Here is a 139,472-nt window from a genome sequence, read left to right on the forward strand (position 1 = left end):
AAAACAAAAATGTGGTCTGCAGAATTGACAAATTAAACAATGAACAATTTAGCATAACAACAAAAGCATAAACCAGGGAATAACGATTGCTTGGCTAGGTCCTGGGAATATTGTTGTGTGGGATGAGCGATAAGAAAGTAGGCCTATACGATAAGAGAGTATTCCTGAGAATCAATCCAAACAGGGCTGTATTTTTAGTAGAAGATAACGAGGGATGAGACAAGTGCTGTTTTTGACATTTTTTGTCATCAGATTGAATAGAGAGGGGATATGTGTTTTGTTGTTTTCGTCTTTAAAGCCTCTACTTCCCATTACCAAGGCAATGAGTTTGGATTTGAAGTTATGGCGATGAGTTGGAGTTAAATCAATGTGTAAATATTGACTAATCATCCTTTAAAAAATTATTTATTTTTTTTAGCTGAAATGGGTTTATATTCTTCTTATCAATCCAAAATTTAGTTTTAAATATTTTTCATTGTCTTTGTAGTTTTTTGCGACAAGTCTCTAGTTCAAAGAAAATAAAAGAAATGTAATCATTTGTTGTTTGGTGATGCTAAAATGTTTGTTTTTTGGGGTAATGTTTTTTCATTTTTACCAACAAATCTAGTAACCATGCCACCAATGAGACAAAAAGTCAGGATCTACTAAGATCAATGGAGGAGAAAAAAATTCTGGTTGGAACATGCATGTTTTTTTCCAATAACATCAAAGTTTTCATTAAAAAAATAAACAATAACCAAGAAAGTACAGATATAACCATCAAACGTTGCAAAAGCTCAGCAATTACTTCAAAACCTTTGTTTTTTTTTGGGGGGGGGGGGGAGTGCCAGGAGTATTTCTGTGTACCGTGGAAAATTCCTAAAATAAATGATTTTTTTTCTTTCCTTTTGAGCTGTTCAAAATAAATATGTGTTGGCAAAATGTGGCTAAACAAAACATAATTCTGAAACAAAACACTGACTTGTATAGAGAGAGACAACACAACATATTACCCGGGCTGTGAGTTGGAATTAATCCCTTTGCTCATTTCAGTAAGTAGCTGTTTTTGCATTGAGAATGTACACTTTGACACTGCATTCTCAAGAAAATTTGAAATTCGAACAGGAAGTACATCATACATGTATCAATAGCATGGCAAAAACGTGGGCACAAAATTGCATGTCCAGCAGAAAAAAAACCATTTCACGGGAAAGCAATTTAATGGACAAGAAGCATCACTCCTTATTCTCTCCCCCAACATCCCATAACAACAAAACCCCAAAACCTCATTTTCCCTAAATGAACATAAAAAAGTATGGAACTGACCAATCTGCTAAAACTTGGGCGTGAGCAACTACATGGAAAGGACTACACATCATGTACTTTTCCATATAAATTCTGCAAGGAAAATTGAATTTCAAACAGAATGTATCACTCACTAGCATGGCAAAATGCAGGCATGTATGGCGTAAAAATTCATTTATGGAAAAGAATTTACTGATAGGCAAACATCACTCCTTATTCCCTCCCAATAAAAACCACATATCCCATAACAACAAAAACCACAATTTTTTTTAAAAATGAACGTGTTTCCAGTTAGTTGAAGAGCAACAATTGAAGTATAACCCTATTTCTAACTATAATGCTTAAAGGGAATAAACATCATTGGCTTTTGCCGTCATTTTCAGAAATGAACTAGTTTGAGGGGTTAACATAATAGATCAAATATTGTTACACTGACAGCGTTTGAAGTTTTGTGTTCGAAAATGCTGGAAAAACCAAGAAAAACAAAACTGTTCAAGTAGTCTGGTTCCCTGACTCCACTAAATATAAAGTGTAAGGTAAGGGTACCAGTCTAGCTGGCCTGCACCCGTTCATGAACATGTAACCAATAGCAAACAAAATTTGGACTGAATTAATGGTAAATTTGGAGTAGTAGTTGAAAAATAGTTAGGTGTTTCCAACGATGGTCAGCCGACCACTGCTGGAAATTTTTACAAAAATACCATTTTCTTGAAAATGACTTCACACCAGGTGCCATAATTTTACAGGATGCTTTAGACTGTCATTACCAACATCCTTTTAAGGTATTTTGTAAAAACTTGGTAGTTTTATTTTTCGATGTTTGCAAATGTTGTATATTCCCTTTAAAGTAGAAGCCAAGTACATTTTTCTGAATTACGCAATGTTTGAAATTTAAAATAATACATCAATCGAAAAGGTGCTGCTATCTCTATTCACATCTCAATACCTGAACCATGTCATCACTCTCCAAAAGAAATTCGATTTTATATATATATATATATATATACATACATCATGTGACTAAACGGGAGAAATGCCTCCCGTTTACAAAAAGTCGAAGTTTGCCATATGCATTTCATCAACAATGTAGGATAGTGCCCCAGTATTTCTGGGTATAAAATATGTTTTATTTACCTACCTTGCTAATTAAAAATTGAATTCTGAATTGAAAAATGAATTCATAATTAATATTCATTGCTTGCATTTAGAAAATTTGAAATTCAATGACAATTTTGTGCATCAAGTATGCACTTGGATCGTACGAGGGGCAAGCTTTGCTACGTCATGTACTATTTTGAATCTGATGACGGTTACTGGGATTTTCCAAAAACTTGTGGTCTCCATTTTGGTTTCGCCTGCTAACAGTGCTATTCGGGTCCCTAACTCCGAAGAATTCAGGTCAACATTAGTCAATGTTTTCTTAAAGAAATATCAAACTGTAAGATATATGAAGCAAGTGAGTTTTATATTAAAATTTGATCTGAATATTAAAAGCTATAAATGATAAAGCCAAACTGGAAACGAAGCCGAGCTGTGCAAAAGGGCCATCATGTTTGTTTCTAGCCCCTGCGGTTGCCTGACCTACAATTTGGGTGTCGGAGAATTGTCAGGTCAGGGAACCAGACAACCCAAAAGAAAGAAGGATGACATTGGGGGTCAGGGAACCAGACAACCCAAAAGAAAGAAGGATGACATTCTATTTTCCTGTCCCATTCACTTATCGCCACCTGTTCCTCCGTCCACTCCCTTTCCCTTTTTTTTCTCTGGCCCCTCCCCTTGTGCCATCCAAGCTTGTTGCTTGTCTGGCTATTCGGCGACAGGCAGGATATTATCTTCGTCTGTTTCTTCTTCTTCCTCAAAGGGTATGACGTCTGCCTCCTTGACATCTGAAAACACACAAAAAAAGAGCACCACATAATATAACACTTCATAAATATTATGGAAAAACACACTTACATTAATTGGCCATGCATGTTCCTACATGAACAAGTCGGGGAAGTATTAAGTCAAACTTCCAACCAGTCGGCAATACCTTATGTAAAACTCTAGGTAGAATCCCAAAATTAGCTCCCAGACTCATAACCATGCAAAAACTCCTAACCAACAATCAGTTGTCACTGGTACCTGAAACACTCTCAGACAACTTGTTAACTGTGTGTAAAAGATTTTCAATATTTGGTGGATTAGTAATAATCACTTGGTTACAAAAGCTAAATATGTATTAATAAAACAAACACATCATGAATTATGAAATAAGGAATCCCTCTGTGTTGTTCGATCTTTGTAACTGCTTGTTTTTCACCAATGGTTACTCATGGAGCCGACAGCCAAAGATTGTGGTGCTCTGTTCCTGAATTCAGGACAATATCACCTATACCTTCGTCAGCAATCTGTTCAAGTCTTTTCTTGCATGCTTGGTATTGCTCTGTGAGCTGCTCCATGATGTACCTGACCTCTACAAGCTCTTTAAAGGCCCGTTGCCTTTGGATCTCCGCCATCTTGACAGCAAGAAACTGCCACCATCCAGACAAAGTCTGTCAACCAAGAAAACATTTCACATCATTGTTTTCTCCATTGATTGCACAAAATTTGCTATCAGACATTTTTTAGGCCAGGCCAAAAGTCCTTTAGCCACATTGTATTTAGTAGGTTAGATGTGACAAAAAAAATTAGGTATCACTGACAATATAAGAAGGATATTACCTCACTTGTGTCTTCAGGGATTTCTGATAGGCATTGTAATAACTGCATTCATAAGACAGCATGTGCAAAAAACCTTCACACTTTAAACCTACCACATCAAAGTTTTGAAAGTCATCTGAGTTTCCAACGTTTCCTGCTGTTAGGGTGGGGATGAAGCCAAGCTCCTGAAGTAATTTTTCAACCTCTGTAATAATTTAAAAAAAAATTGACATAACGCTCTGATTTATATTTATGTTAAATTAGAACAAAAATCATTGTCAACTCAATAGGTGTTAGCATCTTGGTTCTCAGCTACCCCTCCAAAGAGAAATAAAATGAGTTGTGGTAAATTATCCTGCCCATGGACATGAATAAAACCTACGTCAAGCTTGCATAGAAGCACCCACAAGATTGAAAGCCTTATAAACTGTATCTGGTTCAAAGATAGAAATTATGAAAACATAAAAAGAACGATAACTTTATCCTGGTAAAAAGACCAACCTCACCCATTCGCTCTTACACTTCCGCCATGGGCATGCACAGCCTTGATCTGGCAACTTTACACAATGACTACATCCGGTTCAATGATTCCCATGTCGGGGTTCAGATCACTGAACCGGCTATTTTTATTGTGTAAAGTTGCCAGATCGAGGCTGTGCATGCCCAATGGCGGAGCATGAAAAGAGCGAATTGGTTGTTCATTTTAGCACCCTACGATGTACCTCCCCTCCCCTCCCCATCAGAGAGGTGAAACAACTGTGAAACAATAAGTTGGAAGATGTCTTAACCCCTCCTGGCCGACGGACCGCTATAGCCGGGGCTTGAGGAATGGCTTTCTGCCAGGAGATGGCTAGAGCCGCATTCCCGCACATGCACATTTCATTCATCAAAAAACTGTGGTCACGGTTTTTTCAACTGTACGCCGAGGTGTTCCTTAATATGGTCGTACGATTAACTTGGGCGATTGGAGCAAAGCTGTTTTCTGAACCCCGGTTGCAGTCCTATAATATGGGCCCAGCCTCATTGCCAATCTGCATGAATGGAGAAAGAGCCACAGCCAAAGCAGAAGTTTGAAAAACGGCCCCTTGTGTGTTTTGTTTGTCTGAGGAATCCAAGGACCAGAAAATACATGAATATAATAATACAAATTAAATGCACAACATACACTGTAGATTAATATTATTAAATGACAGTTGACCTAAACTTTCAAATCTGTATCTCAGCTGTGTAGCATTTCCTTGGAAAATACATTACAATGTACATTGATTTGAGACTGCTGTTGCCAATTTATAAAACAAATTAATTTCAAATAATTGAAAAAGCGTAACGCGAAAAAGCGAAAAGACAAACCCTAGTTTGTATCACAAGTGATTAATAACTGTATGTGGCAGGGCCAAATTTAACTTAATTTTCCAATGTATTTTTGTATGCTTTAGTATTGGAGTAGCCCCCCTGAGAAGATCCAGTGTTTTTTATTAGATGTCACCCCAACCCTTTCAAAGTAGTGTTTCCCCCTGATTAGCTTTCCCCAGTAACAGTCCACAGTGTATGCACATTGGACTCGTCTTTTTCCCAAGACCATGTGCCCTGCCACCCTGTAAGACCACAGACCCCTGAGCAGCAGACAGCGGGGAGGCATCACCAAAAAGGGGCACTTGCAAACCCGTGCTGAAATGTCGACACGTTTTTTTCACCGGACACTTGGGGGAAGGGGGGGGGGGGTGGTACCATCTTCCAACAGAGGAGGCGCTCTTCAAAACCAATGATTATATGCTAAATATGCATTATGTGCCCATTTTCAGGCCGATGGGTTTTGGGGGTTGGTTTTCATATTCCTCGTTTATATCAAAAATATCTATACCATTATTGGGATATGGTTACTTCTAAGAAATAGTAAGATACTTTAAGGGCATTTTGGTTGTATCTTGAGGGGGCACTTTACTGTTCGAGGGGGCACATTTATGGCCGCAAAAGGGGCACTTGGGAAAATCCCCCCCCCCCCCCCCCGGTTCCACCGCCCCTGGCAGCAGACTAGCAGCAGAAAAGAGAGCATTATATTTTTTTGTTCCTCTTTTCCCCCTCGTTCTGTGCCCTTAGCTAGAGTCATTGGTGTTTTGTTATGAAATTATGTTTTTATGTAGTATATCATTTAAGTGTAAGTTTTTAGAATTTTGGATCCGTTTTTGGTATTTTAAAGGGAAAATACAACATCTGCAAACATCAAGAAATAAAACTACCAAATGTTTTGAAATACCTTGCTGGACTGTTAGTGAATGACAGTGTAAAGCATCCTGCGAAATCATGGCACCTGGTAAACTGTCATTTTCAAGAAAAGTGGTATTTTTGTATCAATTTCCAACGCTGGTCGGCCGACCAGCGTTGGAAAAAACTGGCCCCAATTGATCGCACTTTTTTGCAATCGATTACACACCTATGAACGGGTACAAGCCAGCTAGACTGGTTCCCTAACCTTACAATTCCCCAATGTATGTAAACTGCTTTGTTTCTTCTTATATGGAGTCAGGGAGCCAGACTACAGGAAAATGATTGTTTTTCTTGGTTTTTATAGCATTTTCAACCCAAAACCTCAAAAAAGTCAGTGTAACTATATTCGCTATATATTTCCAACCCCCCATTTCCATCCATTTCTGAAAATTACAGCAAAAGCAAATGATGTATATTCCCTTTAAGAGTTGTGACATGTTTTACACAGTTTATAGAGCCTTGTAGGAATATCGCTTGAAGTTTTGAGATAAATGCATGGGTTTATTTAGGAATTGCTTGAGGAAAGTTTGCTTGTATTGTTTGATTTGATGGATCAGAAACGTTACAGTTCTGTTAATAATTGAGGAAAACTGTGTTGTCAGAAGTTCGATTTATTTCATTGACTAAATTTTGAGGAAATGACTTCGGTTTTCTTGGTTGATAGATGCATTGCATTGCCTTTTGATTATTAAGTTAATTGTTGATTTGATACTATTTCTTTTGACATCTAATTTCAGTATTTTGGATGGTGTTTTCTTCATTACTTTTATTGTTTTATTGTACATGTATAAAGTCAAGAGGAGTGGTTTTCCCACAGACTTCTTACTGATTAGTTTGCTATGTCTATTCATTAGTTAGACTTGTCCAAGCAGTTCGTTTACTGTAGACCCACGTTTCCTTTATTTTGTATTTAGCCACCTGTTTCATTTAGTTAATTCTTATCTGCTTTGGACCTGTGCAAGTTTACTGCTCAGGAATGTTGAATTACCCCCTTGGTGATTAGTCCCACCTGGCATTCAGAAGACAGGGACTACTGTTTATCTTGCTCATTAAATATCCACAAGAGATTTTGATGTTCTTGGCAAGACTGTATAGAAAGTCCACATGACTTTGTTTATATTATCTAGACCTAGTGCAGCTTGACTTTGTTTGCATTGTTTACTGTTTCTTATTATATTCCTTACTCTCTTATCTTGTTTTACAGATTTTCCTCCAAAGTGTCGTAGAAGGTCTATTTATTATACACACTGTGTTGGTTTAAGTTTCTTTAAGTTGTTGGTTTTAGGGTGAGTCTTTGCTCTTATAGTCTTGATTTTCGTGGTCTTGGTTTTATAATTATCTGGTCATTTTGAAAGTTCTTGTAAATAAATCCTTTTTGTCTTTTTGTTGGTTTGAAATCTTGGTTTGTCCCTTGTCCCTATAAATTCAATCTCCTCGCGGCTTTTCCCTTCAAAGATCCTGAGTTTAGTTTAGTTTGGTTAGTTAATCCCCATAGAGTCTAGTTTGTGTGAGTTCCCCCAAGTGTGTCATTTTTCATGGTTACATGTACACATAATTTTAGGCTTCAAGCTCCGGTGCCATATTCGGAAGTACTCGTACTCGTACTCGGACGTTCAAGTACTCGTACTCGGAGACCTGTTCTTGTACTCGGAAGCACGAGTACTCTTACTCAGCAACCTAGGTACTCAGCAATACTTGGTACTCGGCAAAAAGTAATCGACTACAACACGTACTGATACCTGAGCGGGCCGGCAAAGTATTGAAAAACTATACTGTCCTGGAGGGGTTGCAGCATGTTAGTTTAGCCAAGAGAAGAAAGGGGTGCGAGAAGGCAAAAGACGGGTGCGAGCATGAATTGCAGCATGTAAGTGCCAATTAAGAGAAGAAAGGGGTGCGAGAAGGCAAAAGACGGGTGCGAGCGTGAATTGCAGCATATTAGTGCCAAGAGAAGAAAGGGGTGTGAGAAGGCAAAATAGGGGTGCAATCATGAATTTGCAGCATGTTAGTGCCAAGAGAAGAAAGGGTTGCCAGAAGGCAAAATAGGGGTGCGGGCGTGAATTTGCAGCATGTTAGTGCCAAGCGGAAGGGTTGCGAGAAGGCAAAATAGGGGTGCGAGCGTGAATTTGCAGCATGTTAGTGGTAAGAGAAGAAATTAAGGGCCTCCCGCTTTCTTTTTTGCCAAAAGGCAGGACGCTCAACACGTTGGTTTTTTTTATTTCACAGTACTGGATATATACTATGCCGCACTATTTGTTATCAAGAATATTATTGGTTTCAAATGTTTAACTAATCCAATTATTTTGTAAGTTACAGCACTTTGAAGTTGACGCTCTGTTTATGCCTAAAATCCTGGGTAAGAACACAAAAGTTAATTCTTTTGGTATTTTTATGAATCTAAAAATCTTCAAATTATTTTTGTGTGAAAATAACAAATCTCAGAGTCTATTTTTTGGAAATTTCTTTAATGTACATGAAATTAATGTTAGATACCCCAGGATGTGCCGTTACAATAACCCTTAGCGTTAGTGTAACGTTAGTCACGAAAAATGATGATTTTTTTCGATATAAAAGCATATAGGATACAGCAAGTAAAATCTACTCTTCATTGTTTTCTTAGTACAGGGTTTGGGTAGTGCAACAATGTTATCAAGTGGGCAAATAATTGTTATTTAAAGATTTGGTCAATTCAACAAAAGTGTAGTGTCAGTCACGCATAATGCATTTGTATGTATTTAGTGTATTTTGTACACTTGATATTTTATGACATTTTATCCATGTTCCAACCTTTTATCATCTTAAAGTTACAATTATTCCTTAAAATATAGCATAAACAGTTATTTGACTCTTCTCTTGTTGACAAATAAGGTATTGTTTTAGTGTAAATTTGTTGTTAATTAACAGGTATAATGAATCTAATGCGTAATGTCAGTCACGGTAATGTCAGTCACAGAGGTTAATTTGTAAATTTTAAAAAGAAATCCTGAAAGTTTTGCCCATTTACTACATGTGTTGGTTACCCTATTAGCTATAATGCTCCTATGGATTTAGATACGTAGAAATTTTAACTTGAAGAGAAATTTGAAAAACATGTTTGACATTTTTGGGTTACGTTGCTTTTTGTAATGTCAGTCACGACAGTAAACTACCACTCTAGTTGGAAAAACTGAACATGAAATGTTAAAGTTTCAATACTGTATTGTGTATTCAGGTCCCAGTAACTCCCATGCCAGACATGGTTCAGTTGGCTTTAATCGTTTACACATAAGAGCTGATTTGATATTCAAAATGAGTAAAAATGTAATGTCAGTGACGGTCTTAGGCTTTATGTCTAATGTCAGTCACAAACAAACGATGTTTTTTTCCCATAAAAGCATTCAGGAATTAAAATCTGCTCTTCATTGTTTTCTTAGTACGGGGTCTGGGTAGTGCAATAAAATTATCAACTTGGTAAATATTATTTGAGGATTTGGTTGATTGAACGAAAGTGTACCGTCAGTCACTCCAGTGCGTTTGTATTTAATTCATGTATTTATACATTCTATAACATTTAATGCATGTTCCACCCTTTAAACATCTTAAAGTGATTTTATGGCATAAGCAGTCCGATGACACTTCTGTTGTTGACAGAAGAGGCTATTGTGGGTGTTACTTTGCTTTATATTAACAGGTATAATGAATTTAATGCGTAATGTCAGTCACAGTGACATGCTTGTATTACAACTCCAGTTCTCTTTCTCAGTGAGCGCTACATTTTAGCATATTCCCGTTTAGATTATCGTTCTCCAAGTTTCCATATAACCATGTCCGACTAGTATATTATAGTGCATGCATCAAACCTTTATGTCCGGAAATAGAAGCAAATATAAGGTTTCAACTGTACGAAGTGTAGTCGTTACATTAAGATAGCATGCACATGCATGACCTTGTGCAGGGCCACTGACTTCGTGTTTCCCCACATACACTGTTGTTACGAAACGTTACGTAAATCTCGCTGATAGCTGAGCTAGGCGAGGCCACTGGGCCGATGGCCATACCAGTGATTGTATACTCTCTCATTGGTTGTATCTGTCAGTGCACAAACTGTTGCCTTATTGGCTGTTGTCTTATTGGCTCATTGGTTTGTACACAAACCATCGGTACCGATGGTTCGTGTACTTTCAATTAAATGTCACTTCTATCGTGAGTGTCTAGGTAATGGTAAATTGTCCCAGTATGACCCTCCTTCATTCAAGATCATTTGTTTTCAATGAAACATGGTGCCTAATGCAGAAAGATTAATCCCTCATTCTATTGTTTACATACAAAAAAAATAAAGGAGGTGGATGGTCACTTCATGCCTCTGAACTGTTTTGGAGACAAGGATCCCCACACGGCTACCAAGGCTTGTTTGTTGGCAACGTAACACTGCCCATACCTGTCACTAATGGATACACCTCATCATGGAGCATTTTTGCGTATTGCAGGAAATCTTGATGTTTCTGCTGATGGAGAGCTGTTGCTTCATGCTCCTCCTGGGTCGGTTGAATATCTTTGCTGTCTGCTTTGGACATGGGCCCCAGATCTGATTGCACCGAGACTGCTTCACCTATTATAAAAGTTCCATGCAGCAATAAAAACAGTTCACCTGTGTACAGTTGGGTAACTTTACGCATGAAATGATTTTGAAATGAAAAACGGATTCATTACTCCAACTTTACTTGGAGTAATCATTCTCTGACAATACACCTGACAATAAGCTTTAATGTGCACTTTCTTAGGGGCCTTTCTTGGTTCTCTCTCCCACCGGGCTCCAACAGGAAAGCTCACATGTAAACAAAGTGTGATGCCAGTATGATTCAGGTCTATTGATGTTCAATGATAAGCCAATTCAGAGAAGTAACAGATTTTGTGCCCAGTCTATGCAATTCTTGTCCAGTTCATTTCCTTTTATTTTGCTTAGCGTGCAGCAGTCAAACAATACACAACTTAATGTACAATTTGCTAAAATGAGCTATATTAGAGAGCTAAAAAGAGAATCCCTAAACGATGCAAGGCCAGCCAACATTTGCTTTAACACTACAACTAGTGTGCGTAAGCTTCTGCAAGTGGTCTCGGAGATGGTTACCTTGAAAACAAAATTGGTAGCATATTAGTTGACGGGCTTGACTTCAAGACAGTTTAACAGATATTTAAAAACCAACTTGATAGCGTTAATACCAACCTGCATCGTCTTTGTCATGGCCTTCTTCAATCAGTTCCTCCGGCTCAAGTCTCGCCTCTTCGGCCCCTCTCAGACTGACATTGCAAATGGTGCACTGTTTGGGAGTGTGCAGGAACTCCAAGAGCTGCTGGGACACCCAGGCAGTGGCTGATCTTGTCTCTACTTCTTCAGACACTTCAAGGTCACCTTTCACTTCTGGATTGTCAATGCATTCCACTCCCCTCTCCCAGCCAGCACTTTCGTCTTCCTCCTCGTCCAAGTCTCTCCCTCTTTGACGGATGTTGCCTTTCAGCAGTTCAGTGAAGACAGTCGTGGGTATGGCATGAATAGTCTCAAACTGTACATTACCAAAGGTCTCCAGGTTCAAGATGTTGAAATCCAACCCAGGCATGTGTGGATTCCATCTGCATTCTCTGAGGGACTCTTCGCCACGAGCCTTCAGGAGCTTCTGCAAAATACTGAGGGCATCGTGACGACACTGGGCTTCCCTGATTCTGCAGAGAGCAGTGTAGACTCTCTTTGGCAGACGGTCTTCAGATGGAGCTATGGATTGTAGTGCTTCCCTTGTCTCTTTGATGATCGGTTCAGGTAGGGCCATCCCAGCATTACACATCATCACAAGCACCAGAACCAGTGTGCGTTCAGCCTCTCCAGTTTGTATGTACTCAACACTGGAGAAGGCATCTGCCAAGACATTGAAATCCCTGCCCACCTTAGTTGTCCCACAAATCAGACGAGCCAGATGGCAAGTCTGGCCAAAGGTCTGCTCATTAGGATTTGTGACATTCACAGCAGTATAAATTGCATGTCCCTCTGCCGGAGAGCATATAGCATCGAGGAAGGCAGCCTGGGCTAGGTAACTCGCCGGTATGGCAACAGCACACCGCTGTGTTTTTGCTCCAAGTGCTAACATCATGGTGACATTCACCTCTATCATTGCCACTGTGTTACTAATGGACGGCAGAAGAGGTTTCACCGGCTTGTTAACCAGAGTGCCCATGAAGCGATTGAACGAAATGAGGGACTGCATTGCATCACCCTTTGTGTAGAGCTCTTCACCAGATTTCAAATGGCGGTGCTTGTAGCTACTGAAGCCATTCCGTGGCTCATTAGAATGCAGTGGGTGCATTCCTAATGGATTAGGATGTTTCCAGCCTTCTGTCTTTTGCCAACTTAAGCAGTCATCTTCTTCCCGGGTAACCAACTTTTTCATGACTGTTGCCTTCTCACCTATAAGAAGGTAAATACCATGACACATTAGGTACAAATCTGTGTCTGCCCTCTGGTGCTTAGGGTCAACCTTCTTGCGCTCATTCTCAACAAAGGTCTTCAGCCGCCTTCTGACAGAGGCATGTTGTACAGGTTTCAGAAGCTCTTGCGTTGTTTGAACTGTTTCACCAATGAAGCGTTGATGGCAGTGCTTGGGGAAGAAAATTTCATACAGTGCCTTGCACATCTCAGCACTATTTACATGACTCCGTTTAATCTCCGCCGTAAGCTTTTCTGCAGCCTTGAAGCTGGACAATCGGGAGGCCTTCCCGATAATGTCGTCAATCTCGATCAGCAGGACAAGGTCGTTCACCCGATTCAATACGTGGTGAAACGAGTATGGTGAATGGAGTTGTTGACAGGTTTCAGGGTCCTTCAAGCATGGCATCCCAATCTGATGATCAACGCACTGAGTCAGCTTTTTTATTTCCCCAAGAAGTAGCTCACATATCCTCTTCACCCATCCCAGGGCTCTTGGAATCAGGCAATACTTGGCGATAGCTTCTCGCGCCCTCACAGCCTTAACTTTGCTCAACTGCGACACGTTCCTACCGAGTGCAGACAAGATTCTGGCTCCTTCGCACCTCTGAATGTGGAGATGATCATCAGCTTCTTTGGAACGCAAACCAAAGAAGTCTTCGCAGGATCGTCTCTGCAGGATCGTCTCTTCTCTGGGATTGGTGCTCTCAAACAGAGCACATATCAGCTCCACAAGTTTCTTAAGCTGCTGGATGATATCATCAGTGCTAGGTGGGGAGAGCTTGATCAGGTGATCAGTGCATTCCGATTCCCCGGCAGTGTTTGACATTCTATTGAAGGAGACTTTGGCTTCGCGGATCTTGGCGGCATCCTTCTGCACTTGTCCAAGGAGAAGCAGCGTCTCGGCTTTCATGACAGAGTCACTGCATCTGCTGAACAGGCTCTCTGCCTTGGTGAGAAGCGAGACGGCAGAAGCCTGGTTGGCCTCACTGTCTGGCTCTAGTAGTAGCTTTCTGGCCTGGCTCAGTCGACATTCTGCTACAAACTCCGGATAACTTGACGATTCTAGGATGGTGCAGGCTTCCTCTAGCTTACCCTGTGAGGATAAAGGGAAAGGTTTTTATTAACTTATCCAGAATTTTCGTGGTCCAATAAAGAAACCTAATTGAACATTTTTACTGCTGTCTTTTTTATTCAACAAAAACATTGATTGTCTACATTGCATCATAATCTCGACATGCTTAAGGAAGCCAGTGAACATGTTGTTTAACATCTTGTTCGTTTAGACTCTGAACATTGAACTAGCCGACAGGGCCGATCAAAAAGGGAATCACCCCTTGGCTCAGCTGAAATTCAAAAAGGCAGCTAAGGATATGTGGGGAATCGTTTATTAATGTTATACCCGCTGCGTCCCAGAGGGCGCCCTTCCTTACGACCACTTTTCGCGCGCTATGCATGCACAGCACAATGCATGGAATCATGAGGAGTTGGGAGCAAGATCTCCTGGGTAAATATTTCGTTTTTTCCATCTTTTGGGTTGATTTACAGTTAGTAAGGGCAATCATTAATGAATGTAGGATACCTAGAAGTCACTGGGTATATGCTTAGAGCAAGGCATAGAGAAATAAAACACATTTCTTCATGTTATTTGTAGTTTAACTTTGGGGCCTAATGTCACGAAAGTGTGCTGCTATGCACGTACGTGAGATACGCATCGTGGTGTCTCGAAGTTGACCTGTGACCTTGTTTCCATAACGACCGGGCCTTTGCCGTCTGTCGTACGGTGCAAGAGCATTACTTGCATTACACTTACAATTGACACCGTCAAAAGGGAGATAATTGACATAGGCTATATGTGCAAAGCATAAATACAGGGTTTAAATATTCTCTCCTATCATATGTGTAAATGTTATTATTTCAATACAGGGTTTTATAGACAGTGACCGCTGCTATAACCATGCTATAACTTACTCGAGGCAGAAGCCGAGAAGTTATTTCCTTACCTGGCGTTGGGTAAGTGAAGGAGCAAAATCTATTTTATTTGTAGTAATGTAACTGTATTAGAGCTTTAACATGTACATGTACACGGGTGTAATTATATCTCAAACTCTTGCCTTTATTTTTGTACTTTTATTAGGGGTTTTTTATTCCTTGTATCTTGATTGTATGGAGACCACGATTAAACCACGTACTGTTGAAGATAACCCAAGAGAGTGTCAATTACTGGTTGGTCCTCGGAGAAGCAATTCTTCACCCAAGCATGGTGATGAGCTACCACAGTTCCTGACAAAAGTGGCGTCGTAGACAGGATGTGAAGGACTGACTGCTTGACATGGCTTCATATTTTTAGATATTTTGAACCCCCAATGCCGTTTGATAACTTTTTGTATTTGGGTAAGTGGTTGTTATCCCTTTTGTGTGTGAAGGGTACATACATGTACATGTGCGTTTATTCATATTGATGGTATGTGTATTTGAAATTGTATCTGTGCTTTGGAAAAGGGCGTAACTATATTCTTGTGTTTCCATGCTACATTTGCAGGAATTGTGTTACACACTCATGTAACTTGTAAGGCTATTCATTTATGAGTTATTTATCGAGTAAATTTAAAGCGCCGCTTAATTTTTGTAAAGGAAGGTTAGCTTTAATGTACATGTGCAACAACTTTTAGAGTTGTCGTTAGGAATTACCGGTAAGGACGAATCCTACTCTTGCATCACTATACTCTGTCAAGCCAGTGGTACAATGGCCTTACCAGAAGGCCTTGCTGAGGCACTAACCAAGTCACATGAAGCCATGGCGGAAACATTGGCTTATGCGTTTCAGGGGTTAAAATTTGCGCGGACTCCGAAGCTAAAACTGTCCAAATTCAATGGCCCACCGATAAAATCAGGTGACTGCACTCTCGGAGAGTGGCTCGAGGAGCTAGACTTCTACTCCCGACAGCTTGAGCTTACTGCAGCTGAGCAATTAGCAACTGCAGTTGACCATTTAGGGGGAGTAGCCAAGGATGAAGTCACATGTAGTCCTCCTGAGGAAAGAGATACATTGCCCAAACTGATCGCTTTGCTCAATAGGATATTTGGCCCAACCGAAAACATCGCGGCCTTAACCAGTACATTCTATGCACGTAACCAACGCGATGGTGAAACTTTGACCGAGTTTAGTCGAGCACTTATGTTGATCCAAGATAGCATGGAACAAGTTGCGGATGGTCCAGAGCGAGCAGCGCTTAAGTTGATGCGCGACAAGGCATTGAAAGAACGAATGGTGCAAGGCGCTCGCGATGCAGCAGTTCGTAGAGAACTTCGTCGGTTGCAAATTGAACGGCCAGACATAACATTTTACAAGTTTAGGGAACACGTTTTGGGGTTGTTTCCTGATGGAGAGGAGAAAGTGCCTCCCAAAAATAAATGCAGAATGTCCATGGCCTGTGATGACGGGGCCACAGAGGCGAGAAAGCAACCTGATTCGCTAGCGGTTCAGGATGTCTTGACCCAATTAGTGGCTTCTAACAAGCTGGTAGCCGATACGTTAGAGTCATTGTCACAGCATCAGGCTGCAACAAGTAGCCAACTTACAGAGTTGACAAAGGTTTTGACAAAAAAATTGGATAAAGCAATAGTGACAGGGAGTGGTAGATCTAGGATCATCTGTGATCATTGTAAGAAGCCGGGTCACTACGCAAAGAACTGTTGGCAGAAAAATCCAAGCTCAAAACCTGCCAAACCTGAGGTTAAACCTCAGGAAAACTAGACCCCTCCGTCATTGTGGGCACTATGGCGGAGGGATGCACTGTGCCTAAACAAAATTCTTCCGAGTTAGTTGGGTTCAATGAAGATAGTGTAGCAGTAAGGCAGGGGACTGAGTCTGAAAATGCTGATCCTTCATATCAAGAGAAGGAGTTGAGAGCCAAATTAATTGCAGAGAGTCCCAGTGCTGATATAGTAATAGGAAATGTGAGAGCCAGTTGCATCATAGATACTGGTGCTGAGACTTCCTTAATTAGCTATACATTCTACAAAGAACACTTGGCTGACAAGGTAGATGGTTTAGGAACAGTGGGGACATTCATTAGGCTTGTAGGTGCTAATGATCTAGAAATCCCGATTACAGGGTACCTTGAGATTCCCATTGAAATTTTTGGATCCACTTTGAACGCCAACTTCTTGGTACGGTCCGATAGCCCGCCTGATGCAACACTTGAACGGCGTAAACAGTATCCAATACTCCTTGGATGTAATATTTTACGGACGATCGCCTCCTTGGGTATCAAACCATTAGGGTCATGTAGGGACGAGTGGGACGTTGCTTTAAGATGGTTCAGGATTAGAGATAAGCAGGGATGTGGTATAAATAGGCCAATTGAACCAACACTTGGGGTTGTTGGGGATGTTTGTGTGGTCCATGAAGAGACCATCCTTCCTTTGTCGGCCAGATACGTAACCTGCAAATTGTTCGAACCATTAGTTTCCCTGGACCATGAAACGTCTGTTCTTGTCCATAATCACCCACCAAATGGGCAACGACCTAACGGAAAATCTGCATCTCGTGAGTATGTTGAGGTACTTGAAGGCGTACAGGTGGTACACACCTCACCATTTACCGTTTTGGTGTGTAATCATGGTACTTACCCTCTTGTCCTCCCACCAACTTGCAGTGTAGCAGTTGCTGTAGGCATCAGGGAAGTGGATGAAATTTGTGTTCATCCTTCCTCGGATGGACTGCACGTATCAGTTGGACAGGTTGTTGTAAATGACACGGATGACTGTCTGGGCCCAGTCGATGACGAATCAGGCACAGTGCCAGCTGAAACTGATGCATCCATGGAGTCCAGAGAGTTGTTTGTGTTCCCTGACGGTTCATCGTACCATCTCCCTCCTGGGATAAGTTTGAAGGAGTTTGACTCTGGTGATGCTCTCAAGGTTGCTGAATTGATCAGAACGCACGAGAAAGCTTTTTCCTTGGCGCCTCTAGATCTAGGGAAGTGTACGTTGATTCCCCACGAAATCCACTTGACAAGCGACGAGCCAATTCGGTTGCCGTATAGGCGTATCCCTCCTCATTGCATGCCAGAAGTCCAGAAACTGTTGCAGGACTTGTTAGAGAAAGGGATCATACAAAAGTCATCCAGTCCCTATGCCAGTCCCACTGTGCTAGTGCGGAAACGAGATGGCTCTATTAGGCTATGCATTGACTATAGAAAGCTAAATTCTCTTACCGTGAAGGATGCTTTCCCCCTTCCTCGTATTGAGGAAACGCTGGAGGCATTGGGAAGATCCCACTTTTTCTCCTCACTTGATATGGCACATGGATACTTCCAATTGATGATGCATCCAGACTCTGTTGACAGAACTGCTTTTCGAGTTCCTTGGGGGCTGTTTTCATTCGATCGGATGCCACAGGGACTCTGCAACAGTCCAAGTACGTTTCAACGAACAGTTGAATTGATATTTGGGGACATGAACATGTCTAAATTGATACTTTATCTTGACGACATTCTTGTCTTCTCTAGTACATTCGAAGAACACCTACAGAGGTTGGGTGTTGTATTCGATCGGCTTATCAAACATGGGCTAAAGTTGAAGGGCCAGAAATGCCTCTTCTTTCGGCGAGAAGTGAAACATCTCGGGCACATAATCAGGGAAAGTGGGGTCTCGGTGGATCCGGAAAAGGTACAGCGAGTAGCAGACTGGCCAACCCCGAGCAATTTGGTGGAACTTCGATCTTTCCTCGGGCTTGCCTCCTACTATAGGCGTTTTGTCCCAGATTTTGCTTCAATAGCAAAACCATTGCATAAGTTAACGGCAAAGGTAGACACAAAAGTAGGGAACCTGCCGTCTGGGTTTTTGTGGTCTGATGAGGCTAACAAAGCGTTCTGTGAGCTGAAGAAGCTGATATGCTCAGCCCCTGTGCTCGCCTATCCAAACTTTGATAAGGAGTTCATAGTCGAGGTCGACGCCTCACTCCAAGGGCTTGGGGCTTGTCTTTTGCAAGCCGATGACCATGGAGCTCTCCACCCTATTGCATATGCCAGTAGAGGTCTGCGAGGGCCCGAGAAGAATTACTCGGATTTTTCAAGCTTCAAGCTTGAGCTTCTCGCCCTTAAATGGGCTGTCTCCGAGAAATTCTAGGTGCTCATTTCACGGTATTTACAGACAACAACCCTGTTTCGCACCTCCAAAATGCAAAATTGGGGGCTACGGAACAGCGCTGGGTTGCGCAGCTGGCGCCATTTAACATGACCATAAAGTTCCGGTCTGGGAAAACAAACAAATGTGCAGATGCACTCAGCCGACGACCAGTGGAGGTTGCAGAGATAGCTGAAATGGCAAACGACTGTACCTCAGTCCCTTGTGAGATGCGACCTAAGGAAGTTGTAGAAAATTCAGATGAAAATTGTGCAGCTGGGATTGATGCGCCCCGGTCGTCAGCAGTCCTGCCGTCTTTCTCCCACACTGAACTAGCTTCAATGCAAAGGGAAGATGAACTAGGAGAACTTTGGAAACTTTGGGACTCCAAGTGGCAACCTGATGTGCCCAGACCAGGTGTAAATACCCCTGGTATTGTAGGCTGGATCAAAGAGTGGACTAAAGTAGTCGAGCGGAGGGGTGTGCTTTACAGACAAGTGGAGGATAAGGCTCGTGGTCCAGTGTACCAGATGTTAACTCCAAAGAAGCTGCAGAGCCAAATGTTGGAGGCCGCACACGATAATTGGGGACACCAGGGTGTGAACCGCACACTGGGGCTCCTACGTTCTCGCTGTTTCTGGCCTGGGATAACTAGGCAAGTGCGACAACATGTCCGAACCTGTTTCAAGTGTACTGTTTCAAAGCCTCCGAACCCCACTGTCAAACCACCCATGCGGCACCTTCTATCGTTCAAACCAATGGAATGTGTGGCGATCGACTTTCTAAAATTAGATCGTGGTCGTCATGGCTACGAGGATGTCCTTGTCATTACGGATGCGTACACCAAGTACGCTGCCGCCATACCTTGTAGAAACCAGACTGCTCCTGTTGTAGCCCGTGTCCTAAGAGACCACTGGTTTTCATGTTACGGTGTTCCCATGCAGATCCATTCTGACCAGGGGCGAAACTTTGATGGTACCCTTGTGAAAGAGCTATGCCAGCTCTACAGTGTCAAGAAAACAAGAACCAGCCCGTACCATCCTCAGGGGAATGCCCAAACTGAGCGTTTCAATAAGACCCTGTGCTCCCTGATAAAGTTGCTTGATGCAAGGAACCGTAAAACCTGGCCAGAAGCGCTGCCCCACCTTGTGTACATTTATAACTGTACTCCACACAGTGTAACTGGGGTAACCCCCTACACCCTCCTTTTTGGGAGAGAGCCTACTGTTTCACTAGACCATCTTATTGGAAACGCAGAGCAAGATTTCACGGAGGATTTTGTACAGCAACAAGCTCGACTACTTGAACGGATGTCTAAAGTTGTTAAAGACCGCCTTGAGAGAGCTGCAGAGTATAACAAACAGCGATACGACAAGCGGTGCAATAGTGAACCACTCTCTGTTGGCAGCCGTGTTCTTGTCAAGAAATGTGCATTCACGGGTCGTCACAAACTTAGTGACCGGTTCTATCAAGAAGCACATGTGGTGGTAAAATCCAACAAGAGTCAGGATGTGTATGCAGTTAGGCCAGTTTTTGGTGGCCAAGAGAAGTGGCTTAATAGGAAACTTCTCATCTTGGATCCTCGTAACCCATCAAATGAGGTTGAGAGTTGCCCTGAAATGCTTCCTCTGTACTATTCTCAGTCTAACTCAGATCAGGAAGACAGCTTGTCTGATGAGGCTCATTCTGGTTCCGAGTCTTCATCCGAAGATGAACTTGTGGTAATCCCAAAACATACTTTCATTCCTAATCCACAGGTTCCTGCTCAAGACAAACTACAGCACCAAGCTAACACATCACAAGGAGGCACAGTGAGCCTATCCTCTCATTCAGCGCCCGTAAGACTAGAAGACAGTCATCCCAATAGACCCCTGAGGAAATCTCATCGACTGGCCAAGAAGAGAACTGGGTGGCCTACTGCAGTAACGTAGATTTCACGAGTTACTCTCAACTGAGAGGGTTGCCTGTGTACAACAGGACAGAGGTTTTACCCTTTATGCCTAGCTTAGTGTGACGCGTAAGTTTAAAGTCAATACCTGCCTTCCAAGGATTGATATAGTTTCGTGGAACCGCTATACCCTCGAGAGGTTGCCTGTGTAGAACAGGACAGAGGTTTTACCTCTAACCAGGCTGGCAAGCCTATTACTTTTTGGATTTTGTTTGGAGATACTGTTAATAAGTGTTTATATTTTGTTTATTGATATATATAGGTAATATATAGAGTAGTATTCAGTTGCTTTCTTGCCATATTGTTCCCACCTTGTTGGAGTCCCTGATAATTATACTGTTCTAGTGGAGGGACACCCTGGCTTGACATACACTAGAATTTTTGATCATCTCGATCACTATTTGTAAAAATGCAGGCATTTGACAAAATTGACGTGCTATGTATTGACATGGGTACCAATGATATCTCAAACAAAGACTCCACACCGCTGGTGGTAGTTGAACAAGCCCTGAGGTTTTTAGATATGTTGACAGTGCACAGAATTCATCCCAAATGCATGGTTTTCCTTTCTGTCCTACAAAGGTCGCGGATAAGCAGGCGAAATCAGGTTTCAATCCAAACCTTCAATCACCGCGTACGGCGTTATAACTCCTTACTAGGTTGAGCCCTAGCGAGAAGATCAAGTGTGTATCTTTGTTCTCAAAGGAGGATTAACCACCCAAGGTATTTTGTGGATGGTTGTCACCTCACCTTGGAAGGGATGAATAAATACATCCGTCAAGTTCGGAGCATAATCACCCGTTATGGCAATTAGTGATGTAAGAGTGTTGCATTCAGCGATTTACCCATGTAAGATTTGATTTGCTGTGATATTTGCTCTCTTGGAGAGACAATGAACGTCCAGCACCCATGCCATCATAGAGTTTTCTTACCAGTAGACATTTGAAGTTTTATACATGCATAAACATTGAGAAAAATAATCTTTTAACTGGAAGTGTTATCCGCATGTTGTGTATCAAAAGGTGAATCAATATGTAAACTTGCTACTCAAGGAATGACCTTGTTGATGCAATGTTTGATGTTGACTTTTTCATGTCAAGAATTACCTTGTTGAAACAAGTTGTTTTGTAAAACATAAATTTTCTCTTGTTAGAGTTTTCAACTGTATTATTCTTCAGTATCCTATTATAAAAGAGAAGGGTACTGTGATATCAATACAAAAAAAGGGGGAAAATGATCTTCCAAGTGAAGTGTAACCTACATGTAGTTGTTTATGGGCCATTTGATACTAATTCGTCATCGTTAACTGCAGAAAAGAGCAAAGAGCTTCAAATCACTTGTGTATGAGTTCAGTGTCAAAGACTGTCAAATACTTTAAATTTTGATTGCATCAGTAGTGATCAGAAACCATTATGAATAGTTGAAACAAATGTATCTGTGGTTATTAATTGATTAATCTTAAAAGGTGTCTCTCTAGAACTTTTATAAGCATAGACATTATTATGATTTATCCTACATGTGGATCGAGGGCAAAATTGTACCTTTTGTGCTTTGTTTACGTTTTTGTAGCATTTGGACCATTCGGGGTCGTATGGTCTTTAAGTAGGGAAGTTGTGGGGAATCGTTTATTAATGTTATACCCGCTGCGTCCCAGAGGGCGCCCTTCCTTACGACCACTTTTCGCGCGCTATGCATGCACAGCACAATGCATGGAATCATGAGGAGTTGGGAGCAAGATCTCCTGGGTAAATATTTCGTTTTTTCCATCTTTTGGGTTGATTTACAGTTAGTAAGGGCAATCATTAATGAATGTAGGATACCTAGAAGTCACTGGGTATATGCTTAGAGCAAGGCATAGAGAAATAAAACACATTTCTTCATGTTATTTGTAGTTTAACTTTGGGGCCTGTCACGAAAGTGTGCTGCTATGCACGTACGTGAGATACGCATCGTGGTGTCTCGAAGTTGACCTGTGACCTTGTTTCCATAACGACCGGGCCTTTGCCGTCTGTCGTACGGTGCAAGAGCATTACTTGCATTACACTTACAATTGACACCGTCAAAAGGGAGATAATTGACATAGGCTATATGTGCAAAGCATAAATACAGGGTTTAAATATTCTCTCCTATCATATGTGTAAATGTTATTATTTCAATACAGGGTTTTTATAGACAGTGACCGCTGCTATAACCATGCTATAACTTACTCGAGGCAGAAGCCGAGAAGTTATTTCCTTACCTGGCGTTGGGTAAGTGAAGGAGCAAAATCTATTTTATTTGTAGTAATGTAACTGTATTAGAGCTTTAACATGTACATGTACACGGGTGTAATTATATCTCAAACTCTTGCCTTTATTTTTGTACTTTTATTAGGGGTTTTTTATTCCTTGTATCTTGATTGTATGGAGACCACGATTAAACCACGTACTGTTGAAGATAACCCAAGAGAGTGTCAATTACTGGTTGGTCCTCGGAGAAGCAATTCTTCACCCAAGCATGGTGATGAGCTACCGTAGTCACCCCCCTCCAGGAACATCACAGTTCCTGACAGATAGATTGGCAGAATCCTTAACTGACTACCTGGCAACTGGAGGGTGGTGATTAAAAAAGGGGCTGATCATCAAGGCCTTCTTTGTACCTGCTCTATGAGTATTTTCGCTGCTTCCAGAAGATTTCCATGACCCTTCAGCATTGCTACAGCCTCATCAAACAGTTCCTTCTTATGCAGGAAGTCTACTCTAGTTTCCAACTGGTCCAATTGCTCCAAGGCATCCAGCATTTGCCCATGGTCTTTTTGTTTGTAGTGGTACTCTGCCGACTTGGAGAACAACTCATTCAAGGTGTGGGTGGCCCTGGAATACACACAAACACAAACACAAGCGATACATGTAATGCAATGCCGCATATCATTGAACTAGACAATATATGTATGGTATGGGTGTGTGAATTTTTTTTTCTGATGCTGAATGTGTCTACAGACACTGCTCAAGCCAAAAGCTTTAGATTGGCTGACTTGTAATTTACTTGTGAGGACTTGGAACTCATTTGTGATTGACTTTATGATTTTTTTGTAAGGACATATAATTGGCTTGTGAGGCCTTGTGACGTCTTGACTAAAACTCTGAACACTCACCCCGGCGGTCTGACATGTCTTGGTAAGGGCATCCCCTTCGTCTTCTGCTCCTGCTTGAACCGGTTGAAGCGATCGATGAGGTCCAGGGCCTTGGTGTGCAGACCCACGCTGCACAGGAGGTCTAAGGCCTTGGCGTAATCCCCCATCAGCTCCAGGCAGCGGCAGGCGTCGCTAATGCGATTCAGTCGCTTCTCGTAGATCTTGGCCGCTTTTGAGAACTGAGTTAAACAGAGCCAAGACAGATGTAATGGAAACTGGAAGGCATAATGCATTCATTGCTTTCCCTTGCTTTTCACACATGACCCGGTTTAAAATCTCACCCAGGCCGACTCGTTGATTGTTTTTCAGTCTCTCCACATTGCCAATGGTTTTTCCTGATCATCATTCCAGGATTTTTCTCCAGAATTTACTTTCTTACAAGAACAACCCAATTGCAAACGTCTATTTTCTTTATTCGGGGGGGGGGGGGGGGGGGGGGGGGGAGAGAGGGGGAGGGGGGATGCACATCAAACAGGGTTAAGGGGCTAGTCACAAAATCTCACCCCAGTTATAAATCATCTTGAGCACCAAAAAAAACCTGACTATACGTACGTGTCAGCATGTAGACTTTAATATTGACTGGAATTAAACCGCAAAACTGTTTTTATTATTTGTTTAAATGTATGAAATGTTGTTTTCAATATGTATGAGGTGTTAAGTGCTCAACAACTTTATGGACAACTTTACTGCGTTTCTGTCTTACCTCTCCCCGCTTCTCCAGAAGCTGAGCCAGCAGGTCAAACTCCCTGGCATTGTAGAGGCAGTTGACGGCCATCTGGCTGCTATCACACTGCAGGAACAGGCTGGCTGCTTGCAGGAACCTCTCCCTCATGGCTGGTAGCTGGTCTTTCATGCGGTCTGCTTCCACAGCCAGGTGGTGCCCCATGGCCTGTAATTCTCCCTTCTCTACAGGGGCGAGGTAAGGGGAAAATTGAAAAATCCACGAAATTATTCGGCATAGGTTTTGAGGGTTGTCGAGGGTCCCACGGGCAAGTAAGTAAATTCGGACGTGCATGTCAGACAAATGAGCTGCTGTTGGTAAAGTGAATGTGATACATCACTAATACTGAGAAGTAAACAACTACATAACAAACTAAGGTACACCACCACCTTAATGACCTGTTATGTGTACGTCATGTGGTTGAATGTAAAGTGTATTTTATGTACTTGCTCCAGAGCAATGTAGGGTCTTGGCACATGTTTGTATTTGCCCAAAGACACCCCTTATACAATACCCATTTCTTCTGTTCTGAATGAAAGTCTCAAGAGTGAAACCTTATGATTTCCAGATTTCAAAAGGAATTCTTTAAAAATCCTGAAATTAGGAAACATCCTGATTAAAAATCCTGAAATTATGATAAAACCTGACAAAATATCCTGAAATCCTTACCAATCTCACCCGTCTCTGTTTATAGGGGGACAACATGGGATTCTCATTTGTCTTGTTAAGACATGCCAAAAATATAATCTGAAAAGATGTAATTTTATGTGTGACTGTGGCCAAACTCAACAAATGTGAGTCACAAGTCGACAATTCTACTTTCGAGTGTTAGGCACTTTGGAACAATCTTACACAATGGAAAACAATAGCAATGGCCAACCTGTCATTTCCGGCAGATGTAATGGCCTCATGCATATTTATAAGGCTCATAAATTATGAACTAGAGGTCAAGGCATTTGTTGAGCTACAAGCGTTTGTTGAGTGGTCGGTCGGATATCATTATTTGGGCTACAAACAAAGTCATAAGACAATAAATTGCAAGGATGAAATGATAGAATTTAAAATATGATAACTTTCAAATTCTCCCTACAGTAACTTCCGGTCTGATGAAGTCATAATTTGGAAACCTCACAAAGTTATAATATAATGTAGTTGATAAAAAAAATAACAAGGGGCAAATTGGTTAAATGTGGATGGATAGTTTTTAAATCAAAAAAAGAATACCCAATTTGTTGTACCGCTAGAGGGCGCTCTTTCAAATAATGACGTCGTAATGCTGTTTTTGTGTCCTTTGTTCAATTCTAAACACTTCCATAATTTATTTGCTAAATAGTAAAGAGCTTCGACTTTTCGAGTTCTATTCAATTTTTATTTCCAGTATTTAACACCGCAAGTGAACGTCAAGCAGTTTTGTGCCCTGGAATAAGAATTGTTGCCTGAGGCATCATTTACAACCTCACGTAAAAACAAACACTATACTCTATTTAGTTTTAAAGATATAGCTGAAACTGTTTTCACAAATTTGGCCCTTAAATTGCTTGTAATTTGATACCTGATGACGTCATGGTGACGTCATATTTTTTTAAACATCTTTGGACGGGGGTTAAAGTTCATACCAGGTTTTATCATAATCCTGTAAATTGTTTGGAAGAAATTCGGTTTCAAATTAGGTTTTGCCCTTCAACGACGTATATAAAGACTGTATTCTCAGTTAGCCCAGGTTGGACGAAGTCTTCATTGCAATACGACTAACGTCCAGTACAAGACTTTTCTACATGAAACCATCCCAACATTTTTACCAGAGTTTTGTTATTTTTTACCTCGTTATAGAAGCTTATTTCACGCCTACATACTCTATGTATCCTTATCTATTGGCCACTGGGTTCAGGAATTCCATATGCAATGCTGACTGACGTTAATCAGGAAAATAAACTCCAAAGCAACGTTAAACTTACGTGTTTGTAGTCTCTTTTCATCAGTTTATTCCAGAGTCGTACGTCATGTACAATGTACGTGCGTACGCAAGCGCGTACGCACGCTAGCGCCCTCATTTGTTTAGTTTTGGTTGAAACCGTTACGTCACTCCAGTCAACCGATGTCGCGAAAAACGCTCAACCAATGACCAAAGCCGAAACGTGTTTCTGGTAACTGGCGGGAAAACACGCTCAGTCATTGGATTAGCGACCGCGCCTTCAAGTAAGTGCGCGTGCGTATGAGGGTGGTTACTAAGCAAATCGTGCGTGCGCACTGCATATTCATGCTGCATAGTCTGGCCCCCGGACCAGACGTGATATGAGCGTCGAGAATAATTGCCCGGTCTAGGGAACCAGACTACACGCTGCACAGACGTTCACGGTATGATGTACGACTAGAATAGACTCGGCGGTGAGAAACTGATGAAAAGAGTCTAGTTTAACATTGCTTTCGAGTTTATTTTCCTGATTGACGTCAGTCAGCATCGCATATGGAATTCCTGAACCCAGCGTGCTAACAGATAAGGACACATAGAATACTACGACGTAAAAATTAGCTTCTCTAACAAGGTAAAAATATTGAAATTATTGGTCAGAAATGTTTTCGTTCGGTTGTGAGCACATGTGTACTCAGGACTCCCTCCGTAACGTAGGGAGGAAAGGGAGTCCATCAGGGCTATATTCTCAGTGTATTACCTCCCGAGTGAAAGTTGGAAAAAAATCGCTCGGGTGGGACTCGAACCCATGACCTCCTGCTTTCTAGAGCAGATGTCTTACCATTCGACCACCAAGCTAACGGGATCGGCTGGCTGGTTCGAATCTGATGTACATAGCAGCGGGTACCGCATTAACCATTCATAAGAATCTTAAGAAATTCGGTTTGTTTTGATTTTGAGGCTTTCTGTCTGTATTTTAAATACACCTAACTTTGAACTTCCGGTTGACCCGGAAGCAAAGGTCAAGCGAATTCCAGACAGGATAAAAAATGTTTGTCAGTTAATGGTCTATCTGATTACAACGTATAACTAGAACGGCGAAGCCGCCATGGCTCGCTGGTAGATGCGAATCAAACTATTTGGTTGAATATAAACTCATTTTGGGGAACCTTGATACAAGCAAATTGCAAGTGAGGCTGATATATTATGCAAGGAAATCATAATAAGCAACTAAGTGTGAGCTTTGCCATAATTTATATGAACAGAAAATACAGAAAGGTTGGTTTATGCATCAGTAGCCTATACATGTATGTAAAAAAAATAAAGGGCACTAGTTTTGGCATGTATTTTTGTTACTTATTCCAATTATGCATCACGCTACAATCTTCATGTGTTTGCATACCAGTGATCTCCTCTTACTTATGAGCATCATCCAGCATTCACTCTCTATTATGTTACTCTTTTCCAGTCTGACAGCTGATCCCAAAATGTGAATGCAAGTGTGACATCATGACAACATCATCAGCTATCAGATTAAAAGCATTTCAACATCATTTCAATTACAACTGAACAAAATTAACAATGCACTTCATTATTTAGTACACATCCATTTTAGTTTGCACAAAACTGGTCTCAATACAAATAGCTCAATAATCCCTTCATTTACTATAACAGGCAAAAGAACACGCAGGAGGCATTAAGGGATTAGGCTAAGGGATTAGGCTAAGGAATTAGGCATAATAGGAGTGTGGAATGCCCAGGGGATGTGGACCCAGTGGAAAATAACTGTTTGTGGATCTGCACAAATACATTAGTACACCTGTGTGTAAATTTATAAGATCAATGAACGGTGCATATGTGAAGTTCCTCATACATTAAACCCAAAATTAACCCCATCCCATCTCTACTACATGTGGCATGATATGTGGCAGAGGGACCCCCCCCCCCCCCTTGTGTTTGGTCATGGTGCTACCGGAATCGCAGGAATTCTTTTGAGCTATCTGGGGATGTGTTAGGTACCGATAACAATAGTCTCTGGGCTGTATAGGGTATAGGGAGATGGGGGGGGGGGGGGGGAGGGAGAGAGGGCGCCTTACTGTCTCACATCGTGCCAGGTATAATCACAACCTGAGCCCAATTCCATCATCCCATTATCCCCCAACCCATCATCCCACCACATATCCCCAACCAATTATTATTCCATCCAATTTCCACATCCCACTAACCCATCATCGCATCACATCACCCCACCTTACCATCCCACTCCATCCTGCCCATCCCCCACATCCTACCTCACCTCACCCCACCAAACTCCAGCCATCCTACCCCCATTCCATCATACCCCCATTCCACAAGATGTAGGGACAAATGGGGTGACAGTACCGGTATGGTTGTGGGGCAGTCAGTATCTAATAAATGTACTTTATATGGAACATATATTCACATGAATGGTATTCGTTTTGATACAAAAGAACCACCCATGCATGAATGACCCTTTTCCCTTCGATATGTAACCAAAGCAAAATCAATTTTAATAGAGGTTTGATAAAGTTAAGAATGGATGGGACAGTGGTAAAACATGTACAATCAAATGTACATGTGCATCCCAATGTAAAGTTATGTTCTTGTAATTACATTTGTATATCCATGCAAAGTGATGTACAATAACAAAAACTTTAACATTTTTGAATTAACTTTCCTTATTAAAATCATAAAGGTAACTACAAGGAGTGAACTCCAATTTGAGGTTGTCAAGCTGAATTATGATCAGTTCTAAATTTAACTATCAAGAAGCAAAAAAACTTTAACACTTTAATCTGAATGCGGACGGCCGGACAGACGGACGGACGGACGGACGGACGGACGGACGGACGGACAGACGGGCGCCCGGACAGACGGACGGAAATTGGTATTACATAGGCTCGCATCTGCTTCGCAGCTCGCCAAAAACATGATTGATTATTTTGTTCGAGAATTATAAGTTAAAGACGGTCATTTTTTCAACGAAAATCGCTTGTAATTTGACACTGGATGACGTCATCATGACGTCAGAGTAATATGCACCACTCAGGATGAGGGTCAATATATGCTGAAAGTTACAAGTTCATACCATAAACCGTTTAGGAGAAAACCCGCAAAGAATTATTGTCTGGAAAAAAAGAAAGAAAGAAAGAACCAAACAAAGAAGATTTATCAGAACAATTCTTAACAAAACCCGACCACTCAATGAGGTGTAATTATACATTATGCAAGGCATGCCTACAATCTCCACGACGTTGTTAGCACTTGGCAGTTACCATTTAAAGCTTGTTCTTGTAGAAGTTATATGGCATCATGCATATTAATGAGATTCATAAACATGAATGAGGTCTAATAATACATTATGCAAGGCACGCCTACCATCTCCACCAAGTTATAGCACTTAGCAGCCACCATCCACAGCTTGTTCTCGTAGAAGTTATGGCCTCATGCATATTTATAATACTCATAAATATGAATGTGGTGTAACAATACATTATGCAAGGCACGCCTACCATCTCCACCGCGTTTGAAGCACTTGGCAGCCTCCATCCACAGCTTGTTCTCAAAGAAGTAATGGCCACGCTGGATCCACTCCCCTGGGCTTGACTTCACAAATATGGTGTCCCGATCTTACCACAAATAAAAAAAAGATTCAAATTAGGTTTTGCCCTTCACCGACGTATAAACACTGTATACTCAGTGTGTTACCTCCCGAGTGAAGTGCAAAATTCCATCTTATGAATAAAAAAAGATTGTTGTTGAATTCTGCACATTTGTAAGTTTTACTTTTTGAGGAATTTGTTTTATCTGCACAGGTGTCTTGCAAGATGCATAACAGCCAGTCAGGGTTAACTGTAATTAGCCCAATATTTTGGCCACGCTGTAATAAAAAACTGAAGACGGTAGATGTACCCCCCAAAAAAACCCATGAAAATAATGAAAATATTCTGTGTGGTAAACCAATCTAACTGGATTAGATTAGAAAAAATCAAATGCTACGTGCCAAAATTATTCAAGAGTCAAGCAACAAAAATTACTATAAAGTAAACACATGACGAAACGGGTTTAAGAATGGATCAAGCACATGTTTAGAATGAAAATATTGTCTTCAAAATACCATACTGCAAAACAAATTTTAAAAAAAATTGTCAACAGGCCTATTGTTACACCCGTGTAATTGCCAGAGATGGCACTTACGAGAGTTACATTAAAATGATGAAGTTAGTGAAGCTGTAAGAAATAATGGAGAGTTGTCAGCCAAAGATACAGAAATACATGAGGACAACTTTATTACAGATGTTGGCAGGGTCATTGCTTGTAAGAACAATTCCAACAATACATTTAAAATACAAGTATAAAACCTTAGTAAAACACAAATTCTAGATAAGAAACACGAAATGCAAAAGACTAATTCTTTCTAACAATATCGATTAATTGTGACACACTTGTATTATCGATATCTAATATATCAATGGAACACCATATCGATACTGACTCTAGTGATAATCGATATCCTTACTACTGACATGCACTTCCATACATAAGTCTATGTCACAGCAACATCGCACAGCCCTACTGCTCCATGCACAGGATGCAGAGATAAACAATTGAGGATTAACTCTGGTTGAGCTAGCCTTGGTCAATGCTCTCGTCGTTATTCCTCCCGTACGTGGTCAATCGTCGGCATATATCCTCACGCGCTATGCACATGCATGTAAAAATACAGCGCGAACAGCGACCTCATGCGGCCACTATTTTTTTATGCAAATCAGTTGGGGACGATCGAGAGCCTTGGTTCAATCGTCGGCAAAAGCTTATGTTTTTCTTTATTTTGCGCTGGATTTCTAGCGCACGACCTCGTATGCGAATAAAGATAAGTGTAGGCGGGGCTAATATGTGCACGGAGTGTCCAATCACACCTTGGTAAATCCAGACGTCATCAAATTATTTGCAGCTATTCGCCTTTTGCGGACGTGACAGGAACCACAGTTTTTGTGCAAATTGGAGCTGTGTGCACAGACACAACGTGTACGTGTATGGATTTGTACGGTGCCACGTTTCACTATGCAAGTTTCCACGCAACGATCGACCAATAAGAAAACGGCATTTAAGGTCAGCTAAGGCTATTAACATAATGAGCACCACCCCCAAAACCTCACATGGACGATTGAACCAAGGCTCGAGATCGTCCCCAACTGATTTGCATTTAAAAATAGTGGCCGCGTGAGGTCACTGTTCGCGCTGTATTTTTGTGCATAGCGCGTGAGGATATATGCCGGCGATTGACCGCGTACGGGGCGAATAACGACCAGAGCATTGACCAAGGCTATGGTTGAGCAAACATGACTCGCACAGGGCCCTAGCATGGTCTTGGCTGGTCCATGTGCATGTCTCAAGATTCCCTTGTTCTAAACTAAGGCAGTACATGAGGCAAAATCAAAGATAACATAACTTCTAACTGAAATATGCTAAACTTCTACATATACAAATGTTTCAGAGAATCCATCTAAACTGATACCATCTTCACTCCTACTTCTTACATAAAAGAAACCTTGCAAATAATTTGGGGTCTAACAGTGAAACTTTTCTCAATCAACTGTCTTCAACTGAACAATAATTCATCAATCAGAAACATGATCTCATAGTTGTCTAAAACTTCATGTTTCACAGAAACACTTATATACAACAGTAAAGTTCCACAGAGTAACTAAATGCAGTGAAGGAACTTTATACCTTAAACTTAATAATGAACATCTTCACAAACTTTGAGGAATCAAATGTCTCAGAACTAAACAACTTATTTCCTCAAGTCTCAACAGTCTAAAGTATTAAAACAACTAAACACAATACAAAGGCTTAAATCAAAGGAAATCTATGAATGTGAATTATCAGAAATGAAAGTTAAAATCAACATACCTGTAAGAAATAATGGAGAGTTGTCAGCCAAAGATACAGAAATACATAAGGACAACTTATTACAGATGTTGGCAGGGTCATTAATTGCTTGTAAGAACAATGAAGCCAACTTCCTGTCCCTTTCTGATGTGGCAACTCCTGGCTCAGTCCATTTTTTTAAGAGGTAAAGCAAAGTCTGGACCATTACATTATAAAAGGGGAGGGGGCAAAATTGAAAAAGGGGTTAACCAATTTCCATGGACTCTACACTATTAACAGTTTTCGGCAATTATATCAGTGCCGTGTTTTAATGCCCTCACGATGCACAGCACCCCTGGCCATGGCACCTCTCGGGTGTTCAAAACACCAAGTCCCACATGACAATGTTGAACTGTTGTTAATTGTGCACTGGACTCACCAGGGCCCTCTGCTTCTGGGGCGGTTTCCGAACCGATGCCTTTGACGAGTTTCAGGCGACGGAAAAGCTCAAACATCGGCGCTCGTTTGGACGTATCCTCGTCAAAGATCCAGACGTTCACCCTGGCTCTCGTGATAGCTGTGTAGAGATACTTCAGCTCTGAGTTCAGCACCTTAGAGAGACAACACAGTATATTATGACCCACAAGTATGAAGCTAACCCAGGTTTTCAGTAAGAAAGGTTTTGTGGCAGAACTTGGCCTCAGACCAAATTACAAAGCCAGGCATTATGTATAGCTGCCCTCAAGTCGACCTGAGTGTAAACTGCGACCATATTATGAATGTTAAGACTCACATATTTGTTTATGTTTATATGACAGAATGTGAGAGCCTTTTTGGCAAGCCAGAGTGAATTGGAACAGAATCACAATATCATAAATCACAAAAAGACACAAAAAAAACAACCTTTTTTATTACGCATGATGAAGAGGGAAATGAAATGCTTCAAATTTACATCAGAGAGTCACTGCAATAGGCTTGAGTTGAATGGATTAGTTGAGATTCTTAACCTTGTGTTCATCCGGGTCGAATTTCAGAGGCCGTGGCCGACCTGTCTCTGTCAAACCCTCTATGACAATTTCCTTCAATCCTTCTTTCTGTTCCTTGGACCTGTTGCACTGTTCAGCGATCAACTCGTTCAGGTAGTCGGTGATCACTCGCCACTCCTTGTCAGCCTAGGAGACAAAGAGGCAGAGTTGTAACCAAGTCATCACAATACATCACAAGTCATCACAAGCAAATCGCACGCATGACAATCACTAATTATTCACAAGTTATCGCAACTCATCATCACAAAGTAGTCACAACAAGACAAAAGTCAATCAAGACTGCATCCCTGACTAATTCATTTAAACAAACTGTCATCTGTCAAACGTTTTGCTATTAAAGTCAACTCACTGGGGAATCCTTGAAGAAGTTGTAGAGTAGGATGTCGTCAAACTCCAGACCCTTGGCCTGGTAGATGGTCATGACAAGGCCCACACGAAGCTCAGCCGGCAGCTTCTCAATAGCCTCTTTATTGGCAACCAAGATGACCTGACGAGAAACAATTTCATTATCAGGTAATTAATAAGGTCATTACAAAAATGAATATTACACTGATCAAAAATTTAAAGAGGATGTTCTTTGCTGAAAGACATTTGTGACGACATTTCGTTATAAGTACTTGATAGCTTGAGGCATATTTTAAATAAAAAGGAATAATATGTGACATTGTATAACATGATATTACTCTTAAGAGTAGCTTTTTTACCCTATAGGCCTATAGATCCACTTGTTCCATTGACTAAAAGTCATCACTGGAGGCGGCAAACGAACAATAGCAAGGAGTTCTGCTTCATTGGTTTGGGCTTTAGTACTGTGTCGAAACAAGAGACACTTGAAACGAGAGTTGTATTATGTCGTCAGGATCTCTAGTGGATTTTTCAAAATTAGCCTGATGAAACTGCAACCTTTTAAAAGCCAACACAAGAAAATCAACCAAAATCCAGAGTTTTGCAATAATTAATTCTGTGTGCTAACAACTCAACCCTCAAAACATCTTGAAGGATATGGGAAAACAATCATGCGGTGACATCGGAACAAAATTTACAGGGGCGTGGGGCAGCAAGCTTCTTTTACCTGATGAGCTCCAAACTCTATCTCAGAGGTCTTCCTCTTGTTGCCACTTAACAGCAAAGCCAGGTCACTGAAAGTGCAGGACTCTAGCAACACTGGGGAGGGGCCAGGGAACAAGCCCTGGTCACGCTCCAGACGATCAAAGGAGTTGGGGAAGAAATGGGTCATCAGATCCACGATGGTGGAGGCCAGGTTCAGAATTCCTGGGTAACGTGATATATACAGCATGTCAGACATACAACCTCTATCTCTGGATTGAAAGTCAAAGACCAGCAAGGGGTTACTGATGAGTCACTGATTTATGTTGTTCAACCATTAGGATAACAAGTCGAGTCAAGACAAGTTGAGTTGTTTGAGTCAATTTGGGTCAGTGACATATTAGTGCCACCTTATTTAGTCTAAAATACTGAGAACTAGTTTAGATTAAGCAATTTTTGTTTAAAATTTCTGGTTCATAGACTATAATTTATTTTATGATAGTATAACGTAGGAGCCTGTTGTTTGACCCATACATGTAATTGCACTCACCTTAAAATGGCTTACTTAGCATGAATCTATAGTTTTTATTATTTTCCACGTTTTTCGAGGATTCTAGTGTTGATGAGCTCTTGACTCAAGTTGAGTAACTTACTTTTAATGACTAGATTCAAGTTGAGACACCAAGAATTGTGGTTTGAGTCAATTGACTCCCAGTTATTACCACTTTAGGCCCAACATATCGTACCAGCATGCGATCGGTAGTTGTGCGTGAGTTGGTAGACTTTCTTGGGTACAGCTACAGCTGAGTGCTTGCCCAGGGCCTTGACAGATTTGCTGGCATAGTGGAAGAGGGACTTCAGATCATCAAAGCGGAACGCAACGCCACGCATGATGCTCTGTGCAGTGTCTCCTACAAAGCCAATGGAAAAAAAATAACATTGCAGTGACAAGACTGCAAGAGTTATTCTAAGAGCAAGCTTCAATAAACAGTCGGCAGTGTGTTAGCTGAATACCGTTGAATTCCGACCTGTGTTCGGTCATACCTGAAAAAGTTAATGAGACAACTACAGGAGGAGCATGATTGTTATGTTTATTTCCCTACTGAATACCGCAGTGTTGTAGTGGAGACCTGGAAAACCGAGACCAAGACCTTAAGGTTCGAGACCAAGACCTGATGGTCTGAGACCGAGACCTTGTGTTCAAATTTAAACCACAATAAAAAAACAAAAAAACAACAAAACAGATATCTCATAAGTCCGTGTCACACCGGGGAAGGGGGGGCCCAAAAATTTATACTGCAGAATACTTGGTGTTCAGCTTTTGCATCGAAATACTCTTTGTGGTCTCTAAAACCAAATCTGAAGGCAACAGAATTGCTTGACATACTTACACTAAAAATCTCAATAAAAAGCGAAACAAGCAGATGAAAACGTGACCCACAAGAAACATAAAGAAAATATGTTCAGTGTGCATCGTTGAGCCGTTGCGTTCACTTCAAACTGAGTAGTACATGCAATGACATTCACACTCGCTCCCAGTTTCTGTTACGCTTTCGTGAAATGCTACGCACACACATAAAAACCGCACTCACCCTCTAAATTAGTTTCTCTTGCTGCCAGCACTACGCCTTGCATGTTTATAACCCTCTATAGAGGGTGTTTACGCAGTATCGAAGCAGAAGCAGAAAAAAGAGGTTGAAAACATGAACTACATGTCGCTATCTTTCCAAATGTTAATCATGCAGCCATCGATTCCGATTCCGTTCTGGATCGTCGCGAACCCCAATGACTCCACGCATGAAACAATGCATAATAATCACTACGACCAGTGTATGGTGTCAATTTTTTGCTTGTTTTGTATTGATATTTTTAAGGACTTGACTGAGACCAGGAAAAACATTGAGACCGAAACCACTGGGTATGAAGACAGAGACCGAGACCGAGACCACCAAAAACTGGTCTCTGAACGCACAGAAGTAGCCTTTAGGCCAAAAAAAAAAGTCTCCGGTTTCTGGTATGGAGCTTGTCCAAAAAGTGGTGCGGCGACGCGGCTTTTTTTTTTTTTTTACCCGACTTTTTTGCTTCAAATTTGCTTCAAATGTCGGCTGATGACTGCAAATGGTGCCCGACTAAACTTAGTGCAAATATATGGGAGTCCAGAGAGGCCACATAAAGCTTATTCTCGATCATAACCCCATCTAAAAACACGTTGAAATTGCGCAGTAGCAGAATTCCAGTCAAACCAGTGAGTTTGGCGGTTTTGAGACATCATCTTTCATTGAAAAAAAACTTTTTCATTTTGCCGACGCGCATGGCTACGGCGACGCGCGCATACCAGAAACCGGAGACTTTTTTTTTTTGGTCTTAGGAAACTCCCAAAATTCTGGTGACTTTTTATGCTGAAGCAGATGTGACACAGAAGTTCTGCCTAGAATTACATCACAGTTTTGCTCATGAATATGGAAATTTGCAGTAGCATTGCAGTAGCATAAAAACCAAAAAAGGCACCGATGGGCCCTTGAAATAGCAATACAAATATTTAAAAAAAACGTCAAATGGGACACAAAGGTACATGTCAAGGATTGCACTTGAAAAAAGTCCATTAAATGGGCCCTCTAACTACTCACCAGTCAGAAAGAGCGAGTTTGGATCATGTGAGCAGCGAATGAAGAGTGACAGCTCGGCCTGAGTGAAGTCCTGTGTCTCGTCCACGTAGATCTCGTGAAGGACCCACTCAAGTGTCTTGATGTCCCGCAGCCGATGGTAGATGTGGAACACCAGATCCCCCATGTCAAAATAGTTCTTCTGTCTTTTCATGTGCTGCATATGGATGAACAAGTTAATACCTTTGATGGAGCATGATAACCTTTTTGGTGTTTAAATAACAATCACGACAGGCTCTGCACAGGAGCTCTGCATGACACAACCAAGGGAGGACACTTCCTCAATACTCATTAAAAGTCATTAACAACCTTTCATTGTTTTGTTTTGTTTTTCCATTAAAGGTTTCAGGGTTCTTCAAAATGACAGCATGCCAGAAGGAATAATTTCACAGGGAGTAGTGCAATTACTAAACCAAGTAAGATTTTTAACAAAAATTTGGTCGGTCTACTCTTCCTTAATGCTTTGTGTATTGTTCACAACTTTAAAATCTGTTCTTTGCACCTTTGGACTTTCCAGTCCTTGTTATATTCTAAACTTTATCTACTTTCATTTAAGCAAAGTAGCATGATTATGATCATTGCACTTTGATGCAATATTTCAGCATTCTTATTAATGTTGTGCTTCAGGTCAGGTTGACCAGGCTAAAGTGACCCAAAACATTATAGATATAAACCGAATCCAAACCACTACCAATCTCAACTCCCCAAATCCGACCCGACCCTATCTGACAAAAATTCAACCAAAACCCGACCTGAAACCAAAAAAAAAAACCACCAAATATCTAGCTTTATTTAGGCAACTATGTCCGCTTTTTGTGCCTTAACTTTACCCACGTCGCGTGAAAATCATCGTCTCTCAGTAAAGAATCATACCGTACGTACCGGTGAAGACTCGTCAGGTTTTTACACAAAACGGCTTAACCGACCCGAAATCGCAAAAGCAAAAACGAAACCGACCCGGCCCGACTGAAGTTTGTTTCAGGTCTGGTCAGTTTCGACTTTCGGGTCAGGTTTGCACAACACTAGTTTACATACAGCTATGCTTGATAAACTATGACAATTGTTCATCCCTAAAAACAAATGGCATGAAGGACACAGAATAGTTTCAGCAGAAATTTTCAAGATGGCAGATACCTCATACGTCTTGAAGAGACTATAGATCTCTTCTCTGTCAGCAGTGAAGTTGGAGGCCCGCTTTTTGCCGAGTGCCAAGTAGCTCTCCAGGGACAGGAAGCCTGACTCGGTGTGGAGTGCTTCAACTGACCCTGCAGCATATGAAAACAAAAGACTAAGGCTGAGTTTCAACCGATGAGCAATGTCAAACACAAGAATAAATGCCTGGTTTAACTGCAAGCCATTTCACCATGTGACCAAATGGCACTTCATATCTCAAATTGTGTGTGGATACTTCCGAGGCACTTTTCTTAAACTTATCTTAAACTTTGGTCGACCAGGAAACCACACGTGAAACACCCTCAACACAGATTTATTCACTGACTTTTCAACAAGCTGGCATGATGGTATGTTTGGCTTGCCATGTATCAACCATATACCAGCTGAAAAGTTGTTTTACAATGGTTCCAATGATGTAGTTTATTAAAAGTGTTACCATTACAAAAGTTTAAGAAAAGTGCTTCAGAAGTATCCACGCACAATTTGAGGTATGGAGTGCCATTTGGTTGAGTGGCGAAATGGCTTGCAGTTTAACCGGGACTGCTGTGATGCTGTGGGAATGCTGTGATGTCAACGGTTTATGGGTTTTTCTGTTCAAATTGTGGACTCCAAAATTGCTCATTGAAAACATTGGTGAGAAAAGTTTGCTCATTAGGCTTACTGCCATATACTGACACAACGAATCACCACGGAATCATACTTTTGCTCATGAATATGGCGATTTGCATCAGCATAGAAACTAAAAAGGCAACAAAATACCCTTGGACAAACACAGGGCTGTTTCGGTAATTTTTATGGTGACATGCGTCATGTAAAGTTTCAAGTATAAGTTCCATCCAGGAAGGATGTGTAGTTCTGTTTATAATATAGGGTGGCATATAATATGTGATAACATTCTCATAGTGCTTTGCATTATGACGTCACATGTCACGTAATGACGTCATCATGACATCACATCAATGTTCATCTATAACATATCCCGGTCTAGGTACCTACAAACTTTCAACCCAATCAGACCTGTATTTCAAATTACAATGCACTTCCGGTTTCAACCGAAAGGAAGGGTTTACGTGATTTTGCACGTAATATCAAAAATGAAGATCCTTGATTATTCTATCAACTCTCGTAAAAAGCAAAATTAGATCTGTGACAGTTGATTTCATATTGATTTTCAAAGATTAAATCTAGAAATCTTTGGTTCTGATACTTAATGACGTCAAGGTCATAAAGGTCTAAAGGTATTTTCATAGTAACTTCCGGTCTGGTGACGTCATCAATCCCCCCCCCCCAACTTGTTCTTGGCATGAAGCTGGTTGTATACATAAATGTTAAAATGATTTCAGCAAACCTCGCCACACTCATCAACCAATTATTCATTTAAACATTTTTCAACCTGCCGCTGGAGGGCGCGCTCTAACATTTTATGATGTCACCATTAATGTTTTTGTGAAAAACAAGTTAGCCAGAGTATACATTGTTGAAAGCAAGTTCACATCAAAGATCCTATAGCACCAGAGGCGCTCTGGGATCTTTGATGGTTCACATCTTTCACCAATTTTAAATTACAAAGCACTTCCGGTTTCAGCTGGAGGGAAGGGTCACTTGATTTTGCACGCAATATCAAATATGAAGACCCTGGATTATTCTATCAATTCCCGCAAAAATCAAATTCAGGTCTCTCTTGATTTTTAAATATTAAATATATTAATCTTTAACGTGAAGTCACTTGACCCATGATGACGTCATCGTGACATCACTTCAATTTTCATCTATAACACATCCAGATCTAGGAACATACCAACTTTCAACCCAATCGGACCTGTAGCTGTGGAGATATAGGCCTTCAAAATATGCACCTATATTGTGACGTCATGTGACTTGTGATGACGTCATAATGACATCAATGTTCCGCATACATGTCTGTGGATGGTGGTCTAAGTGTGTGCCAAGTATAAAGGCAATCGGATTGATTTTAGTGGCCAAAGTTCTCAAAGCATGAAAAGCAAGGAAATACGAGGAAATACGCTATTGTGTAGTTTAGAATTCCTGAATACATTGCGGTCATAGTACTATCTGGAGTATCTGATTATTTGAAAATGACTTTTTCTGACCTTTAGTAGACTTCTCTTTGTTATTTTAGAAAGTTTTACTAGGTGGAAAATGCGATTTTCTTCCGCGGATTACGTTTTTGCTGGGTCAAAACTATCCCAACCCCTATCCTGCTGCCAGGCGCATTGACGTGCATAAAATTGCGCTATCACGTATTTCTTGACTTCCCCCAAAACAGCCTGCAATCTGTCTTCAACATGGCTGTTTGTTGAGAATGCGGCACAACAAACAGCATACAAGTAGAATGTGTTCAGCTATGGGGAGAAGTGTGCTAAACTTCACAATCGCAATAAAAGAACAAAAACAATGGCTGTTTCGGCCTGTTGCCGAAACAGCCAAAAAGGTGCATTTTCAAGGATTGCATTAAAAAAAATACATAACATGGGCCCTTTAAAAGGTACCTCTTAAAATCAAATATCATTTTGAAGCTGAAAAAAAAAGAATTGAAAATGTTTACCTAAAAAAACTACATTTGCCAACTTTGTCCAGGTTTTGTGAAGCAGGACTTTTGATTTGATATGGAATTACCTGAACAACGATCTGTTTAAAAAGAATTTACACCGAGTTAAAACACTCTCCATCTTACCCTTGATGAAGGACCTGATCTCCATCCACACCAGCGTAGAGTGGCAAGACAGCTTCTTCTTCTTATTGATGCTGGGCCACAGCTTGTAGGCGAAGACCTCATAGGTGACCTCGCGCCGTGGGTCATAGTTGGTGGCCTGTCCCCCGCCTCCTTGAGCCTCGTGCTGTCTGCCCAGGGGGCGAGGTGCGTTGGGGTTGGCCTCATCCTGGTCTTCGTCCTCCTCATCCTCGTCATCCATCAGTGGAATTAAAGTCGAAGGTCCATCCTCTGCCAAAACAACAAAAAGAAACCCAAAAAATCAGATTAACCGATTAGCAACTGTACTGGCTTGCATTACCTTTTTGTTGAAATGTTTTCCTGGAAAAATCCATAAAACCATAGAGTGCTTTGGGCTGCTTTGGGTGGTACAGTAATAGGTAGGACGGTTTGGGGCGATTCAGGGACTTAATGGGGTTATTGAAAGACAACCCCTTCAAAAAACAAAAAAACAAAAACCAAATGGCCAAACTTTAACAAACAACCATCCAAAGACAATGTATAACTTGAGGATAAGTTCATGGGGACAGGTCACTGTGTGAGGTGTTATAATGCATCATTCTGAAACTCTTAGTCCACTTTTCAGATAATGTGATCTTTTGTTACCTTCGTCCCACCCGCATATTTTCCGTTTTATTGATCCGTCAGCTGCACGTGGGAAATAGGAATTGGGTAAGGAGGCGTCGAGGATCAGTAGGAACTGGGGCGAGCTAAGGAACAATGGGAAGCGGGCCTGGTGTGCATCCTGGAACCGTTGAGGGATGGGTGTGTCCTGCTGCGCCAAGGGCTCGGCGGCAAACTCGCAAGCGTGGCTCATGTCGCAGAAGTTGCGCTGGACCTCTCTGCAAAGCACCGCGTTCTTGGTAACAAAGATCTGATGCAGGTGGTCCATGATCGTCGGGGCTTCGCCGCTCTTGTCCGCGTCACCATGACAACCCGTCCTGCTGACTGACGTCGAGCAGTAGGCATCGGCACTCCGCGAGTCAGAAGAACCACGGCGGAAGGCTTGGCTGGGTTTGTTGGATGCACTGGCGCTGCCACTGTCTGTGTCACTTCCATCTATAATGAAACCGTTCATATTAAACAAAATTAACCTGTTTCAAAACTCTTATAGGGACGGCATAGACTGAACCTCTTGCTTTCAACAGGCATTTTGTGAATCGAGTCCTATTTTCCGTGACTCGGACTCGAACTTGAGTCACGATGACAAATGACTCAGACTCCGACTCGACCCTGAGGACCCGGACATGGACACTATAATTACAAATGATTTTGTAGACAATCCTGTCCTGAGCAAGCGATACAGTCTGTGCGGTGCAGAAGAAGTGCATCTTAGTACTTTTCATACACAGCTCGTGCAGCTGGCTTGTTTCCGATAACATTGATTTGGGAAATCAATGTATCGAAACATGTTCCCCAGTTCGATAGTGTTTGGTACCAGATTATCCTATCCAGACACTGTTGCTCTGCCTTATTTGACATGTTATACATATATTTCCAATTCATTAAATTAGAGGAAAGCTGTAAAAAAAAATGGAAACATTTACACTGTGAGGTTTTAGCAGTACCTCAAAATATATTTTACATATATATATATATTAAAGGTGACTCATGACGTGGACTGACTCAACCTTTGTGACTCATGACTCGGACTGCATGACTCGGGACTCTTACTCGGACTTGAGAGAGGTGACTCGGACTTGGACTCGGACTGGATGTTTGGATTACTATGTTGCATCCTTCAAACTATTCTACTTTATATCATTGGATGTGCTTAGGAAAAAGTTCACTTCACATTCTCCCATCACGTATGTTTATCCACTCTGCACAATTTTCTACCTGCTGTCACAATTGTACCATTTGTTCCAAGGGTTGTCAAAGTATTCCTCGGTTTGCTTCACTCTGTACCACTATACTGTGCAAATATTTACAGAAATCCTTCCACCTCTTCACACTATTTATCTAGGCTCAGGCAATTTTTCAGATTCATTCTTTCTTCCTAACTAAACAGTTCTTCTGGTTGTTTTTTTTTGTTTTTAGTAGTTGCAATCAAGTGGTCTTCGGCCTTCCAGTTTTCATATGAATCAAGTGGTCTTCGGCCTTCCAGTTTAGACATAAAGAAATTGCAAAAAACAAAAGGATAAAAATATGGAAGGCCTGTTGACAAAATTCTTGTCAATACAAAGTCCTGAAGTATAGACCAATCCGGGCACGCTATCAATTCTATTACGAAGGCCCCCTTCAATGGCAAAAGCATTTTTTAAAACTATTCAGACGATCCGTCATGGTGCAGTTAATAGCCTCGTACATGTACAGTGATCAGGTTCCCGGATTTGTCTATTCAGGCATGCAACTGGGAATTTAGAAAAAAATGAGGAAATTCCATACCACACAAGACTTTGTACAGTGTTTTTCAATTTTAAATGGCATTCATGAGAAGTAAAACGAGGAAATCAGCAGATCTGAGGAAAAGTTGCATGCCTGTCTATTAAAGGAGGTGTTTCCGGATCATTCTTACTTTCTTCTTCATCTAGCTTGTCCTGGTGAATGAAGGCGACATCTCTAGGAATCAAGGGCTCGCCCGTCATGGAAACCTGCTGCCAATATTTGACGAATTTGGTCCACATACGGTACAGACAGCATGTGGTCTTGCCTGCAAAGACAAACCCAAATCAGGTCTTTCAAATATAAAAACCTGCATACATTCATAATTTTAAAAGACATGTATTAATGTTAAAAAGTATCCATCATTTTTTTTTGGAGGGGGGGTAACTATAGGCTCTCAAGAAATTCATAATAACTGTGACAGCACTGTGGAAATATACTTGTGAAAACTGACAATGTATCTTGGATTAAAATGGATATGATTCAGCCATCTTGGTATTAGGTAAAACCAAAGTTGCTGTTGATTACACCCCCCCTTCCCTCTTCCCCTCCCCCCCCCAAAAAAAAAAAAATTAAATATATACAAAGAACAGGATGGAAAATTCTATATTTATTAGCTGTAGAAATTGCGAGAAAGAGCCTCAAAAATGTAGTTTTGTATGGAAAATATTACTTGCATTGTAAATATTTTGTGTTTCCCAATACTGGGAAAAAAGGCAATATTATTCTCAGTAATCCCTTTTCCTGGAAATAGTTTTTCTTCTGAAAATGACCCAAAGCTTCAGAATTGCATTCAAGAGTGAATACATTATGGTTTTAGATGCCTTAATCTAATTATTTGTTTAATAAATTAAGGCAATTCAACATGACAGACTCTAAATAAAATTAAAAATTAAATTATTAATAATGGGGAAAAAAACATGTAAAAACAAAGAAAATAGTATTTGAAAATTTAGTTTTTTGAGCCTTTTAGTATAGTGCTCCACACCTCTGGAACAAACTTCCACTTGCCAGGAACGCTGCTAGATTTGGTGTTGGTTACATGGGGTCCTTTTGACCACAAAGGATTTGATATGAGTTATTATTGTTTATTATTTCTGTTGACTAGCCTCTGGAGTGTTTCCGAATGCCTTCTACCATAGCAACAGTTGATCTTTCAACAAAGTCGGTGCCAAGTATTACAAACATTGAACTTTTCATTCAAATCTGTTTAATTTAAAGCTCCAAATTTACTTCCAAATCTTCAAAAAAATGTGGTTAGGTGCAACTCTGGCATGCTAGTCTGTAAAAGATGTCAATTTTCTTTAATAATAATTTCAAAGAGGTGACATAAAGGATGACAAAGTGTAACATTATTATTATTATTATTATTATTATTTATTCATGCCAATTCTATTTCATCACATACAAGATGGGCATAGGAGAGGCAAAAGCGATAACAATCACTGTGGTCAAAGACCTGCCACTCCTCATCAAGTTATGTACAGAGTAAAAATATATATATAAAAATACTAATATAAAAAGTATTTGAAGCCAAAGGTTAGAACTTAAAAATATATAAATATAAAAAGAAAAGGAATTACTGGAAATGAATGAAGATAATGTACGCAATTGAATATGAAATTAAATAAGTTACATGAATAAGCAATTAATGATATAGACACATTAAATAAGGACATAATAAACACAAATTAATAAATGTATAAGAGAACAGTAGGAAAGTGTACAATAAATGTAATGAAAATCTAAAGGGTGATTGGCAAACCGGAGGCTGAAATAGTACTTAAAATGAGAACAGACCTGCTGCTCCCAATTATGCCCCCAAAACCCTGCACACACTGTACTGTAAAAAAGAAGGTGTAGCAAGCAAGGTGCAAGCACCTCGCAAGCCACAGGTGGGAACTTAATATCACAATTTCCTGACCTGTTCCGCTTCTGCCCAGCAGCAGGATGGAGGACGGGGGTCTGGGCTGCAGGTTGATGATGGCGTGCTCCAACTCAGTCACACGAAACGGGAAATCTACCTTGACGTTGCTGTCGTTGAGCATGGCATTGACCAGCGTGGAGTTGACAGAGTAGAACTTCATGATGTGGTACTCGTTCTTCCTGGAGCTCGCCGGCGGGAAGAAGGGTCTCAGGATCTTCTTGGAGTCGTCTAGGGCCTTGGTGCTGCGCTCTGGTGAGCTTCCTGTGACCTCCTGGAAGAAGGTCGGCAGGCGAAGCGCTTTTGTGACTCCTGTCAGGTCAAGGCAGACAGATATATTCTGTACTTGTTAGCCTTCTTACAGACCAGGTTTCTGAATATAACTCAGCCACAAGTTACATGTTCTGAGTCTTTGACTACTGAATCTCCCTTTTTCTGAGGTTTTAAATACTAAATCATATCTGCATTAACGTCAGAGTTGTGGTTGAACTACTTGTTATTAAGATGGTTTGGGATGGATATAAAGCTGCACAATACACGCACTGGACATTACATATTAAAGACTTTGGACAATCACAATCTTGTGGAACTAAGCTTTTAAGACAAAAGCATGGAGAAAGTACTCACCAAGTATTTTTTGTGTACTTTTAGAGTATATTTGTCCCTAAAGTTTACTTTAGAAGTATTTTTATGTATCCAAAGTCCCAAGTTAATTGTTGTCTTTTAACACTGCCGTCAATGTTTCTCTCACAATGTTTACAACAAACAGCTCAATATCTGGTTATAACAAAGTACTCAGAAAGTACTCCACTACAACTCGGAAAATGGCCCAATCCTGTCAACATAGAAGAGGGCAACTACCACCAAAGCAAAGCATAAATGATTTATTTATCACAATATATCATCTTATTTACTACTTCAGATAGGCTCAAAACGGTTGTTTAAAATAAATCCATAGTGTAACCAACCAATTTCTCTTTTGTGATATGATCCATGGGTTTTTAAACACTGGGGGGGGGGGGGGGGGGAACGAGCCCAATCTTCACTTTGGGCACCATTTACCTCCCTTGGGTGTACACAAATGTCACTAAGCACTTCACAGAAGACATCGTATAATCAAATGATTTGTCTAAGTTGTGGTCTTTTTGCACACCCTCAGGTCAAAGTGCATCTCTAGTTTAAACCTACGTACCATCTATCCTGGCCTCTTGGGTGAACAAAATGCCATCAGACCACATCACAGTACGAATGAACTGTCTTACCCGTGGGCGATTTGTTGCCGATGCCTATCAGTTTCTTACGGATGATGCATTCTTTTCCTCGCTCCAACGACTTGACAATCACATTGATTGCATGCACAACCTTAGGGTGGTCCGGTACGATGTCCCAGATGCGGATTATCTCTGAGTACACTCGTCCTCCAGCCACTGCTGTAGACTCCGAAGCACCGTCTCCTAAAATAATAATAAGACAATAAGTCATTCTAATAAAGTACACAAGTGCTCACAAAATGTTGAAACTGCTTAAGTTTTTGAGCATGAAATGTTTTCGAGCATTTCCAGTCCCGTTATTGAATCAAGTAAATGGAAAAGTACCTTTTTGACACTAAAAATACAGAGCTCCTATCAGGAACTTGCGACACCGTCACGGTGTCTTTATCAACTGGCGTTGCTGAGGCCCTCATGTGACCTGTCACTTGACCATGCTTGGACACACTAAGTGGACCCATACTGACCAATATTTGAACTTTAAGTCCAATCACATTGCAACTGGATCGACCAGGTTATCACAGAGGAAGAGGACAGTGATACTGAATTTCACGTCAAAAACGATCTCACTGCCAACGGGTACCAACCGTGGGCATTCAAGATCCCTAAAAAGAAACCAACACCTGGAGCTGTGACCTTAAGACGACCACCGATGCCAAGCAACAACCTATGGCCATCCTCCCATACATCCGAGGTCTGTCTGAACAGCTGGAGTGTGTGTTTCGTGAACATGGTGTCACAGTAGCACACAAACCATTGAAAACCCTTCACTCCCACTTGATCAGCCTGAAGGACAAGACTCCAGACCTCAAGAAATGTGGTCTTGTGTATAGAATATCGTGTGATGGCTGTGAAGACACTGATATGGTGAAACAGCTTGCCAGGGAGGATGACTTCTGGAATTGTGAGAAATCCACAGGCACTGCCCCCATATGAACAGAGAAGGAAGATCCGAGCTGGCCCACGTGTACGACCGCCTCCTGTCATGTGACCAAGCATTATCACGTGACAGTCACGTGAGGGCCTCAACAACGCCAGTTGAAAAAGACACTGTGACAGTGTCGCAAGCTCCTGATACGAGCTCTGTAATTTAAGTCCTGAAAAGGTACCTTCCCATTTACTTGCCTAAGTTTTGTCCAAGAATTGTAACAAAAAAACACAAGATTTGTCAGTACCCGAGTCAAGCCTCTTTTCAGACTCCTCGCTACAGCGAGGTGAGAATGCTATCGCCAACTCCCACAGAATGCGGCCGCCTTTAGTCAGCCGGGCTTCGTACAGCTTCATGTCGTGTTGCTTGGGCAGGCCCTCGAGGGGTTTACAGAGACGCACTCGCCAGTCACCACTTCCCAGCATCTGGATCTTGCGGATGGCCGTCTCCTTCAGGCTGTGGAGGACCAGCTTGTCATGCAGGAACTTCCAGACCTTGGGATATGGAGGAAAACAGGAAACCGTTAATTAGTGAAAAGCTAGATGCTGACCCAAAACACAGATCAGAAGGTATCCCTGCTTTGCCATTTGATGCTCTCAGTTCATACGTGGTAGGAATTAAGACCAAGAACCACAAATATCTTACTGCTAGGGTTCATGTTTGTGATTGGAATCCATTGGTATGAGCCTTGAGGTTGTCTTTTCTAACTTATTGGGGTTTGATGTGCAGTAGGAAGAGGACACTTAACTCTTCATTTTGATAAATTACCCAGTTCGACACCTGAATATAAGTAGTTTTTGTGCAATTGGCTTTTCCGCAAAGTTGCAAAAAGCCTTTGTTTTTGTGCTGTCTTTTTTGTCCTCCCCCTTTTTGTTCTGTCCCATATGATTTATAATTGTGCAGTTTTCAATGTACATGCGTAAATGTTGGGCCCAGTTGGCCGTATGTCAAGTACATATACATGATACAGGAGTACAATTGGGTCATGTCACGACTGAATTTAGTACGCCGACTGCTAGTCTTATTTCAAGGCTGATATTTCTCGTATTGTCAATGCTATTTGAATGTAATTTGCATTTTAACGAAATAGTGCAATTACTCATGTGCCATGAAACTTTACCCAATTGTATTACTCAACATACAGTGTGTGGAGATGACTAGTCTCATTTCAAGGCTTTATAATTTTATTGACTTATAACTCATTTACAACTCATATTCGGGTATGCCAAATCAGCCAGTGAACCAGGGAACTTTGTCCGAACATGAAATTGACATTGACATGACTGCACATGGACAAACAAACCACAGACATTTCTGTAAATATAAAATGCAGAAAAACCCTATGTTCTGTTTCATCGAACAGACATAGAACTCTAGTTTAAACTTTCTTTTGGTGGGAGGTGTGATTTGGGCATTTCTAATACACTTGTTAATTTTTTTTTTCTTGTAAGCAAATTAGAATTGAGATGAATGTATTTCTAGATCTTCCTTACTTAAATTGTTAATAACTGATAATTTATGGGCTGTTGACAAAGCAATTTTTCTGTTACTGGAAAATGCACGTGGAAATGTTCACTTTTCAGTCCTTATTTGTGGTAATTCCACTGAGAGGGATTTGTATGAGTTCAACTACTCAAAAGCAACTCTGTTGACTTGTCAACCATTTTGTTGTTCTGGGTCACATTTTTTTGTACTACTGAGAAAGAACTTTGTGCAGAGACACATTAGACACATACCTTAGCAGTGCACTCTACCTCCCAGGTTAAATCATCAAAGATTGTTGCATCAATGGCGCCTTGTACTTCATCATCGTCGTCATCATCATCTACTTTCTCATCTTCTTCATCTTTTGCTTCTTCTTCTGTGATACGCAACAAGAACACAATAGTGACTCACCGGGCTACATACGCACAGCGAGGGCATTTTAGACCACTTTTAAGAGCCCATTGGACGAGACACATCGCGTAATGGTTCGCCCACATACAGCGCGAAGTACGTTATTCAGAATGTGCACAAAGCCATAGGGTCTTTGCGTGAGCGTCACACATCCTCAGCAATGCGTTTCAATGTCTCTCCAAGTTTCTCCCCTGACTCTCCCTTTCTTACCGTTGAGGGGGTACTTGCACATGTGCACAGATAGCAATGTCTCAGATATAGTAATTTCATTGCTTTTATAGAATGGTCATTTAGTAATTTCATTGGACTAGGAATGTAGTGAATATATCATAATATACCGTATATCTGGGATGATATACGGTATATTAGCAAAATTATGCCCATTTGGAATTTATTACATCAGAAAAGTGAAAACAGAGAAATTGCCTGTTACCAATTTGAGTTATGCACATTTTTAACCGATAAACCTCTACAAATTATTTTAAAAATATCTTTAGAGCCAAAAAAACACAAAAAACATCAGTCTAAAAATCGTACAGTATAATTATAACTTAGACACATTTTTGATCACATATTTGCAAAAAAAGTTGGAAATAAAAAAAACCCCAAACCACTGTAAATTTTGTATTCAATTGCATCTACATTTCAAGCTAAGCCTGGAAGTGTCTAGTTCTGACGGAACTGGTAACACATTTTTTCTCACCTTCATCTTCAACATTCAGTCTCGATTCTTCTTCCCTCACAGCCTCTGCCCTATCCTCAATTTGTTGCGGGCTGCTTCTCGATAGTGGCGAGGTCGCTAGCAACTCGGAAGTATTTGCTTGGTCCAGTACCTTTTGCTTCGGGTCATATACGGGCATGGCTTTCAGCAGTACCTCCACTTCGCGACGCAGCTTTTCCTTGCGAGGCACGTGCTGATCAGCTGTTCTCGCAGTCGCTTGCTGATGGTGACCCTCCCGTTCTGGTCCCCTGTCCATTTTGGATTGATCGTCTGGGACGCCAGAAACTTTTATACCATCAGAACTGCTCTGGTTAGACTCTATGCAGAAAAGAAAAATAGAAGTTAAATTACGCGTTGGTATTAACATTCATCATGTGTTTCAAAAAAGCAAACCTTTCTATTGATATTGCCAATCAAGACATATTTATTACCCATGCCCATAGGGCTAATAAAATTTTCAAAGACGATCTTAGTTCCCTTGGCTCCATGCACAAGTACCCCCTCAACGGTGAGAAAAGGGACAGAAGGGGGACACATTGCTGAAAATATCAGACGCTCAAGACAGCATGGCATTGTCCACGTTCTGAATATAATAATAATAATAATAATGACAATGATGAATTAATCATCTCTTCATGGACACCTGAAGTTGTTTGCCAAGAATGAGAATGACATCGATTATCGGGTGCAGACGGTTCAGATTTACCGCGGGGACATAGGAATGCAGTTTGGTGTGAAGAAGGACGTGTGCAGTCTTGACTTTGAGAGGTACAAGTACCTTGGTATTTTGGAGGCGGACGGCATGATGCACGAAGGAAAGGCTTAGTAAAGAGTACATCAGAAGGGTAATTAAATGGCGGCAGTATGGTGCAGTCGGTAAATACCTGGGCTATGCCGCTGATGGGGTATAGTGCAGGGATTGTTGACTGGACTAGGCAGAGTTGGAGTCTGTTAACAGGAAGACTAAAAAGCTGATGACGATCGATGCATGGTATGCTGCTTCCAAGGGCTAATGTCAGTAGGCTTTACTTGCCGAGGTATGTGTTTTCTTGGGCACAGGAAATTCGGCATCAGGGAAAGGAAGTCGATCCCGTTGCATACAAGAGGGAAAAGAAGGAGGTTGGCTCAAGAGAAGGAAGGCTCAGAGATTGGGAAGACAAGCCACTCCATGGGAAATTTCTGAGAGACTTGAAAGAGACAGCAGGGAACAAGACCTGGGGCGGATTGCAATAACCGGAAGTTAAAGCTGGCTATGCGCATTAGATAGTCTAAAAGCTCTGGCTGTTAGTCAGTCTGTAAGTTAGACCATTGCAATGACACAGTTTAAGTAGTAAGCCAGTCTTAAAATAATTAGCCTGGGTTGGGCTGGCTTAAAACGGTCTATAGTTGGGATTTTTGGAATTCATTGGTGTGTTGAATTATTCTTTCCCAAAATATTTTTTGGTTACAGTTGATGAGTGTTTGATAATTAAATCTTAAAATAGCAGAACAGTCCTTGGAGGGAAAATTCTCTTCGATAGAAGGGATCTTCTGGAAAAATGTAATGACACTGAGTTGTACTGCAAATACAATTTTCTGAACATAAAATTTCGGAATTGACATTTGACTTTGCATGATATGAATCACACAAACCTAAAAAAAAAAAATGTGCAGTCTCTCCAGTATTTGCCCGTAACCATGGAATGTTTGTTTGTGAATCATTACTCTAAGCGGGCTTAGTAAAGACCAGCTTATTGCAATGGGCTAAGTTTGGTGTCTTAACCAAGACCGTCTAAGAACAATAGCCGGCTAAAATCGGACTGGTTTAGCCAGCCGACTAAGACCGCGTTATTGCAATCCGCCCCTGAAGATGATTAAAGAGAGGTGATTTTAAAGGAGACGGAGGGTTTGATAACTGCTGCACAGGACCAGGCACTGTAGACATCAAATGTGATGAAGGCGAAGATAGAGGAAGCTAATGTATCTCCAATGTGTTGGATGTATGGAGAGAGAAAGCAAGAGAGGAGACTGTATTTCATTTGGTGTGTTAATGCAACAAAATGGCACAGACGGAATATACAAGGGGAGGCACGGCAAGTTAGCCAGGGTGATCCACTGGGATGTTTCCTGGAATTATGGATCAAGGTCAAGGACATGTGGTGGAAGCACATTCCAGAGAGAGTTCTGGAAACACGAGGAGGTGAAGGTTCTCTGGGACTTTCTGACTGACCATGTGGTAGAACACAGACGGCCGGATGTTGTTGTTCTATGTACAATTAAAGATGTGGCAGTGCCCCGTGATACCAGGGTTTCAAGCAAAGAAAAGGAGAAGGGGTTAAAGCATCCGGATCTAGCCAGGGAACTCCACAAGTTGTAGAAGGTCAAGGTAAAGTTCATTTCAGTCGTCGTGGGGGTCCTTGGTACCATTCCCAGCACCCGATTTCATGAAGCCCTACGACGCGTTGCAACTCAAGTTACGACATGTAACACGTCGCAACTGGCAACGCGTCGTATCATCCATTTCACGAAAGTTGTGATGTGTTGAACACGTCGTAAGTTCCTTGACAACGGCTTAAAACACGTCGCAAGTTATGACATGTCTAGTGGTCATCGCAAAAGCCAGTTTAATGCCATAAACATATAAACGAGATAATACTACCGAGGCAATGTGTGTAAAGCTGCAAATAGAAAATTCATTGAATTATGAATTAGACTGGAATATTGCAGTTGAAATTTCGAAGTAGCTATACAGTCCACTGAGAGCTTGTTTTCCTTCAAAATTGCATCGCACAACTGCCATTTTGTTTTACGTTTTAAAAAATTTCGAGCTGATCCAATTACTCTTTGTTGAATATCAGACGACTATTTACTGTACGCTAATTCAATACATAAAACAGTCACCGAGTTCTGCTATAAATACACACACGGAGCGTCGCAGTTACTGCATGTTTTGTGAAATGGATTGCAGGACGTGTCGCAGCTGCATCGTAAGTTACGAAGAGTTTGATGAAATTGATTGCCGAATGTTTTTTGTCTGACGAAATGCATTCGGCAAACTTTGGACAATCTCGGATAGCGCCCTGGTATTATTATGAGTACAACATGGATTTTATTTACCCACCTTGCTTATTAAAAATCTAAAGACTTAGTTTATAATAAATATTACTTGCTTGCATTTAGATTGCTGGATAGTTAAAGCTACAGTCCATCATTTGCAGCTATCCAAAAAGTAACTGACTTAATTGAAAAACATACATGGTTGAATTTAGAGAGTAAGGGGACTTAACTCCCTGTGAAATTATTTTTTCTGGCATGCTGTCATTTTGAAGAAATCAATGAAAGGCGGCCTTTCCAACGATGCATCTAAAAATGCATCGTTGGAATTTCGTTAGTAGTTCGTTTTTATTCGGCGAAGTGCGCAAGCATTGACATGATGCAAACGCACACGCTGTTGCTATGATTCGTCGGATCAGTGCGCGAAATCGCACAGCTGCAATCAGTTCAGTGAGAGCGTGTCTCGGACGCTGAATTCAGGCCCAATTCAAAACATGATTCAGCAACTTTTGATTTGAAATTGAGATCATAGAATGTTGTTTTCCTCGAAATACACAGCTGAAGCTGAGCTGGTGCCGTCGACCAATAGTTGTTCAGCACCCTTCTTTAGATATTGGGCATGTTTGTTGCTTCAAACGAACAAAATACACAAATTACAAATTATGGTACCTTAAATACTGTCTCACCTTTTTTTCTCTGCATCTCTCTCTTTTCCTTCTTCTTTTGGTTTTTTTTCCTCTTCTTCTCTGCCCGCTGTAAGCGTAGTGCCTCTTGTTCTTTCTCCTTTTGTATATTCTCTTCCTGCTGCTTGCGTTCCTCCTCTTTTTTCTTCCGTTCGGCCTCTGCCAGTTTCTGTACCTGCCTCCTTTCCCGCTTCTCTGCTTTCGTCTTGCACCGATTCTCCTCTTTTTTTTTCTGATCTTGCATTCGCTGCTCTTCCCTCTGTTGTTGGAACTGTTGTTGCTGCTGTTGCTGCTGCTGTTGCTGTAAATGTTGTTGCTGCTGTTGTTGCTGTAAATGTTGTTGATGCTGCTGCTGCTGCTGCTGCGGGAACTGTTGTTGCTGCTGTTGCTGCTGCTGTTGTTGCTGCTGCTGTTGCTGGAACTGTTGTTGCTGCTGTTGCTGTTGCTGGAACTGTTGCTGCTGCTGCACTTCAACATGTTGTTCCCAAGCGAGGGCTACTTCGCTCAGCAAGCCACATTTTTCAGCCATCTGCTGATTGGTCGACGGCACCAGCTCAACAGGCCTACATCCCCGCTGGTCCTTTTTGGTCGGGTCGACCCCGTACCTCCGGAGGACATCCACGACTGATTTGGCGTGGGCAGCGGGGCCGGATTTCTTGGCAACCAGGTGGAAGAGCGAATCCCCAGATCTGTCGAGCAGGTTTCTCCGTTCGCTTGTTTTGTAAAGGTGAATGAAGAGGTGCTCCAACAGGCCCACCCATCCTGAGGAAATATCCAGAAGACATTTGGCAACAGTCTAACATGTGAGATACGATTGTAATTGGAAGTGTTGCGTTTATTGGGGACTTTTTCAGATACACTAGTATTTCAAGCGGAGAAGGGCTTTATTGAAACCTGGTCTCACTTCCAGCTTTAGCTTAAGATGCTTTCAAGCCATAGGCATACCAAACACCAAGGGGAGGGGGGGGGGGGGCTGGTGGGGCTGGGCCCCCCTTGGCGACCAATTAGTCCCCAAACGGTAAAAGCCATACATGTGTATTTTTATATTTTATGATAGTGGGCCCCCTAGTTGGTACTTTGGGCCCCCTGACGCTCAGGGCTGGCGACGGGACTGGCCATATGAGCTAGAGAATTCCCACTTAAAACGTGTCCAATTCTATTTGGTTTGCAGAAAATCAAGTGATTCTGATAGAAGAACTAGAGGTGCTGACTCAATGTTTTTTCTGTTAGTATTATTCTCCGACCTTCATTAGGATTTTCTCATAATAGTGGTCAGAACAAACAATGCACAACCAGTGAGGAAAGTGTGTCCGAGATAACCGACATTAGCTCCCCAAGGTATTGAAAGTTGATAAACGCTAAGGGAACTTGTTTGTCTCTTTGTCAACTTATGAGGGGGGTTAATCCATGCGAAATAAACCATGCTATATTTGGTTTGCTACATATCATTATACCTATTCACCAAAATTTCATCGAGTCATGCATCATTTATCTCGGCAAAATGTTGCTGTTTGTGTGCCGCCATCTTCTCATGTAGCTAGGACAATGTTCAAGCGTGGGCCTCTAACCTCATGCGCAAGTTCCCCAACTGCTTCATAAAGTGCATGCATAGTACACTAGCATACAAATGACCCACGCAATAGTTTAATATGCATGCGTATTTACCCTGTACATGAATCCTAGCCTTGGCTCTTGGTACACAGCGAAACTCACAGCTAACACATGATGGTGAATGGAACACCGAGGATTTGGCGCTCGATCATGAATAGGACTAGGGTACAGTAAAATTGTATTTATTCCCTGAGGAATCTATAATACAAGGAAAGTGAGAATGATCTGGACCCAAGTTCACCATTTTTTGGGGTAGCAAATAGAGTATATTGAGAAAAAAAATGAGTGTTTCATATGAATGGTTTTTACTTTGTCTTCCACAGGATTTGTGAACTTTTGAAATTTAGTGGCTGTGGTGAGGAGTTATGCCATTTTCATTGATGTGGCTCATTTTCCAGTCTGCGCACGGAATTGGGTTTGCCCTTTTTAAAAATGTTTCATAACTTCAAATGAGTCAGTCACCATGACTAGGTTTTTATTTGTTATTACACTGCTTCACATCAGTACGTAATTTCAATAAGTTTGTTGAACCATGGAATTCTGGTCAGAGTGGATTTTTTTAGCATGTGTTCTTTGCTAGAGCTTTTCTTCAAAATGGTACAACGTATACATTAAACTTTCACCAAATATGTCCAACATCTCATCAGAGTTGTAATGACTCAAGTCAATGACTCGACTCGAGTCCGACTCGAGTCACATTTTTTGGCGACTCGACTCGACTCGAGTCCCGACGGGTAAATGACTCGACTCGACTCGAGTCACTGCGAGCAAATGACTCGACTCGACTCGAGTCCCTCATCAAAATGACTCGACTCGACTCGAGGAAGGCTAATAAGACTCGAGTCCCAAAATAAAAGCAAAACTTACTTGCGAAAAATATTTGCAATGACTTACGCTGCGCCGTTCGCGTTGCCAGTTTTTGTTCACGTCACGTTCGCGAATAATGTACGTTTATATACAGCGGCAGTCTGTTTCCTTCCTCCATAATGAAACAACAAACATACACCGTGTCGCGGACTCCCACCTTGTGGTTCTATAGCATGTAATGCTAAACCCGGAACCAGACCGCATTTCTCAATCCGTGGTTTCATCATTGGTTTCGGGCGATTTTGAAGTTCTTGGTGGAACGCTGGCTAAATTCATGTCCCGATTTCACACACAAAAATGGATACGGACGGGCCCATCTTTAAATAATCAGAAACAGTTTTGTATAATGCAATTAGGTTTTAACGTTGTCAGCGATCAGCGAACAACAAAATCTAGACCCGAAGCCAAACCAGTTATAAGACCGAAGTTTCACATCTTCTTATCTGTGACGTGAGCTAGCAATGGACACTGTTGGTTGGGTACCATACAGCATACTTTATGTCTTTGGATTTCGGTAATAGACTGGTGCCTTGTATTCTTTCTCTCTTGTGTTTGTTGCTTTTTATTGTAATTAAGTGTTCAAATATTTGTGACTCAAATTGACTCGAGCTAAATACTTGACTCGACTCGACTCGACTCGACCACACTCTGTGACTCGACGCGACTCGACCTTGTTGACCTAATGACTCGACTCGACTCGAGTCACTTCTTTAAAATGACTCGACTCGACTCGAGTCACAAAAATCAGTGACTCGTTACAACTCTGCATCTCATTTGAGGCTATCAGCATTGGTCCAAAAATTGGGCCACCTGTATCAAATGATCGAAAAGAGCAATGTTGAGAGTGATTTTTTACAACACATCTAGAATTGAAAAAGTGTAATAGCTTTGTAGTGTGAGTGGTGGTAGTTTTTTGGGTATTATCACGTTTAATTTTGTTTTTTAAAATGGCTGCCAATATGCTTGAACCGGATTAATTATAATGGTAACAATTAAGCATGTTTTAGCTGTCATTTTTCAAAAACAGTGATAGCACCAAAAAAGCTGTTATTACAGCTGCAATGCTATCACAACTTTTTTTTGTGTACAATCATATGGAGGCGTCTGTGTGTAGTCAAGTGTAAAACTGAGAAATTGATGGTTTAATGGTTGTTTTTTTTCTCATTTTGCCCATAAAAAAAATTAGGGTAGGGGCTCTCAGAATAGGGTAGGTAGGGAAACCGGAAGCAGAACTATTTTTTTTATGGCCTTAAGAAAGTAATTAACAAACCGAAACCACGTCCCACGTAAAGGTACTGAGCAGTAAAAAGTAGTGTGAAAGCTCCGACGCTTGCGACCAGCCGTACGTGATAGTCAGTGATATCTTTAGTGCTGCATGCCATGCAGCATGCTTTCTCCCATATGCGCTAGTGGACCACACCATTTGTGGTACTATAGGGGTGTACTTTCTTGGAAACAATAAGTACCAATATTTCCGCTGTTTAAAAAAAGAAAAAAGACAACTAATACTTTTTATGGTGTTCGAAACATTTCTTTATTTGATAATCAGTTGTTCAACCTCACAATATAATATTTTTCTTGAAATGTATTCAAGAAGCGATGTAAAACTCAAAACAGGGGCTAAATCACCCATTACAAAATTAATGGATTTGTCCATAAAAATGTCAGCTTCTTTGACTATTTTCAAAGAAAGTTACGATCGAAACTTGAATTTTTTTTACGTTACTACTCATTAGTAATCACAAAATTTTTATAAGTTTTGAGGTAAAAACGGACCTGTTTATTCTTAGGACAAAATAAATCAGCATCTGTTGCCACAATTAAAGGTGCACTAGGTCCTGAAATCCCCGAAAATGTATGTTTTGGATTGTTTACTTAGCCTATTTCAAACATCTGGTTGAAAGGAAACCAACCTAATGTCTTACCGTTCCCGAGAAAAGACGAAAAAAAACCCACTTGTTTACTTTGGACATGACGAAGTACGAATACGTTTTTCGTGTCGTTCTCAGTGTACAACACACGTTGTGTGTCTCGGGAACAGCGCGCGGTGACCAATCACCAATGCAAAATATTATGGTTTCTTCAACGTCCGCAAAAGGCGAACACTTTACGCGTACGAATGAAATCACAACTGGCATCCAAACAGCTCGAATTTATGGGGTCGCAAAAGTGGACCACGAAATTCGTTCTCGCATGCATAATACAGGAATAACACAAAAACGCCCAGTTTTGAAAGGATAGTTGTGTGGATGTTTATATTCTACTTTTAAATGTTATTTCCGATTATCATCATCTCGTTCAAAGCGCGTTTTGTAGCCCAATTGGGCTGTTCCAGGACCTAGTGTCCCTTTAAGGCAAGATTTGTAGCGCTCCAGTCAGACAACACACGTTGAGTTGCATACTCTCTCACGTGCTGCGAAAAAAATGTTGTCATACACCGGTGCGACGCATACTGCAGGCTGCCGGGCCATGCGGACGGGGCAGCCGGCAGCGATTCCCGGTGTTTATTTCTCATCATTAATTTCCATATTTGTTTGTAAGAGTATCGATTGTAATTGATTTGATATAACTTTTGTGGCCCTTTTTATAGCTTCTGTAGTGCAAATGGTACTGTTCAGAGCATTTTGACTAGAATTTGGAGGCCTTACAAAGTTGAAACCACTGCGGTCGGTGCGGCTTATACACCGACTTCAAATCTTAATTTGCAGATTTTTGCATGCTGCGGCTTATACTCCTAGCGGCTTATATTCCGAAAATTACGGTACAAGGACCGATGAGTTTAAGGACAATTCCATGAGTATATGTACATGGCTGAAAAAGAAAATTGAAAATTTAAGAAATCTCCAAAATTACAAGCATCACAACCTCAAATGTTATATCGAATTTAAAGAGGGCATGAAGACTTTTCATTTGAATGATGTGCTAGTGAGATGGAACATGGTAAAGTGTTTTTTGGGGGGGCAAAAAACAAAACAAAAAAACACACCTGGTATTTTGCTTACACTTATGGATTTGAGATGTGTTTGTGTTTATAGGAAGAGGAAAAAAGGTTTGTATGCAATTCTTTTCTATTATTAGTTGCTAATAGATTTTAAGATTGGTGGGCAAACAGTAACATGAGTTAGAGATTTTCCAGATACACGACCATCGCTCCCTCAGTCTGGCGTCCAGACGCACAATTACAAAATTACAACACCGTCTGCAAATGGTGCCCGACTAACTTAAGTGCAAAACATATGGGAGCCCAGAGTGGTCACATCGGAACCCCATCGTAACCCCATCTGCTGCACAATTGAAATTGTGCAGCAGCAGGATTCCAGTCAAACCATGCAGTAAGTTTGGCGGATTTGAGATATCATCTTTCATTGAATTTATTTTTTTTTATTTTGCCGACGCGCATGGCTACGGCAAGCACCTATGCAGACCAGAAGCCAGAGACTTATTTTTTACCTAATAGAAATAAATGTTTTTAAATTGTTGTTTAGTCACTTTAATTTAATGGATCTTCTGTGAGAAAAATCAACCCTCAATGATGTAACTTTGCACAGAGTTGACAGAAGACCCTCTTCAAATGTAATGTCAGCTACCATGGAATTGCCTTCAAGACCAACTCAATTAAAGATGGTTTTAGTTTTAGCTGATTAACCATCTTTTCAGAAACAGTACTGTTCCTAACAATACTGTTCTTAACAGACCTCATATGCGTACGTACCAGTTCTCAAGGCATTTTCCACAGCACAGTGTAAGGGGGTGTCCCCTTCTTTCTGGCTAAGCCCTACCACCTTGGAGCCATGTCTGAGCAGCTCCACTACCAACTGCATGCTCCAACTGTCGTATTCCCTGCTGGACAGGTCACTGCAAAAGAATTGAACCGTGTGAATAGCCTATATGAAGAATTTACTTCCAAAACGTGATATATACCATTTAGGTTCCTTATTAAATCAACTCTCTTCAGGAAGTGAAATTGTTGAACAAAAGTGTGGGAACTTATTAGTTTTTTATTTGTTTTGACTTTGGGACCAAAAAGTTTAAAATTTTTTGACCAAAAAGGTATTGATGAATAGGGTGCTGATAAGTATCCTCACCTTCAGCTCGTGTAATTATCAGCACCCAGACTCCAAGCGGTCTTAAACAAAGCGTTTAAAACCTCCCAAGCACACATTTATTCCCTTACTAAAACCCAATTGAAGAATACAATTAAGTGGAAGATGAAGTTAAGAAACAGCTGTAACACTGTTTTTATTCTTATTCTTAAAGTTTCATAACCATGTAAATTTTTCACTTTTTGCAAATGGATGTATCGCATTTTGGATAGAAACTCTTCTATTTGTACATTCTATTTATGACAGTAGCAGATTTACATTAAATGTGCAACAGGACGGCTTCCAATCGTTACTTTCCCAGCATTACTGTACATTTCGCACACTCATGGAAGTGTTGTAGTGGAGTACATTTTTATAAGTACGAGTACAAGTACTTCGCCGTGAGTACGAGTACCAGTATGAGTACAGGACTATTTTGTTCTATTAGTACAAGTGCGAGTACTTTCCACAAGTACAAATGTAGGCCTAGCAGCAAATTTCAATGTGCCACGTGTTTTCAAGGGCCTCTTGCTCTCAAACTAGGCATTAACCCTAACCTTCCAAACTCCATCAAAACCCACCCCCTTTGGGGTAATTTAGGTAGGCAAGCCATGAGTACCAAGTCCATAGTGGTGGTCTTGTGGTGAATTTCATCGGATTTGGTCCTAAAGCATTTTGGCAGACTTGGTCCAGTACATAGTATATTACACTATAGATTTAGGATTAAACAAATAGCAGAAGCCTCCCAAACAGTAGAAAACCTGTTCTTTTCCTGCATGTAGCTGCAGGAGGACATTTGCAAGAGTACGAGTACAAGTACGAGTACAAAATATATGTACTTGAGTATGAGTAGAACTACAACACCGAGTCATTTTAGTAATTTAAATTAACAAAATATCAAAAGATTGCAGCCAAATGATCAGGATCTGTGCAAAAAGGTTCTCAGTTTTTTCTAAATGAAACGGTTATGAAAGAACTGCTGCTTTTGCTTTTCGCAAACATCAGACAATATATGCCTATATTGTGATCGAGTGTAAACCATGAGATTTTTGCTGAGCCTCTTTTTATATCATATGATCGAGCATTTAAATGCAATTCTGTAAACAATCTTACAATTTAATCATTGACTGTCAAATACTCGTCATTTCAAGATCTATCGTGCACCACCTACAAAAAGTCAGTTTCACATTTCGTGGCCCAAATAGGAATTTACCTGACTAAGGGTGGGAGGCTGATGGCCGATGTGTCACAGCCTTTGGCTGCACCGCCTTGCCCAATCTCAAACCTCTTGCCCGACTGAGTACCACCGCGGAGGAACACCAGATGCAGACCCTGATAGAAAAAGGAGAATAGAAAATTTTGTTTTTGGATAATTAAATTATTTATTTCAAGAAATGAAACCAAGGATTCTTCTTGCAAGCACTGCAGCTCAGTTTCCTGAAGAAATCTAGGAGAGAAGACAAATAAGTTTTAAGTTTTAGAGGTGGGAGGATATTCTAGGGAAAACCCTTGGAATCAGGTACAATGTTGAAAACCCAGGGGCAGCCCAATAGTCCGAAGGTCCAATAGTCCGAAGGTTCGATAGTCCGAAGGTTCGATAGTCCGAATGCACAACATTTCCATAAGAGGGGGGTTGTTAGTTCGAAAATGAAATAAGGTTTGTTAATCTGAACATTTGATGCAATAGTCCAAAGGTTCATTAATCCGAAGGTTCATTAGTCCGAAGGTTCATTTATCCGAAGGTTCAAAAGTCCAAAACAAAAATAAGGTTCAATAGTCTGAAGGTTCATTATTCCGGATTGACAATAATTAAGGCTCGATAGTCCGAAAAGACTATAAGGTCCGATAGTCCAAATCGACAATAAGGTCCGATAGTCCGAATCTACAATAAGGTCTGATAGTCCGAATCAACAGTAAGGTCCGATAGTCCGAAGTGTCATACTAACGAACCGTATTGTCCATTCGGACTATCGAACCTTATTGTCTATTCGGACTATCGAACCTTCCGTACATTTGGAGTATCGAACCTTATCATCTATTCGCACTATCGAACCTTAATTGTCGATTCGGACTACTGAACCCTATCGTCTATTCGGACTATCGAACCATCGGATTAATTAACCTTATTCAATTTTCAGACTAATGGGCCCTTCGGACTATCGAACCTTCGGATTTTTGAACCTTCGGACTATTGAACCTTCGAATTTGGACTAATGACCCTACGGACTAAAGAACCTTCGGACTATCGAATCTTCGGACTATCGGGTTGTAACCGAAAACCCAACCCACCAGTCTACTGAGGTTATAAACACTTTTTAGCCAGTCCTGGGGCTGATTTCACAAAACGATGCATCTTAGGGAGGGTAACTCGTCTAAACTTGAAACTCGTCCTACACAGTCATGTGGTTGCTACGGCAAAGCATCTGGTGTTGTTAGACAAAGCTAATCCGATTACGTACTTAGACGCTATAATAGAGCAATGAAATCCATGCACCCCAAAAACATGGCCTTTTGAACATTGTGTTTCTCAGAAAATATGCTCAGAATGATTGAAAGGTTAACTATAACACAAGACGACATTCTAAACTATGTCGGTGAACATTGATGCCGAAATGTCAATACTGGTTACTCACTTGTAAAACTGACCTTCAAGTCTGGAAGAAATTGTTTGAAAACTTCCCCAAAGGCATGTATTAACCTCCATTTCTAGGAATCTGTCCAAGTTGTTATTTCATGAGTAGTTCAACACTTATATCATCTAAGAATATTCCGAATTTCAGCTTAATCTGTTGTTGCAAACACTTGTGTACCAACTAGAACCATCTCTGTGGAAAATTCTACGAAGATTTTCCGGCGACACAACCCACGTGCGCCGTAGGCGCTATGGTTGACCGAATATGGTAGATTAGCATTCATTAGTGTCACTCAGTGTGTTTTGGCATAGTATGACTTCCTCAGTAATGCAACTGAACTCCTCTATAGAGTCTTTTTATTCTCATGATTACATATATATCAATTTTATTTGTAGAGTTTATAATCTAGAAATCATTCCACTGTCTTCTTGTTAAAGGAGACTATCAACTTAAGGTATAGTTTCAAGACGTTGCTAATTTTTAATGCAAAGGAGGTACACCATTAAACAGTGTTGGGGAAGGATGAGTCGATACACAATTCTTTGGTTGAGGACTGTGTTTACCGTGACTGTTTATTCCACAACAATTATGTTATTTACACATTGATTGATTGAACTGGTTAAAGAGAACTGAGACAAAGAGAACTGGGTGAACTGACTGGATGAGCAGAACGAATTAAACTGACTACATGATTGGAATTGAAACAGAAAACAGAATAGAATGAAGAACAGACTGCTAGTGGAGCAGGACATATACTGGTGGAAACAGGAAGTCTTGGGAATAAGAAATACTTAAGAATGGGGAAACTTATAGTCATATCGTGGTTTCCTTGAGTCTCAGAAAAATGACAAGGAATGAGTAATAAAGTTCCTTAAAACAATTAATGATCTTGAAAGTAACTTGGTTGTATACTAAGAAACTGACCAATGACTTGTGTGTGGACAGTGAAGGTCATTTGCTCTTTATAAAAGTAAAGGGACTACACATTGCATAGGCACCGTGTGGATGTATGTGTATACAAGGAAAACGATGAGTAACGCATTCAGGAGAATTAATCATTAAAAAGTACAAAAGGAACATTGATAATTAAAGTGTGATAATTAACTAAAAAATAAGACGGATTGATAATTAAGAATTGATAATCTGAAAACACTACAACAGAAAACATTCTTTAAATGATTTCTGATATGTGGGTAGTTAACATGTGATCCACGGATCAGACGTCATCTTTTAGCGGTCAATCCTTATACATTTTGCGTTTTAATTCTTGTAGCTGTTCATTTTCAGTTGAACAAATGATTGGCTACTGGACTGTTTCCGTTTCTATGAAAAATTTCCCCATATTTTCCCATCATAAGTTATTGTCTCAATTGCCCCCAGAATGACCTTCAACATTACATCGTCAAACAACATATCAGCAGCCCTAACCATTTATTCCCAGTAACTTTAGTGAACATCCATTCATTTTCATTCAAAAAGTTGCTTGAATCCAGCTATCAAAATGAATGAAGGGTTGTTTTATACCTGATACTCCTTGTTCCTGGCCAGGCGTTGCACAACTTCAGTCCACACGGATGTAGAGACGTCCAGACGTCTGAAGAGGGTCTGTGATTTCGTCCACTTATCTGCATGAAAAAAAAACAACACTTGCAACAGGATACTACAGGTGTGTGACAGTTTCCTTATTGAACCCAAGATGGCTTTCTTCTTAAGGTATACTGAGTAGATAATTTGCATCTGTCCAAAAAGTAACTGATGTTATTGTTAAAAAACTTTATTATAGTTCAAAGGTGGGGATGGCAATAACCTCCCTGAGAAATTATTTTCTCTGCCATGCTGTCATTTTGAAGAAAATAATAAAAGAAGGCCATTTCCAAATATGAGTCAAGTGACACATTTTTGGAAATTTCCATCAGCAGTTGGTTTGTAATTGGGCAAATACGTGAATAGGTGCACGCAAGCCTTGACACGACGTGCACGCGATTGCTATTATTTATCGGTTCAACGAATGACATCAGGCAACAGCAATCGCCTGAATGAGATTGTGTCCTGGATGCTCAGTGATATCTGCCCCAAAACATGACTCAGCAACTTTTGAATTGAAATGGAGATCCTAGAATATTGTTTTCTTGGAATACACAGCATTCACTGAGCTAAAACTTCATCATGTTTGTTGTTGAAATGTTGTTTATTGTCGTGTCTGCTTTGTTTAACTGTTACACATTTAACTATTGTTATTATTTCTTAATTCTAATATAAGTGTGGTTTGTCTTGTTTTGTCTTGTAGTGTTGGGCACATTCCCCACAAGCAGTGGCGTCGCCAAGGGGGGGCCAGGGGGGGCACGTGCCCCCCCTGGAAAACCTAGTGCCCCCCCGAGTGCCCCCCCATCTGAGATTTGGGTTGGTAAAAAAATATATATATATTTTGTTATATTCAACTCCCATCATCTGAGTTGGTTAAATAGCAATTTCTGGAGATATCTTCAGATCGAATTTAGCATCAAATGTGGCACCATTTTGCATCTAGCCCATCCTCCGTATGCGAAAATTTTCCGAAGGGGAGGGGGGCACCCCCTCCCCTTAGACCCCTCCCCCAGGACGGCGATCCATATCCACCTAAGTGCCCCCCATCAAATGCTGGTGCCCCCCCTGTGCCCCCCCAGACTGAAAAGTCTGGTGACGCCACTGCCCACAAGCTTCAGCTTTTTGAGATGATGCCTCCACAGAGTAGAAATATATGTTCATTGAATTGAATTGTATTGTATTGAAAGTAGCTGTGTTTAGATTTTAAGCACTTTTGTTGCTTCAAATGAAAAACATGCACAAACGACAAATGATCTACCCTACCTTTAACAGAGCCCTCCAACATCCTTCAAAATATATTCTGGAAGCTAATTAATGATTCAGAGGAATGATCCAAATCTCTTTGACCATTACTTGATGAAGGATGTAAAAGATTTGAAAAAGAATTGTCAGTTTTATTCACCGTGCTCTTGTAATTGTTCGCTTGTACCCGCCGCCCTCTAAACAGGACGCTTGGACGAGCTGATGAATTTAAGCTCTGATTGGATAGATTTTGCGTGACCTGTGACCTGCAAATCATCATGGCCACGACCCTGTTTTAAACACCCGTTCAGACTGAGCCATCACTCTTTTATTCCCAAAATGCTTTTTTTTTCGTGTTCATGTAAACTAATTACATGAACATGTACATGTAGAAAATTTTCTAAATGTGCTAATATACATCCATTTATAAGGCAAGGGTTTACAGGATGTTGTGTTCAGCATGTAAACTGAAGAATTCTTCAAAAAGTAAAAAATGTGAGGCGTTCGAGCAAAATGAGACGGAACTGGGCACAGGCCATAGTGGAGAAAAATGCAAAAAAGCTGATTGGGGATGATTCTTTTTCTTGACGTTTAGATTGATTGATAACTTTGTAATTCTTGACAGTAAGTGCAAAGAAGCAGTATAAAACTTGTTGAATGAAAGCATTTTTTTAAAGGAAACACAATTGGCATCTTTCATTATCACGAATACAAAACTTGGAACTTTCATGGCCTTTTTCTCAGTATTTCACTTTTTCAACATTAAATAAATGCAAACGTTATTAATTAACAGCCATAACTTGTCCACCGAATGTCCGATTGATTCAGTGCAACAAACAGTACTGTAAGGAGAATTATATTCTCTTTCCTAATACCTGCATAACTTCTTCCCGATTCTCATTTTGCCAGAATGCCTCACAAATAATGTAAAAGGATTGACACATTTAAAGGGTATTTATGTCACCTTCCATTCAGCAACTGGAGAAATTCTGGATTGCCCACACCCATTCCACTTTAAACAAATAAAAGGTTATTTTTTAACCTTAAACCTTGTTTTATAAATACCTGACGTCATGGACCACACCACCCTCTGTATGATGAAAGAAAAATATTTCACAGACCCAGTAATGCAACACGAACAATTTCCATATGTAATTTCAAAGGTCATCCTTTACTGAATCTGTTCAACGGATTTTCGCAATTTTTGCATTCACGAGACCAAATACATGTAGAATTTGAACCCACAATCTCTCCGCCTCCATTATTGCCAGTGTTGTACACGTACATGTACTTTGGAATGAACACTAACATGACAAACCAGACATGCTTTGTACACACGTACTACGTGCACATCTTCACAGTGTATGTTTGCACTTCACATTTGACAATTTAATTTCGAATACCGGCAATTATCCTATTTCAAAGCATGCGAGTCACAATTAAGAGCATCAACGTTTTCCAAACTTTCAAATTGAGAAAAGGGGAAAATTAAAAAAAAATCTATAAAAAATTATCAGAGGGTGTTAGGGTACCCAAAAGGCCTAAGGCACCTTAAAATACAATTTTTGTTTTTTATCTATATAAACCATTATAGATTAAAATACCTTTACAATAAAACCTCAGGAATTCTGGAATTAAAAAGGGATTCTATAAACATCCTGAAATCAGGAAAAAACGGACAAATCTCACCTCTGCTATCCTTAAAGTAAATAATAGTCTCAAGAATCCTGTGAAAGCCCTGCGCCTGGAATATGTTGTCATTTTCAAGAAAAGTGGAATTTGGTATCAATTTCACCAACCATCGTTGAAAAAAACATGACTTTTTCAATTACTGTTTCTTGACCACATTTAGTCCACATTTGGTTTGCAATCAGTTACATATCTGTGAACGAGCAAAAGCTGGCTAGTCTGGTTGCGTGGTCTGACAATTCCCTGACGTTTATTAATTGCTCCGTTTCATGTGGAGTGTCGGGTCAGGGAAGCAGATCACAAGAACAGCCTTTTTTTCTTGAGGCATCTATGAACGCAAAACTTTAAACAGCACATTGGAACGATATGTGGTACAAAGTGTTTACCCCGGCCCCTAATCCGTCCGGTTCTGAAAATTACAGCAAAAGCAAAAGTTATTTATTACCTTTAAATGTGCAACATTTACATTTGAAAGCAATGGAAATCATTGGATTGCACACACAAAAATTCCAGATAAAAATCCATGATGATTAAAACAATTGAGATCTGTGGTGCCACCAGAGCAATACTCACCCCACAGTCGAACGGTCAGAAATGTGATCTCATAGACAAAGTTGACGCGGAATTCAACAGCCCTCTTGTCATCACCTACAATCCTGGGATAGCCCTTGATGAGGGCCTCCAAAGCTTCATCCTCCTTGCCCATCTGCTTCATGACAGTAGCAGCACGCCAGTAACCCTGATAATAAGGGGCAAGTCCAATCAAGGACCAATGTTCCAGAGTGGTGGATTTATGATGTACCTTGTGACTGCGCACTTATCAGGAAAGAATGCAAAACTAAACCTGGGGTAACTTGAGGTTTTACCCTGAGGTACCCCACAAAACCTTTTTAAACCTTGAAAAACCTCCAGGTAAACCTCGAGTTATGGCTGTCTTGAATGTACTGAATATTTGAAATTTGATCGTCAACCAAACAATCGATTGAATATTCGAAAACCAAAAAACTATGCACCTACGACTATGACGTTATTTTATCGTAAAGTTAAGGCACTTTATTGTCAAGTGCCACTTTTTTGTCGAAGGCAGTTCATTGTTCCTGTCCTTTTAGAAGGTCAAAACCCTTGAATAGCTGGCAGTTTTGAATATCTGAATTTTTGGTCAAATATAGTTTCGAAGAATCAAATAAATCATTCGAAAATGGACAGTACTATTGAGTTACCGCATGTTCTATTTTGCATTCTTCCCTTCAATGCAAAGGAAAGTACAAAAGATGGTCAAGTGTTGCACCACAAATTCTTCCATTTCTGTCAAAAAGTGCCTGTCTCAAATCACGTTACAGAAAGAAAGAACGGAGGGGATGCTACATGTAGATAAAGTAATGATTCTTTCTCCAAGTTTTCTCTCAATTTTAATGATCAGGAATATATGACAGTCATGTATATGTGGATTAAAACATGGGGATTAAAACATCTGGCAGGGGAGCAAAAACTTTAACAGAGCACCTTAAAGTTTTTGCTTCTGTCCTTTTAGCAGAAGGTGCTCCGTAACATTTATAGGACTGGCATTACAAAAGAGAGAAAGTTTGTGCTCCAATCAAATTGCCAGGTTCCCTAAATTCGAGGATTTGAATCTGATATGCACGCAGACATGTGAACTCTGTGACCTCACCTTCTGGAATGTAGGATCTATTCTCATACACGCTATTGCATCTTTCAAGGCAAGGCCAAGCTGTTGGAGTTTCATCAGTGCCATGCAGCGATTGCTGTGCAATATTGCCTTCTCGCGCGGTGTCAGTAGATCAAACGGATGCTCTGGATTCTCATCAATCTCCATGGCTTTGGTGTACAGACCGACAGCCTCTCTCGGATTGTGGTGGATGATATCATTCCCCCGTTGCTTCAGTTCTTCCACGTACCACCAAATGCCACCTTTAATACAAACAGGGAAGGGAGAATCAATTTAGAATATCAAACAAACAAAAAAGGAAAAATTAAAACGATAAAATAAGGCTGAGCTGTGCATGCTTGGCAGTGAGTAGAAGGGGCCACTATAGACGGCAGTATATTTCCCCTTGAATGTTTTTCCGACTTATGTTTTTCCTGTCATTTAAAACAAATCCATAGCTACAAGAAGTGAATGACAGATGTTGAAAAGGTCAAACATCTATGTGACAGTATTTCAAATCAGCAAAAAAGAAAAGTTGGTGCATGTGATCTCTACAGGTTTCAAGATTACAGCTATGAAAGTTGTAAGCAGCCGTGTTAGTCAGGCAGTATACAGATACAACATGGTTTGTCAGGAAATAGTGAAAACTAATGACCCCACAGTGTTGGATGATTGGGACTATCTCCCGAGGCGAAGCGTGTGGGTACTTCAGGGAGATCCAGGGGATCATCTGTGCCACAGGTGCTGTCGTCCTGATGCTGCACTTCAGCAATTTTGTTTGCATCACCAGGTAAAGGAGAGTGGAGGGAGCCGAGGGGGGCCTTTTGACTAACAGTATCCTCTGCTTTTTCCAGTGAAGGGGGGATCTCATCTGCAAGAGTGATTTATTCTATATAATTGCTCGGAAGTTGCAGTGTCAAGTATCTTGGTCCTGGAAACATATTTCGATCAGCTGTCCTTGTACATGTTGGTTAGCGGAGGTTCCACAACTTTGTAGGGGGTTGGTTTAATCTGCTAACTTACTTCTCCCTTGAGGATGATTTCGGAGGAGAAATTGATTTTCTGAGGGGATCCCCATGATCACTGTATCACCGTGCACTCACATCGAGCTGCGCTGAGCAGATCCTTCAAAGTGTATATTAAGCCGCATCCTTCAGATTCTGGGGCTTTCTCCCTCACATATCTGTCAGCCCAAGCATAAGGTACCAGTACGGTAGATGGGTATAGGGTTGGCTCCTGTCTCATAAAGATCCAGAAGGGAGAGAGACGTACTCGTCGAGGAGCGGGGTGTACAGTTTTATATGTTCTTGCCAATGCTTTTTCTGATAGGTAGGCACGCAGCAGATTGTGCAGCATATTGTTGAACCGCTCACACCGTTCGTTTCCCTGCGGATGGTAGGCAGTGCTGTGGCTCTTTGATGTCCCATATAAGCAGCTAGTGCAGAAATCTTTCATGAGCTGGGACTAAAAATTACTTCCCAGATCACTGTGGATACTCCTGTGTACGCCGTACTTGTAGCTAGGTCAATATTCAACTCAGTGTAGCCCAAGTATGGGATCTATATATCATTTACTCCATACGCTTTGGGTAATAACCATTGGGTAACATCCAGAGGGCACTCCCCTCCAGAGATGTGATTTCCATCTTTCTCAGCAGCTTCATTATGTGGAGCGAGTACTCCTGGATTGACTCGTCCCTGGTTCATCCCATAGAAATCTTCCAAGCGCGTAGATGGGATTTCGTATTAGGCGAATAAGGCAAGCTCCTTGTGACACGATCAATGACCTCTCTGGGTTGCTCCTATCGGAGGCTGTGTGCAAGGACATCTCTCATCAAATGCTGGCCCTGTCACGTAGTCAAGGACAAGCTGCATTCCCTCTGCGTCAGACAAATCCTTCATCAAAAGACGCATATTCAAGATGCACTCGGTCCTTTTCTGTGGAGTGTGGATGGCCTGACGGCCAATTTCATTAATTGTCTCTTGGCATGACGACAATCCTCGCTGACTTCTAGATTTCCCCTTTCTCCATCTTCTAACTCTGCCAGGCCGGTTAGCAGGACCTCTAGCTGTTCCTTGACCAGCAGAGTACCACCATACACCTGTACATCAACCTTTTGATACGGCACTTGCAATATATGCATCACTTTGTGATAGTTGTGCTTGGCTTGAAAGTATATTGATGTTTTTATTTCAACTCAGCACACGTACAATAGGAGGGCGCTGTTTGGTTTGGGTAAATACAAAAGACTTTACCCAAATTAAATAGCGTCCTCCATTGTGTCTGCCACACCTCAAATAAATGCCTATGCTAATATACATGACAAAGATGAATGTCAAAAGTGCCAGCCTGAAAAGACTGTACAAATTTTATGGGATTTTGCATGGAACAAAAAGAAGAGTTAGAAGAAAGAAAAGCTAGGTCTCTGTCTGTTCAATGAACATCTTTATATACACACCAAGTTTCAACCCAATCAGACTCACAGTTCTCTAGATGTAAATTCTTAAAAAATACACTTTTAAAATTATGTCATCGTGACATCAGTGACTACAGCCTGTAACCTTACACAGTCTTTATCTGTGCCTATAGTTTAAAGTCAGTCTGATTGCATTTTTATGTGAAATTTTTCTAGTAGAATAAAATGTAAAAAACTTTTAAAATTAATAACAAAAATTATGTGATGACATCATCTTGACGTAATTTTGGATTTTGCACATTAGTAACAGCATCAAATATTTGATGTCATCATGACATCACCCACTATAGTCACATTTTGTTTACATCTATATGCCCTAGCAATGAACCTATAACAAAAAGAATGTTCAATTTAGCATGCTGCATTTATGAGATATGGCGCTAAGCTTTGAACTTTTAAAAAATATATATAAAATCACCTCATAAAGTCACCTCCATTTTCATCTAAAACATATCCTGGTCTACCTGCATACCAAGATTCAACCCAATCAGAGTTCTGTAGATATAGATCTTCAAATATACATGTATGCACCTCTAAGATGACGTCACATGAGAAATGACATCACCCTTTGGGAAACAAATTTGCTATAAGGATATTCATATAACTTTGATTGATGTATGACAAAGATGAAGGACAACCTTTGTCATGAAAAACTTTGTCATTCTTTTTTGTCACAAAGGTGATGCACAGAAAAGACATGTACAATGTCTAAGGGATATTGCATGGAAAACAAAGAGGAAAAAGAAACTTAGAAAAAAATCAGAACGAAAAGAAAGGCTTGCAAAATGGCAAAAAGATGAGAACTATGCAGAAACGCCAAACAAATTCAAAACAGAAAGAAAAGCTTTTCCGCAACTATGCGGAAAAGCAATCAATATATATATACACCCTTACAAAAAATGGGCCGAACTGCCGAAACAGCCCAATATGTCACATGACTTCCAGATCTATAACGGTTTACTGAAGTCATGGTACCAATGATTTCAGTAAGGCAGAATGAAAGTTCACTTTTTTTATACCTTTGGGAAATTACGCTATGGTTACAAAACTTACAACTACCACTTACCAGGCAACCTAGTAACACAATGAAAATCGCGCTCTGTCATCATGGGATGAGCAGCACGAGCACGTTGCCGTCCTCGCTGCAACTCACTATCATTCATCTTGCTGAACATTCCTCTTGCTCACTTGCCTCTCCTTTTATTTCTGTCACTTCATTTAATTGTGTGCGGCAATATTTCAGACTTTTTTTTTTACCTACAGTCAGCGCCGCCGAATCTACCTACACGAAGTCGGTGGTGTAATTACCACGTAGGCGTACTTATTTCACACGAGGGTTTTCCCCGGCCCCGTGATGATTAAATCGGCGCGGATGCAACCTCGTCCCCAGTGCTTACTTTATTTCCAACCGCGTTTCCTCGTCCCCAGTGCTTACTTTATTTCCAACCGCGTTTCCAATAGTAAACCCTGGATAGCAAACTTTCTTCCTGCATCCTGATTCGATACCGCAATTGGCTAGTAATGGATTTTTATCGTGTACTTGGTGCTATTATTCACAACGTGCAGTACGTGTTTTCGCGATCATAAAAAATAAATAAAAAAAATTACGTGGCTACCTCTGGCAAAATTAGTAACTGGTATAGGTCGTAATTTTTCATTTCCAGTGAAAAAAACATTGCCACCCTGTTCACAAGGGGGCTCCCTTTGTGTTCGATTTTGCGTTGTTTCCTATGATTATGATTGTAGTGGAACCGTACAATCGCACATGGCATGGTGGAAAACAACATGGCGCAGCAATATCGTACCCATGGAAACGAGGTTAGGTACACATAAATTGCAAGTGCACGTGCCCGTTACATGTGAAATTTTGGGCTGAATCTAACTTAATTTTTCATTTGAAGAACATTTAGTGGTATGAATATATATCAAACATTTTAACAGGCCTACATAGTGCATAAATAGTGACATAGAAGCCTACCACACAACCAATACGAGTTACGTTCGTAAATCAGGCTTCTCAGAAGTATGCCTATATAGTTTTCGAAATTTATAATCTTGGGTATGTGGATGACGAAAAAACAGGCAATTTGAGCACAAACACATGGAAACCCGTTTCCTAAAAGCTAAAGATCCGCCCATGGCCTGGCGTCGTGGCTGCCAATCATGGCCAAAACGTTAGATTTATAAGTCAACAACATCTTGTAAAAGATGGCTTTATTATTTTATTTAGTGATATCAACTCATTATATGGGCCCTCTTAACCAACAACTGACCGAACAACGAAACTGAACCGAAGAGTTAGGATTCTCTACAGTAAACTAACCACATGAATATTCCCTTAGATTTTTGCAGCTCGAAAGACTGCCTTACATCTGCCATGTAGCGCTAAACAAAAAGAACATTTTTTGTCCTTATCGGCACAATAATTGATGGAGATTCATCTCTCTTTCCTGATAAATTCTGGTCTTATTCTTATTACAACCCCCACCACTGAAGCCAACCTCCACAAACATCAGTTGCTTCTTCAAAAGACCAAATATCAAGTGCCAGGCTTATCACACACACCCAGATGCCACTTGTCAAGATCGAGATCCTGTGAAGACAAATACTGCTTCAAGGGAAGACATAATGGAAGATGTCTTGATAGAGCCTGGCGAAGGATGTCGAAACTGCAGTTGGCCGCTTTAGGCGTTGAGCCTGAAGAGGAAAATAATGCTCGCCGAGGCTTTTTTCCCAAAACTGCGACGAAATCTTATCCTCGCTAGTGATGAAAATAGTAAGAAATGTACTGACGAACTGACGAACTATCTGACGAACTATCCCACATTTGTCGGAAATTGTGGTTCTTTGCAACCATTGTGGAAAAGATATGGTACATGGTTGCTTGGTGTGATACGTCAGCTCCGAGAGGAATTTCTGGACTCTTTTTAAGGCCCTCTTGAAGGTTTCGTGGTAGTATGTGAGCACTTTTTATGACGACTGCATTCTTGTAATTTTTTTTTTACGTTTTCATGTTGATCATCTTGCTGACGATGAAGTTTTCGATTTGTGTTGCTCATATTGGAGATCCGAAGATACATTATGCTATAGGCTACTTTCGCGGGATACTTGAAGGAGACATTTTCGAATGTGCTCTTGTAGGCATGCTGTGAGCAGCTTTTCTTGAATACAGGGTGCATTTCTTTGTGCTAAATTGACGATTATTATATGAAGACAGCCGCTTGATCAATGGAAGGAGGGAACTTTCTCTCGGTTGACGAGCTAAGATACTGTCGATGAAGTATGAGGCATTCTGAAGAAAATGACTTGAATGGTAGAGTTTGTCAAAATGTATAATAGTAAAAATCCTGTAGTTGGCCACTAAATGATGGAGATAGTTTTTCATGATGAAAACAAAGGAAATATTTTATACAGCTGATGGAAGAAATCTCTGTCGATGGTGAAAATGTTGAAGTCCTTTTTGAAGCATACACATTTTACATTCTTGCACCGCAGAAGAAACATGTTCATTCTCGACGATTTAGACCATTAAGATTAACCGGACACATGTCATTACACTTCCCCCATTACACGCAGGGTTTAACAAATAATTTATTGGTTTACGAGGAGCCAGTTTTATAAAACGTTATTAGCCAGTTTGTGTGTATTTTATATACCTATTTAAGACTATGCATTGTAATTTTAAAAAATACATATTTTATATGAACTTGATTTATTTTTCAAAGCCTATTTATGAGTTTCCCCTCCTTGTCATGTTCTATGCTAGCTTACCTGCCGCGCGAACTGTGCCTATAACTGCTAGCATGCTGTCCCATATTGCTTGTACACTCACTCGCTTTCTCACCACTCATAACCAACCACTGTCATTCACCAATCACCAACTTATAAATACAAATGAATTGACTCAGTATCGAATACATTTATCGAATCGATACTCTCTCACTTCTCGACTTTCACCATGAACTTTCGCCACTCACCAACCAACAATTGGCACGCCGACTCAGTACTCAAACTCAGACAAGAGACTCAGTATCGAATTGAGTGCTGGAATCGATACTTCCACTTTCAATACCCACACTCATCAAGTTCATTACTCACAACCTATTATTATACACGTCTCAATTCCTCGTAGCGTCAGTATTTAAACTCACACTCCCTTACAGACTCGAGTCTCGACCAGTATCGTATCGAATGCTCGAATCGATACTCTCTTTCTCATCACTCATCATTCACGATCAACTATCCCACACATCTCAGTCAATGGCTCATCCATTCAGACTCACGCTTTCTCACAGACACGAATCTCAGTGTCGAATCGAATAATCGAGCTGATACTTTCGTACCGTTGTCATATGAAAATCGGACTCGTATGAATATCGGACTCTTTTCCCCTTTTATTGGTTAAACCCTCTCACGTGACCGGTCCCTCTCCTAATTATCTATGCATGAGCATGCGCAATACCACCAATGAGTCCGTATTTCATAAAACCTAAATTCATGCTACATCGCTACGGTTAAACGGTTTACCGAAACCGAAGACTAGGCCTATACTCAGTGTGATGCGCGTCCCGAGTTTCCGATTCCGGATACTCGTTTCCAAATCTTTATCACCCATTCATTCACAGGTATTTACTCACTCAGAACTCACTCACACAAGAGACCCACACACTCAACCACCCACACCCACCCATACACAGGCATAGAAGTAGGGTTCTTCCTTTGTTCTCGTGTACTAAAATTTTGCAATGTCGCACACTGATTTCAAAATGCTCTTATTTTGACCAGAATTAATTTCCTGGGCTGAAATTCGGACTTAATATCCCTTTTCTAAAACTCTTCCATTTGCGGCGAATCAACCCACCTTGGAAATTCCTAGTTTTTGAGTAAAATCCATATATCTATTTCGTGAAAAACTTGTGAGGTACCAAAACGGTACCCCGCAAGTCGGTGGGCATTCCTAGTGGGGTACCTCCCATTGTTCCGGTACCCCATACGGCAGTGTTTATACGTTCACGGCTACTCACAAACGTTAATTTCCCAGAAGTTAATTTTTTTCACAGAAGTTAATTTCCCACAATCCATCCCGGCCCTATCCTGTGCTTTATTATTTATTAGCCCCCCCCCCCCAAGCAAAATACATTTCTATAAATTAAATTTATATTGGTGCATTTGTTTAACTGGTGTCTGTTAAACTTTAGTTGTTGCAGCTTATTTTGTTAATTTCTGTACAAAAAAATATACAGTGCATTATTATTACCCATACATTATTATACCCGTCCCCCCGTGACAAAAAAAGCCTCGACAAAACAACAAAGAGTTGACATGACACAAAGCGTCAAACCGTTGACAAAGTTGATTGTACGCAGCATGAATAAAATACTATAACAGGGGGCAAGCCGGAACGAAACCCAGGTTTCGTAAAACCCATGTAAACACCAGCGCTTTCCCAGCCAATCAGAACTTTTATTGTTCCACTTCCGACCAATAGGAAGCATTCTCTGCGCGTGTACGTGACCACCTCGGCCGGTCCGATAGCGATATCTCTACTCGTTAAAAGAAAATAGGCCGGATTGTTTAATCAAATTACGAAGACATCTTTCTCAAAGGTACCAAATTTCTAATTTTCTTGCATGCGAATGCAGTGTAAAACGTTTGACGAAATGACAGAGCGTTCAAAATATGACGTTTCGTCTGATTCAGTCGAAAAGTCATGTCGCGTATGAACACATAGAAGATTAGAATTATATACATGTAATTTCAATATCTAGCCTAATCACTCAATTTCGGCTGCTTTCTGCAATTGGGGCGAGCAAGCTCGAAGTATTATTGAGAGAAAATTCGGAGAGAATGGACTTGCACTATTCTGTTGTCCACAAAAATTGCATTTCTCAGCGGATTTTGTTTAATGTACAGAAGTACTAAAATCGCTAGCTCAAAGGAAATTAATATCAGCAAGACTTTAGCGTGGAGTTGTGGACTTATGTGGAGCATTTCGTTCGGAGAGGCGAGCTTCAAAATACGGGAGGGTCGGCTGTGCAGACGGGTCACTGTGCTACAGCCACGGGCGAGATTATGCTGCTGTTGTCGCTGCCCTTTGGAATTCATTGGACTCCAGGATATGCACTTAATTTCGGACTTCTTTCTTTCCATTGCAGAGTCGTGAGTTTCACTGTTCAGTAAGCTTTTGAAAATGAAGACACCACTGGGTTTCGACCCTGCCGCTGCCCTTTTGAAATTCGCAGCACTCCAAGTTTTACCAACTCAGTTCTCGTACGTTTTTACGACACAAAAGCTTGTAACTACGTTCAACGAACTTTGTTAAAAATGAGCCAAACTATCGTAAACTCTGAACTTGTATCTGCCCTGCACGGGACAAAACTAAATTGAGCTCCGAACAGTAGTAGATGTCGGCGAACTCTGTTTCGAAGGGCGATGAGCACTCAAGAGCTGAACTAATATTTTCAAGAAATTGAGATAAATACATAGGCTAAGTGAGTTGAACTATGAACTCAACAAAACTGCGAAACATCTCAAACTCCAGTGTCATGGATTCATGAACTGCCTGTGTGGAATTTTCTGTGGAATTTATCGTGAGTGGACAAGTTCAGAATTCGACATTTGGTAAGTCAAAAACAATTTCTGAGGTAAGTGAACATTTTTTTTTTAATTGCTGGAAATAATTGTGTACCCCCTTCATACTTGCTCGTGCTATTTATAAGAAAAAGACCCTCCCATTTATGAGATTTTGGGTCCAGCCAGATTTCGAGTGTCTTATTTTTACATTTTGTAAATTGCAAAAAATAACAGGTATAGTTGAAAAATGTACTCGGAGTCTACCCCACTTTTCAATTTAAACTTGACTGGGTATATAGGCTTAAAAAACTAATTTCTGTGGCCACTTTAGTCAGCTGTATTCACAAGAAGTTATGTCCAGATTTCGCACCTTTTTACTTGTAAACAAACGTGTTGTTTTTGTTGGAAAATGTATTCTGAATCTCTCCCTTATAATATAGTTTAAACTATCTGGTTCGGAGCTTCAAAAAGCTATTTTCTATGGCCAAGTTTAATGTTTTAGTCGACATGACTCAATGTATTAAATTACCCCAAGTTTCCCCTCTTTTGCATTCTAAAATTAATAAATAAATTAATATAAAATTGGCCCCAGGCTTCAAATACGTATTTTCTGTAGCTTAGTCAAAATGTTTTTGTCGACGTGACTCAAGCTATCGATTTTTCTCCCTACGGCATTGTCTGAAGTAAATTGAAGGGTTATTTGGATATGAAAGAGATTAACACCTGTGAATTCCTTATAAGGTGTCTTTGGCCCCTGGCTGAATACAACCTTTTTTTTTGGCCCCTGGCTGTGTACAAGTTGTTTGACCTTTGAACCCCAAGTCGGCACGCGGCACGTTCAGTCCTATTGTTCTTTTGGGTGAAGTTATGTGGCAGGCACGCGCTCAGTCGGCGCGTGGCTGCCGAGGCGCATTTAGTCCCATTGTTCTTTTGGGTAAGTTATGTGGCAAGCACGCGCCTATTATCTCTGAAATATTCCTCTGGTTTGCGGTTGTAATTCTTGGTAATTGACAGATACTCCACGCGTGTGTCAATGCCAAATTTAACAAGCTTCCTTTAGGGTGTGTAAATGTTCTTATACAAAGTGGAGATTGTCAACAAAAATCAAGATAAATACACCTCTTGGAACAAGTCATATATATTGATAGCCTGGTCAATCGAGAACTCCTTTACTTTATTTCATCTTCGTCACAAGAAAAATTGGGATAATATAAGATATTTCTAAAGTAACTCCATTTTCTCCTTTAAGGCAATAATATCTCTTCTTGATAAAGCATGAAGTATAAACCCAGTGGCAAGAGTTGTGATATTGTTCAAATTTGCTGGAAATTCCTCCTCAAGTTCTCCCTTTTCAGCAGACAATTACTGTTTGAATGACAAGTTTAATAAAAATTACTTCATCTTCAAATTAAATTATTTTTTCCTCAAAAAGATATTAAGTGAACAATTGTAAACAACAATAAGGCTTTGAAAATAAAAATATTATGAAACAATTGCAAAAAAACCCCAAAACATTACTTTACATTGGAATGTTGTTGTTAAACTTTTAGGCAAATAATGTGATTAATTCATGTCTTTTATTCATTCGTCATAAATCAACAATAACAAAAAGACAGAGGAGAAAACTCAGGAAACCTAGAACATCATGAACATGAAAGACGAATCAAAAGAAACAGTCTAAATGTCAGTGAATCAAGGAAACTAGTAATTAATGTTGAAGCAAAACAAAAATGTGGTCTGCAGAATTGACAAATTAAATAATTAACAATTTAGCATAACAAGAAAAGCATAAACCAGGGAATAACAATTGCTTGGCTAGGTCAAGGGAATATTGTTGAGTGGGATGAGCGACAAGAAAGTATACGATAAGAGAGTATTCCTGAGAATCAATCCAAACAGGGCTGTATTTTTAGTAGAAGATAACGAGGGATGGGACCAGTGTTGTTTTTGACATTATTTGTCATCAGATTGAATAGAGAGGGGTTATGTGTTTTGTTGCTTTCGTCTTTGAAGCCTCTACTTTCTTATTTCCTAAAGTTATGGCGATGAGTTGGAGTTTAATTAATGTGTAAATATTGACTCATCCTTTAAAAATTATAAACATTTTTTTTTTAGCTGAAATGTGTTTACATTTTTCTTATCAAGCCAAAATTTAGTTTTAAATATTCTTCATTGTCTTTGTAGTTTTCTGCGAGAAGTCTCTGGTTCAAAGAAAATAAAAAAATGTAATCATCTGTTGTTTGGTGATGCTAAAATGTTGTTTTGGGGGGTAATGGCTTTTTCATTTTTACCAACAAATCCGAGTAATCATGGCACCAAAGACAAACAGTCAGGATCTACTAAGATCAATGGAGGAGAAAAATGTTCTGTTCGGAACATGCTTTTTGTTTTTTTCCATAAGATCAAACTCTTCATTACCTCCCCCCCCCCTAATCAACAAAACAAATTTAAAACCTGGGGAAAAAAGTGCCAGGAGTATTTCCGTGTACTGAAAAATTCCTAAAATAAATGTATTTTTTTTTCTTTCCTTTTGAGCTGTTCAAAATAAATATGTGTTGGCAAAATGTGGCTGACAAAAGTATAATTTTGAAACAAAACACTCTTGTAGAGAATAGACAACACAACGTATTACCCATCAGGCTGAGGGTTTGAATTAATCCCTTTGCTCATTTCAGTAAGTAGCTGGGGGTTTTTGCATTGAGAAAGTACACTTTGACACTGAATTCTCAAGGAAAATTGAATTTCATACAGACAGTACATGTATCATATAGAATGCCAAAACCTGGGCATGAGCACCCGCATGTACTGAATGGAAATGACTAGAAATTAGACATCATGTACTTTTCTGCATAAATTCTGCAAGGAAAACAGAATTTCGAACAGAATGTATCGCTAGCATGGCAAAAACGCAGGCACATGTATGGTAGAAAAAATTCATTTATGAGAAGAATTTACTGTAATATGACTCCTTATTCCCTTCCAATAAAAACCACATATCCCATTACAACAAAACACAAAAAACATATTTTTCCTAAATAAACGTGTTGCCAGCTAATTGAAGAGCAATAATTAAAGTATAACCCTATTTTCTAACTATAATGCTTAAAGTAGAAGCCAAGTAATCTTTTTTTTCTAAATTAAGCAATGTTTAAAATTTAAAATAATACATCAAACGAAAAGGTGCTGCTGTCTTTATTCACATCTCCGTACATGAACCGTGTGATCAGACTTTCAAAAGAATTGTGATTGGCAATGAGTTCTTACCAGAAACAAAGGTGGGCGATGAGAATGCCCACATTTCTATGCTTACTGATTCTGGCTGCAATGGTCACTAAAGCCTTAATTGTGACCACGTTAAATATATGCATGCTAATGCAGGGGACTTCTGACCAATTCAGAAATTAAGACTTTTGCCAGCCATCCCAGCGTTGGCTGACTGTTAGTACAGGCACTATGTGAAAAATTAAGGGGGTAACCTCAAACAAATTGCAACAGAAACCATTTAAAAAGGTTATTACTCAGAAACATCTCCTCTATAACATATTAAAAGTCTTAAGAAATCCGAGTGGTGGAAAGTAATTTTCTAATGTGTTTCTTAACCACACCCAGTACCACTTTTTTTGCTACTTCATAATGGAATATTTAGTGATGCTGCAACAATATATTTAATACTAGACACAGAGAGTTGATCTTGTTTTATTATTGAGATGCCCATTGACTTCAGAAAAGATATGAAGATGATTTATATTTATTTATTATGCTGTAATATATATATATACTATCTGCAATATGATATATATATGAATCTATCTATATATATATATGTATACAGTTAAATATCAAAATAGCGCGTTTACATCACTTTTAAAATTACATGGCAAGTTTTGTGACTATCTAATTGGCACTAATCGATGTTTGCACTGATGAACATCAACTTAAACATAATCAAATTACTTAACATATATATGTCACTTCCAATTATTACAAGTGAAATGTTACTTTAACAGTGACAAAGACAGTAAATTAAAAAAAAATAATTAAAATTACATAATTATAAACAAACAACTGGTAAGTTTCATGATGCATAACCCAATTTATTGAAAATAGCAATGTTCAGTGGTTTGCTACACTACTTAGGTGGGAGGTAGTACAGGCAAAATACTTCATTTTTTGAGTGAACCTCAAACAAATTGCAACAGAATTAATTTTTTCCACCACAGTGCATTTCTATAAGGTCCCTAAATTGACATACTAAAAGTCTTAAAAAATCCAGGTGCTGGAAATATGCCTAATTTGCATGAATCCAAAATGGCCGCATATTTTAGGACTTTCGCACTGATTTGGTCATATTTCATATACTAGGTAGCTTTTTGGGGTATTTTAAACAATAATTTTAGTCCTTTTACATTGATTTACTCATTATTCTAGACCTTGGTAAGTTTCAATATCCCTATGTTTCCCAAATTTTCGATATGCCGATAATAATTTGCATAAATGCCATTTATTAATTTGCATAGATTAAAGTTAAGATTATGGCTGTCATGTGTGGACATGTCACAATAAAATTTTCCCTGATAATCCAAGTCCAGTCATGTACATAAATTAATTTCACACCATGGTGCAAAGTACCCCGAAAAGCAACTTAGGACGAGAGTTATTACTAGATAGCATATTATGTCGTATTTTTGGCCACTGCAATTTTCTTTGCTAAAGAAGGAATTTTTCTCATATTTGGATAGACTTTACCTTCCTAAGCTGGAAATCCATTGGTAACATTTTTTCTATCTACCATGTGGCCGCCATTTCGGGCCTAATTTGTATCTAACTTCGGACCTGATTGTCATATGAAGTTCAGTTTGGTGGCAAACCCCATGTTTTTGATACCAAGGAACCCAAGAAAATCATTGTTGATGGGGTATACTCCCAGTGGAGTACCCCATCAACAATGATTAACTTGGGTTCCTTGGTATCAAGAACATATGCAGTTTGCCACCAAAATGGACTTCATACGACATTCAGGTGCCACCTTATTATTTAAATGAAATCCAAGATGGCCGCTATTTTTGAATATCCAATATGGCTGCCATCCATTTGGGATGCCTAAATGTGCTAATTGGATTCCTTGGTATCAAATTTATGGGGTTTGCCACCAATAGTGACTTCATACGACATTCAAGTCCAAATTTAATATGCAAATAGTTCAGAATGGCGGCAATTATGAAATATCCAAGATGGCTGCCATCAACTGTAAGTACCCTGTCCACAGTGATTTACTTGAGTTCATTCAAATACATGGACTTCATAGGACATTCAGGTGCAATGTTATTATAAATGAAATCCAAGATGGCGGCTATTTTGAAAAAAAAATCCAAGATGGCTGCCATCCATCTGGGATACATCATCAGCAATGGGTCATTAAGATTAATTGGTATCAAATGTATGGGGTTTGCAACGAAATTGACTTCGTACGCCATTCAAGTCCAAATTTATTATGCAAATAAGCCGAAAATGGCGGCCATATATTTGAAATATCCAAGATGGCTGCCATCCATTTGGAGTACATAAACAATAATGTACTCAGGTTCCTTGGTATCAAAAACATGGGGTTTGCCATCAAAATGAACTTCATGTGACAATCAAGTACGAAGTTATGATACAAATTAGGCTCGAAATGGCGGCCATTTTGAAATCCAAGATGGCCGCCACATGGTAGCTGGGAAAAATGTCTCCAATGCATTTCCGGCTTAGGGAGGTAAACTCTTCCCAAATATGGCAAAAATTCCTTCTTAAACAATAAAAAGCAAAAGTACATAACGGCCTATATACTATTATGGCTAAATCATATGAATATCATGTAATTAGCGGTCTTTTGAATTTATGCAAATTAGGCATATTTCCACCACTTGGATTTTTAACAACTTTTTTAGGGACCTTATAGCAATGCACCGTGGTGTGAAATTTGACTTGGATTATCGGGAAAAATTCAATTGGTACATGTCCACACATGACATCCATTATTTGAACTTTAATTTAGGCAAATTGATATACGGCATTTATGCAAATTATACGGCATTTGGAAAATTTCGGAAACATAGGGGTCTTGGAATTTACTAGGACTAGAATAATGAGTAAATCAATGTAAAAGGACTAAAACTGTTGTTTAAATTACCTCCAAAATCTAACTAGTATGAGAAATATGACCAAATCAATGCGAACGTCCTAACATATGCGGCCATTTTGGATTTTGCAAATTAGGCATATTTCCACCACCCCGATTTTTAAGACTTTTAGTATGTCATTTTAGGGACCTTATAGAAATGCACTGTGGTGAAAAAAATTCTGTTGCAATTTGTTTGAGGTCAAACCTTATATTGCCTGTACTATGTTCGCAGAATACAGAACAGTGGCGTAGCACGGTCATTTTTATGGGGGGGGGTTTAAAAATTTTTTGAAAAGGGCACTTGCTCATGCTCATCCGTACTGAAGTGTAGACATGTTTTTTTCCCCAGACACTTGGCCTCCGTTAAATCAAATAGTGGGTGGTGGGGGGGGGGGGGGGGCTGGTACCATCTGTCGATGGGGGTGCTATTCAAAACCGATGATTATCCACTCTAACTCCACACTAACAGACAATATATGGTGCTTTTAACGGCGATACTTGCCCGAAATTAACAAACAAGGCACCTGCAATGGCCGATGGCACCAAAAAGGCCAACACTTACTTTTAAAAAGGGCACTGTTTCAGGAAAAAAGGGCACTTAAAAAAAAGGCAGCCTTGACAAAATATTTTTTTTGGGGGGGGGGGTTAAGCGTTGGTGAAAAATAGAATAGAAAAGGGCTGTATTTACAAAATATTGAGGGGGATAATTACTCCCCCCCCTTACCACCCCCCCCCCCCCCCATGCAGAATAATGCAGAATTCTTTGGTTTCCAAAGACCAGCAAGTCTGCATACTCTCCTACCAAAATTCCCTCATTCCACCTCAGTGTAGGTGCAGAACATTTGCTACTTTATTTTCAAAACTGACTAATGCACTGTTCTTTTTGTTGTTGAAATGAAACATAAATGATCCCATCGAAGGGAAAGAACTTTAAATTCTGCAGAATCTGCAAACTCTACGGACAGTCAGTTTTTATGCTGTTTACACCAGGGGTTTAAGGCAAGGAGCGCGCACCCAAAAGATTCTGATATATAAATATATATATATATATATATATATATATATATATATATATATATATATATATATATATATATATATATATATACACATCATGTGACTAATGGGAGAAATGCCTCTCGTTTCCAAAAATGTTCGAAGTTTGACGAACGCATTTTGTCGACAATGTCGGATAGCGCCCGGGAATTTCCGGGTATAAAATAGGTTTTATCTACCTGCCTTGCTAATCAAAAAATTTGAAAATGAGTTCATATTTATTGCTGGAATTTAGAAAATTTGAAATTTAACGATGATTTTGTGCATCAAGTATGCACAGAAATCGTACGAGGGGCAAGCTTTGCTGCGTCATGTACCATTTTGATTCCGACGACGGTTACTGGGATTTTCCAAAACTCAGCGTGGTCTTCATTTTGGTTTTGCCTGCTAACAGTGCTATATGAGTCCCTAACTTTAAAGATTTTAGGTCAACATTAGTCAATGTTTTCTAACAAAAATATCAGCCTGTATGATATATGAAGCAAGTGAATTTTATATTAAAATTTTATAGGAACATTAAAAGCTATAAATGATAAAGCCAAACTGGAAACGAAGCCGAGCTGTGCAAAAGGGCGGTCATGTTTGTTTTTTGCCCCTGTAGTTACCTGACCTACATAGACCTTTATAGGAACATTTAAAGCTATAAATGATAAAGCCAAACTTGAAACGAAGCCGAGCTGTGCAAAAGGGCGGTCATGTTTGTTTTTTGCCCCTGCAGTTACCTGACCTACAATTGAGATGTCTAGGCTTCAGTGAATTGTCAGGTCAGGGAACCAGACAACCCAAAAGAAAGAATGATGACATTCTATTTTCATGTCCAAATCACTTATCGTCTCCTGTTCCTCTGCCCACTCCCTTTCCCCTTTTTCTTCTGGCCCCTCCCCTTGTTCCGTCCCCCTTTTCGCTTGTCTGGCTGCTCGGCGACAGGCAGGATTTTATCTTCGTCTGCTTCTTCTTCCTCATCAAATATGGCGTCTGCCTCATTGATGTCTGAGAACACAAAAAACAAGAGCATCACATATGAGTTCTTATAACACTTCATACATATTATGAAAAAACACACTTACTTTAATTGTCAATGTTCCAACATGAACAAGTCAGGAAGTCAAACTTCCAACCAGTCTGTAATACCTAATATAAAGTTCCAGGTAGTATCCCAAAATTAGTTCCTACACTCGATCCTAACCATGCAACAGTGGTGATCATAATCAATTGGCACTCATACCATACTTAAAACATTCTCAACAGATATTACTTGTCAACTGCGTGTAATAGATTTTCAATATTTTGTGGACTAGTAATTATCACTTGATTAGGAAAGCTATATCAATAAAACAAACACATCATGAATTATGAAATAACTGATCTCTCGGTGTTGTTTGATCTTTATAACTGCTTGTTTTTCACCAATGGTTACGCATGACAGCTGACAGCTCAGCCCAAGATTGCAGCGTTCTATTCCTAAATTGAGGACAATATCACCCATACCTTCATTAGCAGTCTTGTCTTGTTGCGCTGCTGCTCTCTTTTGTTCAAGCTTTTCCTTGCTCGTTTGGTGCGCCTTTGTGAGCTGCTCCATGATGTACCTGACCTCTGCAAGCTTTTCAAAGGCCAGTTGCTTTTGGATCTCCGCCATCTTGTCAGTGAGGTCCTGCCTTATTCTACACAAAGTCTGTCAACCGAGAAACATTTCACATCATTGTTTTCTGCATTGATTGCACAAAAATTGCTTTGAGCAATATAAGAAGGATACTACCTCACTTGCTTCTTCAGAGATTTCTGAGAGCCAGTAGGCATTGTAATAACTGCATTTAAAAGACAGCATATGAAAAAAACCTTCAAACTTTATACCTACGTCTTCAAAGTATTTGAAGTTGTCTGAGTTTCCAGAGTTTCCTGCTGTTAGGGTGGGGAGGCGAAGCTCCTGAAGTAATTTTTCAACCTCTGTAAGAGATTTCAAAAAAAATTGACAAAATTGTAGGGTACAGGAACCCCCGTCCCTAAATGGTACTGCCCAGCCAAGTGGACAGAGGGCTGACTGTGTTGGCTATGCTGGTCATTCATGGCAGTGTATGCATTGAGTGATCAGCATGTCCAACATAGTTCCCCTCTGCCATCTCTTTTCAGGTATGTACTAACATTGTGATATTTTATAATGGAATATACCCTGTAGATTTAGAAATGATTTGAAGTTATCCCAAAGCCTTGAGTTCTCTTGACAGTAACAATGAGTAGAGATTACCGCAAGTTTGATAACACCCTGTAATTATTGTTGGGATCTTGGCAGTCACATGAATGAATATTTTTCTGTCTACTTTTGGGCTTTCTGCCAAAGTTTAGTTTCTGAACATTCTACACTTCAGTGAAGAGTCAGAGTTTTATGGGGTGTCCGCATTGATGGTCAATTCCTTTGTCAGGATTTTAGTTAGTGAATTTGTAACTTAACTTGGGACTTGTAATCCCCAATTTCTTGGTGTCTCAAAAATCTTAGAATAGTTTTTCAGATATATCTTCCACTTTTGTTTAACTGTATGTATAATCACTTAGTAACTTTATGAATGGTAGCATAGAGCATAAATGTAGATAGAAAAGTTTGTTCATTTTATTCTATAAACTTGGGTAAAGGGAATGCCTATGTACTGCACACACTGTCCCTACACAAGGTGACTCAGCCTAGGGCTGCCCACATGGTCCTGGGTGGACATTCCACAGACAGGTGGTCACTCACTTATTTAGCTCTGGTGGTCTGTCCAGGGGTCTGTTTATTAGCAACTAGGGAGGATAGGCACGGGGGAGCTAGCATGTTTAGAGTGTTTCATTATCACTCGAAGTTAGTGTTTATGCCTTGGAGGCAAGGGCCAGGCTAAAGTCTGTTGCCATAGAGACAGCAGTGGCGGCCAAACGGATTTTAAGTTCTGCTTCTCATGGATTTGTGGCCACTCAAATTCTATGTTGTGTTTCAAGTTTACTGTACATGTATATTACTAGAGTGTCTTGTCACATTTGGAGTACTGGATGGGATTTAGCTCATTTATTGAAATTGCCGTTACTGATATTATGCCCAGTAAGTTGATTTAGTAATTAGCAGATTCATGGCAGTGTATGCATTGAGTGATCAGCATGTCCAACATAGTTCCCCTCTGCCATCTCTTTTCAGAATAAACAGAACCAATTCGAACCTATAGAGCGCCCTCTTACAAAATGCCCTAATCTATATTTATGTCACTTTAGAACAAAAAAACATTGTCAACTCAATAGGTGTTAGTGGCGGATCCAGGGTACTAGGTGCGTAAAATATTTCCAACCTGTGCAGGAAGTTTTATTGTGACACACCAATTTTGAACTTTAGAAGCTCTCTGGTGCAGGGGATCTCTGCCGTAGATTTTTTTCCTCAAAATTCAGAGGAGTTCAGGGGGCCTGCTTTTTGGAGACAGGATCCTCACACGGCTATGCAGGCCCATTTGTTGGCAACACTGCCCATACCTGTCATTAATGGATACACCTCATCATGGAGCATTTTTTCATAGTGAATGAAATCTTGATGTCTCTGCTGATGGAAAGCTGTTGCTTTGTGCTCCTCCTGGGTCGGTAGATCATCCCTGCCATCTGCTTCTGACGTTGGCCCCAGATCTGATTGCATTGAGACCGCTTCACCTGTTAAAAGTTCCATGCAACAATTGAAACAGTTCATCTGTGTACAGTTGCGTAACCTTGCACATGAAATGACTCATTCTCTGACAACAGACTTGATAATAGGCTTGAATGTGCACTTTCTTAGGGGACTTTCTTACTTGGTTCTCTTTCCCACTAAGCTCTCGCAGGAAATCTCACATGTAAACAAAGTGGGATGCCAGTATGATTCACATCTATTGATGTTCAATGATCAGCCATTTCAGAGAAGTAACAGATTTTGTGTTTAAACAATTAGCAATTCCTGCCCAGTTCAATTCCTGTTTTGCATGCGGCAGTCAATCAATACACAACTTAATGGTCAAATGGCTACAATGAGCTAAATAAGAAAGCTACAAAGATAATTCCTAAATGGTGCAAGGGCAGCGAACATTTGCTTTAACACTACAATCACTGTATATAAGCTTCTGCAAGTGGTATCGGAGATGGTTCTCTTAAGGATACTGTGCTTCAGCAAATTACCTTGAAAATAAATTGGTAGAATATTTGTTGATGTGACAGGCTTGACTTTACGACAGTTTAACAGATGCATAAAAAAAACTAGATAGCATTAACACAAACCTGGTTCATCGTTGTCATGGCCTTCTTCAGTCAGTGCCTCCAGTTCATGTCTTGTATCTTCGACCCCTCTCAGACTGACATTGCAAATGGCGCATTGTGTGGGAGTGTGCAGGAACTCCCAGAGCTGCTGGGACACCCAGGCAGTGGCTGTTGTCTCTACTTTGGACTGGACCTCCGGTCTGATGCGGATGGTACTGTAGCCGTATGATCTCAAGAGGCTGGCTACGCGAAGAAGCCTCTTGGATTTTAAGTATCCCATGATGACCCTTGTAGCCCGCTCTCTCTGCAGGGTCTCCTGTTCCCTCTGGGCCTTGGTAACCTCTTCTTCAGACACGTCAAGGTCACCTTCCACTTCCCTTTCCCCAGCAGTACTTTTGTCTTCCTCCTCATTCAAGTCTCTCCCTCTCTGACGGATGCTGCCTTCCATCAGTTCAGTGAAGACAGTTGGGGATACTGCAGGAAGTGTCTCAAACTGTACATTGCTGAAGGTCTTGAGGTTCAAGTTGCGGAATTCCAACCCAGGCGATCCTCGGGGAGGCATGCGCGGACTCCATCTGCATTCTCTGAGGTACTCATCGCCACGAGCCTTCAGGAGCTCCTGCAGAATACTGAGGGCATCATGACGATCCTGGGCCTCCCTTATTCTGCAGAGAGCGGTGTAGACTCTCTTTGGCAGATGGTCTTCAGATGGAGCTATGGACTGCAGTGCTTCACGTGTATCTCTGATGATCTGTACAGGTAGAGCCATCCCAGCATTACACAGCATCACAAGCACCAGAACCAGTGTGCGTTCAGCCTCTCCAGTTTGAATGTACTCAACGCTTGATAAGGCATCTGCCAAGACATTGAAATCCCTGCCCTCCATAGATGTCCCACAAATCAGACGAGATAAACGGCGAGTCTGGCCAGAGGTGTCCTTATTAGGCAATGTGTCACTCACAGCAGTATACATTGCATGTCCCTTTCCTGGAGCGCATATAGCATCAAGGAAGGAAGCCTGGGCTAGGTAACTCGCCGGTATGGCTACAGCACACTGCTGTGTCTTTGCTCCAAGAGTTAACATCATGGTGACATACACCTCTATCATTGCCACTGTGTTACTAATGGATGGAAGAAGAGGATAAACCGGCTTTTTAACCATAGTGCCCATGAAGCGATTGAACGAACTAAGGGACTGCATTGCATCACGCTTTGTGTAGAGATCTTCAAAAGATTCCAAATGGTGTCGCTTGTAGCTCAGGATCTGGAAGCCCTTCCGTGGATCATTAGAACGCAGCAGGTGCATTCCTAATGGCTTAGGATGATTCCATCCTTCTTTCTTTTGCCAACTGAAGCAGTCATCTTCTTCCCGGGTAACCAACTTTTTCATGACTGTTGGCTTCTCACCTATAAGAAGGTCAATACCATGACACATTAAGTACAAATCTGTGTCTGCCCTCTGATGCTTACGGTCAACCTTCTTGCGCTCATTCTCAGCAAAGGCCTTCAGCTGTCTTCCGACGGAGGGATGCTGTACAAGTCTGAGAAGCTTTTGCGTTGTTTGGACTGATTCGCCAATGAAGCGTTGGTGGCAGTGCTCGGGGAAGAAAATGTTATACAATGCCTTGCACTTCTTGGCACTCTTTAGATGACTCTGTTCAATCTCCACTGTAAGCTTGTCTGCAGACTTGAACCTGGACAATCGGGAGGCCTTCCCGATAATGTCGTCAATCTCGATCAGCAGGACAAGGTAGTTCACCCGATTCAGTACGTGGTGAAACGAGTATGGCAAATGGAGTTGTTGACAGGTGTCTAGGCCATTTGAGCATGGCATCCCAATCTGATAATCAACGCACTGAGTTAGCTTTTTTATTTCCCCACTGAGCAGCTCACGTATCTTCTTCACCCACCCTAGGGCTCTTGGAATCAGGTAATACTTAGCGATGGCTTCTCGCGCCTTTACAGCCTCAACCTCGCTCAACAGCAACATGTTCTTATCCAAGGCAGACAAGATTCTGGCTCCCTCGCACCTCTGGATGTGCAGATGACCAGCTTCCCCTGGACGCAAACCAAAGAAGACTTCGCAGGATCGTCTCTGCCGCTCTTCTCCAGGATTAGTGCTCTCAAACAGAGCACAGATCAGCTCTACGAGTTTCTCCAGCTGATGGAAGATCCTATTCTTGATATTATCAGCATTGGGTGGCGAGAGCTTGATCAGGTAATCAGTGCATTCCGATTCCCCAGCTGTGTGAGACATTTTATTGAAGGAGAGATTGGCTTCACGGATCTTGTTGGCATCCTTCTGCACCTTTCCCAGGAGAAGCAGCGTCTCGGCTTTTATGACAGAGTCACTGCATCTGCTGAACAGGCTCTCTGCCTTGGTGAGAAGTGAGACGGCAGAAGCCTGGTTGGCCACACTGTCTGGCTCTAGTAGGAACTTCCTTGCCTGGCTCAGTCGACACTCTGCAATAAACTCAGGATAACTTGATGATTCTAGGATGGTGCAGGCTTCCTCAAGCTTACCCTGCGAAGATAAAGAATAGGTTTTTATTATTAACTTACCCAGTAATTTCTTAATCCAAGAAAGAAATTTTAATGGAACACTTTTGTTTCTGCTGTTTTTTATTCAACAAAAACACTGATTGCCTATACTGTATCACCATCCCGACAAGCTTGAGAAAGCCAGCGGATAAGTTGTTTAACATCTTGTCAGTTTAGACTCTCAACATTGAACTAGTCTACAAGGTCGATCAATAAGGTAGTCCCCCCTGGCTGAGCTGAAATTCAAAAAGGCAGTTAAGGCAAAATTGGAAGAATCCTCTGACTATCAGGCAGCTGACCGGTGGTGACTAAAAAAGGGCCTCATCTTGAAATTCAATGTTGTACCTGCTCTCTGAGTATTTTGGCTGCTTCCAGAAGACGTCCACCATCCTTCAGCATAGTCACAGCCTCAGCTACCAGTCCCCTCCTATGTAGAAAATCTACTCTGGCTTCAAACTGTTCCAATTGCTCCAAGGCATCCAGCATTTGCCCATGGTCTCCCTTCTTGAAGTGGTACTCTGCTGACTTGTAGATCAACTCATTCAGGGTATGGGTGGCCCTGATATACACACAAACACATAACAGCGATATATGTAATACAATGCCGCAAAAAGTTGAACAAGATAATATGTATGATAACACATAAGTGCTGTACTATGTGGGTGTGTGATTTTGTTTTCTTTTCTGGTGCTGAATGTGGCCAACTTGTAATTTACTTGTGAGGACTTGTGAGGGCTAATGAGGATCTCTGAGGACTTGTTTTTGACTTGTGAGGACTTGGAACTCAATGTAATTGACCTGATGATTTTTCGTGAGGACTAATAAGGACATATGAGACCTTGTGAATGACTTGTGAGGCTTTGTGACGTCTTGACTAAAACTCTGATAACTCACCCTGGTGGTCTGACATGTCTTGGTAAGGGCATCTTATTCATCATCTGCTCCTGCTTAAACCGGTTGAAGCGATCGATGAGGTCCAGGGCCTTGGTGTGCAGACCCATGCTGCACAGGAGGTCTAAGGCCTTGGCGTAATCCCCCATCAGCTCTAGGCAGCGGCAGGTGTCGCTAATACGATTCAGTCGCTTCTCGTAGATCTTGGCAGCTTTTGAGAACTGAGGTAAAGCAAGACAGGTGGAATGGAGAAGAAGGCATAATGCATTTAGTGCTTTCCCTTACTTTTCACCCTAGTGACCTGGTTTCAAATTTCACCCAGGCCGTCTCGTTGAGTATGTTTTTCTGTCTCTCCACATTGCCAATGGTTTTTCCTGATCATCATTCCAAGATTTTTCACAAGCCTTTTTCTCCAGTTTACTTTCCTACAAGAAAAACCCTTATGTCAGCATGTAGACTTTTAATATTGACTGAAATTAAACCATAAAGCAGTTTCATTTCTCTTTTCATTTTTTTTTTTTAAATGCATGAAATTTTGTTTTCAATAAATATGAGGTGTAGTGCTCAACAACTTGCATTTCTGTCTTACCTCTCCCAGCTTCTCCAGAAGCTGAGCCAGCAGGCCAAACTCCCTGGCATTGTAGAGGCAGTTGACGGCCATCTGGCTGCTATCACTCTGCAGGAACAGGCCAGCTACTTGCAGGAACTTCTCCCTCATGGCTGGTAGCTGGTCTCGCATGCGGGCCGCTTCCACAGCCTGGTGGTGTGCCCTGGCCTGCAATTCTCGCTTCTCTGCAGGGGCGAGATAAGGGGAAATCGAAAAAAATCCATGAAACAATCGGCAGAGGGTTTGAGGGTTGCCAAGGCCCTAGAGCAACACTGGGTCTATAGTATATGTTTGTATGTTTGTATTAATTTGCCTAAAGGCACCCATTAAAACATTTCACATTTTCTAAGGTCATGCATATTTATAAGACGCATAAATATGAATGAGGTGAAAAATATAAATTATGCAAGGCAAGCCTACCATCACTGCATTGGTAGCACTTAGCAGCCACAATTCACATTCTGTTCTCAAAGAAGTAATGGCCTCATGCATATTAATAAATATAAATGCGGTATAACTAATATTATGCAAGGCGCGCCAACCATCTCTGCCGCATTTGTAGCACTTGACGGCCACCATCCACAGTTGTTCTCAACAAAGCAATTAATGTCCTCATGCATATTCATAAGACTCGTAAATGTAAATGAGGTGTAACAATACATTATGCAAGGCACGCCTACCATCTCCACCGCGTTGGTAGCACTTGGCAGCCACCATCCACAGCTTGTTCTTAAAGAAGTAATGGCCTCGCTTGATCCACTCCAACTGGCTTGACTTCTCCACAAAAATGGCGTCCAAATCTGACCCAACAAAAACACACAATTATTGATTTTTGTTGAATTCAGCACATACATAAGTTTTAATTTTCAAGTAATTCAACTCTATCTGCAGGGGTTGCTTAATGCAAGATTCATAACAGCCAGCCAGGGTTTTAACTATAAGCACAATCATTTGGCCAAGCTGTTATCCAAAGACTGAAGGCTATGAATGTACAAAAACAGATCCTGTGAAAATAGTGAAATTATTCTGTGCGGTAAGAACACCCAACTGGATTTAGAAAAATCAAAAGAGTTGAGCAACAAAAAAATTACAAAACAGACACACGTATTTAAGAATGGATCAAGCATATGTTTCGGAAGAATACTGTCTTCAAAATGCTAAACTACAAAATAAATTGTAAAAATAGTCAATATCCTGAGACCTCTTCACAATTCATGATGCCATAATGGGAACATTTCACCACTTTTCTGGCAAGTTTGCCAAACAAAAAACAAATTTAATTCAAGGTACTGTATTCATACACGTCACTTGAATGCTTTGAATTTTAACCTATAATTTGTAATGAGCAACACTTCCAGTCCATAAACATCAGCCTGTAGTTGCAAACAGTTTCTCAATGTATGTTTTGGATATTGGAATTTTTACTGATCCAAACCAGAAAATGTTAAGTTTCTGAGAACAACAATTAGCACCAAGAAGTTATCTGAATTATCTGAGTGCGGTATTTTAATGCCCTCATGATGCACAGCACCCCTAGCCATAGCACCCCTCTGGTTTTAAAAACACAAAGTCCCACATCACAATGTTGAACTGTTGTTAATTATGCACTGGACTCACCAGGCCCCTCTGCTTCTGGGGCAGTTTCCGGACCGATGCCTTTGACAAGTTTCAGGCAACGGAACAGCTCAAACATCGGCGCTCGTTTGGTCTCGTCTTCGTCAAAGATCCAAACGTTCACCCTGGCTCTTGTGATTGCTGTGTAGAGATACTTCAGCTCTGAGTTCAGCACCTGAGAGAGACAATACAGTATATTATGACCCACAAGTATGAAGCTAGCCCAGGTTTTCAATAGGAAAGTCGGCAATTTCAAGTCGGTAACTGGCTTTTTGGGATCAAGCTGTGCCTGAGCTACGACTGTTGGGAACATTTCAGTCACCGATTTTATGGGACCTCAGGTTAACTGCGACTATATTAAGATGATTGGTGCTAAAAATAAAAACAAGTGGCAAGAGTAGAAACTTTTAACTTCTGCGCCACGACGGAATGTGTTCCCGACAGGCAAACATCTATCGCAGTCAACCTTTGATTAAAGTTACAACATCATTTGCGCATCCAGATCATCTCATTTAATTGCGAATCGTCATTACGTCGTGGGTGACATGAGCATGTTGCGATTATTTTGTGTTGAGATGCTGCGATAATCACACGTTTTCTCAGTTTTGTGACCTGAGCATGACTTTTGTGCTTGATGCCTAAGGTTCCGTCACGGCGCAAACAAAACGCAGGTCGACCTGAGGGCCGCTTACTAGTGCCTTTGTCATTGTACATTCTTACTCAAATGGATTCCTGTACAAAAATGCTACAAGCTTGTTCACATTCATAACCCAGTGCAATTCCAGGTCCCGTCCCATTGAAAAACTGTACATTTCATTTTGCAAGTCTGTTTCAGCTGCACACACAAACATTAATTTTTCTGATCATTCAAAGTTCTCAGTAACTCAACATTCGAGAGTACTTGAAGAATCAGAAAAGCTAAGGCCCATTGAAGCAACACACTTGGCAAGAATGTTCAACTCAAAGTTTTTTATCGTGTTTATACGACAGAATCTGAGAGAGACAGTGTGGCAAGCCGGAGTGAACTGAAACAGAATCACACTACAATGAATCACAAAAAGCCACAGAAAAACAACTTTTCTTTTATTATGCATGATGAAGGGGGAAATGAAATACTTCAAATCTACATCAGAGAATCACTGCAAAGGCTTGAGTTGCATGAGATTGGTCAAGATTCTTAACCTTGTGTTCATCCGGGTTGAATTTCAGAGGCCGTGGCCGGACTGTCCCAGTCAAGGTCTCCACATCTATTTCCTTCAATCCTTCTTGTTGGTCCTCAGCCCTGTTGCGCTGTTCAGCGATCAACTCGTTCAGGTAGTCGGTGATCACCCGCCACTCCTTGTCGGCCTAGGAGACAAAGAAGCGGAAATGTAACCAGGTCATCACAATACATTTTAAGTCATCACAAGTCATCACAAGTCATTACATGTCATCACAAGTCACAACAGGTCAAAAGTCAATCACGACTGCATTCCTGACTAATTCATTTAAACAAAATGTCATCTACAAAAGTTCTACAAAGTCAACTCACCGGGGAATCCTTGAAGAAGTTGTAGAGTAGGACGTCATCAAACTCCAGACCCTTGGCCTCGTAGATGGTCATGACTAGGCCAAGACGAAGCTCAGCTGGCAGCTTCTCAATAGCCTCTTCATTGGCAACCAAGATGACCTGCGAAACAATTTCATTATAAGGTAATTAACAATGTTATTATGAAAATGAACATGACATTGACCAAATTTAAAAGTGTTGTTTGATGGAGGACATTTTGTGTCAATACATTTCATTTTAAGTGGCTTGAGGTATATTGAAAAAAAGGGACTTATTTCTGGCATACTTATTCTGCCTTTTGTCCATGAATATTGGGAATGAGTGCATTTCTCCTAAACAAAATCAATGGAAAACAAAAGATGCTACACATCTGATTTTTATGAAAACATCTGCAACACATCAGTCTACAAACTCATTATGAAAAAAGCTACCTGGCAATGATAATGGAAAACTCACCTGGTGAGCTCCAAACTCTATCTCAGACGTCTTCCTCTTGTTGCCACACAGCAGCAAAGCCAGGTCAGTGAAGCTGCAGGACTCTAGCAGCACTGGGGAGGGGCCATGGAACAAGCCCTGGTCACGCTTCAGACGATCAAAGGAGTTGGGGAAGAAATGGGTCATCAGATCCACGATAGTGGAGGCCAGGTTCAGAATCCCTGGGTAAGAGGTTAGGCGAAACATATAGTACACAGCATGAGAGAAATGCAACCTGTATCTCTGGATTGAAAGTTCAAGTCCAGCAAAGGGTCACATAAAGCAGAACACCTGTAGCGATCCTCGAATTAGCTCCCAAAGTTTTCTGATTACGGACTTGTCGGTTTTAGAGGAATAAGAGGCATTTTAAAGACTGTATGCAGTAGGTAAAGCAGACTTGTGGTTGATTTTTGCTTGATAACAACTCTGCCTTTCCCCTAATTTATATACAATCTACTCAAACAACCTCAAGCAATGGCATTCCCTTGTTTAATTTAAAAAAAATGAACTTATCTGATTAACTAATCAGATAAGTTCAATTATTTTAAATTTCTAGTTCATAGAGAATAATTCTTTTACGATAGTATAAGGTAGGAGCCTGTGGTATTACTGCATTCGCCTTAAAATGCCATGCTAGCTTACTTGGCATGAATTTGTGACTTGTTAAACCACAATTATTTTCCACGTTTTTCGAGGATTCTAGTGTTGATGAGCCTTCAACTCGAGTTGTTTCACTCGCCTGTAATGATTTGAGTCAAGTTGAGACACCAGGAATTGTGGTTTGAGTCAATTGACTTGAGTTATTACCAGTCTAGGCCAGACAAATCTTACCGGCATGTGATCGGTAGTTGTGCGTGAGTTGGTAGACTCTCTTGGGTACAGCTACAGCTGAGTGCTTGCCAAGGGCCTTGACAGACTTGCTGGCATAGTGGAAGAGGGACTTCAGGTCATCAAAGCGGAACGCAACACCACGCATGATGCTCTGTGCAGTGTCTCCTACAATGCCAACGGAAAAAAATAACCCGCAGTGACAAGATGGCAATATTTATTCTGAGAGCGAGCTTCAATAAACAGTCAGTAGTCGAGTGGTGTGTCAGCTGAATTCTGCTGAATTCGGACCCGTGTTCAGTTATTCCTGACAACTTTAACCCTCCTATGCAAACATACATTCCATGCCAAGTTGTCCTTTTAGTCAAACTCAATAAAGGGACTGTTTTCAGCAGTTATCCCAGCCTACATAAAGCAGGATTAACTGACTGTGTGCTTTGACTGTAGGTGATTGATAAGCCAGCTGTGCCCACCACTTGCCTGTTTTTGTCTGTTGACTGAATTTGACTAGTAACAGTGCTTGCTTAAAATATGGTCTGACTGTTGGTGACTAGCCTATGTTAAAGGCATGGATTGATTATTTGACTGTCTTGACTGTTCAGATAGCAGGAGGGTTAGGCCAATACAATTCTATTAGTTGTTTTTACGGACTTCAGCGATGTAAATTGTTGAAAAATGGAACAGAGATCTGAATCAAAGATTTTAATTTTAATTTTTTCCCCCAGGCAGCGGATATCTCAAAACATTCATCCAAATGATAAAAAAAACCAAAAAACTAATAACACCTTTTTTTCACTCCATTCTCCCGAGAACTTGTGAAAGTCCTGAAAGGTGCTATGCTGCTGCTCGCGATCACGTAAAAGGTCCATGCCATCATTGCATTAGACACTGTACGGACGTATTTACGTACTTTCACCTAAGGCTTTCACCAAAGTGTGTCACATGGGTCACACACAGAACATGAGCTCTGCGGACCATACCATTTGTGGTAAAGGAGTGTTCTTTCTTAAGAACGATTTACAAGCATATCCACTGTTTCAAAATTACAAATAATACTTTTTATGAAGTCCAAAACATTTCCTGGTTCGAAAATAAGTATCACAATATAATTTTCGTAAAGACTTTATTTGAGAAATGGTGTAAACTCCAAAAAAAAAAAAAAAAAAAACAGGTTGATGCACCCCTATCGATATCAATGGATGGTCCATCCATTAAAATGCCAACTTGCCAAATTTTTTCAAAGAAAGTCGCGATCGAAAAGTTGGATTTTGACGTTACTACTCGTTGCTAAAAAATAACAATTTGACAAGTTTGCATCCTTTCAATAATTTAAAAATTAGGGCCTATGTTATCAATACTGGTACAATCTCTTTTCCAAAAAAAAGTATGCTCATGAAAATATACGCTTCTCAACTTTTAGTACAGAAAAATCTTTATAAGAGCAAGAGTGCATTTGAAACAAATGAACCAAAAATTCTCCTTATAATTAAAAAGACTTCTGCTCAAAAATTGAGAAAAGTTGCAAGGAATTGCCTCAGATTGCACCACAGGGCATCTAGAATCCAAAATTTAATATTACGAAAATTTACATGTATCCGATTTATTCCAACTTCAGACAATCTTCAATTAAGAGTCCTACATTAAGGTAAGACTAAAACGGTCATGACCATTTACATTTTGCTAACATGCAGTTTTGAGAGGCAATGTCGTGTCTAGGTTTTATTAGATCTCTATGCCCGTTGTTGTATTACAAAAACATGTAATCAAATTGACCAATCAACAGCTTGGTCTAGATTTCAGAATCAAATGACGTCACGATTTTAGTACAGTTGACTCCGATTAGCAGGCCGGCAAGGTCACATAGCAATTTGCATGCTTAGATATATCAGACGTTGAACCGGAGACAGGGGGACGAACTTGTCTTCACAGGAACGGAGTGCCCATCTCTCTTTCAAAGTGATTGGGCCAGACTCAATGTAATACTGCTGCTGTTGGGGGGGGGGGGATCGCCACACCTCCTCCACAGCGAGTCTTTTTTCTTCCCAGCATTGAATAATGCCGGTACCCATTTAACACCTGGGTTGAGATGGTGGGGCTTGAACCAACAATCCCACGATCATGAGGCCTTATGTGCTCTATCACTAGACCACACATGCCCTTCTAGAAACAGAGAGGGCTCCATTGGACAACAGGTGATACTCTGACTACTCATCAGCATGCTCTGAAGACATGCATTATTGACGCCAGTCCTTATTTGAACATTTCTAGTATAAATTCATTAGATTTGAACCTGCAACCATGGGAATAGCAGCAATCCTTTGAGTGAGCCTTTTCTAATCTTGCAAGTGTTGGGACTTTGGGTCTGATCCCTGGCCACAATGCAAATGCCGGGTGGTTTCTCTTGATACTTGGCTCATGTGCAAAGATGTTTACAAGTTGGGAGACCTACGGCCTCGAGAGATTCATTAAAACCCTAACACTCCTCTATCTTCCAAAGTCCTCCGGGCAGTTTTGAAGGATTTGGAGGATTGACGATGAATGCAACATACAATTTTTATGGATTGTGGAGGATTGAGGGCACATATGGACATTCAGTATCGGTTGATTTTGGAGGATTGAGGCTGAATGGTGTTTGATGAAGAGGAAGATTTTGAAGGATTGAGGCTGAATACCTTTTGAGAGGCAGGGCTGTTGGAGGATTTAGGCAGTGGGTATCCTTCAGTTGAACATGATACATTTTTATACAGAGTTTGGCTCCATGGATACAGGTGATACTCAGACTAGCGGTTGATCAGGCTACTCAGGCTGGTAATAACCTTTGATAGACTTGCATCCCATCCGGGGGAAAAGATGTATTCTAAGTCCTTTCATGCCATGGAAACCAGACTGTGAGGGTTCATGAAATGAATTTTACACTGATGCATATTTGTAGCAAATATCCAATCCTCTGAAATGTATAAAAAAAAACTATGATACATCTTTTTTTTTTTGGTAACAATTTTTGCAAAGTTACTGCACTATTTAAAACATTAAAAATGTTTCGTGCTTTTCCCGACAAGTGATCGGCACTGTTGCTGTGATGTCACTATCCGAACACACTCTTCGGATTAGGATATATTTCTCTTCAAACCTATAATTTTGCTAATTGAAACATTTTGGCAGAAATCTTTTCTCATTCATGTACATGAAACAACAATGAATCACTGAAGGCATAGAAGTAACCACAGTCAACCCCAAAAATTCTGGTGACATTTTTATGTTGAAGCAGATCTGACACTGAAGTTTTTGCCTTGAATGACATCACAGTTTTGCTCATGAATATGGAAATTTGCATTAGCATGAAGAAACCCAAAGACACCAAAAAGGCCCTTGAAGTGGCAGTATGAAGTTTGGAACACAAAGGTACATTTCAAGGATTTCATTTTCAAAAATGTCCATGACGTGGGCCCTTTAACCACTCACCAGTCAAAAAGAGCGAGTTTGGATCATGTGAGCAGCGAATGAAGAGTGACAGCTCGGCCTGAGTGAAGTCCTGCGTCTCGTCCACATAGATCTCGTGTAGGACCCACTCCAGTGACTTGATGTCCCGCAGCCGGCGGTAGACGTGGAACACCAGATCCCCCTCATCAAAGAGGTTCTTCTGACTCTTCATGTGCTGAATATAAATAAACAAGTTGCATGTAATCTCTTTGTTGGAGCATGATAGTGTTTTATAAAACAATCAAGAGAGGCTGCGTGCAGGAGCTGTATAGGACGCTGTGTCAAAATGATAGTGACCCCCGTTTACACCTGTCAACGCGTTTGCACCCATTCACGGATTCGCCCAATTACAACCCAACTGCCAAAAATGTGCCACTTGACGCATCTTTGGAAAATGGCCTTTTGTTGTTTTCTTCAAAATGACAGCATGCCAAAAGGAATAATTGCACAGGGAGGTTTAGTGTCATTACTGTCTTTAAACCAAGTAAGCTTTTTTTACAATAATTTGGCCTGTTACTTTTTGGATAGATGCAAATGGTCCACTCTACCTTAGGACTTCCCAGTCCCTGTTATAGTCTAAGCTTTGTCTACTTTCATTTAGCAAAGTAGCCCGATTAGGATTATTACATTTTGATGCGATATTACAGCATTCTTATGTACATACAGCTGTGCTTGTCAAATCCCTACCAAAAAAAATGGCATGGAGGACACAGATCAGTTTCAGCAGAAAATTTAGGAATTACACAAGCATGCAGAAACACGATGGCAGATACCTCGTAAGTCTTGAAGAGACTGTAGATCTCTTCTCTGTCAGCAGTGAAGTTGGAGGCCCTCTTTTTGCCGAGTGCCAAGTAGCTCTCCAGTGACAAGTAGCCTGACTCTGTGTGGAGTGCTTCAACTGACCCTGCAGCATATGAAAACAAAAGAGTAAGGCTGAGTGTCAACTGATGAGCAGTGTCAAACATAAGAATAAATGCCAGGTGTTTAAAACCCTCATTTCCTTACCATGGGCAACTGTTGTCAACAAGGAACTACCCATCAAGCAGAAATGTGTTGTTGGGGTCAATTTAGTGAAACGAAATGGCATAGATATGTATGCAAATAGCATTTCAAAACACGTTTATCTCATAACTGGGTTGTCAGGGTTTTATCTAATCCTTCTGCTAGGGTTAAAGGGTTCATGAAATGAATTTTTCTCAGGAACATATTTTGGTGCAACTTTTTAGTCTCTTAAATGTATAAAAACTATTTGACATCCCTTTTTGGTTTATTTTGTTGAAAAGTGTAATTCTTTTAGCATTTAAAATGTGTCCATGCTAAATTTCTAATACAACTGAGGACGCTCTTGCTATGATGTCATTTCAGGAAGACACTATTCAGTTTAGGGGTTTTCTGGTCAAATTGTGAATCCAAAGATTTGCTCATTGAAAACATCTGTGAGAAAACTTTGCTCAATGGCTTACTGCCATGTATTGACACAACGAATCACCACTGAAAGAACCGTACAGCAAAAATATCCACAATTCTGATAACTTTTGGTGCTGAAATAACTGTTACTTTGAGGTTTTTGCCTGAAATGACATCACTTTCACCATTATATGAATATGGAAATTTACATTAGCATAGAAGGCAAATTGGAACCAAAATACTCTTGAAAATGACCAAACAAAAATGGAAAATAAGGTTAAATGGGACACAAAGGTGCCCTTCAAGGATTGCATTAAATGCATTGCATGGGCCCTTTAAGGTACCTATGAAAATTGTACATCATTGCAAGCTGAAAACCTAAGGACTGTGAGTCTATCAAGTAAACACACTCTCTCTCTTACCCTTAATGAAGGACCTGATCTCCATCCACACCAGCGTAGAGTGATATGGCAGCTTCTTCTTGTTAATGCGGGGCCACAGCTCGTAGGCGAAGACCTCATAGGTGACCTCGCGTCGTGGGTCATACTTGGCGGCCTGTCCCCCGCCTCCCTGAGCCTCGTGCTGTCCGCCCAGGCCGCGCGGTGCGTTGGGATTGGCCTCACCGTCTTGCATCATGTCTTCGCCAGGAGCAGCTTGGGCGTGGTCTTCGTCCTCCTCATCCTCATCATCCATCAGTGGGATAAAAGTCAAAGGTCCATCCTCTGCCCCCCAAAAAGAAGAAAAAAAATAAAGTCAGATTAACTGGTTAACACCTGTACTACACTGCATTACAATTTTATTGACATATATTCCTGTAAAAAAATCCGTAAAACCATAGAGTGCTTGGCTCATTAGTGTATTGTTCAGACAATCTGATCTTTCATTACCTTCGTTCCATCCACGTATTTTACGTTTCATCGATCCGTCAGCCGCGCGAGGGAAGTAAGAATTGGGCAAGGAGGCGTCGAGGATCAGAAGCAGCTGACGTGAGCTAAGAAACAACGGGAATCGGGCCGGGTGTGCGTCCTGGAACCGGTGAGGGATGGGCGTGTCCTGCTGGGCCAAGGGCTCGCCGGCAAACTCGCAAGCGTGGCTCATGTCGCAGAAGTTGCGCTGGACCTCACTGCAAAGCACAGCATTCTTGGTCACAAAGATCTGGTGCAGGTGGTCCATGATCGTCGAGGCTTCGCCGCTCTCGTCTGCGTCACCATGACAACCCGTCATGCTGACCGACCCCGAGCAGTAGGCATCGGCACTCTGCGAGTCGTAGGAACCACCGTGGGTATCTGAGCCGCGGCGGTAGGCCTGCCTGGGTTTGTTGTTGGATGCGCTGGCGCTGTCACTATCTGTGTCACTTCCATCTGTAATGAAACCATTCATATTAAACAAAATTAACATGTTAACATTAACATGGACTGCATGACTCGGGACTCGTACTCAGACTTGGGAGAGGTGACTCAGACTTGGACTCGGACTCGATGTTTGGATTACTATGTTGCATCCTTAAACCTATTCTACTTAGAATATCATTGGATGTACTTAGGAGAACGTTCACTTCACATTCTCCCATCGTGTATGTTTATCCACTCTGCACAATTTTCTACCTGCTCTCACAATTATACCATTTGTGTTGCAAGGGCTAGTTTGTCAAAGTATTCCTTGGTTTGCTTCACTCTGTACCACTGTACTGTGCAATTCTTTACAGGAATCCTTCCACCCCTTCACACTATTTATCTAAACTCAGGAACTTTTTCAGATTTGTTCTTTCTTTTAACTACACATTTCTTCTTGTTGTTGTTTTTTCTGTAGTAGTTGCAATCAAGTGGTCTTCGGCCTTCCAGTTTAGATATAAAGAAATTGCCTTAAAAAAAAAAAAGGATAAAAATATTGAAGGCTTGTTGATAAAATTCCTGTCAATACAAAGTCCTGAAGTATAGACCAACTGGGACCGCTATCAATTCTATTACAAAGGCCCCCTTCAATGGCGAAAGCATATTTTTAACTATTATTCAGACAATCCGTCACGGGGCAGTTAGGGGCCTCGTGCATGTACAGTGATCATGTTCCGGGATTCATCTATTCAGGCATGCAACTGGGAATTTAGGAAAAAACAAGGAAATTCCAAACCACACCAGACTTTGTACAGTGTTTTTTTCAATTTGTAATGGCATTCATGAGAAGTAAAAACGAGGAAATCAGCAGATCTGAGGAGAAGTTGCATGCCTGTCTATTAAAGGAGGTGTTTCCGGATCATTCTTACTTTCTTCTTCATCTAGCTTGTCCTGGTGAATGAAGGCAATATCTCTGGGAATCAAGGGCTCGCCGGTCATGGAAACCTGTTGCCAATATTTGAAGAATTTGGTCCACATGCGATACAGGCAGCACGTGGTCTTGCCTGTAAGACAAACACAAATCAGGTTTTTCAAATAAAAAAAACCTGCTTACATTCATGCTTTTAAAAGACATGTTACAGTATTAATGTTAAAAATATCCATCTTTTTTTTGGGGGGGGGGGGAGTTACTATAGGCTCTCAAGAAATTCATGACAAACTGTGACAGCACTGTGGAAATATACTTGTGAAATCTGACAATGTATCTTGGATTAAAATGGATATGATTCAGCCATCTTGGTACGTAAAACCGAAGTTGCTGTTGAACACCCCCCTTCCCTCTTCCCCTCCCCCAAATGAAATATAGACAAAGAACAGGACGGAAAATTAAATATTTATTAGCTGTAGAAATTGCCAGAAAGAGCCTCAAAAATGTAGTTTTGTATGGAAAATATTACTTGCATTGAAAATATTTTGTGTTTCCTAATACTGGGAAAAAAGGCAATTTTATTCTCAGTAATCCCTTTCCCTGAAAATTGTTTTTCTTCTGAAAATGACCCAAAGCTTCAGAATTGCATTCAAGAGTTGTGCCAAACCAAACAGTACCAAAAGTGAATATATTATGGTTTTAGATGCCTTAATCTAATTATTTATTTAATAAATTAAGGTAATTCAACATGATAAACTCTAAATAAAATTAACAATTTAACATGTTAATAATGGAGAAAAAAACATGTAAAAACAAAGGAAATAGTAATTGAAAATTTAGTTTTTTTGAGCCTTTGAGTATAGTGCACCACATCTTTGGAACAAACTTCCACCTAATGTTAGGAACAATTGGTGTTTTTTAAATCAGTGCTGAAGACTCACCATTTTAAACAAGTTTTTATTAATGCGTGTGTTTTTGATCTTTATTGATACTCTCTTGAGATAATTTAATGAATTTACTGTCAAATTGTTTAAACTTTTTTATGCATTAATTTGTGTTCTTATTGTAATTTTATAAACATATTCTCGAAAGGGTATTGTCTTATCGTTTTTATGTAATTGTTGTGAAATTTTCGAGGATTTTACCTATTAATTTGTGCTGTTATTATAATTTACCAATTTTTTTGTAATTTATAATTGTTCTTTTTAGATTATTTATTTATTTTATTAAATGTTATGCGCTTGTGTATATGGAATGGAATGGGTGTAATATAAATCAATAAATTATTACTATTTATTATTTCTGTTGACTAGTCTCCGGAGTATTTCCAAATTTCTTCAACCATTGCAACAGTTGATTTTTCAACAAAGTCGGTGCTAAGTATTTCAAACATTGAACTTTTCATTCAAATCTGTTTAATTCAAAGCTCCAAATTTAATTCCAAATCTTCAAACTCTGGCATGCTTGTCTGAAAAATATGTCAATTTCATCTGATAATATTTGTAACAATGTGCCCCCCAAAACACTGCATACACCACAGTAAAAAAGAAGGGGTAGCAAGAAAGAAGCAAGCACCTCGAAAGCCACAGGTGGGAACTAAAATTCACAATTTCCTGACCTGTTCCGCTTCTGCCCAGCAGCAGGATGGAGGATGGGGGCCTGGGCTGCAGGTTGATGATGGCGTGCTCCAGCTCCGTCACACGGAACGGGAAATCCACCTTGACTTTGCTGTCGTTGAGCATGGCGTAGACCAGTGTGGAGTTGACAGAGTAGAACTTCATGATGTGGTACTCGTTCTCCCTGGAGCTCGCCGGGGGGAAGAAGGGTCTCGGGGTCTTCTTGGCGTCGTCTAGGGCCTTGGTGCGGCGATCGGGTGAGCTTCCTGTGACCTCCTGGAAGTAGGTTGGCAGGCGAAGCGCTGCTGTGCCTCCTGTGAAGCCAAGGCAGACAGATATATTCTGTGTTTTTTTAATAGCCTTCTTTTTTTATACACAATACATTTTCAAATATGACAATGAAAAATCCATTTTACGATAAAGCTTTTCTTATGCACAGTTAAATTGTCCGCAATGTACAGTACATGTACGTCCAACACCATGCCATGAAACTGAACGTCTTTATTTTTTTATTATTATTATTTTTAATGGACTCAAAACACTTTAAAAAAATAACAAAATAAACGTAACGGTTAATGTAATTAGTGTAACAAAAATAATGTCTGTTTTGATATGGTCCATGGGTACCCCCGACTTCACTTGGTCAACTGGTTTTCGTACACCCTTAGGTTAAAGTGCACATCTAGTTCGACCTAAGTATCATCTCCCCTGTCCCTTGGGTGTACAATATTAGTAATTCTGCAAGCGCGAGTGGAACACAGAATAATGTAGTGCGTTTGTGTCCCACCACATACCACGAGGCCGAAGACTTACTACATTTTCCATGTTCAACGGTTGCGAGTGCGATAATAAATTCATCTTCAAGCAAACTTGACGTACAGTAAAGTTGGAACTAGCACAACGTACGCAAAACTAAGTGGTTTAGCGCATACAGCTGGAATGTCACTCACGTTTTGGAATTGCTTGAAGATAATATTAGTTATCGTGTGAGCCCGAGTGGAACACGAGTGGAACACGGAATAATGTAGTGCGTCTGTGTTCCATGGCTGAGTGGTATGTGAGACACAGACGAACTATATTTTCCGTGTTCAACGAGCGCGAGCGTGATAACGAATGTATCTTAACTGGACGCACTAAAAAGATTGAACACCCATGCTGTACACGAACCTTTCAGCGGTTATCCTACGTGTATTACATGTGCCTGTTGCCATGGATCGACCAATCAGGATCTAGGATACAAGTTTGCTTGAAGATAAAATGCCATGGACCAGATCACAGTATGAACGAACTGTCTTACCCGTGGGTGATTTGTTGCTGATCCCTATCAGTTTCTTAGGGATGAGGCATTCTTCTCCTCGCTCCAACGACTTGACAATCACCTTGATTGCATGTGCAACCTTAGGGTGGTCGAGTACGATGTCCCAAATGCGGATTATCTCTGAGTACACTCGTCCTCCAGCCACTGCTGTAGGCGCCAAAGCACCATCGCCTGAAATAAAAATATAACATTTCATATTTAGTCCACTAGTATTGGTTCTTACAAAATATTGCTACTACCAAACTTTTGTCCTAGAATCAAAACTAAAAACCCAATATTTGACTGTACCCGAGTCAAGTCTCTTTTCGGACTCCTCGCTGCAGCGAGGCGAGAACGCTATCGCCAACTCCCACAGAATGCGGCTGCCTTTAGTCAGCCGGGCTTCGTACAGCTTCATGTCGTGTTGCTTGGGCAGGCCCTCTAGGGGTTTGCAGAGACGGACTCGCCAGTCACCGCTTCCCAGCATCTGGATCTTGCGGATGGCCGTCTCCTTCAGGCTGTGGAGGACCAGCTTGTCATGCAGGAACTTCCATACCTTAGGATATGGAGGAAAACCGGAAACCATTAATTAGTGAAAAGCTAGTTGCTCTCTTTTTGCTAGAAAACTAAAATAAAAAAAAAAATTTTTTTTTAATTGCATACTAAAACAATGTAATAGGGATAATAATGGCCTTGATTACTGTCTTACACCGGTGTTTGTGCTCTGTCTTTCCATGTATGTCTGTCACTTGTCTGTCTGTCGATAGGCTGAGGAACAAAAGCTAATGCTTCACCCCGGACCTAAATGCTGCCACAATGTTCACTATATGTTATATATTTGAATATATAACATTTTGTATCGTCCTTTATGCAGCATCGAAATAAATGTATGTATCTCTCACAGATCAGAATAGGGTATCTCTGGTTTGCAATTTGATGCCTGTAGCTCATAGGTAGTAGGAATTAAGACTAAGAACCACATCTATACTGCTAGAGTTCATGATTGTGATTGGAATCCAAGAAATGAGCCTTGAGGTTGTCTCTTTTACTTATTGTGCAGTGGGAAGAGGACACTTAACTCTTTATTTTGATATATTACTCAGTTTGATGTCTGAATACAAGTAGTTTTAGTGTATTTTAAACTTTGTTTGGGTGGAGAGGGAAGTGTGATTTGGTGGCTTGTAATGTATTTCTTAACATTTTCTCATTTTTGGGGGGTTCATTTTAGCAAAATAAATTAAGATGAATGTATTTTTAGATTTTCTTACTCTAACTGTAGCTAATAATCTATGAGCTGTTGACAAGACAATTTTTCCTATACTGGAAAATGGAAGTCTTATGAAGGTGGCCATGTTCACTTTTCCTTATTTGTAGTAATTTCCATTGAGAAGGATTTGTAAAAGTTCAAGTACTCAAAACTAACTCTGGTGACCTGTCAACTATTTTGTCATATTTTTGTACCATAAGGAAGGCATTTGTACAAACACCACTTTAGACACATACCTTAGCAGTGCACTCTACCTCCCAGGTTAAATCATCAAAGATTTTTACATCAATGGCCCCTTGTACTTCATCATCGTCATCATCATCATCTACCTCTTCGTCGTCTTCATCCATCTCTTCTTCTGTGATAAGCAATAGAAACACAAGAGATACTCCATGGGCTCCATACGTACACAAGCGAGGGTGCTTTTTATCACTTTCGAGAGCCCAGTGAATGGGACTTACCCCTTACGCATACTAGTACAGCAAAATGAGTTCTCCCAAAATGAGTTCTACTGCTAGTGCCGCCAAGTGTCTGCTCTTGAAAATTGCGAAAAGCCGCACGCTAAATGATGTTAGTTCACAAGTTTATTGATCTTAAAACTTACAAGTTCGTCACGTACAATCAAACCGACATTATAAAACTATGTTTTGGTTGTATCTCAATTTCAAGCTCTGCCTCGGAGTGTCTGGTTGTAACAGAACTGGTCACAAATTTGTATGCCTCTCTTTTTTCTTCTCACCTTCAACTTCAACATCCTGTCTCAATACTTCTTCCTTCGCCACCTCTGCCCCGTTCTCAACTTGTCGCGGGCCGCTTCTCGACAGTGACGAGGTCACTGTCACAGTGGTTCCTGCTTGGTCCAGTCCAGTTTGCTGCGGGACATATATTGGCATAGCACTCAGTAGCAGCTCTACTTCGCGACGCAGCTTCTCCTTGCGGGGCACGTGCTCGTGTGATTGAACTGTCTCTTGCTGGTGGTGGTCCTCCTGTTCCGGTCCCCTGTCTGCCTTCGACCAATCCTCTGGAACGCCAGAAACATTGACATCACCAGAACTGCTCTGGTTAGGCCCTATACAACAAAAAAGAAGAAGTTAAATTACGCACTTGTAAATGGCGGCCATACAGCTGCCTATTCAGTTACAGGTATTTACTCCTGGATGGGAAGAAGTAGTAAAATATGACAAAGTGCCTTGTCCACTAGGCACTGCCTGATCTCATACCCACAATCTGGCAGAATTACCAAGAGTCAATCTTTTTTGGCCAATCAGAATCTAAGCCTTAACTTGACACAAGCTCCGACAACCAATCCCATTCGTTGTTCTTTAGTAGGTCTACCAATTAATGGTATTTGAGGAGATTCCCAGATTACTTCTTTATTTTCAAAAGCTTTCAACAAGATATAATAACTTTAATCCTACGCATTGCAATAATATGTAAACTGATCAATCAGTTCTTGTAAAATATATAAGGGAAAACTATGATTTTGACAAGTTCATTGCCTTATAGGTTTGTGCAAATAACTAGCTTTTTTGAGGCAGGCATCGACACCCGGATGCAAAGGTCAGAAAGGTTTACTTATGCCTTCCCAGGATTTATCCCATCTTTGGATTATTTTACCTCTGGATGAACTCTGTGCGGGTTCACTGGTACTGTCGTAGTACTTGGCTGCCTCGGCCAGGAACATGTAGCGCCGGTCTTTGTTGGTCACCATCATGAGTGGTACCCGGCCTCCATGGTCCCGCAGCCAGGGGTTGACCTTGTACTGGCTCAGGACCTTGATGGCATTAAGTGATTGGTTCTTGGAGCCCCCCGTGAGGGCCAGGTGGAACAGCGTGTTCCCCGCCCGGTCTCGGGCGTTCTTGTCCAGGTAGGTGGTGCCGGTGGGGTCCGCGGAGTATTTCGTCAGGAGAAGCTCCAGCACGGCAAATTTACGATCTGTCCGAGAAGACCAAAAGGTGACGTTAAAAACCGGAAACTGTTGGACAGAGCTTATAATGGAGATTTAAAGGTAAGGTAATATACAACATTTACTTTTGCTGAAACTGTCAGAAATGGATAGATTTGGGGTTTAGTATTTTATAGCAAATATTGTTACACTCAGACCTATTTACATTTTGTGTTCATAGATACTGAAAAATCCAAGGAAAGAAGCTTGTTCTTGTGGTCTGGTTCCCTGACCCTTTTTCAGATGAAATAAGCACTTTACAGACGTTGGGGAATTGTCAGGTCCGAGAACCAGACTAGCTGGCTTGCACCCATTCAAGGACGAGTAACTGATTGCAACAAAATGTGGACTAAAGTTGGTAAATTGGGGGCAGTATTTGAAAAAGTCATTTTTTTCCCAATGGTGTTCGGCCGACCATAAAAATTGACACACAAATGGCACTTTTCTTGAAAATGACAGCACACCGGGTGCCATGATTTCACTGGACGCTTGAAACTATCATTCACTTCAAGTAAGGTTTTTCATAGTAATTTAGTTTTTTCTTTATGTTTGCAAATGTTGTATATTACCGGTACCTTTGAACAAAATATAAACATTGTATGTCTACTCTAAAATATTCTGTAAAAGTTACAGCTCATTATTTTACCTATTTGTACATTTGTATTGGTGCAACTAGAACTTAATGAACCAAATTCATTTTCAGGCAACTTCTATTTTCACCTTTGTGACATCCCAATCTTCAGATGGGCATGATTTTGCCGCGAGAAGTCTGTTTTCACGAATTAAAACTGTCACTGTCAAAGGGAAAATCTCTTCTTAAAATTTTTTTAAACTTATTTTCGGCTTGTTGCAATGAAGCGCCTGTTATTTGACAGAATGCATCACAAGTTTAAGAATTATAATCAGGTCAAGCACAAGTGAAATCCAAGTATAGTCACAAGTAAGGATCCACTTTTAAATGCAGGTACTTTGCGAGCCTCGTACTCTCAGAACGAATAACTATTACCCTACCAGACTGCAATTAACACAGTGCATCAGGTGCAAACGTCTGTGGGACCTTGCTGCAATTGGGCCCAACACCATTGCATATTAAATGGCCAATTCTGCAACTATGAGAGCTTGAAACTTAAACACACACTGAAGGAAGGATTTTTCAGTGCATAGATATGTATTTCATGCACAACAGTGCAGACTGCCCCATAGATACCAGTAGCTTAAAAATACTGCAAGTAAAACTTGCGCAATCCCCCTGGCATGCTGGTAGTATTTATACAGATGTAAACAGACCTTCTAGTGTACCTAACCAAAATGGAACAGGTCATTAGTAGCAAAAATTGATTAGCAATAGAATTAGTAAGAAAATTAGAGCAAGGTTAGTTGTTTTCTAATGGAAAAGGAGTAACAAGAACGTGCTGTAAAATGAATGGAGTGCAAGGTGGATGAAGATGGGAGCCTGGAATGGAAGTTGAACATTGTAAGGGAACTGATGATATGTACTTAGGGATGTGGCTGAACTTGGTGCAGATGCTGAAAGATTCAATCACTAACCAGGCTATACTGGTGATGAACTGTAATCCAAATGGAAGAGTGGTCCCTGAAGTAGCTGTAAAGTACACCGGAATTGGCAACAAGAGTGGGAGCATTGCTATATGTGATCAATCCCTATATATTGTCTGCATAGTGTAAGTACGAATGAGTTGTTCATATTTGAATGATGTTTGGTCGAGATTATAAAGTGTGACTATTCGGATGACAGCAAACAGTTGCCCTAACCAATGACCTCATTTGACCCCCAGATGACCATTGACCTCCAATGTGTCAGGTCATCTGAGGTTCCCCTACCATCGATCTCTATATAAAGACTGGATAGTGGATAAAAAGCTACACAATGAATGAATTTGATTTGACGCCATATGATGGTGAGACCGGTGAGACTGTCTGGTGATCTACAAAGGACAAGTTGCCGTCTTTATAGGCATCATTATTACTTTTGTAACATCCCGGTTCACTTTATTTTTATTTTGACCACCACCACTGACCACGGTTAAAATTTTTTCTAACGTCATGGTTTACTTTTTTTTAATGCCACAGTTCACTTTTTCGGCGTTTTGGAAATAATAATCACTGCGGAAATGTGTCCTTTTTAGAGCATCATAATACATGTACGTGACCAAAATGCGCGTCAACTCTTGATACAGTGCGCACTATATACGCCTAGAGCATTCGTATTATATGCAGCCAGTGTTTTGCACGTATCGTGCTTTCAAGAGTTCTCCCTTACCGTCCTGTTTAAAGCCAATCTTGAGCGCAGAGTGCAGTGGAGTGTCTCCGGGGTCAATGATTAGGAGTGCGGGCGATGCGCCATACGTCAGGAGCAGAGTGGCCAGCTCGTAGTTCTCCGTCCGCAGACAGTGGACTAACGGGGTCACAGGGTCATTCAGCAGGCCGTCCGGTTTGGCCTTATTCTGCAGGGAAAAATGAACAAAAAAGACCTTGAGTGTGTGGTCCAATATGTTGAGAGTGTCTGACACATGTGCAATGAGATAATGAGTTTGAATCCTGATGGGAATAAAGCGTTTTGTGTTCTTTAGCAAGATACACTGATGTTGATGATGGTTTGTTCGGGGAGGATGGTCTGTCCATCTTCTACATGCTTGGAGGTGGCTGTGGATTCCGATCCATGCAGGGCAGACCTTTCCACACTTTGGACAAAGGAAGCCCTGGGATGAGAATGTCTGAGAGGCAGTCTGCTCCTTTCGTCTCTTCCTCTTGTCCTCTTTCTGTGGTGCCAGCCTACTCTGTCAGTTGCTTCCTGGAGCAACGATTGGTGATGGATGCCAGCTAGTAATGCTGCGTTTGAGTTTGTGTTTTCGTGAGTTCACGCTTTTTGGGGGCCCCCGATTTTGCTTTCCTCCATGAAATTCACTGAAGAAGACAGCCTTTGGGAGACGTGAGCTCTCCACCCTTGCAACATGGCCTACCCTTAAACTGGCATATCCGTAACCTTAGTCGGATCAGGAAGTTCCTTGACTTTAAATTGCCTGCCATAATGCAGTCCGCGCCTTATTTCTCTCGAAATTAGACTACGGCTGCTGCTTACCTAACGGTATCTCAAAGAAAGATTCTCATGGGAAATCTCTTGTTGTCCAGAAAACAAATAAACTCGCAGGTGATCGGGCCTTCTCTATTGCTGCTCCCCGATTGTGGAATAGTTTACCCATCCCTATCAGAAACTCCGATACTGTGCCAATCTTCAAGAAGGCTCTCAAAACCCATTTTTTCCCCACACCATAGCTGGTCGTACGCCCTTGTTGTTTTTCTGTTGTTCTTTCTGTGGTTCTTCTTTCTTTGTTTCAGCGCCTTGTATCCTTTGGCAATTTGGCGCTCTATAAATCCAGTTATTATTATTATTACCCATCGCAGCTGGTGCTTCAGTACCATGGCTTCGATGCTTGGCAGATGTGCTTTCTCTAGCACCTCCTCGTTTGAAACGTAGTCCTGCCACATGGATGTTGAGGATGGGGCACATGCAGTGTTGGTAGAAGCGCTCAAGCAGCCGCACCTGTTTTCTGCACAGGACCTCTGCTCCATATAAGAGGTTTGGGACCACAACTGCTTTGTACACCTTCAGCTTTAGGAGAGGTGCACAGAGTGGTCTTGCCACGCGCTCTTAGCAAGATGCCCAAAGAAGCTGCTGGCTTTTATAGGCGGTTGTCCGGGTCTTTGATAGTTGTGGCATCCATTGACATGACACTGCCTAGCTATAGTAGGTGAAGTGCTCCACTGCGTTGAGCTTGGTACTGTCGATAGTGATGTTATTCACCTTCCAGTAATAAGTGATGGGTATATGTGAGGTGTTCTGGCAAAATGAGACAGAACTGGACAGAGGTCGAAATCGAGGTATTCGATTTCGAATTTCGCAGGTATTAAGATAGAGAATAGAATTCTCCTTACGATGCTGTTTGTTCCCCTCAATGAAATATTCCATTGACAACTTATGGCTGCTTAAAGTTTGCATGTCAGTAAAATACTGAGCGAAAAGGTCTTTTAAATTTTGAGTTTTGTACTAATGAATGAAAGATGCCAATTGTTTTTCTGTAAAAAACACTTTCATTCAACGACTTTATGCTGTTTCTTTGAACTATGTGTATAGACTATCAACGTTTAAAAATATCAATCAATCAATCTGAAAATCGGGAACAGAAATGATCTCCATTCAGAAATTTTTCTCCATCCAGCCCAGCTCCATCTCATTTTGCTAGAACGCCTCACATATAAGGCTAGAGACCAGCTTCTGTTCTACCATTAATTTGAAATCGGGGGACAGCACTCACTTCTAGCAAGGCTTCCACCATGGCTAGACGTCCTGGGGCCATTTTGATACTCTCCCACTGGTCCAAGAATGTCACAATGGACACCCCAGAGGCATCACAGCCGTGGGCCACGCCATTGCCGTTCCGGTTGGTGCTGAAACTCCCTCCGACCAGCAGCAGGAACAGGCTCCACCACTTGCTCTGGTTGGCCAGTTCTTGCACCGTGGTGTTCCAGAAGGTGGGCGGGGCCCCACACTTGACTGTGTCTGGGATCTCTGCAGGTTAAGAACAGGAACATATGAAGACGTCTATAAGTGAGTTACGAAACATCTCATGCAACCATCTGGAAGAAGTTAATGGCAAGTTTGTTTACAATACGTCCACTATATCAGACATTACTTGCAGATTTTGGACAAGGAATCTTCTTGCAGTGAAGTTTGTTAGTACTTGCAACTTCATTGTGGGAAGATTCCTGTTCAGACTCCAGTAACACACACCAGGTACAATTTACGTATTCCATATAACCTTGTTTACAACTTATTCTGGGGTTCATTCGCTGTATTGAAAACACCATGCAATGCAACACCAAAACACTTTTTTTGTTTGCCCTGCTGTCTCATATTAAGGTTGAAATCATCAAAAGAGCATTTGAATCAAAATTTGGCCCACTGGTTGGCGAAATGGAGGCACACGATAACGAAAAATTCCACATCTGTGAATGTCTGCAACCGCCCTAGCGTTTTCTTTTGATATGACGGCAATGCTGAATGTCACTAAATAATAAGCTACTTCATGATAAGCTACTTCATAGTACAAATTAAGTTTGTTCACTGACATGGTTTGCTCTTCTGTCTTGAATGCAAAAAACACGACCTAAAACGAGCCCCTAGAACAGTAACTTTATACAGGACATTAAATTGCCTTTGAAGGTTTCCAATAAAAAAAAATATCAAATAGGACCAAAATAACAAATAACAACAAAAACAATTCTATACTATTTTCTGTCTTACATATTTAAAAGCAGAATCATTTGTTTTTCATGTCTTTTGTTCGTTCCCTATCACACCACTACTCAAAATCCAAAGAAGAATGTTCAAAACCTAACCTGTTGAAGTTTCAGCTCAGTGGATATTATACTTTTTGAGAAAACATTGACAAACCATGCACAACCTCTTGATCACAAAATGTCAATAGCACTCTAATATTTCCAGATGGCTGGAAATCATCTACATTTCTTGATTTCTTCTTCATGACAGCAAGCCAGACAGAATACTTTCACAGGGTGTTTAGTACCAGGCGATCTTGAATCCAAATAAGCTATTAGATATTAATTTGCAAGGTTACCTGTTGGATATATGCAAATGATTCTATATGCCTTTAACTTTATACCTTTGCAATGTTCCAGTGATTCCTGCAAAACCATCAGGCAGCGCTGGACTTCGCGGTAAATCACTGTGTTCTCATACTCCTTGCCGATGAACTCCAAGAAGAGACAAACGGCCTGGTCATGCTTGCCCTGCCCCTGCAGGCGCAAGCCTTTCTGGTAAGTGTTAAGCTTGGCTTCTGCCTCTGTAAAACAATTCATGTGATGGTATTTGAGTTGAGGTGATGATAAATTACTATACAGATATTTGCCCGACACCGATGTATTTTATAAACATGTTCGTTTCACAGAGCCCATACACATGCACTCAGTATTCCTTCAACCAATAAGATTTTCAAATCACATGCACACCTTCTTTTAAGAACCATGTATGCAACATGCATGTGTGGTGCCCTCAATGTAAATGGTGATTGCTGAATAGTTAATACTACCTCACCCTTTTTTTTCAGCATCTCTCTCCTTTCCTTCCTCTTCAGGTTTTCTTTCCTCTTCTTTTCTTCCCGCTGTAAGTGTAGCTGTTCCTGTCGTTCTTTTTCCTTTTGTATCTTCTCTTCCTGCCTCCTGTGTTCCTCCTCTTTCTTCTTCCGTGCGGCCTCTGCCATTTGCTGTCGCTGCCTCCTTGCCCGCTCCTCTGCTTCCGTCTTGCGCTGAACCTCCTCCCATTTTCTCTGCTCCTCCCGTCTTCTCTGCTCTTCCTCCTGCCGGCGCCGTTCCTGCTTTTGCCGCTCTTCCCTCTGTTGTTCGAGCATTTGCTGTTCCTGCCGCTCCTCCATCTGCTTTTGCTTCATCATTTCTTCCTGTTGCCAAGTTGGTTTCTGGAGGTAGGGAAAATTAGGGCCACAAAGATAATGTACCCGGTAAGGTACCTGAAACTTATACTGTAAAGACGTGGTATTCTCAACAGCATTAACCATTTTTGGCCAGCCATCAGCAGTCAATTACATTATGATTGTATGTAAAATGATATGTACATGTATCCTGAACTGAATTTTCGCATATATGTCGTGTTCACAGAGCAGAATTGCCATTCGTACATATGAATAATTAATTAGCCATAATTCCAAAACCCTTTGACCTATAGTCATGAAATTTCTTGGGCATGTTAAGGAAGAGTTGCTCTATGCATGTGCTGAGTTTCAACATTTTTTGTCACTCGATGGCCGAGATCTTATCCCCCCCCCGGCTGAGAGATGGTCAAAATAACCCGGCCCCTTTAGGGTTAAAGATATTTTCATATTAGGTGAGGCAAGTTTTTATCACTTTTGATGGACAGTCTCGATAACTTTCATGTTGCTAAGTGGGCCCCGAACCCCACGCCGTGGCTTCGCAAGTTGGTTTATCACGACAAAACTTCCTCCATATGTTTGAAAAAATTCATGCCCCCCCCCCTTTGGAAAATCCTGGACCTGCCCCTATCAAATGCCCGTAAAGTATCACGGCTTCAGACATGAAACTTTTTGAGTGAGCGTCAGATGTAGGTACATGATGCCCCCAGTTTCGTTTTTGTGCAGTAAGTCCCATAGCAAGGCCTGTCAGCGCCAGCCTACATGGCTCTCATGTATCGCGGTCTAAAGGTACCTTAACCTGGATGAATTTGGACAAACCATAGCTTGTTGGAAATCAGATAAAATAGGCCAACAAGCTGCCAAATCGGCAAGGCTACAGACTTGAAACTTTTAGAGTAAGCATCAGATGCATGTACATGATGCCCCCAGTTTTGTTTTTGTGCAGTAAGTCCCATAGCAAGGCCTGTCAGCGCCAGCCGACATGGCTCTCATGTATCGCGGTCATAAGGTACCTTAACCTGGATGGATTTAGACAAACTATAGCTTGTTAGAAAGCAGATGAATAGGCCAAGCAGCTGGCAAATCGGCAAGGCTTCAGACTTGGAACTTTTAGATTGAGCATCAGATATAGGTTCATGATGCTCCCAGTTTCGTTTTTGTGCAGTAAGTCCCATAGCAAGGCCTGTCAGCGCCAGCCGACATGGTTCTTAATACAATTTAAGGCTGTAGTTGCACTAGCAACTGTAACAAACTACAATGTAGGACAAAAACAAAATGCATCACTGGGTGGAAATGAATGGCTACTTATTGAGAGCGTCTGAAGCTTTCCAATTTCTTCTATTTCCCACCAAAAAGAAAACTTGCTAATATTCCTGTGGGAGTCTGTCTGTTTCGAAGAGAAACAGAATGTAATGCTCTATGCTTACCTGAGGACCACCGAATAGTTTGGAGTGATCAAAGGGTGGAGGCGCGACACTTGGCCTTGGCTGGAAGAAAAGAAGATTTCCAGTCACTGGACTTGAATTTCGTTTGTATTCCTTGAAAGGATCATCAATAAGTCTCCTCTTTACTCCGAAGTCGTTAAAAGGAAATCCGTCAGTTCACCATGACCGTTTTTTTGGCCAAATTTACGAATATGACTAAAGTAAAAATAATATTTTTGCTGAAGTGTAGTTGGGTGCCTGGCTCAATGAGAGGGCCGTAACTTTGTTGTAATAGTTTTGGTCCTATTACTTTCATTAAATTTTGTTTTTCACATGTTTAATTTTACCCAACTTTTTATTTTTATATATATTATTTAAAATTGTCTTAACTGTTTTTTCATTTTATTTTAAGAATTTTGGTTTGTTTACTGTTTTCATTGCTTTCTTTATATCTTTTAACTTCATTCAATAACTTTAGCAGTTTAAATAACTAAAAAGGCTACCCAGTTGAAATACAACTAGTATATATACCACTTACCGGGGCGCTGAATATTCTTGTTGCATCAAAGAACTTGACCTGGGGCTGGGGCTGAGGCTGGGGCCTGGCCTGAGGTCTTGTGGGGAAGTATTGCGCCTGAGTCTGGTTGCCAGATGCAAAGTGAGGACCAGGAAAAGGTTGTCTCGGTATCTGCATAACAAAGGTAACATGCTCATTCATTCATATGTACAAGTCATCAGAAGTCTAGTCCATCACATGTCAATCACAAGTCCATCACATGTCAATCACAAGTCAATCACAAGTCAATCACAAGTCAATCACATGTCAATCACATGTCAATCACATGTCAATCATAAGTCAATCACATGTCAATCACTTATCAATCACAAGTCGATCACAAGTCGAAAACAAATCAATCACATGTCATCCAGTCTCGTTCTCCTCACAAGCTCTTCAAATGAACTGTGACAACTTCATTCCTCTGTTATTGTTCATGGACCCCCTGTTACTTGTGACCAGACTTGTGAATTGCCTTGTGATTCATTATTATTATTATTATTTCTTCTTTATACTGGGTGGCCCATTCAGTCCTTTTATCAGAACTGATCTCCCATGGGTCCCAGTTGGGGTAATAATACAATAAAACATGATTTGAACATTAAAATTGATAAAATCAAATTTTAAGTACATGTATGCATATTCACATTGCACAGTATGAAACCAACGTTATTTTAAAAATGGAGAGCATAAAAATTGCTTTAAATTTAGCGTTAAAATTGTACCTTACAATTAGCCGAAAATAAACATAAACATTAAAAGTCAATTTCATCTAGCAGCTAGTGCCCAACTAAAGGCACATTATTCAATCCCTCAGACATCATTGTCCTAATTCAAAGATGTTTTCAAGCACTTCTTACATTCCTTGCCTGTTGCTGGAACTGTTGTTGCTGCTGTTGTTGCTGCTGCTGCTTCTGCTGCACTTTAACATGTTGTTCCCAAGCCAGGGCTACTGCGCTCAGCAAGCCTCGAATCTCAGTCTCGTGCTGATTGGTCAGTGGTACCACCTCAACCGGTCGACATCCCTGCCGGTCCTTTCTGGTCGGGTCAACCCAGTACTTCTGCAGGACGTCCACGACCGATTTGGCGTGGGCAGCTGGGCCGGATTTCTTGGCAACCAGATGGAAGAGCGAGTCCCCAAATCTGTCTGGCAGGTTCCTCCATTCGCTCGTTGTGTAAAGGTGACTGAAGAGGTGCTCCAACAGGCCCACCCATCCTGAGGAAAAATCCAGAAGACATTTTGCAACAGTCCAATGTCTGGTATGAATGTAATATGAGGCGTTGCGTTCATGGGGGACTTTTGCAGATCAATACACCATGTGAAGAGGCTAAAGGTGACTGTTATGACAAGATGTGCATTCACGTCTACTAAAACTTAGGGGGTGCTTTAGCATATTCCAGCACCCCAATCAAAAAAGCTGGGGGTGCTGCAGCACCCCCAGCACCCCCCGTTCCCGCGGGCTTGGCAAGGTATGTACAATTTTGTCCATTTTCTTTTTGTGTAATGTAAGTTACTGATAAAAAACTTAGTTTAGTAGTTTAGTCACTTAATTTCAAGGGATCTTCTGTGAGATAAAAACCACCCTATACGCTTTGATTTTTTTGGAATAACAGCACTGAGTTGACAGAAGGCCCTCTCCAAATGCAACTTTATTTAACATGGAATTGCCTTCAAGACCAAGTTCGATAAAGATGGTTTTAGTTTTAGCTGATCAACCATCTATTCAGAAACAGTACCGTTTTTAACGGGCCTCGTACGTGTACGTACCAGTTCTCAGGGCATTCTCCACAGCACAGTGCAAGGGGGTGTCCCCTTCCTTCTGGCTAAGCCCTACCACATTTGAGCCGTGTTTGAGCAGCTCCACTACCAACTGCATGCTCCAACTGTCGTATGTACTGCTGGACAGGTCACTGCAAAAGAAATGTGACTGTATGAAGAGTTTCTTTCCAAAAATGCGATACGTGCCATTTTGTTCCTTTGGAGAATCCCACTCTCTCCCGGATGCCTAATCTCAATTTCGATGGCCGTTATAATAACGTTCTTATTCTTAAAGTTTCATTGTTACTTTTTGCAAATGGATATATCGCATTTTGAAGAACGAGTACGAGTACATTGCCTTGAGTATGAGTACAAGTATGAGTACAGGACTATTTTGTTCCATTAGTATAAGCACAAGTACAGAGCAAATTTCAATGTGCTGCGTGTTTTGCCTTATTCAAAGGTAATACAGCGCATCCCAAAATATCCACAACATTTATTTCCGAGGCTCTAGCGTCACCGCGAAAACACGTACTACCATTAAAGCTTAGAATCTTAACTTTATTCCTGGTAAGCTTAGAATCTTAACTTTATTCCTGGTAAGTATTGGTTTGATTTTCAAAAAGGTTTTTAAATGATTCGTGTTCGAATAAAGGCATGTCAAAAACAAACTCAACCGATTTCAAGGAAAATGAATCATCCACATTTTTTTCTAATATTCTTCCTTTCAAGTTCAATTTTGAAATTCACGGGCAATTATGCACCTATTAAAAAAGCAGTTGAGTTTGTTTTCGGCACAACTTTTTATTTGAATACAACTAATTTTAAAACTCTTTTAAATATTAGGCCAATACAGCCTGTCTATAAAAAATGGTACAATCGAAAACGATTGTTTTTCTTCAATATGTGATGCGATCAAGCTAAATGGGTCATTTGTCGACCCTGGTCAAAATTTTTTTTTTACAGATTTGAAAAGAGCACAATCTCAGCATTACTCATGTGAAAACCGCATGCTGATACCATCTTTAATTCAAAAATTATGGAAGTCGGAACACCAAGAGATGTGATGAAGTGATGTGACGAAGTGATGTGATGAAGTGATGTGATGAAGTGGCCCTATTTTGACCTGTATCTCAAAATGAAAATTCCCGACAAATGACTCATGTTGCTTGATCGCATCACATATTAAATCGCAACATAAGTAAGTCATTTTGAGCATCACATTAAAGAAAAAAGACCAGGCTTTCCAATACTTTTTGTTTCATCTCATTTGCTTTTGTCAATCCAGAGATAACTCCAGTTTACTGTGGAACACAAAAATCAAGTTTGTGCCACTTTCTGGTTGCAATCTTTTGTGAGCTTCAAGACAGCATGACACAGTACTCGAAACAACTCTGCCCATGCATAAAAGTGGCACAAATCGATTTTGGTGTATCGCACTAAATTGATTATATCTCTGAATTGACAAAAGCAAATAAGATCAAACAAACACTATTGGAAAGCCCAGTCTTTGTTCTTTAATATTATGTCAAGTAAGAATGACTTATTTTGAAATTTCATATTTAACCAAATTTTTCTGATTGTACCTTTTTTTTGAGACAGGATGTACATTGATAACAAGCATTTAAATGTAAGTTTGCCTAATTCAAATGTAAATAATCGTACAATTTAATCACTGAGCATCAAATCTCCCAAACTGTCATCTGAAGAGCTAACGTGCACCATCTACAAAAAGTCAGTTTCATATTTTGTGGCCCAAATAGGAATTTACCGGACTAAGGGTCGGAGGTCGATGGCCGATGTGTCACAGCCTTTGGCTACACCGCCTTGCCCAATCCCGGACCCCTTGCCCGACTGAGTACCACCGCGGAGGAACACCAGATGCAGACCCTGTTGAAAAAAGGGAGAATAAAAAAAAATGTTTTTTTGCTTATTACATTATTTATTTCAAGAAATGAAACCAAGGATTCTTCTTGCAAGCACTGTAGCTCAGTTTACATCAGGTACAATGTAGGGACTGAAAACCCAACCCACCAGTCAACCGAGATGGGTAATGAAGACTTTACTAGCCAGTCCAGGGGCTGATTTCGGGAAATGATAAGATACATCTTAGGAAGGGCATCTTAGGAAGGGTACCTCGTCTAAACCTGAAACTCATCCTACACAGTCATGTGGTTGCTACGGCAAAGCATCTGGTGTTGTCAGGTAAAGCTAATTCGACTACGTACTTAGATGCTATGATAGAGCGGTGAAATCCATGCACCCCCAAAACATGGCCTTTGGAACGCTGAGTTTCTAAGAAAATACGCTCAGTATGATTGAAATGTTGAATTATTATGGAAGACGACATTCTAAACTTCATGTCAGTGAAAAAAATCTCAGTCATCCATGCCAAAACGTCAATACTGGTTACTGGTAAAGCTGACCTTCATGTCTGGAAGAAATTGTTCAAAAAGTTCCCGAAATGCATGTATTAACCCCAATTTCTAGAAAATCTCTCCAAGTTGTTATTTCACGAATAGTTCAACACTTACATCATCTTACTTACATTCAGCTTAATCTGTTGTTGCAAATACTAGTGTACCAACTAGAACCATCTCCATGGAAAATTTCTATGAGGATTTTCCGGCGACACAACCGACGTGCATTGTTCAGCAAAGCGCCGTAGGCGCTACAGTTGACCAAGTATGATTAGCATATTCATTAGTGTCACTCAGCGTGTTTTGGCATAATATGACTTCTTAAGTAATGCGACTGAACTCCTCTCAGTCATCTTACTCTCATGATAACATATATCAATTTGTACAGTTTATAATCTAGAAATCATTCCAATGTCTTCTTGTTAAAGGGAATGTACAACATTTGCTTTTGCTGCATAATAAATGGATTTGGAGGATTAGTATGGTATATAAAATATTGTTAAACTGACTCGTTTCATGTTTTGGGCTTGTAGATGCTAGAAATAATCAAGAAAACCTATCATGTTCTTGTAGTCTGGTTCCCTGACCCCACTTAGGATGCAGCGAAGCAATTAATACACTTTGGGGAATTGTAAGGTCAGAGAATCAGTCTAGCAGGCTTGTTCCCCTTTACAAGTGTGCGATCAATTGCAAAGAAAAGTCAGAATAACTAAATATGAAAAATTGAGAACAGTTTTTGGAAAAAGCCAGTTTTACCAACGCTGGTGGGCCGACCAGCATCGGAAAAATATAGTTTTTCTTGAAATGTCAGCCCACCAGGAGCCATGATTTTAAAGGATGCTTTAGACTGTCAGTCCCTAACAATTCAGTAAGATATTTTGTGATAATTTGATTATTTCGTTTTTTGATGTTTGCAAATGTTGTATTTTCCCTTTAAAGGAACCAATCAGCTTATGGTATAGTTTCGAGATATTGCTAATTTTCAATGCAAGAGGAGGAACACCATTAAACAAAAAACATTCTTCAAAAGATTTTTGATACGCGAGTAGTTTCAACACGGTGATCCACCGTGAGGATCACACGTGTCATCTTTTAGTGGTTGATCCCTTTATGTTTTGTGTTCTTATCCATGTAGGTGTTCATTTTCAGTTGAAGAAATGATTGGCTCCTGCACTCTATCTGTTTCTATGAAACAATGGCATTTTCCCATTTTGTTCCCATCATGAGTTATGACCTCAATTGCCCCCTGAATGACCTTTCACATTACATCGTCAAAACAACATATCAGCAGCTCTAAACCTTTCCTCTCAGTAACTTTAGCGAACACACATTCATTTCCATTCAAAAACCTGCTTGAATCCACTGATCAAAATGAATGAAGAGTTGTTTTATACCTGATACTCCTTGTTCTTGGCCAGGCGTTGCACAACTTCAGTCCACACGGATGTAGAGACGTCCAGACGTCTGAAGAGGAACTGTGATTGCTTCCACTTATCTGCACGAAAAAAAAAACACTTGCAACAGGATACTGCTAAGTTTCTGGGCGGAGAACAGTTTTTCTGCCATTTAGACCTTTACTCCTTTGGCGTTTTTGTGAGAAAGCAAATTCACAAACCTGGCAGAAAAGGAAGGTTCTTGAAATCACAAAATTATAGATTTTTATATACATTTATATATAGATTTTGTGTATAGCTACAGGTGTTGGAATTGAAGGCCTTTGGGTCACAGTTTTAAGGTAAACTTTTTCAATTCAAGGCATATGCCTCTGGCTTTTTTTTTTTGTATTTTTTTGTATTTTTTTTGTGATTTTTGTTGTTTGTTTTTACATAAAATAAATGCAAACTTTAGACAGCCATAACTTGTCAACGGAATGTCCGATTGAACTAAGTGCAACAAACAGTATTGAAAGAAAAGTTGTATTCTAATACCTGCATAACCTTTTCCAAATTCTGTCTTATTTTGCCAGAATGCCTCACAAATGATGTAAAGGGATTGATACATGTTCAGTGTAGTATATGTCACCTCCAATTCAGCAACTGAAAAAAGTTCTAGAGTGCCCACACCCATTCCACTTTAAACAAATATATGGTCATTTGTTAAACCTAAAAATACCTGACGTCATAAACCACACCACTCTCTGTGTGATGAAAGAAAAATGTTTCACAGACCCAGTAATGCAAAATACACAATTTCCGTATGTAATTTCAAAGGTCATCCTTCACTGAATCTGTTCAACAGATTTTGCGAAATTTTTTGCATTCAGACCAAATACAAGTATTTGAACCCACAATCTTTACGCCTCCATTATTGCCAGTGCAGTACAAACATGTCAAAATAACTTGTGCTATGTACATGTACTTTGGAATGAACACTAACATGATTAACCAACCGTGCTTTGTACACAGGTACATGTACGCTATGTATATGTCAAGAGATTTCAGTCATCCATGTACACAATGTATGTATATAATTCACATTTGACAGTTTCATTTTGAATACCGGTACTTATATTTCAAAGTATGCGATTCACAGTTTAGTGCATCAACGTTTTCCAAAACTGTCAAATTGAGACTAGGGAAAAATGAAAAAAAAAACTACAAAATAATTACCAGAGGGTGTTAGGGTATCCAAAAGGCCTAAGGCACCTTCAAATACAATTTGTTCTATATCTATATAACCAGTATAGATTAAAATACCTTTACAATAAAACCTCAGGAATTCTGGAATTAAAAAGGGATTCTATAAACATCCTGAAATCAGGAAAAAAACGGACAAATCTCGCCTCTGCTTTCCTTACAGTAAATAATAGTCTCAAGCATCCTGTGAATGCGTTATGCCTGGAATATGTTATCATTTTCAAGACAAGTGGTTTTGGTATCAATTTCACCAACCATCGTTGAAAAAAAATGACTTTTTCAAATACTATTTCTTTACCACATTTAGTCCACATTTCGTTTGCAATCAGTTACATATCTGTGAACGAGCGAAAGCTGGCTAGTCTGGCTGCGTGGCCTGACAATTCCCTGATGTCTTTAAATTGCTCCGTTTCATGTGGAGTGTCGGGTCAGGGAACCAGATGATGAGAACAGATTTTTTGTGTGCCATCTTTGAGTGCAAAATTTGAAACAGCTCATCGGAACGCTATGTGGTATAAAATGCTAACCCTCAAATCCTTCCATTTCTGAAAATTACATCAAAACCAAAAGTTGTTTATTACCTTTAAATGCGCAGCATTTACATTTGAATTCTATTGGATTGCGAACAAAAAGTTCCAGTAAATGATCCACGATAATTCAAAAACTTGAGATCTGTGGCACCAACAGAGCAATACTCACCCCACAGTCGAACAGTCAGAAATGTGATCTCATAGACAAATTTGATGCGGGAGTCAACAGCCTCCTTGTCTTCACCTAGAATTCTGGGATAGCCATTGATGAGGGCCTCCAAAGCTTCATGTTCTTTACCCATCTGCTTCATTACAGTAGCAGCACGCCAGTAACCCTGATAATAAGGAGCAAGTCCAATCAAGGGCCAATGGTTCATAAGTGGTGGATTTATGACACCTTACATGTCTGCCCACTTACACTATGAACACAATTATAAGGGAAGAGTACAGAATTAAACATGGGGTAACTTGAGATTTTACCCTGAGGTACCCCACAAAACCCTTTTAAACCTTGAAAAACCTCCAGGTAAACCTCAAGTTATGGCTGTCTTGAATATACTGAATATTTGAAAATTTGATCATCAAGAAAGTCACAAAATTGGAGCATTTTAACTGTTTATTTCGTTAAAAAGGTATTTATTAATGGGAATAACAGTGTAAGGATCCGGTCTTCACTTCGTCTCGGTCCATTAACAGCGGTCACCCCCACATCCGGTCATTATCACGCAGTGAAGACCAGCTCCTCACACTGTTATTCCCTTATTTGAAAACCAAAAAACTATGCACCTACGACTGTGATATTATTTTATCGTAAAGTTAAGGCGCTTCATTGTCAAGTGCCACTTTTTTGTCGAAGGCAGTTCATTGTTCCTGTCCTTTTAGCCAGTCAAAACCCTTGAATAGCTGGCAGTTTTGAATATCTGAATTTTGGTCAAATATAGTTTCGAGGAGTCAAATAAATCATTCGAAAAAGGACAGTCCTATCGAGTTACCGCCTGTTCTATTTTGCATTCTTCCATACAATGCAAAGGAAAGTACAAAAGATGGTCAAGTGTTGCGCCACAAATTCTTCCACTTCTGTCAAAAAGTGCCTGTCTCAAATCACGTGTTACAGAAAGAAAGAAGGGAAGGAATGCTATGTGTAGATAAAGTAATGATTCTATCTCCAAGTCTTCTCTCATTTTTAATGATCAGGAATATATGACAGTCATGTATATGTGGATTAAAACATCTAGAATGGGAGCAAAACTTTAACAGAGCACCTTAAAGTTTTTGCTTCTGTCCTTTTAGCAGAAGGTGCTCCGTAAAAGTTTTTGCGGGACAGACCACTCTCCTAAGACCCCTTGTGGTGAACACTATTTTAATATTCTCCTATTTAAACAGTCAAAGACAGTCAAAATTTCCATCCACTAACCCTGCTATACTTTTGACACAGGCTATAGTCACCAACACTCAGATCATGTGTCAAGCAATACTAATCAAATTCAGTCAACAGACAATGAACAGACAAAGCAGGCAAGTTGTCAATCTTATCAATCACCCACAGTCAAGCAAAGCTGTATTAAGTTACACAAATAGTCACAGCCAGTCAGTCCTGCTTTGTGTAGGCTGAGAATTCTTACACTTGATTGAATTTTATTGAATGGACAACTTTGCATAGAATGCATGTTCGCATAGGAGGGTTAATGAAAGTTTGTCAAACTATAATCTATCGTACATTATAAATAACTGATTACATATTGGGGTAACCTTCATATGTACATAATCATGACATTTATAGGCCTGGCATTACAAAAGAGAGAAAGGTTGTGCTTGGATCAAATCGCCAGGCGCCCTAAATTTGAGGATTTGAATCTGATATGCATGCAAACATGTGAACTCTGTGACCTCACCTTCTGGAATGTAGGATCTATTCTCATACACGCTTTTGCATCTTCAAAGGCCGGGCCAAGCTGTTGGAGTTTCATCAGTGCCTTGCAGCGATTGCTGTGCAATATTGCCTTCTCTCGCCGCGTCAGTAGATCAAACGGATGCTCTGGATTCTCATCAATCTCCATGGCTTTGGTGTACAGACCGACAGCCTCTCTCGGATTGTGGTTGATGATGTCATTCCCCTGTTGCTTCAGTTCCTCCACGTACCACCAAATGCCACCTTTAATACAAACAGGGAAGGGAGAATCAATTTAGAATATCAAACAAACAAAAAAGGAAAAAATAAAACGATAAAATAAGGCTGAGCTGTGCATGCTTGGCAGTGAGTAGAAGGGGCCACTATAGACGGCAGTATATTTCCCCTTGAATGTTTTTCCGACTCATGTTTTTCCTGTCATTTAAAACAAATCCATAGCTACAAGAAGTGAATTACAGATGTTGAAAAGGTCAAACATCTATGTGACAGTTGTTCTTGGCTTTCAAGTATACTACTGTTTTTATTTCAACTCAGCAAAAAAGAAAAGTTGGTGCATGTGATCTCTACAGGTTTCAAGATTACAGCTATGAAAGTTGTAAGCAGCCGTGTTAGTCAGGCAGTATACAGATACAACATGGTTTGTCGGGAAATAGTGAAAACTAAAGACCCCACAGTGTTGGATGATTGGGACTATCTCCAGAGCAAAGCGTGTGGGTACTTCAGGGAGATCCAGGGGATCATCTGTGCCACAGGTGCTGTCGTCCTGATGCTGCACTTCAGCAATTTTGTTTGCATCACCAGGTAAAGGAGAGTGGAGGGAGCCGAGGGGGGCCTTTTGACTAACAGTATCCTCTGCTTTTTCCAGTGAAGGGGGATCTCATCTGCAAGAGTGATTTATTCTATATAATTGCTCAGAAGTTGCAGTGTCAAGTATCTCGGTCCTGGACACATATTTCGATGGTCCAGTGCCATCCACCAGCTGTCCTTGTACACGTTGGTTAGCGGAGGTTCCACAACTTTGTAGGGGGTTGGTTTAATCTGCTAAATTACTTCTTCCTTGAGGATGATTTCGGAGGAAAAATTGATTTTCTGAGGGGATCCCAATGATCACTGCATCACCGTGCACTCACATCGAGCTGCACTGAGCAGATCCTTCAAAGCGTATATTAGGCCGCATCCTTCAGATTCTGGGGCTTTCTCCCTCACATATCTGTCAGCCCAAGCATAAGGTACCAGTACGGTAGATGGGTATAGGTTGGCTCCTGTCTCATAAAGATCCAGAAGGGAGAGAGACGTACTCGTCGAGGAGCGGGGTGTTCAGTTTTATATGTTCTTGCCAATGCTTTTTCCGATAGGTAGGCACGCAGTAGATTGTGCAGCATATTGTTGAACCGCTCACACCGTTCGTTTCCCTGCGGATGGTAGGCAGTGCTGTGGCTCTTTGATGTCCTATATAAGCAGCTAGTGCAGAAATCTTTCATGAGCTGGGACTAAAAATTACTTCCCAGATCACTGTGGATACTCCTGTGTACGCCGTACTTGTAGCTAGGTCAATATCCAACTCAGTGTAGCCCAAGTATGGGATCTCTATATCATTTACTCCATACGCTTTGGGTAATAACCATTGGGTAACATCCAGAGGGCACTCCCCTCCAGAGATGTGATTTCCATCTTTCTCAGCAGCTTCATTATGTGGAGCGAGTACTCCTGGATTGACTCGTCCCTGGTTCATCCCATAGAAATCTTAGATAGGATTTCGTATTAGGCGAATAAGGCAAGCTTCTTGTGACACGATCAATGACCTCTCTGGGTTGCTCCTATCGGAGGCTGAGTGCAAGGACAGATCTCATCAAATGCTGGCCCTGTCACGTAGTCAAGGACAAGCTGCGTTCCCTCTGCGTCAGACAAATCCTTCATCAAAAGACACACATTCAAGACGCACTCGGTCCTTTTCTGTGGAGTGTGGATGGCCTGACAGCCAATTTCATTACCCTGTCTCTTGGCATGACGACAATCCTCGCTGACTTCTAGATTTCCCCTTTCTCCATCTTCTAACTCTGCCAGGCAGATTAGCAGGACCTCTAGCTGTTCTTTGACCAGCAGAGTACCACCATACACCTGTACATCAACCTTTTGATAGGGCACTTGCAAAATCTGCATCACTTTGTGATAGTTGTGCTTGGCTTGAAAGTATATTGATGTTTTTATTTCAACTCAGCACACGTACAATAGGAGGGCGCTGTTTGGTTTGGGTAAATACATAAGACTTTACCCAAATTAAACAGCGTCCTCCATTGTGTCTGCCACACCTCAAATAAATACCTATGCTAATATACATGACAAAGATGAATGTCAAAAGTGCCAGCCTGAAAAGACTGTACAAATTCTATGGGATTTTGCATGGAACAAAAAGAAGAGTTAGAAGAAAGAAAAGCTAGGTCTCTGTCTGTTCAATGAACATCTTTATATACACACCAAGTTTCAACCCAATCAGACTCACAGTTCTCTAGATGTATATTCTTAAAAAATACACTTTTAAGGACACTTTTGGCATGCGCGCGCGTCGCCGTAGCAATGCGCGTCGGCAAAATGAAAAAGGTTTTTTTTTCAATACAAGATGATGTCTCAAAACCGCCAAACTCACTGGTTTGACTGGAATCCTGCTGCTGCACAATTTTAACGTGTTTTTAGATGCGATTTTGATCGAGAATAAGCTTTATGTGGCCTCTCTGGACTCCCATATATTTGCACTAAGTTTAGTCGGGCACCATTTGCAGTCATCAGCCGACATTTGAAGCCAAAAAAAAAAAAAAAAAAACCAGGTAAAAAAAAAAAAAAGCCGCGTCGCCGCCTCACTTTTGGGGCAAGCTCCATACCAGAAACCGGAGACTTTTTTTTTGGCCTAAAATTATGTCATCGTGACATCAGTGACTACAGTCTTTATCTGTGCCTATAGTTTAAAGTCAGTCTGATTGCATTTTTATGTGAAATTTTTCTAGTAGAATATGTGATGGCATCATCATGACGTAATTTTGGATTTTGCACATTAGTAACAGCATCAAATATTTGATGTCATCATGACATCACCCACTATACTTACATTTTGTTTACATCTATATGCCCTAGCAATGAACCTATAACAAAAAGAATGTTCAATTTAGCATGCTGCATTTATGAGATATGGCGCTAAGGCCCCCAAAAAAAATAAGTCGGTCTCTGGTCAGCACGCGCGTCGATTTTAATCATGCGCGTCAATCTTTTTTTTTCCCAAAATGTTCCGCGGTAGCTCCAACAGCGCCCTCTATTTCCGCACCTCCTCATTTTTTTTTTTTTATCAAAGGGCACCAAGGAATGGGAAATTGCACCAAGGCAAATGATCGAAAGCACCAAGGACACCAAAAAAGCAAAATAGTACCCACCTTGTCTGTACAATGCAAGCTTGAAAAAAAAAAAAACACGAGGCCGCGTCAATTCCGGAACTTTGGTCTGACCAGAGACCGAATATTTTTTTTTTTTGGCCTAAGCTTTGAAATTTAAAAAAATATAAAATCACCTCATAAAGTCACCTCCATTTTCATCTAAAACATATCCTGGTCTACCTGCATACCAAGATTCAACCCAATCAGAGTTCTGTAGATATAGATCTTCAAATATACATGTATGCACCTTTAAGATGACGTCACGTGAGAAATGACATCACCCTTTTGGAAACAAATTTGCTATAAGGATATTCATATAACTTTGAATGATGTATGACAAAGGTGAAGGACAACCTTTGTCATGACAAACTTTGTCATTCTTTTTTGTCACAAAGGTGATGCACAGAAAAGACATGTACAATGTCTAAGGGATATTGCATGGAAAACAAAGAGAAAAAGGAAACTTAGAAAAAAATCAGAACGAAAAGACAGGCTTGCAAAATGCCAAAAAGATGAGAACTATGCGGAAACGCCAAAAAAATTCAGAACAGAAAGAAAAGCTTTTCCGCAACTATGCGGAAAAGTAATCAATATATACACCCTTACAAAAAAATGGGCCGAACTGCCGAAACAGCCCAATATGTCACATGACTTCCAGATCTATAACGGTTTACTGAAGTCATCATGGTACCAATGATTTCAGTAAGGCAGAATGAAAGTTCACTTTTTTTGATACCTTTGGGAAATTACGCTATGGTTACAAAACTTACAACTACCACTTACCGGTATCAGAATCGCGCTCTGTCATCATGGGATGAGCAGCACGAGCACGTTGCCGTCCTCGCTGCAACTCACTATCATTCATCTTGCTGAACATTCCTCTTGCTCACTTGCCTCTCCTTTTATTTCTTGCTCACTTGCCTCTCCTTTTATTTCTGTCACTTCATTTAATTGTGTGCGGCAATATTTCAGACTTTTTTTTTACCCACAGTCAGCGCCACCGAATCTACCTACACGAAGTCGGTGGTGTAATTACCACGTAGGCGTACTTATTTCACACGAGGGTTTTCCCCGGCCCGTGATTATTAAATCGGCGCGGATGCAACCTCGTCCCCAGTGCTTACTTTATTTCCAACCGCGTTTTCTCGTCCCCAGTGCTTACTTTATTTCCAACCGCGTTTCCAATAGTAAATCCTGGATAGGAAACTTTCTTCCTGCATCCTGATTCGATACCGCAATTGGCTAGTAATGGATTTTTATCGTGTACTTAGTGCTATTATTCACAACGTGCAGTACGTGTTTTCGCGATCATTCGTCCACGCCTTCTCAAAAATACTAATTTCCTTTCCAATTTGCTCATATTAATATGAAATATGATACTGCATGTTGTCTCGATAAAAAGACGATAAAATCGTAACAGTTTGATTTAAAAAATCGTGTTTTCGTAACTCACGCCGTGCTCGCGCTGCTTCGAATTGACTCTGTATACCCCAGACACCGCATACAAAAACAAACGCTAATGTGTAACGCATATACAGGCACCAGACTGTTCCTCATTTGCATACGTGTTCAAAAATCTTGCACATGCAAATGAAATACCAGGGTGCATGAGAGATGAGAGCAGGTAGTGGTGGGCGCGTACTGCTCGACACCCTGGGGACGAGGTTGGGGAAACATGACTAACACTTTATGACTGCCAGGCATGGAGGAATCAGAACAAAGATCGGCTTCATTGATCGAAGTTCACGGTAAAGGCACTCAATCATGAGTTCGATGTCACCACTGACTGGAAAGATAACAAAGACGGCTCACTGCCATGACTCTACAGAAAACAAAGAGTGACATGTGACGGACAGATAGATAGCCAGTTTAGTTTTTTTTCCCCTCCAACGTGAAATGCAAAACCAGAGTGATTCTTCGTAAGTCACTCGGCTCCATTGTCTAAAACTTGGAGGCGCAGGGGCCGAACAAAAGCCGGATACTGGGCCCGGCGCTGCTAGGCGATGACACACGGCGATGCAAGCCTATTAGGGTCTGCCATCAGTATATATATGCCCTCAAGAAAAGGAAATTTCATCTCGGACCGTTTGCTGGTATTATTACACATACATGTAATGCTGAAGTGGTTAATAAGATCTTCACTTTTGTATCTCGTTGTCCAATGGCTGTACTTGTTGGAAGGAGGGACGTGTTCGTGACGGATCTGAGAGGGATTAGTGATGAAGTCCATTGTAATTATTAAGCCCGCTAGGGGGCGCACACAAACTTCATCAACTCATATATCGTCATTAATGTGAGGGTGCAGACTAGTAAGTCGACTCCCTTAGACCTCAGTGATAATTACGCGCACTTCCACAAATTATTAAAAATGCTCGCAATTCTCCAAGGTGTTTGGAACACCCATCAAATTAAAGCTTATTTCATTATCTTTCATTTTCTATTCACTTCGGGTGGTAATCCTAAGACTTTTGGGGAAAATCCATTCAAAGATGATTTTTTTAAAGACTTTTCCCTAAAGTAGTCCTGTGGTCCATCGCCATATTAAAAAATGATGCCTGCGCTCCATTGCAAAATAAAGCAATTTTAGGGCCCAATTTTATCCGAATTTCACAGAAATACGCGAGCCCATACTCCTGTGCTCGGTTTTCACCCTTCCCTTTTACAAACCTTCCAGTACATGGAACACAAATGCTCCTATGACAAAAACATGGAAGGCATGAATTTGTGATTAGGTCTGCAAAGGTAATTTTGGGCGTAGTTATCGGTCTGCACCTGTAAGTGACGTGACCAAAATACTGATCATTATGGAATTCGGTATTCTCAACTAAATAGAACTTGCCTATTTAAGACTTTTCCCTATTAGCTGTTAACTTGTGTAGCATGTCTTACCAATAAAAGCATTACTTCCACTTAATCAATTTCACTTACTTTCACGTATATATGCCTGCCAAAATCAATAAACGTATTTTTGCAAAATTCAATATAAAACCTTATGCATACGCATATTATTCCTGTCTTGAAGACCGAACATTATACGATGGACGGTTCACCTAGTACACCTAGTGACAGAGGGCTTTCGCTTACGTTCGTATCAATTTATTGGTTTTGAGCGTTGACACCAGCGGGCAAAAAAATAATGAATTAAATTTATTAGAGCAAATCAGTTGCAACGGCAAGTTCAACGGGCGCGGGTGTAAAGCATATCCTAGAAAATTATACTCAACGACTGATGGCGCTACACAAAGTTGACAGTGCGCGTTGGCGTTCCCTGGCCCTCACTAGCATAAGGGTGCACATCACCAATACGCTGTAATTTACTGCGCGCGAGTTCATTAATATTTTGTGATCTCACAGGTAGTTTTGAATAAGAGATCCTTGCGCCTCTAATTGGAATTTATTGTAGAAACATTAATGGAAATCAAACATTTGCTTCAAACTCGGGCGACTTGTAAAAAAAAACCACCAATTGTGGGTCTATTTCGCATAGAGGCGGGAGGGGGGTACTTAAAACCTGGGCCCAGGGATTGGCAACCGTTTTAGGGGTGGTTTCGGTAGAGGGGAATTTAAAACAAAATTACGTGGCTACCTCTGGCAAAATTCGTAGCTGGTATAGGTCGTAATTTTTCATTTCCAGTGAAAAACATTGCCACCCTGTTCACAAGGGGGCTTCCTTTGTGTCCGATTTTGGGTTGTTTCCTATGATTATGATTGTAGTGGAACCATAAAATCGCACATGGCATGGTGGGAAACAACATGGCGCAGCAATATCGTACCCATGGAAACGAGGTTAGTTATGCATAAATTGCAAGTGCGCGTGCCCGTTACATTTGAAATTTTGGGCTGAATCTAACCTAATTTGTCATTTGAAGAACATTTAGTGGTATGAATATATCAAACATTTTAACAGGCCTACATAGTACATAAATAGTGACATAGTAGCCTACCAGACAACCATGATACGAGTTACGTTCGTAAATCAGGCTACTCAGAAGTATGCCTAGTTTTCGAAATTTGTAATCTTGGGTATATGGATGACGAAAAAACAGCTATAGATCTGCCCACATGGCCTGGCGTTATGGCTGCCAATCATGACCAAAACGTTGGTGAACTGCATGGTGCAGCAACATCTTGCAAAAGATGGCTTTATTATTTTATTCATTGATATCAACTTATGATATGGGCCATCTTAACCAACAACTGACCGAACAACGAAAATGAACCGAAGATTTAAGATTCTCTACAAGTAAACTAATCACATATATATTCCCTTAGATTTTTGCAGCTCGAAAGACTGTCTTACATCTGGCATGTAGCGCTAACCAAAAAGAACATTTTTTTCTTATAAAGAAGCTGCTTTTCTTGAATACAGGATGAATTACTTTGGGCTAAATTGACGATTATCATAATTATGAAGACGACCGCTTAATTGATGAAAGAAATTTGTCAAATTTGTGACAGTGGTGGTCTCTTTCCTGCTGATGTTGAATTTCAAAACCTGCTGTCATTGAGAGACTGACGATGATGGAAAAAGATACTGTCGATGAAGTATGAGGCATTTTGAAGAAAACGACTTGAATGATAGAGTTTATCAAAATTATAAAAGCTCAATATTTAAACTCACACTCCCTTACAGACTCGAGTCTCGACCTGTGTCGTATGGAATGCTCGAATCGATATTTTCTCTTTCTCATCACTCATCATTCACGATCAACTATCGAACACAACTCAGTCAATGGCTCATCAATTCAAACTCACGCTTTCTCACAGACACGGATCTCAGTATCGAATCGAATAATCGAGCTGATACTTTCGTACCGTTGTCATATGAAAATCGGACTCGTATGAATATCGGACTCTTTTTCCATTTTATTGGTTAAACCCTCTCACGTGACCGGTCCCTCTCCTAATTATCTATGCATGAGCATGCGTAATACCACCAATGAGTCCGTATTTCATAAAACCTAAATTCATGCTACATCGCTACGGTTAAACGGTTTACCGAAACCGAAGACTAGGCCTATACTCAGTGTGGTGCGCGTCCCGAGTTTCCGATTCCGGATACTCGTTTCCAAATCTTTATCACCCATTCATTCACAGGTATTTACTCACTCAGAACTCACTCACACAAGAGACCCACACACTCAACCACCCACACGGCTACTCACAAACTCACTTATGCAAGCGCTTGCCCAAACTTTTTGCTTGACGCTTTGCGTTCCGCCGCGCTGAAGTTAATTTCCCACAATCCATCCCGGCCCTATCCTGTGCTTTATTATTTATTAGGCCCTCTCCCCCCAAGCAACATAAATTTCTATAAATTACATTTATACTGGTGCATTTGTTTAACTGGTGTCTGTTAAACTTTAGTTGTTGCAGCTTATTTTGTTAATTTCTGTACAAAAAATATACAGTGCATTATTATTACCCATACATTATTATACCCATCCCCCCGTGACAAAAAAAAGCCTCGACAAAACAACAGAGAGTTGACATGACACAAAGCGTCAAACCGTTGACAAAGTTTATTGTACGCAGCATGAATAAAATACTATAACAGGAGGCAAGCCGGAACGAAACCCAGGTTTCGTAAAACCCATGTAAACACCAGCGCTTTCTCAGCCAATCAGAACTTTTATTGTTCCACTTCCGACCAATAGGAAGCATTCTCTGCGCGTGTACGTGACCACCTCGGCCGGTCTGATAGCGATATCTCTACTCGTTAAAAGAAAATAGGCCGGATTGTTTAATCAAATTACAAAGACATCTTTCTCAAAGGTACCAAATTTCTAATTTTCTTGCATGCGAATGCAGTGTAAAACGTTTGACGAATTGACAGAGCGTTCAAAATATTACGTTTCGTCTGATTCAGTCGAAAAGTCATGTCGCGTATGAACACATAGAAGATTGGAATTATATACATGTAATTTCAATATCTAGCCTAATCACTCAATTTCGGCTGCTTTCTGCAATTGGCGCGAGCAAGCTCGAAGTATTATTGAGAGAAAATTCGGAGAGAATGGACTTGCACTATTCTGTTGTCCACAAAAATTGCATTTCTCAGCGGATTTTGTTTAATGTACAGAAGTACTAATCTCGCTAGCTCAAAGGTAATTAATATGAGCAAGACTTAAGCGTGGAGTTGTGGACTTCTGTGGAGCATTTCGTTGGGAGAGGCGAGCTTCAAAATACGGGAGGGTTGGCTGTGCTACAACCACGGGCGAGATTACGCTGCTGTTGTCGCTGCCCTTTGGAATTCATTGGACTCCAGGTTCTGCACTTAATTTCGGACTTCTTTCTTTCCATTGCAGAGTCGTGAGTTTCACTGTATATTTTTAAATGAACCTTCAGTAAACTTTTGAAAATAAAGGCACCACTGGGTTTCTATCCTGCCACTGCCCTTTTGAAATTCGAAGCACTCTAGGTGTTACTACTCAGTTCTCGTACGTTATTACGGAACCAAACTTGTAACTACGCTCAACGGACTTTGTTAAAAATGAGCCAAACTATCGTAAACTCTGAATTTGCATCTGCTCTGCATGGGACAAAACTAAATTGAGCTCCGAACAGTAGTAGATGTCGGCGAACTCTGTTTCGAAGGGCGATGAGCACTCAAGAGCTGAACTAATATTTTCAAGAAATTGAGATAAATATATAGGTTAAGTTAGTTGAACTATGAACTAAACAAAACTGCGAAACATCTCAAACTCCAGTGTCATGGATTCATGAACTGCCTGTGTGG

General features: G+C 40.6%; 2 protein-coding genes and 1 non-coding gene across 3 annotated transcripts; all 3 read right to left on the reverse strand.

Annotated features, from left to right (window-relative positions):
- Nucleotides 1-3,085: 3,085 nt before the first annotated feature.
- LOC119723192 (TPR and ankyrin repeat-containing protein 1-like) lies at nt 3,086-71,471 on the reverse strand. The gene is made up of 32 exons (XM_038193752.1): nt 71,368-71,471; nt 70,432-70,511; nt 69,332-69,591; nt 68,236-68,401; nt 64,672-64,772; nt 61,728-61,846; nt 60,145-60,287; nt 53,958-54,716; nt 50,221-50,556; nt 49,358-49,482; nt 47,869-48,115; nt 46,688-46,879; nt 45,426-45,737; nt 43,635-43,769; nt 41,723-42,175; nt 41,081-41,347; nt 38,347-38,477; nt 37,177-37,369; nt 35,296-35,460; nt 34,575-34,774; nt 33,852-33,989; nt 33,464-33,628; nt 32,896-33,067; nt 30,095-30,211; nt 24,635-24,837; nt 23,893-24,110; nt 23,398-23,611; nt 11,432-13,775; nt 10,646-10,816; nt 4,080-4,171; nt 3,662-3,818; nt 3,086-3,170 (listed from the first exon to the last, which is right to left on the reverse strand). Exons 1-32 carry the CDS (start codon nt 71,469-71,471, stop codon nt 3,091-3,093), a joined length of 8,559 nt encoding a protein of 2,852 aa, XP_038049680.1. The 3' UTR covers nt 3,086-3,090.
- Trnas-aga lies at nt 27,347-27,419 on the reverse strand. Its single transcript has one exon. It is a non-coding gene; the product is annotated as a tRNA-Ser (tRNA).
- Nucleotides 71,472-85,658: 14,187 nt separating the features above from the next.
- Nucleotides 85,659-131,046, reverse strand: LOC119723193 (TPR and ankyrin repeat-containing protein 1-like). Its single transcript, XM_038193753.1, has 38 exons — nt 130,854-131,046; nt 129,298-129,557; nt 127,575-127,740; nt 125,634-125,734; nt 123,591-123,709; nt 121,829-121,971; nt 120,921-121,276; nt 120,043-120,192; nt 119,508-119,567; nt 117,732-118,110; nt 117,301-117,480; nt 115,933-116,186; nt 113,880-114,063; nt 111,271-111,588; nt 110,393-110,722; nt 109,890-110,011; nt 108,696-108,942; nt 108,387-108,578; nt 107,092-107,403; nt 105,475-105,609; nt 104,102-104,575; nt 103,637-103,936; nt 102,581-102,711; nt 101,790-101,982; nt 98,331-98,495; nt 97,482-97,681; nt 97,008-97,145; nt 96,659-96,823; nt 95,480-95,651; nt 94,543-94,662; nt 93,845-94,047; nt 93,259-93,476; nt 92,710-92,923; nt 89,845-92,347; nt 89,077-89,247; nt 87,449-87,537; nt 87,082-87,265; nt 85,659-86,583 (listed from the first exon to the last, which is right to left on the reverse strand). Exons 1-38 carry the CDS (start codon nt 131,044-131,046, stop codon nt 86,420-86,422), a joined length of 10,005 nt encoding a protein of 3,334 aa, XP_038049681.1. The 3' UTR covers nt 85,659-86,419.
- Between the last annotated feature and the right edge of the window lie 8,426 nt (nt 131,047-139,472).

This window comes from Patiria miniata, unplaced genomic scaffold (assembly GCF_015706575.1).
Source record: "Patiria miniata isolate m_02_andy unplaced genomic scaffold, ASM1570657v1 HiC_scaffold_16, whole genome shotgun sequence".
Classification (NCBI taxonomy): domain Eukaryota; kingdom Metazoa; phylum Echinodermata; class Asteroidea; order Valvatida; family Asterinidae; genus Patiria; species Patiria miniata.

What these genes read in the sequence shown, in the direction of transcription:
- LOC119723192 (XM_038193752.1), bottom strand. Translation starts at nt 71,471, where the DNA reads ATGCATATATTGCAAGTGCCGTATCAAAAGGTTGATGTACAGGTGTAT. An exon ending in GGAAAATGCCTTGAGAACTG is followed by an intron (nt 54,717 to 60,144) that starts GTACGTACGCAT and finishes ATATTTCCTCAG; the next exon opens with GATGGGTGGGCCTGTTGGAG. An exon ending in CGAAAATACTCATAGAGCAG is followed by an intron (nt 13,776 to 23,397) that starts GTACAAAGAAGG and finishes TTATCCTCACAG; the next exon opens with GGTAAGCTAGAGGAAGCCTG.
- LOC119723193 (XM_038193753.1), bottom strand. Translation starts at nt 131,046, where the DNA reads ATGAACCAGGGACGAGTCAATCCAGGAGTACTCGCTCCACATAATGAA. An exon ending in CGCACAGAGTTCATCCAGAG is followed by an intron (nt 110,723 to 111,270) that starts GTAAAATAATCC and finishes TTTGTTGTATAG; the next exon opens with GGCCTAACCAGAGCAGTTCT. An exon ending in CCAAAATACTCAGAGAGCAG is followed by an intron (nt 92,348 to 92,709) that starts GTACAACATTGA and finishes TTATCTTCGCAG; the next exon opens with GGTAAGCTTGAGGAAGCCTG.